Source organism: Haliotis rubra, unplaced genomic scaffold, assembly GCF_003918875.1.
Source record: "Haliotis rubra isolate DU_JTF1 unplaced genomic scaffold, ASM391887v1 Scf178, whole genome shotgun sequence".
NCBI lineage: Eukaryota > Metazoa > Mollusca > Gastropoda > Lepetellida > Haliotidae > Haliotis > Haliotis rubra.
In genome coordinates, this window is record NW_025765758.1 from 1491338 (window position 1) to 1614852 (window position 123515).

The 123515-nt window shown below is 40.5% G+C and overlaps 2 protein-coding genes and 1 long non-coding RNA gene across 4 annotated transcripts; 2 read left to right on the forward strand and 1 right to left on the reverse strand.

Annotated features, from left to right (window-relative positions):
• Positions 1-11887: 11887 nt before the first annotated feature.
• On the forward strand, positions 11888-36505 carry LOC124273224 (armadillo-like helical domain-containing protein 4). Its single transcript, XM_046708440.1, has 4 exons — positions 11888-12765; positions 21299-21348; positions 24613-24753; positions 35775-36505. The coding sequence occupies exons 1-4, from the start codon at positions 12675-12677 to the stop codon at positions 35835-35837; spliced, it is 345 nt and encodes a 114-aa protein (XP_046564396.1). The 5' UTR covers positions 11888-12674; the 3' UTR covers positions 35838-36505.
• A 2376-nt stretch (positions 36506-38881) lies between these two features.
• On the reverse strand, positions 38882-39615 carry LOC124273225. Its single transcript, XR_006897580.1, has 3 exons — positions 39194-39615; positions 39010-39044; positions 38882-38939 (listed from the first exon to the last, which is right to left on the reverse strand). It is a non-coding gene; the product is annotated as an uncharacterized LOC124273225 (long non-coding RNA).
• A 17346-nt stretch (positions 39616-56961) lies between these two features.
• On the forward strand, positions 56962-113591 carry LOC124273226 (glutamate receptor-like). Of its 2 annotated transcripts, XM_046708441.1 has the most exons (14): positions 56962-57257; positions 57373-57588; positions 77782-77931; positions 79722-80084; positions 80900-81102; positions 84150-84323; positions 85352-85462; positions 95755-95949; positions 99219-99316; positions 100385-100472; positions 101789-102101; positions 105327-105556; positions 110761-111026; positions 113284-113591. In XM_046708441.1, the coding sequence occupies exons 2-14, from the start codon at positions 57468-57470 to the stop codon at positions 113573-113575; spliced, it is 2604 nt and encodes an 867-aa protein (XP_046564397.1). In that variant the 5' UTR covers positions 56962-57257; positions 57373-57467; the 3' UTR covers positions 113576-113591. The 2 variants fall into 2 exon arrangements, with proteins under 2 accessions (XP_046564397.1, XP_046564398.1); XM_046708442.1 differs by having other exon boundaries at positions 56962-57588; positions 105327-105547.
• Positions 113592-123515: the final 9924 nt, after the last annotated feature.

Genomic DNA, 123515 nt, shown 5'->3' on the forward strand with positions numbered 1-123515 from the left:
GGACGGATGTTGGTGCTTTGTTGAATATTCTTAAATGGATGGTAGGTACTACATGCTCTTTTATTTCCTGCAGATCGGGGTTTTACTAAATATTCTGAAATAATGATACGATTTTGGCTTAAATACCATGTTCAGTCTGACGATTTCTGTTGCACCACTTTCAGTTTGTCATTGAATGGAAGGGAAGAACTACATGCTCTATTATTTCCTACAGATCACAGTGTTACTAAATGTTATGAAATAATTACATTAGTTTTGGTTTAAATACCATGTTCAGTCTGACGATTTCTGTTGCACCACTTTCAGTTTGCCATGAAGACTTATGCAACTGTTTTAACTTCCCACAAGCGTACGGGAATGTACATACGTCAAGTAAGTACTCACTCTACAGGAATAACAATGATTTAGTTTTCCGGTACCAGGGGAATTCATTGTAGACAGCTTCAATGGATTACAGCTGTCTTTTCTGTCTCAGATATCAAAGAATTGACCGTCTTAGTTGATCTGGGTTGTTTGATCTCTTCCGGAAGAAAGGCAGACTCCAGGTGCATATGCGTATTCTAGCAGTGGTGTAAATATACGGTCTTTGGCTAAAACCTTTAGCTCGATAAAACTCTGTCATAGTTAGCAGTTTTTGTCGGCTACATAGAGGAGCGTTATTTGCCAGAGAGTGTTATCTGACTGTTAGCAATCGACAGAGGAGCTTTGGCGGTTTGGTTTCTCTCATCTCGACAAGATCTTGTTTGCAGTAAAGTGTTCCCTAAGGAACAGTGGGTACTGGTTCGGGCGTCTATCAACAGATTAAACGGCCGTGTTTGACCTCGCGTGTGAGCAGTGCTTGTTGAGACAGACACTTACGCATCTGTAGCAGTCATTTGAGGATGTTGCGAGGATGTGACTTAGTGTTCAGGATTCACAGTGAGTGAGTGAGTTTGGTTCTACGCCGCCGTTAGCAATATTCCAGCAACATCACGGCGGGGGGACACCAGTACACATTGTACCCATGTGGGGAATCGAACCCGGGTCTTCGGCGTGACGAGCGAACGCTTTTAACCACTAGGCTACCCCACCACCCCTAGGATTCACAGTAGCCTAAGCTTGTGGTAAGAGGGGACTGACGGGATCGGGTGGTCAGGCTCGCAGACTTGATGCATGTCAGCGTGTCCCATTGTGAAGATTGGTGCTCATTATATCAATCATGATATAACATGTGTCAAGCGTACAATTCAATTAATGTTGTTTAAGGCAGTCAAGAACACACAGCTTGGTCTGTAAATAATTTCAGCTTTCAATAATTTGTTTGATTCTTGTTTAAGGCCGTACTCAGCAATTTGTGCCAGCTGTCTGTAAATAATCGAGTCTAGACCAGACAATCCAGTGATCAATGAGCATCGATCTATGCAAAAGGGATGTGACATGTGCCAACCAAGTCAGCGAACCTGACCACCCTACCCAGTTAGTCGCCTTTTAAGACAAGCACGAGTTGCCGAAGACCAATTCTAACCCGGATCGAGTAAAGTAGTAGGGAATCTGCATTACTTCAGGCCTTCCTCCCACATCACGCAGACATGTCGTGAAATAAGTGGAATCTTTTTTAAAATTAAATCTAAACTCACTCACTCACTGTAAATAATTCAGTCCAGTCTCCGCAACTCGGCAACTCACAATCAGCTTTGTCATGTGACCTGACATCCAATCACCTTTCTAATAGGCGACCTTCGACCAACATTGACCCCACACAAACACTGGGTCAAATGGCCGATGGGGGAAATGACCTGTTAGTCTGTGTCTTCTTTGATGAAGTCTCCAAGAAGTCTGTGGTTTGATGTCATTAAATGTCACTTAAGGTGCGACTGAAATAAAACAAAATGGGTCACGACTCTTTCCTCCCCAGACCAGACTAAACTACTCCTACCTGAATCCTCAATGTTTATTGATGTTTCGTTGACTGGGTAATCCTAAACACAGACACTTCAAAACAAAACAACATCGTAAGGTCAAGAGAGCTACCGGTGCTTTCAAGTATGACAAACACCTGGTGTCATCACTTATTTTCAAAGAGTGAGTAAGTATGGTTTTCAGCATCTTTTAGCAATATTCCACAATATCACGGCGGGTGACACCAGAAATGGGCTTCACACATTGTACCCATGTGGGGATTCGAACCCGGGTCTTCGGCATGACGATCGAACGCTTTAACCACTAGGCCACCCCACCGCCGCTATTTTGAAAGATCCATCCCTATATTTTTTACGAATATTTTGCCATTCGCTTCGAAAAAATTGTTTGGAAATCGATATTACTAAATACACTCAGGTATTGACGGTTTGTATGTTCATGACTTGATGTGATGTGGTACGCATTAACGATTTGGTTCATACATATACATTTCTCTTAGCTGGTGTTTCCGCAACATCTGCCCCTCGCATCTCTCTACAGATCCCTGGAGTTACCGGGCTTAAAAAGTAAACTTGTGGCATGTGATTTATGCCTCGATAAATTATGTATTTATATACTGGTGAAAAACTGTAACGAAAGCGAACATGTTGTGAATATTTCATGTAATTCTAGTTTTGGCGTTTTCAATGAAATACATCTTCTAATTAGAAAACTCGTTTTGTGTCCAATATGTATTCATGATTTGAAAAAAAAAGCAAACAGAATGTTCTGGACATTCACAGATTCCTATGAATGAGTAATATATTGGTTCCTGTCGACAGCTGCATGTTCTGAAAACAATATGAATGCCAAATGTACATTTTTCAGGTAATACAACAACAATTTCATTTCATTAGGGAGAGGGTGACCATAAATGGTGCACTTGTACCTAATCCCGTTGTCTTTTTGGACAATACAATATGTTTAAAACAACCAATTTCATTCCCCAAGAAATGTTGGTTAAGTAGTTTATATATAAGGTAAAAATCCTCATTCATATATTTTTTATGAAACAACAGCATATATACATTTTACTCCGATAGACACAATCAATGACACCTGGCCAATGCTAGGCAGGGACGATGGGGTAGTCTAGTGGTTAAAGCGTTGGCTCGTCACGCCGAAGACCCGGGTTCGAATCCCCACAAGGGTACAATGAGTGAAGCCCATTTCTGGTGTCCACCGCCGTGATATTGCTGGAATATTGCTAAAAGCGGCGTAAAACCAAACTCAGTCAGTCAGTCAGTCAATGCTAGGCAAAAGTATTTTGTCATCACATACTTGCGAAACTTCAACAACTTCAAGACTTTCGTGTACATTAACTGCATAAGCACCCCGGGATGTCGATTCGGTATGGGGGCAGTGGGATAGCTTAGTGGTTGAAGCGTTCGCTCGTCACGCCGAAGATACGGGCTCGATTCCCCCACATGGGTACAAGTGAGTGTGTTTAGTTTTACGCTGCTTTTAGCAATATTCCAGCAATATCACGGCGGTGAACACCAGAAACGGGTTTCACTCACTGTACCCATGTGGGGAATCGAACCCGGGTCTTCGGCGTGATGAGCGAACGCTTTAACCATTGGGCTACCTACCGCCCCCACATTCGTACAATGTGTGGAGCCCATTTCCGGAAATTCTGGAATATTGCTAAAGGTGGTGTAAAACCTTACTCACTCACTCGACTCGTAATGGAACTAGGTATTTATTTTATACGACATCTCTCATTCGACGTGACAATATATATGATTCAGATATATCGTACGTGACACTGTCAACGTGACATTTGAGGGACCTTTGTGTCAATTTTACATTAAACAACTTCAAAGAACAGAAATAACAGCCTCGACCTGTTCCTTACTCAGGTCAATTGGTAAACACCTTCTTTTTAAAAAATTCTAATTCCACAACAACACATTGCACTTCCTATTGTTTTTTCCACAACCCAGACTTGAGACATCACGTTGGCAGATTGTAGGCTTTCTTATGTGAGAAATAAACATTATAGATTTTTTTCCTTCCTGGCAAAACAAACAGGATTAAGTTAATATTGCGCCTCCAACCTTCCCATTGCCTGTTGCAATACGAATGAGTGGGCATACCACGCTAGTCACAGCCATGATGATCGGCAAATACCGGCAATACATTATAAACATTCTTTTCCCAGTCTGACAGATCCTAGATCACGGAATGGATAATAAACTATCAGTCAGCACGGCGACTTGAACGCTACTGCTACGACGTGGGTGACACGAAAATTCGCCTATAGCACGAGAACATATGATGGTATCATGGCTTGGCGACACAAACACAGCTCTATCTGGCGGTTGGTTGTGGGGGTGGGATGTGGGATGTAGCAGAATGGGCCACATCAACGCAATGTTATGTGTTCTTTGGAGGTAAACTGAATAGACTGCGTCAACACAATGTTTTCTGCTCTTTAGGGGTAACCAGAGTAGGCTTCATCAACACAATACTGTCTGCAATTTAAGGATGACCTCAGTAGGCTACATCAACACAATGCTGTCTGCAATTTAAGGGTAACCCGAGTAGGCTACATCAACACAGCTCTATTCGATCTTTGAGGGTAAACCGAGTAGGCTACATCAACACAATGCTGTCTAGTTTTTAGGGTAACCCGAGTAGGCTGCATCAGCACAATGCTGTCTGGTCTTTAAGGGTAAACCGAGTAGGCTACATCAACACAGTGCTGTCTGGTCTTTAAGGGTAAACCGAGTAGGCTACATCAACAGAGTGCTGTCTGGTCTTTAAGGGTAAACCGAATAGGCTGCATCAACACAATGCTGTCTGCTCTTTAAGGGTTAACCGAGTAGGCTGCATCAACATAATGCTGTGTGGTCTTTTAGGGTAAACCGAATAGGCTGCATCAACACAATGCTGTCTCCTCTTTAAGGGTGACCTCAGTAGGCTACATCAACACAATGCTGTCTGCTCTTTTGGGGTAAACCGAGTAAGCTACATCAACACAGTGCTGTGTGCTCTTTTAGGGTAGCCCCAGTAGGCTACATCAACACAATGCTACGTCTTCTTTAAGGGTAAACCGAGTAGGCTACATCAACACAGTGCTGTCTGCTCTTTTAGGGTAACCCCAGTAGGCTACATCAACATAATGCTGTGTGGTCTTTGAGGGTAAACCGAGTAGGCTATATCAACACAATGCTGTCTCCTCTTTAAGGGTAAACCGAGTTGGCTACATCAACATAATGCTGTGTGGTCTTTTGGGGTAAACCGAATAGGCTGCATCAACACAATGCTGTCTCCTCTTTAAGGGTGACCTCAGTAGGCTACATCAACACAATGCTGTCTGCTCTTTTGGGGTAAACCGAGTAGGCTACATCAACACAGCTCTATTCGATCTTTGAGGGTAAACCGAGTAGGCTACATCAACAAAATGCTGTCTAGTTTTGAGGGTAACCCGAGTAGGCTACATCAGCTCAATGCTGTCTGGTCTTTGAGGGTAAACCGAGTAGGCTGCATCAACACAATGCTGTCTCCTCTTTAAGGGTTAACCGAGTAGGCTGCATCAACATAATGCTGTGTGGTCTTTTGGGGTAAACCGAATAGGCTGCATCAACACAATGCTGTCTCCTCTTTAAGGGTGACCCCAGTAGGCTACATCAACACAATGCTGTCTGCTCTTTAAGGGTGACCCCAGTAGGCTACATCAACACAATGCTGTCTCCTCTTTAAGGGTGACCCCAGTAGGCTACATCAACACAATGCTGTCTCCTCTTTAAGTGTGACCCCAGTAGGCTACATCAACACAATGCTGTCTGCTCTTTTAGGGTTAACCGAGTAAGCTACATCAACACAGTGCTGTGTGCTCTTTTAGGGTAGCCCCAGTAGGCTACATCAACACAATGCTACGTCTTCTTTAAGGGTAAACCGAGTAGGCTACATCAACACAGTGCTGTCTGCTCTTTTAGGGTAACCCCAGTAGGCTACATCAACACAATGCTACGTCTTCTTTAAGGGTAAACCGAGTAGGCTACATCAACACAGTGCTGTCTGTCTCTTTAGGGTAACCCCAGTAGGCTACATCAACACAATGCTACGTCTTCTTTAAGGGTAACTGGTCTTTACGGTAAACCGAGTTGGCTACATCAACACAGTGCTGTCTGCCTCTTTTAGGGTAACCCCAGTAGGCTGCATCGCCACACCGTGCTGTCTGGTCTTTAAGGGTAAACCTGAGTAGGCTAGCATCAACACAGTGTTGTCTGGTCTTTAAGGGTAACCCTAGTAGGCTACATCAACACAGTGTTGTCTGGTCTTTAAGGATAAACCGAGTAGGCTACATCAACACAGTGTTGTTCGGTCTTTTAAGGTAACCCCAGTAGGCTACATCAACACAGTGCTGTCTGGTCTTTAAGGGCTAACCAGTAGGCTACATCAATACAGTGCTAGTTCGTCTTTAAGGGTAAACCGAGTAGGCTACATCAACACAGTGCTGTCCTGGTCTTTGGGGTAACCTAAGTAGGCAAGCATCAACACAATGCTGTCCTGGTCTTTGAGGAGTAAACCGAATAGGCTGCATCAACACAATGCTGTCTCCTCTTTAAGGGTAACCTCAGTAGGCTACATCAACACAATGCTACGTCTTCTTTAAGGGGTAAACCGAGTAGGCTACATCAACACAGTGCTGTGTGCTCTTTTAGGGTAGCCCCAGTAGGCTACATCAACACAATGCTACGTCTTCTTTAAGGGTAAACCGAGTAGGCTACATCAACACAGTGCTGTCTGATCTTTAGGGTAAACAGGCTACATCAACACAATGCTGTCTGGTCTTTAAGGGTAAACCGAGTAGGCTACATCAACATAATGCTGTGTGCTCTTTAGGGTCAGTAGGATACATCAACACAATGCTTCGTCTTCTTTAAGGGTAAACCGAATAGGCTACATCAACACAATGCTGTCTGCTCTTTTAGGGTAAACCGGGTAAGCTACGTCAAACACAGCTGTGTGCTCTTTTAGGGTAGCCCCAGTAGGCTACATCAACACAATGCTGTCTCCTCTTTAAGGGTAAACCGAGTAGGCTACATCAACATAATGCTGTGTGGTCTTTTTGGGTAAAACCGAATAGGCTGCATCAACACAATGCTGTCTCCTCTTTAAGGGTGACCTCAGTAGGCTACATCAACACAATGCTGTCTGCTCCTTTAGGGTAGCCCCAGTAGGCTACATCAACACAGTGCTACGTCTTCTTTAAGGGTAAACCAAGTAGGCTACATCAACACAGTGCTAATGCTGTCTTCTTTAAGGGTAAACCGAGTAGGCTACATCAACACAGTGCTGTGTGCTCGATCTTTTACGGTAACCCCAGTAGGCTACATCAACACAGTGCTGCGTCTTCTTTAAGGGTAAACCGAGTAGGCTACATCAACACAGTGCTGTCTGCTCTTTTAGGGTAACCCCAGTAGGCTACATCAACACAATGCTACGTCTTCTTTAAGGGTAAACCGAGTAGGCTACATCAACACAGTGCTGTCTGCTCTTTTAGGGTAACCCCAGTAGGCTACATCAACACAATGCTACGTCTTCTTTAAGGGTAAACCGAGTAAGCTACATCAACACAGTGCTGTCTGCTCTTTAAGGGTAACCCCAGTAGGCTACATGAACACAGTGTTGTCTGGTCTTTAAGGGTAACCCCAGTAGGCTACATGAACACAGTGTTGTCTGGTCTTTAAGGGTAACCCGAGTAGGCTACATCAACACAGTGTTGTCTGGTCTTTAAGGGTAACCCCAGTAGGCTACATCAACACAGTGCTGTCTGGTCTTTACGGGTTAACCGAGTTGGCTACATCAACACAGTGCTGTCTGCTCTTTTAGGGTAACCCCAGTAGGCTTCATCAACACAGTGTTGTCTGGTCTTTGAGGGTAACCCCAGTAGGCTATATCAACACAGTGTTGTCTGGTCTTTAAGGGTAACCCTAGTAGGCTACATCAACACAGTGTTGTCTGGTCTTTAAGGATAACCCCAGTAGGCTACATCATCACAGTGTTGTCTGGTCTTTAAGGGTAACCCCAGTAGGCTACATCAACACAGTGCTGTCTGGTCTTTACGGGTTAACCGAGTTGGCTACATCAACACAGTGCTGTCTGGTCTTTTAGGGTAACCCCAGTAGGCTACATCAACACAGTGTTGTCTGGTCTTTAAGGGTAACCCCAGTAGGCTACATCAACACAGTGCTGTCTGGTCTTTAAGGGTTAACCGAGTTGGCTACACAACCACAACGATATCTGACTTTCTTTTCAATGACACCACGGGGTAACATCATCAAAATAAACATTGCCCCTACTGATATAACACATTGCCTTGCAGAATTTCTGCTGCTTAAAGGGCATGATTTGAACATGGAAATCAGAATGTGAAGACCTTCAGTAACAGTGGACAATAAGTAGAATTGTAGCGTTGCAATTGCAGTGTGAAAACTTGTTTCTGTTTTCTAAATCAATTGTAATTGTAGCATATTCATATTTGTCAGAAACTGGCATAAGAAATAGGCTTATACAATCAGGCTCATGTATGGACAGTTTCCAGGTTTTTGTCTATAATCAAATACAGTAGTCTTACTTCTCCAATTATTCAGAATGCGATTTTCTTTGGTCTGCTATATGCGCATACTGCATTTTAAACCAGTCAAATGTTCTAGGCTTTTTTTCCGGTGTGGACAACATTTTGAACACGTGATCATATTCAAGACTCTACACCGCATGCATTGTTTTAGTTGTTGGCGTGCTCGGAGGTGACATTTAGTCATTTGAAACTGAAGAAAGTTTTCTTTATTTCATAAATTAACACCTAAATTGTAGCCTTGCAGTGTCATGTCATTGTAAATCTGCCTGAACAACGAACACTTTTACTCTCACGTTTTGTACAACTTCATGAAACTAATGATCTCTTGACTGTGTGATCATTGAAAAGATGTCATATATGATCGTTCTATTTAGATCAAGTTTTGTCACAACTTCATAAGTTCTATAACTCTGGATCTCTTTGACAAGTAAAATGTTCAGTCTAAAGTGGGCGCCTTTCTGCTTATTCCCATCAATGCCTTTGAACTATTTTTCAGTTTTTGTAATTTTGTAATTTTGTAATCCGGAAAGATAGATGAGCAAAGTTCCTTTGTATCGAGTTGTAAACAACAAATAAAGTTGGAATGGAAATGTTGTTACAATCTATGAGATGTGTCGGATCGAGTTGAGGGCATTCAGGCAGTAATCTCTTGTGATTCATGATTATGTTCAGATTAACCAACCAATTAAGAAGTTCTGTACGTTCCATACCACTCGAACTATTTTAGTGCTTTATTAGATTCTTAAATGTAGTATATTGGTCATTTTATTTTTTGGCTGAACTCGTCAGTTGCCGCGATCCGCGTTAGAATTGATCTTCAGTAACCCATGCTTGGCATTAGCGGCGACTAACGGGATCGGTCGGTCAGGCTCGCTGACTTGGTTGACACGTCATCGTGTCCCAATGGCGTAGACCGATGTTCAAGCTGTTGATCACTGGATTGTCTGGACCAGACTCGATTATTCACGGATCGCCGCCATATAGCTGGAATATTGCTGAGCTGGTTGTCAAATTAAACCCACTCACTCACTGTAAATCCTGCTGGGATCCATGCATCAAGCAAAAGGTCCATGGTTGCTGGTATAGTGATCACCTGTAGTTACTGGCGATCTATAAGCTCTTTATATATGGTGTTAATGATTATCACTATATCGTTTTAAATTCTGTTACCTCCTTCCAAATTATAACTGTGATAGTCTAGTTATTATACTGTCCATCGATGACATGTTTTATTTTAACACTATATTTAGAATTTATATTTTACTTCTGGTCACAACAGGGCTGCAATATTGCCAATGTGACGTTACATTTAGTTTATATTTACGCCGTATTCTAGCAATGTCACGGCGGGAGATACCAGAACTGGCCTTCACACATTGTGCCCATGTGGGGAATCGAACCCGGATCTCTGGTGTGATGAGCGAACGCCTTAACCACTAGGCTAACCCCTCACTGTGCCACACAAAAATATCGTCATCTTAACCAGACGTATCTCTTAAATGTGAAAAGTGACACGCGCAAGTTATTAATTTGAACAGTGAATCAGTTCGAACGCTGAGAGATCAAATCAGTTTAAAACATACTCGGCAACTTGATTTAATACCTAAGGGCGCTTTTATCACCCCTAATGTTGTTTATGATGATTTTTATGATGATGCGTACTTTACCATCACAAATACATGTCGATATCGCCTGTGTCATCCATTACTCTGCTTGTGTCTTCACCAGTCATATTTAATACGTCTCTCATTTCGGTATATGGGCTGTTATCGATTCCGCACAAACCCCGTCATGCCACTATCAATAGAAGGCAGGGAATCGTCCCTCATTTCCTTGTGTTGAGGTGAGACGCCCTACACGAATATAGGGATCACTAACAGTCAGTTTGCTGAGGTTTATCTGGCAGATCATTTAGTCATGTTTCCCGGCACCTGCCCGTGTCGTTTGATTTCTTGTGCAGCTAATAGCTGATGCCATGTTCTTGTTTCGTGATCAACTGTTGTAAGACATCCACCACAACGGAACCGGATTGTTTCGCCTTGATACGAAGGACCCCGTACATTGCAGTTAGAGCAGGGTAGTCTAGTGGTGTGGGTTCGCTTGTCAGAAAACCCGGGTTTGATTTGTTGTTGGAAGGTGTGAACCCATTTATCGTATCCCGAATATTGCCAGAGGCTTGAAACCGTACTCACATCCCAGCACTAACAAGCTCTTGGAAACTTAATGGACTGACGTATTATGAAAGAAGCCTAATGTCCGTTTATGAGCGGATTTTCAACTATCAGTGTGTGGTCAGCTTCTCTTATCAACCAAAGAACGGAACCCCCAGGTGAACCATGATATAGAATGGTAAATTGTCCTAATGGCGTGGAGATTTCTTGCTAGCATTATTTATGATCATATGGTAAAGAAGCCTGTTCAAATCCAAACGGGGAGGTTTGCGATATACGCATGAAAGGCGTATTGCTTTCATCCACATGAAAAAAAAAATGAAAATAAGCATCTCACAGCTAATATTTATTCCCATCCATATGAATCTAGTGCATCATAATTATCTATTCGCGGACACCGTCTTGCGGTGCTCCAGTATAAGGATATCAATTACCAGCACCCAGACACACACCAGCTCTGTCCCTGAGGACAAATACCATTTTTTCTCACAGTTTTAATCGTTGGCATTTTAAACAAATATTTTTTCATCCCGGCAAACTATGTGTTTTGTAGGTAATTGAATAATTTGAATCATCTTTTGTCTTCCAGATTGACTTGTGGTGCATGAGGACACTCGTACCGATGTGTGATTCTAGAGCAGCCGGAAAGCGGCTTGTAACAGATATTGTGTTGCAAACAAGCGAAGAAACGCCTCCCAAACGGTGTATTTCAAACAATCACGGCATGCCATGCTTTAGTCGAGGACAAATACAGCTGTGATCTGCTTTGGATAGACATTCTTTGGTCTGTCTGATCTTCAATAGACAGGTGATCTTTTGTTCTGCGGAAGAAAGTGTGATCTGCATTGAATAAGTGATCCTTTGGTTTACGGACAAAAGTGTGATCTGCACTGAATAAGTGATCCTTTGGTTTACGGACAAAAGTGTGATCTGCACTGAATAAGTGATCCTTTGGTTTACGGACAAAAGTGTGATCTGCACTGAATAAGTGATCCTTTTGTTTACGGACAAAAGTGTGATCTGCACTGAATAAGTGATCCTTTGGTTTACGGACAAAAGTGTGATCTGCACTGAATAAGTGATCCTTTTGTTTACGGACAAAAGTGTGATCTGCACTGAATAAGCGATCCTTTTGTTTACGGACAACAGTGTGACCTGCATTCAATAAGTGATCTTTTGGTCTGCGGAAGAAATTCGGATCCACATTAATCAGGTGATCCTTTGGACTACTGAAGAAAGTGGGATCTACGAACAAAATAGTGATCTTCATTGGGAAGGAGACCCTTGAACTACGGTGGCAAGTGCTATCTACCAAGGTGATCCTTTTGTCCATGTAAAGTAGGTCATCTCTCTTCTAATACATACAAGTTCTCTGTTGAACATAATTGTGTGGCCAGAATGAAGAACATTGGAGTACAGTCGCTCAGTGGACGGTGTATTGCGGTGGTGCTGGTGGTGGTCCTCCAGGTGCAGGTGCACTGGGACGTGGCATCCGCTGGGAACATCACAGTGTTGGATAATTCAACGACACCGACATCCTTACAAGACAGTATTGTCACTGGTCCGGAGAGGACGTTTCAGCATCCGGATACAAACATTTCCAGGAATGAATCTGATATTGAAACAGCATGTACTAACTGTTCACTGAATGTAAGTGACGTTGATATTGAAACAAATAACACAAGGACGTACGATAGCAACTACAGCACAACAACAGAAACGGCAACAACAATGACAACAGAAACGACATCAGCAACAACATCAACGATGATAACTGAAACAACATCAAAGGAAGATTCAAAACAGACGTAACAGAGATCAAGAAAGACATTGATAACAGTTCCAGTATAAGTCATAACTTTACTAAGGAGTCTTTTGACCAGACTTACGACAATTCAACGCAAACTACCAACTCAACGTCACAAGCAAAGGAGGACAAGCCAGTTACGAGGACCAAGAAACCACGGCCTCATATGACAAAAGCGCAGTATGAGTATTTGGTACGACACTTCACAGGATTCATGCAGCATCTCAGGGTAGGGCATGCCACGCCCAACAGTTTAGGTGAGATAAAAACCGCGTATTTTCATTTTTCATGCTTGATATGAAAGAGAGTGTCTTGGTCTGCGCTTTGTTTCATATTGCAAGGCGCGGGGGCGGTGGGGTAGCCCAATGGCTAAAGCGTTCGCTCGTCACGCTGAAGGGCCAGGTTCGATACCCCACATGGGTACAATGTGCGAAGCCCATTTTGGTGTCCCCCGCCGTGATATTGCTGGAATATTGCTAAAAGCGGCGTAAAACCATACTCACTCACTGCAAGGTGCGCATTCATATTTTCATGTTTGTTTGCTTACGTTATTTCATTAGGTTGTTGTTTAACGCCACACTCAGCAATACTCCAGCAATATGGCGGCGGTATGTAAATAATCGAGTCTGGGCAAGACTATCCGGTGATCGACACCATGAGCATCGATGGCATGTCTCTACCAAGTCAGCGAGCCTGACCACCCGTTAGCCGCCTCTTACAACAAGTATTGGCTGGTGAAGACCAATTCTAACCCGGATCTTCAGCAACCGTTAGTTGTTAACTTTTTAGGCTGATTGTAATTTAGAACCATATCTGGTGTTAGAGCTATATCTGAAAAAAAGTCTTCTCCAATTAAGAATCTAGCCCCTCCCCTACACCGTTCAATCTCCTTCTGGAATATCATGTGGTCGGTCTCATATACAACAGAATGTCTGCACTTACCACTGACATTATCAATTAACGTATCATGTTTCGTTTCGACAAAGTCAGTAAGAACTCTTTTTTTTATTCCACTGTCACTGTGTAAATCGCGGGAACCATCGGCGTGAGGACATGCTTACCCACTTCGCGAACACCCGGTGTTATTGATTTTCAGTGATCCATTCAAATAACTTACCTTTAACGCCTGATGGAATCTGTCTCGGTGAATAATCGAAACTGGTAATAATCTGGCATTGACTTTTTACAGTTCATATTTGTATGACAATACACGTAATGTCAAATACATTGCATTCATTCGCTTCGATGAAATTCACAGTACTCCGGACATATCCAAACCTTTCTTTTCACTTTGAAAATAATCCAAAATTCTGCGGTTTGGGGATTAAAATAGAATTCGCTGAATTCGATATTTCGACTTCAAACGAAAGCGTACCACTTCGAAACTTCCAATGATTCCTGGAGGAATTGCTTAGAATACCGTCTTGGAATATAAAAGATGGTCTGGAAGAGGTTTCATCTGCTCATCAAAATGTCTGTTGTCTGAATCCCATAAACGAATGCAATTCTACCAACTCACATCTCCATGTTGCCTGACCAGCCGATCCCGTTAGTGGAGTCTTTCGACAAGTACAGGTTGCTGAAGATCAAATCACATCCGGGTTGTCACGGTTACTTATTCATGCGTATCAGAGCATATTTGTATAATGTTAAAGGCCAAAGATTAACTCCATCCTATACGGTAGCGATCTGAGGGTTCTGACTTTAAAGAGTTGAGGTGGTTTCTTGCCTGTCTGACTGACTGACTGACTGAGTTTGGTTTTACGCCGCTTTTAGCAATATTCCAGCAACATCACGGCGGGGGACACCAGAAATGGGCTTCACACAATGTACCCATGTGGGGATTCGAACCCGGGTCTTCGGCGTGACGAGCCAACGCTTTAACCACTAGGCTACCCCACCGCCCCTTTCCTGTCTGAAGATGCATTGATAATAGCGCAGAAGAGAGGGTCAATATGAACAAGTAGCATGTCGTTTGGATGTTGGGATAACCTTAGTTTTGTTACAGAGAGGTGGTACAAACAGGTAGCATACAGTTGGGGCTGTGGGATATCGGAGTTTGAGGATATAGGGTAATATGAATATGTGCATACAGGTAGAATTGTTGGATACTCGTAGTCTGGGGACAGAGGGTGAATATGAACCTGTGACATGTCGATTGAGGTGTCCCCGGATCCCCCAAAATACTTCCACCGCGACATCGAGATCTGCCACAAACGGCCTCATATAGGAATACTCGACTATTCGACAATAAACATCCCCATCACCCTCAAACCTGCTCGGACTGTGGGATAACGTATTCGAGTGGTAGAAGTGTTAACATGAACATGTAACATATGTTATATTTGGGATTACATTTTCTTAGTAAAGTACAGATTCTAGTACTTTTTGGGTTGAGTCCCATCCGGGATTCGAACCCACACCCTCAAAAGTCAGGCACCTAATCGCCAGCACACAAAGTCAGACGCCTAGACCGCTCAGCCACCGAGGCTTCCACAAAAATGGAAGTCGGACAACTGGTAGTCTAGACTGTGGACTTTGTGTACCCCTCTGATAAGTGTTAATTGGCACGGCTCCCACTGCCGAAAGCTATGAAATACACAATGCCATTTTAGAAAGTGGTCAAATGTAACATATGTTATATTTAATATAACATATGTTACATTTGACCACTTTCTAAAATGGCATTGTGTATTTCATGAACATGCTGCTTATAGCTCGAACTGAGGTTTCCTCAGAGAAGAACAGAAGATAAATTAAGAAAGGGGGCATGGATGAAGCTTCCTTTGACCTAGTGAGTGAGTTGGGTTTTACGCCGCTTTTACCAATATTACTGCAATATCACCATATGTTCACGTTAATGTATTTTTAATTTTGTCATATGAACAAAGGACTGGCCGTTCATTGTGTTCGTAACGATAGACACCCGTCGGTCAGGGGGTGCCAACATTTAAGAACACCTGGTGTCATCACTGATTAGAAATTATTCCTAAACAGATAAGAGTGAGTGAGTTGGGTTTTACGCCGCTTTTAGCAATATTCCAGCAATATCACAGCAGGGGACACCAGAAATAGGCTTCACACATTGTGCCCATGTGGGGAATCGAGCCCTGGGCTTCGGCAGGCCGCGCGAAGGCTTTTAGCCACTAGGCTACCCCACCGCCCCTCTTTGAGATGAACAGTAGATAAGTTAAGAAGGGGAGACACGCGTGAAGCTTCATTTGAACTAAGAACGTGGTCCTCTTTGTTGAGGTATAGTGAATTAACAGACCTTTATGAACCAACACTGCTGGTTCGCTTGTTTCGTTAGTGGTATTGACCCCATTCTTCTGGAAATGAAACCGATGGGACATCTCATCAAACTGATACGAGAAAAATATGCCAGTAACTTAAATGCCCAAATTAAGTGGAAATTGCTCCTCCGCTGAGAAAGCCTTCAATTAGGACCCCGCTCTTGTGCGGAGGGCTGATGCTTTCGTGGGCTGCTGCATGCTTTGTCTACCAATACCGTGTTCATTCCGTATTCAGGCAGTCCACATCGGACCGTTCGTTAATCAGACAGTTCTCCCCACGCCGGCTCCGTAACATCCTGCCACGCGTGTTCCGTGACCTTATAGGTGTTGATATGCTTGTTCCGTAACCCGTCAGTTCTTGCCACGCATTTTCCGTGACTCGACAGATATAGTTAGGTGTTTACTCTTGACACTTAGCCGTTTCCGTAGCCTGAAGGTTCTTGCTGTCTTGGCATTTGTCAACCCTAACAACTTATATGGTGAGCTGAAACACAACAACCTGTGTTGATGAACTAGAGCATGACATTCCGTGATGTTGAAGTACAGCATGACAGCCAATGGTGTTGAACTACGGAATGATAACCTATGTTGTTAAACTACAAAAGACAAAAAATGTTGTTAAACAATTTATGTTGTTGAACAACAGAATGACGACTTGTGTTGTTGAATAACAGAATGGCAACCTGTGTTGTTGAACTACAGAAAGACAACCTATGCTGTTGAACTACAGAATGACAACCTGTGTTGTTGAACAACAGAATTACAACCAAAGCTGATGAACAACAGAATGACAACCTATGTTGTTGAACTACAGAATGACAACCTATATTGTTGAACAACAGAATGACAACCTATGTTGATGAACTACAGAATGACAACCTATGACAACCTATTGTTGAACAACAGAATGACAACCTATGTTGTTGAACCTATGTTGTTGAACTACAGAATGACAACCTATGTTGTTGAACTACAGAATGACAACCTATGTTGTTGAACAACAGAATGACAACCTATGTTGTTGAACTACAGAATGACAACCTATGTTGTTGAACTACAGAATGACAACCTATGTTGTTGAACTACAGAATGACAACCTATGTTGTTGAACTACAGAATGACAACCTATGTTGTTGAACAACAGAATGACAACCTATGCTGTTGAACAACAGAATGACAACCTATGTTGTTGTTGATGCTGTTACAGAATGACAACCTATGCTGTTGAACAGAATAACAATCCGTGTTGATGAACAACAGAATGACCACCTATGCTGTTGAACAACAGAATGACAACCTATGATGTTGAACAACAGAATGACAACCTATGTTGTTGAACTACAGAATGACCACCTATGTTGTTGAGCTGCATCATGGCAAGTCAAGTCGTGACACCTAATGAAGGCAACCTATATCGTGTACCATTCGCTGTCGTAGGCCAACGACTAACCGCAGTCGACCAAGTCACAAAACCTGACATTGGAAGCCTTGGGAATGATCATCTCAAATCGACTTATGTCGAAAATCGAGGTGTGTGGTCTTGCGGCTGCCTGGTTAAGACATCTGATCCAAAGGTCGAGGACAGGCGTCTCATAGTAACGAGAACAAAGTTAGACGCGAGATTTCAGATACAGAACAATCTAACAGATAGAAAGTAGATGCCTTGTTGCAGCTAAATGACAATTCCCTAGGCCAGAGTAAGACGTGAGTGGCATGCTAACAATTCCCCATCTCCAACTCTGACGCGACTTCACCACAACTGAATTAGGTAAATATAAAATGAATGATAGAAGACTCTAGGTATATATCATGTGGTAGCTGAATATCAGACACGGTTTCAAAGTCATGTTTGGCAGCGAATGCAGGAAATGACGGTTAAACCATGAACATTATACCATGGATTACGGGTAAATGACGTGCGCCAGCTACGTGCGTTATAGAAGTCAGTATTAAGCCCTTGGTCTCCAACTGCCAGACGAAACCGGCGAGATGGGTAGAGGGTCAATGTCTTCGCTGGAAGCCAATTCAATCATTGAGGTTACCAGCCCTAAACCGACAAGGGAGATGTCCAAACACAGTTCACATCTTTTAATTACAGAAATCTTGTCTTTACTACTTCAAAGATGTTTGTGTGATGAGAGTGCCTGGACTTGATCCGATCCTATCAGCTTGGCTCTTCAATCATCACATAAAGGGACTCGCTTCCACAGCCCGGTAGTCGAGTAAATCAGCCCCGATGACCACACCAACACTGTATAACATTCTCATTCCGAGATCGATCAGCTAATATCGCTTTGGATATTTCATGATTTTGACAGAGGTAACCACATTTGCTGTGCAAATCTACCAGAAAATTGAATTATGTAGGAATACTAATATTCGCGACTGTGTCAGCGAGATAACAATCAACTCTACATTGATCGCCACCAAGCAGCACCATCTTGGAAACCGGTCCTGTCCACTGAGATCCTGGAGCTTAAGCTACTGGAAGAGGGAGCGAGGCTGCAAGATGTTGATCCCATGAGTGGATAAAGGAGACTTTACGTCACATCCAGCGACATTACAACTATATCTGGGTGGCCTAGAATAAGAAATATTGCATCCGCTGAGATCCTTACTCAGCAATATAAAAGCTATATGCTGACAATAAAACAATAAAAAACGTTTGACACTTTATTCGTCATAAAAATCGCAATCTTAGAATATTTTCAATCCGCGATATTCCCTTTTTAAAACATGGTCAGCACATGTGCGTTTCTTTTCGTTTTCGAAAGAGTAGATTCTAGTCACGTTATCGTGAAGAATATTTGTTATAAAGGCTATCACTGCTTTCGAGGCCAACAGAGTACGATATATCAAGTGTTTATTATTTTAAACAAAAGAGAACTGAAAAGTGTATAGGTTTAGTAATCATATTAGGTATGTTATTATTCTTTTTTTAAATTTACTTTAAATATAACCTCTAAAAATCAGGGTTAGATTTTTCAATGACATTGTATTGTAGTTCATCTGAATAATGTCGCATACGAGGACATGATTAGAACTGATCTTCAGCTACCAATGCTTGTCAAAAGGGGAAACTAATGGGTTCGGGTAGTCTTCCTCAATGACTAGGTTGCTACGTGTCATCCTATCCAGCCGCCATATACCTGGAATATTGCTGAGTGCGGCGTAAAACTAAACTCACTCACTCACTCATCCTATCCAAATTGCATATATCGATACAGACTTCCGTGCCCCAGTTCGACAAGTCATTTAAGTATTGTTATGAAATATTCTATTTCTAATATTTAAAGTTTGATTAAACTTTAATTAAATGCTGATACTTGTCTAAAATGACCGAGAAAGTCTTCGTGAAGACTTCTCTGACTCATATTTTGACTGTCCTGAGCTGTAAATCGTGACTGGGTTAATGCTTTAGTCATATATTTACATACTGAGACATAACTCACGCCCACAGACCTTTTCCTTCCTAAATATTGTTATAAACTTAATAGGTCTCAATCTCTAGTTCCGCCTTATTGCCAGACCGACTCCTCTGCATAGCGGTTGGGGATCTGTCCGGAGAGAAAAAAATCTGTGGTTTCACCGCGTAATACCCATTTAACATGGTACTTGTTGTTTCCCTGCCTGCTGGCTTTCGCCATTATGTAGATCTTACAAGGAATGGTGAGCTTGGAGTCAGTGTTATGTACCTCATGCGGTATTCATGTTAAAATATGGCTAAAACAGACTAGCACAGACAACCACCCGTGAAGATCCGGGTTAGAATTGATCTTCAGCAACCTATGCTTGTCGTAAGAGGTGACTAACAGGACCGGGTGGTCAGGCTAACTGACGTGACTGGCACATGGCATTGTATCCCAACTGCGTAGAACGATGCTCACGATGCTGATCACTGGATTGTCTGGTCTGGAATATGGCTGGGTGCGGCGCTAAACAATAAACAAACAAACAAACAACGACAAACAGCCACTCACGCACATATACCTACGTCGCTGTATAAACACGACGTTAAAGCAACGTGACGTTAAACCCCCCTCACCTCACACCATTGCAGCATCGTAGAAAAAGCTCTGCCGTCCAGCTGAAATAAGCCTATTGCAAAAAGTCTATTTCAAAACATTTCCCTTTTCAATAATATTGAAAGTTGTAATTCATCTGAATAATGGATACCATATGCAAGGACGTGATGTATATAAATGTGGTGGTTCCATGATTCTTGCCGCAAGACCAGGAAACTCCATATTCATAAATGCATAAATAAACGAATGCGATTTTTACGAGACATTATTTTGCACGAACCTGTATTCTGTGAGGTAACCACAAGCGGACAACCACGTTTCCATGGAAACCCCTGGACATTCTCTCGTATGAATAAATAGAAAGTCGTTCATTCCGATCGTTTAAACACTTTAATCTTGAACTGTTTTGCATACATTTGAAAAGGTCAGAATGCATGTCGCCTGATTAAATATTCTAGTTACGATCCATTCCAGTATAGAAAATGCACAATAAATAGACTGGGACAACATTTTGCGAATAATCGATAAATTTACCTCAGAGCCTTCTGGGTACATTAACAATCACGTTTATTTGATTGGCCAAATTATCTATGATGACAAACATTACTCATCACATAATCATTGACTTTAATATATTGCCAGTCACGTTGATAAAGTCGGCCATTTTGCCGCCATTAGGAACGTGTTTTACGACATACCGTAAATGTGGCTGGGATAGTTCTTAACAGACAACTAACGATGTTAATATTAAAATATATCTGTTGTTACTGTAGCTCATGATTGGAATCCATACATCTCCATCACTGTTGGGAGACCTGTGAAGACTGGAGTTAGAATTGGTCCTCGGCAACCCATGCTTGTTGTAAGAGGCGATCTGGTGGTCAGGCTCGCTGATTTGTTTGACACATGTCATCGTATCCCAATTGCGTAGATCGATGCTCATGCTGCATTGTCTGGTCCAGACTCAATTGTTTACAGACCGCCGCAATGTAGCTGGAATATTGCTGAGTGCGGCGTAAACAACCAACCAACCATTTCTGGAAACTATGTTTCCCGACGATACAACTGATTGTTGCGTATTGTCTATGTAAACATTTGCACACGTGGCAAATGAAATTAAATACACATCTTTCGATTGTTGCAAAATATTGATACGAAAATAACAATGGATTTGATTTTGTGTAAGCGAATGGCCGCGCCTCAGAGAACTGAGCCAAACTATGGAGGTATGTACATACGTTGGCTCTCTTCAAGAAAAAAACGACTCATAAAAACAATTACAGAGTGGTTGCTCAAAGCCATACATTTGAAAGCAGAAAGGCCATTCATCTTCGTTACACGGTTGAAATATATTGCCTTTACGACGTTAATTTAAACCCTCATTTAATCTCCTATCGACCTATTTCAAAATCGTCAGCCTTAATGTTTCCATGTTGTTTGAAGGAAATATATGGCTTTCTATCTTGTTTCAGCCGATCCACTGGACTTTGACGATGGCCCATTCGGGAGTGTTCTTTGGCGGGTAAGAAGCAAATTTATTCGTTAGAAGATGACAACACGTTAATCTTACTCCTGAATCTGCGCTCTCATTAATACATCAATATGTAGAAGATGAAGCGTACGAAAAGTCAGGGCCTTCATCATAAATCGTTTCGTGATCGTCTCCCAGACCGCCATGACATCCCGGGGGCAGACTGACCGCACGTATCAACTGTCTCCTGCATTTAGAAATCCCGTCTCCAACACCTCCGTGATGTCGCTCACTCTGCTCATGCCTCAGATAAAGTCGTTATCATCTTGTCCCTCCTGATCCTACTTCCCCCCCCCCCCTTCCCCACTGCATGGCTACCCCCACACAAGGACGTCCGGTTGTCTAATTACAACGAAATCAACCTCTGTCACATTCACAATTAGGTTTGTTTCGTCAACTCTGATTCACAGTTCATCTTTAATTCTCTTGTAATTAATAACGCTGGGAGACAGGTTTCCAGAGCTCCATACCGTGTCACCAATTAGTTACGTAAAACGTCGTATTTCGTTTCTGCTATTAGATCGGGGATTCTGCGTACAGCCGGAAGATTTATGTTCCCACCGGCGTCGACTTACAAGCTCCGCACAGCGCAGTCCACGGTCACCGCTGCCGGACGCAATTAATATATCTGTTCTAACATACCTTTCCGCTGTCTTGAAAGTAATTGTCGCGAGAAGGTACATCTTCTGCGATAGCAGCACAACTACCACGTTCTTGGTTATCAGCTTATTGTTAGTCAGAGCCAACGTTAACGTATCGGGTAATGTATCTGAATAAGCGGCCATATTCTGACGTTAACGGCAGACTGGTTGTCACAATAATGGCGGCTGCGTGGTCTAGGAAAGGTGAATCTTGTTGCTGGATCAGACACGAGTGATTATATAACCCAGAATGTTGTCTGAACGTGGACGACCGAGGCTTGGTTCCTGGGGTGATCAAAGCAATACATCTTATAACACGGAAGTCTTCCATACAGGCGTATTGGAGCACAATGCATAACAAGACTTGTATCGTTACTGCTGTGAGAAATACGAACCTGGACATTCCGTTCATCAGCTTACTGCAACACACGTGTTTGGTTGAATAGGTGAATATTGTACAACTCTCTAACTATTGTATTGATGAGTAAATAATCAACCTTAAGTAATTCTTAGATGCAGAGATCAATTTACAGACCATTTACATAAAAGTGAGTGATCAGTGAGTATGAATTTACCCCGATTTTAGCAATAGCCTATTCCAGCAATATCAGGGTGGGGGACATCAGAAATGGGCACACAGTGTACCCATGCTTGTGGGAATCGAACCCGGGTCTTCGGCGTGACGAGCGAACGCTTTAACCACTAGACTAACATACAGATCATATATCTAACATACAGATTATATATCTAACATACAGATAATATATCTAACATACAGATTATATATCTAACATACAGATCATATATCTAACATACAGATTATATATCTAACATACAGATCGTATATCTAACATACAGATCATATATCTAACATACAGATTATATATCTAACATACAGATCATATATCTAACATACAGATCATACAGATCATATATCTAACATACAGATTATATATCTAACATACAGATCATATATCTAACATATAGATTATATATCTAACATACAGATCATATATCTAACATACAGATTATATATCTAACATACAGATCATATATCTAACATACAGATCATATATCTAACATACAGATTATATATCTAACATACAGATCATATATCTAACATACAGATCATATATCTAACATACAGATCATATATCTAACATACAGATTATATATCTAACATACACACATATCAATTTACAGATCGTATATCAAGCATACAGAAGTCATTTTACAGATCATATATCTAACATACAGATTATACATCTAACATACAGATTATATATCTAACATACACACATATCAATTTACAGATCGTATATCAAGCATACAGAAATCATTTTACAGATCATATATCTAACATACAGATTATATATCTAACATACAGACTATATATCTAACATACATATTATATCTAACATACACACATATCAGTTTACAGATCGTATATCAAGCATACAGAAGTCATTTTACAGATCATATATCTAACGGATCATATATCTAACATACAGATTATATATCTAACATACACACATATCAATTTACAGATCGTAAATCAAGCATACAGAAGTCATTTTACAGATCATATATCTAACGGATCATATATCTAACATACAGGTTATATATCTAATATACACACATATCAATTTACAGATCGTATATCAAGCATACAGAAGTCATTTTACAGATCATATATCTAACGGATCATATATCTAACAGACAGATTATATATCTAACATACACACATATCAATTAACAGATCGTATATCAAGCATACAGAAGACATTTTACAGATCATATATTTAACATACAGATTATATATCTAACATACAGATTATATATCTAACATCTCTGTCATGCTACCCGTGAGGATCCGGATTAGAATTGATCTTAAGTAACCCATGCTTGTCGGGTGGTCAGGCTCGCTGACTTGGTTGACACATGTCATTGTATCCCAATTGCGTAAATCGATGCTCATGCTGTTGATCACTGGATTGTCTGGTCCAGACTCGATTATTTACAGACCGCCGCCATATTGCCTGAATATTGCCGAGTGCGCGTTAAACAACCAACCAATCCTTTCATACAAACCACGAATCCCGCTTTGATCACAGACACTTTCAAAGGGTAGATTTAATTACCCGCAACCCACTATGCAAATCTTAGTTCCAATATTCCGGCCACAGATCAAACATTTAGATATCGACCCGTTATATTCACAAAGATCCAAGATTTAGACATGATAGAATCAACATATTGAGATAAAGCTCATGCAGCTCACAGATTCAATTTAACACGGTTCTATACACGTGAATCAGATCATGCTGTTGAAAGTAGATCTGGCATGAAGACTGATGTTCTTACTGCAGCATCACCTGCTACTACGTCTACCATGACACTGTTATCCATGGCGACGTTACCCGCAGATGTAGGCCGCTGCCATCTACGACATAATCAGTTTTAGAAGGGAAACAGTGAGGCCCCCAACTGTTGCTACTGCATCATTACGACGTTGTCGTATTAGATTTCTGTAGCACATCTATAAGTGCTCTTCTCCCGAGTAGGTCCTCTTTACCCTGATGTTGTCGTTCATTAGTGATTTCATTTCCTTTAGGACAAGAAATACTTGGTGAGCGTTCTCATCCCGATCGGAGTGGGGATAACTGGAGCCATGCTCATTATAGTCACAGCTTACGCTACACGGGTGTGTCGCAGGAGGAAGGTGGCGGAGAGGAACCCGAGGACGTTGTTACAGGTAAATGCAGGTGTCAGACACAAGAGGATATTGTTACAGGTAAATACAAGTGTCTGACAGAAAAGGACGTTGTTTCAGGTAAATAAGGTGACTGACACAAGGGGATATTGTTACAAATAAATACAGGTGGCTGACACAAAAGGACTTTGTTACAGGTAAATACAGCTGACCGACACAAGGGGGCATTGTTACAGGTAAATACAGGTGTCTGACACAAGAGGACTTTGTTTCGGGTAAATACAAGTGATTTGCCAAAGGGAACATTGTTACAGGTAAATACAGGTGACATCAACAAGAGGATACTGTCACAGGTAACTAATGGTTTCTGGCTCAAGAGGGAGTTGTTTCAGACTTACCAAAGGGAACATTGTTACAGGTAAATACAGGTGTCTGACACAAGAAGACGTTGTTTCAGGTAAATAAGGTGACTGACTCAAGAGGACATTGTTACAGGTAAATACAGGTGACTGATACAAGAGGATGTTGTTACAGGTAAATGCAGGTGACTTACAAAAAGGGACATTGTTTTTGGTAAAAGCTGGTACCAACCACAGGGGGACATTGTCTCCGGTAAATTCAAGTGACACATGGGAACAGTGATACGGGTAAATACAAATGTCTGACTCTAGGAGGAACTGTTTCAGGCAAATACAAAAACACTTACCAAATAGGACATCGTTACATTGAAATGCAGGTAACAAGTTCGGGGGGACACTGTGGCAGGTAAATGCAGGTGACTATCAAATGGAACAGTACGTATGATAAATACAGGTATCTGACACAAGAGGACATTGTTTCGGGTAAATAAGGTGACTTACACAAGGGGGTATTGTTACAGATAAATACAGGTGTCTGACACAAGAGGATACTGTTACAGGTAAATACAGGTGTCTGACACAAGAGGATACTGTTACAGGTAAATACAGGTGTCTGACACAAGAGGATACTGTTACAGGTAAATACAGGTGTCCGACACAAGAGGACATTTTTACAGGTAAATACAGGTGACTTATAAAGGGACATTGTTATTGGTAAATGCTGGTACCAACCACAAAGGGACATTGTCTCAGGTAAATACAGGTGACACAGTGTTACGGGTAAATACAAATGTCTGACCACACAGGACATCGTAACAGTTCAATGCAGGTAACAGGTTCGAGGGGACATTATTGTAGGTAAATACAGGTGTCTGACACAAAAGAAATAAATTACAGGTAAATACTGGTGACTGTTACGATGGGCTGTACATGTGTGGACGACACATAGTCTGCTTCATAGCCCCTGGCATTGAAAGTTTCACCTTGAATAGCATTTAGCTCCTATGCTGAGTCAACGATGAAAGATATGTTTGGGCCTCCCAGTTTTCTTGTTGCAAAACTAGCATGTCTGAAACTCGAACACTGCTGACGTGTTTCAAAACTAAGATATCGTTTCAAACAAAATCTGGAGGCGACATTGTGTGATTGGATTTGTATCACATAGGTGGAGCACTACTGTCTGATGTAAGGCAATGGACACATGCTGAATGGCGAGTGTAACAGGTAGGGGTGGGAATGGTTAACCTTTTCGCGAACACCGGGTGTCATTTTCAGTGATCCCATCATACAATGTTTACCGCTATTTTGCTGTTACCCCCAATTAAAAATCTGCTTGGTGGGATAATCGAGATTTTATATTTTTATAATGAGATGGTTAATTTGAAAAATATTTTTAATTGGCAATTAAAATGACTGGTTTGAAGTGACGCGCCGTGAAGAAACATTTTGTTTTCTATTCTAGCCTTACATTGTTTTAACGCATGCATGAATGCAGAACCAACAATGGCGTAAAAAGTACATAAACTTGATTTGTATTGCCTGTGACATGAAAGCATATAAATGTCACAATTATCATCTTATATTGCCCAATACATATTGACCAAACCTAGAGAGGCGTCACGCAGTCCCATCTGAGTAGCTTAAGGCGATATATTTAATAAAAGAAAAAAAGTCGTATAGAGCTAGAGGGTTATTAATAAGATAGTGTGTGTCATTTCATTAGGGAGACCAGCTGTATGAATACCCCGACGGGATGGGAAGCGGTAAAAGTGGCACCACCTGAACTTGGATGAAAAGTAAAACACAGGCGTATAGTTCTCGAGGAGGGGCGAAGGGGAGATAGTTCGCTAACACCTGGTGTCATCACCATCACCCATTCATATAACCAACCTTTCTGTCTGTCTGTCTGTCTCTCTCTCTCTATCACTCTCTCTCTCTGTGTCTGTCTGTCTGTCTCTCTCTCTCTCTCTTTCTCTGTCTGTCTGTCTGTCTCTCTCTCTGTCTGTCTGTCTGTCTCTCTCTCTCTCTCTCTCTCTCTCTCTCTCTCTCTCTCTCTGTCTTTCTGTCTGTCTCTCTCTCTCTGTGTCTGTCTGTCTCTCTCTCTCTCTCTCTCTCTCCCTCCCTCCCGAGCGAGAGTTTGTGTATACATGTGTAGGAGGGGGGAGGGAGGGATAGATAGATAGATAGGTAGGTAGATAGACAAAGAGAGAGATGAGAGAGAATCAGATAGATAGATAGACAGAGAGTTTGTGTAAGAGAGAGAGGGAGAGAGCAAGCATGTGTGTGTGAGAGAGTATGTGCGTGCGAGAGAGACAGACAGACAGAAAGAGAAAGAGAGAATGAGCGAGACTTTACGAGTGTTTAACATTTGCTACAATAAACAGTCATCAAAATATTACCCTTGAACAACTTTCCTTGACATTTAAATGTCAAATACCAAAGTCGCGGTAAGGATTATTGTGCAACAGAATGCTTACAAATTGTTCTCCTTCTTAGACAAGTTGAAATGTTTTTAAAAAAATACTTCAACTCGTCTTTTTATTTGCGATTGTTTGAGGTTGAAGTGTCTGTCGAGTAAAGTAACAGCCAACAACAGCACTCTTCCTCAAGTGCGTGGACATGTTGAAGCATTATTGACTAGTTTGAGACTTCCTTCGACGTGTGTTTTGACGCAAAACATTAGTCGAGAATAAAAGACGTTAAACCGTCCACATAGATCGTCCGCACAGTTATTTCATGACAAAGTAGCGCCTAAAGGATGTTTGATTTCCGTAAGACTCGACTAATATGAAGATCAGATGTGCCCAAACAGATTGTATGTCAGCCTACAAAGATAGCGTGTATCGTTGCAATGCTAATCCTGGCTATGCTCATCTCATTTCAATATCAATTAGGTACATTTCTGCTGACTATGACATAAAAAGAAATATTGATGTAATTGGAAAGAGAAACTACAAATGTTTTTGTCGTAAGCTAAAAGCAGAGCTGAAGTAATTAAATCATTTTTACAGAGAGTTACCAAGTGGGATATATATTGTCATATTCCGAGAGGCGGTGGGGTAGCCTAGTGGTTAAAGCGTTGGCTCGTCACGTCGAAGACCCGGGTTCGATTCCCCACATGGGCACAATGTGTGAAGCCCATTTCTTGTGTCCCCCGCCGTGATATTGCTGGAATATTGCTAAAAGCGGCGTAAAACTAAACTCAGTCAGTCAGTCATATTCCGATCTGTACGTTTACATTTACAATCTTATTCCGAATTTGATCTTCTGCATACTCTGAAAAAAACTATTTCAGATGGATGCGATGTCAACTGTCTTTTCTCATTGACGTCACGTCCAGTTTATTTTATAAAATACAACAAGATATCGCAAATGTTTCAACTCAAAGCAGATGGAATTCCCCGAACGCTTACTCTTGACTTTTCATGTTTGAAAGTTGACAAATAGAATATAAATTTTCAGTAATTATCAAACATGGAATGCGTTATCCAGCCTTCTGGTGTCTTTTACGTTTGACGCTAAAGGACAAGAAAACTGTCGAAATATAAACTTAACGGGATTTCGATCTATTCATACGCCATAATTCACAATTACATCTTTGGTTCCAAAGTAAAGAACACGAAGGAGAGGTTTAGATAATCAATATGGAATTCGGAGACCGCTGAAGGCAACCACAGAAACTGTTTATCGCATGTCAAAGGCAAATGTATTAGTGAAACTGTCACTTTGCTGTTGTGTTTTTGGCCCTAATCTCCCTAATCGACGTCAAGCGGTATTGCTATGTGTATGTGAATTCCTAGTGGTGTATTGATTAATCACTGTTTAAGTATCGGCATCAAGTGAGTGATCGAATGTTGTTTAATGCAGCAATCAGCAATATGTCAGTTGTCCCTGCGGCAAGTGGTTGAATCAAATTAGCGGAGTTAGTTCGGAGTAACTTTTCTTGTCGTCGTATGACGACGCGTTATCTCCGAATTTTGGCTCCCAAACACTGTAGTCGAGGTACGATGCCGCACAATCCCCGAGTTTGGCCTCTGAAACACTGTAGTCGAGCTACGATGACGCATAATCCCTGGGTCTGGCCTCCCAAACACTGTAGTCGAGGTACGATAACGCAAAATCCCCGAGTCTGGCCTCCCAGACACTGTAGTCACGATGACGCGCAATCCCGAGTATGGCCTCCAAAAACTGTAGTCGAGGTACGATGACGCGCAATCCCCGAGTATGGCCTCCAAACACTGTAGTCGAGGTACGATGACGCACAACCCCGAGTCTGGCCTCCCAAACACTGTAGTCGAGGTACGATAACGCGCAATCCCGGGTCTGGCCTATAAACACTGTAGTCGAGGTACGATGAAGCGCAATCCCCGAGTATGGCCTCCAAACACTGTAGTCGAGGTACGATGACGCACAACCCCGAGTCTGGCCTCCCAAACACTGTAGTCGAGGTACGATAACGCGCAATCCCGGGTCTGGCCTATAAACACTGTAGTCGATGTACGATAACGTGCAATCCCGGGTATGGCCTCCAAACACTGTAGTCGAGGTACGATGACGCGCAATCCCGGGTATGGCCTCCAAACACTGTAGTCGAGGTACGATGACGCACAACCCCGAGTCTGGCCTCCCAGACACTGTAGTCGAAGTACGATGACGCGCAATCCCGGGGATGACCTCCTAAACACAGCAGTCGAGGTACGATGACCACGCCTGAACAGAAGCACTGTTGCCTGTTTGGAAGGCAAAGAGAACTTGGAACCTGTTCTGCTCCGGGGTCTCTGCAGGTTAAGGATCTTAAGGAACAATATGGTGTATGGGAAATGTGGAACATACCCACTTTATATAAACCCTCGCTTTCAATGCTTGAAACATTGGTTCAAAATACTAAGAATTCGGGAACAGCGTCTACTAAAACAATCCTACAACATGTTGTTAATCTAGATAATTTTGGTTTTATAACATGGGTATCAAAAAGATATCTGCTATTTTCGTATGGATTTGGTTATCCATATATATTATATATTTGGCTTTCCCAAGGTGTTGGCAACGTGTGTCTTTTTATGTATGAATTTCGTCTAAGAGCCCTTGATGTGTTTCGTCAGTATTGGAGGAATGCCATTAGTTTAAGTTCTTCATTTGATGTGTATAGTTCTTTAAAACGATTATTAAACCTGAGAGATATTTGTCAAACATTATAAGCAAGAAACTTGCAGTTATAAGACTTGGTTTGACAAGTATAAAAAAATTTAGGCGATCACTAGCAAGATTCCGATGTTCATCTCACGATTTGTTGATTGCAAGCGGCAGATATAAAAATGTTAAAAGAGAAGAGAGAATATGTACACTTTGTCGCTTAAATGAAATTGAAGATGAATATCACTTTCTCCTCATCTGTCCATCATATAATTCAATACGTTGTAAATACATTAAAAGATATAACTATATCCATCCAAGCATCATAAAATTCTCTACCCTTATAAGCAGTAAAAATCAAAATATATTACAAAATCTTGCCGTGTTCATCCACATTGCAATGTTGTATAGAACAAAAGTGTTATTACTGTAATGTAAATATATTTATTTATGTAATTCCCCATTATATATGTATATGTACTATAGGCCTGTGGCCTCTTCAGTACGAAATAAAAAGATTGATAATCATCAAAACTGGCCGTAAACAGTCACTGGCCAAACATTTAAAATTTTGCCGTATATGTATGGCGGATATCGAAGACGTGTATTATCTGTTATGTATGGATGATGCACATGGCGATTTAAGAAAAGGGTATATTCCACAGAACAAAGTTTGTCACCCTACTTATCACTTATCAGATTTTTATCATCATAAGACGAATCTGTTCATGTAAAATTAGCCCTGTTTTTAACACATTCATTGACATTCAGAAAGAGTCTGCTTTCTCTTGGAACTAATTTCACAATTTAATGATGCTCTTCACTATTTTGCACTATCCATACTTTGCCTGTCATTACGATACTATGTATAGGGGCCGAAGGCCTTATCTACAATAACTTTGATCTTGAACAGTTTAGGCTACAAGTCTCGTTATACATGAAAAGTACACGTTATTTGGTGTGTTTTTATCAAATCAACGAATCAGTATTGTGGGCTCATTGTCACTATACGCCGTATGACGTATATGTAGCAGACAGACAGGTGGTTAAAGACGTGCTGGGCTTCGCAATCCCAAGTTTTGATATGATACTCACAGTGTGTGTATGATAAGCTCGGCTAGACTCAGTAATCCCCTGATTTCCATGTCAGTAGTATGTTGGGGTATTTGGAGAACAGCGGATGCATTCTAGCCCTTGGTCCCGACCCACAAAGCGTTCGTAACGTTCCGAACTGTCGTAACTCTATAGTTTGTCATAGGCATACGAATGCCATAGCGCTACGAAAGCTTTGTGGGTCCGGACCCTGAATCGTAACAGAAGTACGAGTGTCAACTAGTTGAAACTGAACACAAATCCGTGTGATGCCCTGCATGGACAAGAAATGTGTTCTCAAGACAGGTTACCAGACAGTAACTTTACATATTCAGTGATGACACCTGATGAGACACAATTCACCGTAACCGAAACAAAGCACACTGGAAATGGTTCCCTGCTTGTTGGGAATGTGACAGTTTGACGTGACTTTGAAGCGCACCAGAAAAAGCTGTCCGATTATATTCAATGTGACGACAATTTAACGTGACCTTCAAGCGCACCGGAAATGGTTGCCCGGTCACATTGACTGTGACAACAATTTGACCTGACTTAGAAGAACACCAGAAATAGTTGTCCGGTCACATTGAATGTGGCGACAATTTGACATGACCTTGAAGCGTACCAGAAGGGCTGCCTGGTCACATTGAATGTGACGACAATTTGACCTGACTTTAACCCGCACCAAACATTTTTGCCGGTCGTTATGAATGTGACAAATGTTTTACATAACTTGGATACTATCTATCACTTTGACACCAACAACGTCAACACCTACACTCACCCCAAACAGATACAACTGAAAACCTTCCCGCACACATTCTGTGCAACATTCCTTCTACGGTTCTATTCGCTACACTATCACTGCACTCACTATGCTTCTTTCGTCTCACTGTCAGATGCGTGATTTGCTTCTCTAATAATTCTAAAAATTATTGATTTTCAAAATGGCTATGAGCGGTTTTCACCATTAAATTTGAAAATAGATCTCCCAACTTATGGTCCATATTAATTAAACCCGTGATCGTTATATCAACATAGACCTGTTGAAACACAAGCATTTGTAAGCAACATACAGTTATATATAATATAAGATATTGATAAGTTTTTTTACATACTTATGACATTGACGGGTTTTTGTGAGTTGGAAGGACGGGTTTCTACTTCTTTTGTTTTTTTTCTGTGCAACGACTGTTTGTTATATTATCTATGACATAATGTAAACTTACATGCAATAACATATGATAATGAAACCTTTGCTGTAAGTGACATTTCATTGATGATTATGACCTGATTGTTATATGAGAATGTGTAATATCATCATCTTCATCATCACATGTATAAACACTATTAAGTTATGTACGTAAATTATTATCATTATTCCCACTGTGCACTGGACAGTTTCAGCATGGATAAATCACTAAAGTCAAAGGTTTCAGCTTCCAGATTCGCAGCTTCGAGAGAGATATCCTAGCAAAACCACGTCATGGTTTCTTTATAATTAGACCTATATTGTCTCAGTTTTAACATAACATGGGTTAAAGTTGAAGCAACCACTTTAATCTGTTCGTTCGTGAAGAAAAGGTTCATTGCCTCTAGTTACTGAATTCTTGAATTAACAGATATAAGAAATCGTTGCAATACGGAGGCTCTGCCTCCAGCGTTCCTTGGCAACATGAAGCTCGCACAGAATTAGAGAATACATTTTCTGGGACTGTGGAGATTATTTTACGACGCTTCCTTTGCTATTTCTCCTCCTGTACCTGGCTCCAGTCGTCCAAGGCGCCTCAACTCAGTCCATCGCCCAGATCCATACATGGCTCGTCACCCTCCCTTCAATGTCCTTCTCCTCACCTCTGTCAATTACCGACCCCTGACTCGACTACCATAGCGTCCCTGTACCTCTTCTCTAACTGTTCCTAATCCCGATCCAGATCCGTGAAAATTCGGGTTAGAATTGGTCTTCAGTAACCCATGCTTGTCGTAAGAGACCACTAACGGGGTTGGGTGGTCAGGCTCCCTAACTTGGTTGACACATGTCATCGTATCCCAACTGCGTAGATCGATGCTCATGCTGTTGATCATTGGACTGTCTTGTCAAGACTCGATTATTTACAGACCACCGCCTATAGCTGGAATGTGGAGTGCCGCGTTAAACAGCAAATCAGTCAAACCAACCATCCTAATCCCAACCTAACCCATCGCTCGCCATCCCTACAATCCTTGTCCGTCTCCTATCCTCCTGTACAACCCACCACATCTCCTCCACTCTTGTCATTCTCTTTCTCTCTGTCCAACAACCCACCCTGGCTCACCCAAACTCATGTTCCTATCCTACCCCAACCCACCTATCCCCCACCCCCAGTCCGTCTCTCCCTTGCCCCTATTCTCCCCTGTCCAATTCTCAACCCCACCCCTAGCAAGTTCACTCCGGACCAGAACCCTCTACTTCCCCCAGTCCTCACCCTAGCGCACCTTTCTCCCACCCACTCCCCCCAGCCCACTCCCCCCATCCCCACTGTCTCACGCCAAACACCACCCCTTCGCTCTCCTCCTCCATGCTGCATCCCTCTCCTCTCTCACAGTCCAACACTCATGGCTCATCTCACTTCCACCCACATCCTTCTCCACCCCCAGCTCGCCTGTCTCCCACCCATGTCCATCTCCTCCTGTATCCAACATCCAACGCCAACCCCAACACGCCTGTCTCCCACCCGTGTCCATCTCCTTCTGCATCCAACACACAACGCCACCCCCAGCTCGCCTGTCTCCCACCCATGTCCATCTCCTCCTGCATCCAACACCCAACGCCACCCCCAGCTCGCCTGTCTCCCACCCATGTCCATCACCTCCTGCATCCAACACCCAACGCCGCCCCAAGCTCGCCATTCTCCCACCCATGTCCATCACCTCCTGCACCAAACACACAACGCCAACCCCCAGCTCACCTTTCTCCCACCCATGTCCATCTCCTCCTGCATCCAATACACAACGCCACACCAGCTCGCCATTCTCCCACCCGTGTCCATCTCCTCCTGCATCCAACACCCAACGCCATCCCAAACACGCCTGTCTCCCACCCGTGTCCATCTCCTCCTGCATCCAACACCCAACGCCACCCCCAGCTCTGATTGTCTCTTGTCTCCCCCACCCATGTCCATGTCCATCACCTCCTGCATCCAACACCCAACGCCGCCCCAAGCTCGCCATTCTCCCACCCATGTCCATCACCTCCTGCATCCAACACACAACGCCACACCAGCTCGCCTGTCTCCCACCCATGTCCATCTCCTCCTGCATCCAACACCCAACGCCACCCCCAGCTCGCCTGTCTCCCACCCATGTCCATCTCCTCCTGCATCCAACACCCAACGCCACCCCCAGCTCGCCTGTCTCCCACCCATGTCCATCACCTCCTGCATCCAACACCCAACGCCGCCCCAAGCTCGCATTCTCCCACCCATGTCCATCACCTCCTGCACCCAACACACAACGCCATCCCAAGCTCGCCTGTCTCCCACCCATGTCCATCTCTTCCTGCATCCAACACTCAACGCCATCCCCAGCTCGCCTGTCTCCCACCCATGTCCATCTCTTCCTGCATCCAACACCTAACGCCATCCCAAGCTCGCCTGTCTCCCACCCATGTCCATCTCTTCCTGCATCCAACACCTAACGCCATCCCCAGCTCGCCTGTCTCCCACCCATGTCCATCTCTTCCTGCATCCAACACCTAACGCCATCCCAAGCTCGCCTGTCTCCCACCCATGTCCATCTCCTCCTGTATCCTACATACAACACTACCGTTATCTCGCCTCTTCTCCATCCATATCCCTCTACTGTTCCCTGTCCGCCTCCCCAACCGTAGCCCTACCCCACCCAATCCCAGTCCGATGTCTCTTCCACCCCTTTCATCCCCCTGTCTGTCCTATATCCAGCTCCCTCCTACCCGTACCCCGCCCCAAGGGGTGCCCATCCCTTGTCCTAGTATCGACTATCACCACAAACATTCAATAATCAGTCAAGCATGGCGATGACTATTAAGGCAGCCCGAGAGCTATTATATCGTTATCGATTTCCTTGTATTGATCTGTTGCTAGACTAGATCTAGTTTCATCGTATATGTGACACTTTGTATTAATCTCTGTTCGTGCCATAAATGTTTGAGGTAATGAAACAATTGTAGGGAGATGCCATTGTACATACGAGAAAATAAGTCCAAATATTTAACAATACCTTCTGATATAACGAGCACGCTTGACAGCAGTTGTCTCCCTTCCTGCAATCAGAATACTGTACAAAGAAAGTATCTCCGGTCTATAATTACTTCCATTGATATGTGTATTAGCGGTTCCACCGGAGATATTGGCATGACTACTGCAAACACAGTCCTGTGTACAATCGATGGCTTCAGTATTTATGTATTTGAATTGTTTACTAATCACAATTACACAATGCATTTATATTTTCTGTCCACAGCCCAGCGTTTCCCGACCAGATGATATCATGCTCCTCGACCAGTCGTCGGATGACGAGTTTTGAAAGCCTTATTTTGCGTCACACATACCACTTTTCAGAGGAACTGAGTCACGGCCTCTTTGATGTAATGCAAGTTGACCACGGCCCACATGCACAAAGTGATCTTAGCGATATGACTACCGTAAGCCGATGTTTTAGTATTTGACTTACGATGATCTTAGTGCTAAGATGGATTTGTGCAACGGGACATGATGGCGTTGTACATATTGATTTTGACGCTAAAATAATCGTAAGGTAATAGAGACTTACGACAGTCTTGGGTTGTTTTGTACACCAGGACCTTGTTGCACAGTACGATATTTGCGCTACGATAACCGTAAATCCCATACTTTGTTACTGGCTTCGACCGTCGTAGAGCAAAGATCGTCTCGTGGAATGGGGCCATTTTACCGTTATACAAAGCAACATCATCGCTAGGACAGTCGTAAGTCTATGTTAAGGTATCGGAGTTACGATCACCTTGAACGACATCTAAGCCCTCTTGCACAAAGCGATCTGATCTTATTACCCATACTTCGACGTAACTTATGGCGCTTAGGTTGCTTTGTGAGGGCCTAGATTGTATTACGCCACATGCATCCTGAAACAAGGCTGTGATATTAAGATATATATGACGTCAGCGATGTCGATTACGTAATGACAGTGATGACGTATTTCGTAAATGACGACACATCTTGCGTCGGGGGGAAGGGGGCGGTGGGGTAGCCTAATGGTTAAAGCGTTTGCTCGTCACGCCGAAGACCCGGGTTCGAATCCCCACATGGGCACAATGTGTGAAGCCCATTTCTGGTGTCCCCCGCCGTGATGTTGCTGGAATATTGCTAAAAGCGGCGTAAAACCAAACTTAGTCAGTCAGTCAGTCTTGCGTCGGGAACACTTCCAAATGAGCCAAAGCCTGTCTAATGACTTCTGTGCCATTCCCGCGGATGACCATTCACACGTTTGAAAGCCGTCAACACTTGGATGCCTTTGTACGATCGTGACACTAAGGTGGTCGTATCTCCTATACCTTCGCATAGACTTACGACAGTCGTAGCGCTATGGCTACTTTGTACTACGTCAACGTGGTGCATATGAGAACTCAGCGTGTTTGGACCTTCGAACAATGTAGGCGAAACTATTCGTCAAAGAGCTCGGGACCTATGACGTCACAGATTGTGGTTCACCATTCCAAGGGACTTATTTCGATGTGCCAGTCAAGGTATACAATGTATTCATTTCAACGTCTTCAAAATAATAACAACTTTGATTTCTGTACAAAACTAAGGATCATATTTAAGATTTTGGTTTCGGCACAGCAAATGAAGCATTCAACAGCGGGGTGGCTGAACAGATATATAGCACGTTTCTGGTATTTATATACGAATAACAGATTTTGTGAAAAAGCTACGTTTCAACAGAACCAAAGAGTCAGACTAAAGACATTAATCCAATCGCTGCATGTCCTTTTGCAGATCTTCCAGAAAGATTATCACCTTTGATATTGTATGTGTCGCCTATGATATTGTTTGTTACTTAAGATATTGTTTGTAATTAAATGTGTCAATTTCTCGGTGGATGTCCAACCTTTCTACAAGAACACCGTGCATCATGCTTATTGCTCCAATTTGTCAATATGGCAGCATGATTCCTCCAACGGAATACACTACATATTTCATGAAATCATGATACGTAGTGCCACCATGCATGTCTGCGTGAAAATATGATAGTTAATATCTACCGAGTAGTCTCTGACTAGTTCAGGAGGTTGTTGTTGTGGTATATTTCTGGTTCCAAGTTTGGCAGCAAATGATTTTTATCAACGAGGAAATGAAATAGCATATTCCACACAAAGTGCATTTCAAAGCTGCCTACGCACATCTACAGATAAAACCCATTACCTGACACACTTTACTGTGAGCAGTGGCAACGGTAAACACTAGAAACTGTCTTGTAACGCTGTTGACACATTACCGCACATGCTACAGTGTAGCCAGAGAAACAGTTGACACATCTACCCGACACACTGACCTCTGACACAGGTAACATATGTACCCGACACACCGTACAGTAACCTCTGACACATCTACCCGATATACAGTACAGTAACCTGTGACACATGTACCCGACATACAGTACAGTAACCTGTGACACATCTACCCGACACACTTGACATTGACCTGTGACACATCTACCCGGCACACCGTACAATAACCTGTGACACATCTACCCGACATACTGTACAGTAACCTGTGACACATCTACCCGACACACTTGACATTGACCTGTGACACAGGTAACATATGTACCCGACACACCGTACAGTAACCTGTGACATATCTACCCGACATACAGTACAGTAACCTGTGACACATCTACCCGGCACACCGTACAATAATTTGTGACACATCTACCCGACATACTGTACAGTAACCAGTGACACATCTACCCGACACACTTCACATTGACCTGTGACACAGGTAACATAGTTACCCGACACACAGTACAGTAACCTGTGACACATCTACCCGACACACAGTACAGTAACCTGTGACACATCTACCCTGCACACCGTACAATAATTTGTGACACATCTACCCGACGTACTGTACAGTAACCTGTGACACATCTACCCGACACAGTTCACATTGACCTGTGACACAGGTAACATAGTTACCCGACACACCGTACAGTAACCTGTGACACATCTACCCGACATACAGTATAGTAACCTGTGACACATCTACCCGACACACAGTACAGTAACCTGTGACACATCTACCCGACATACAGTACAGTAACCTGTGACACATCTACCCGACATACAGTACAGTAACCTGTGACACATCTACCCGACATACTGTACAGTAACCTGTGACACATCTACTCCTCACACCGTACAATAATTTGTGACACATCTACCCGACATACTGTACAGTAACCTGTGACACATCCACCCGACATACAGTATAGTAACCAGTGACACATCTACCCGACACACTTCAAATTAACCTGTGACACAGGTAACATAGTTACCCGACACATAGTACAGTAACCTGTGACACATTTATCCGACATACAGTACAGTAACCTGTGACACATCTACCCGACATACAGTACAGTAACCTGTGACACATCTACCCCTCACACCGTACAATAATTTGTGACACATCTACCCGACATACAGTACAGTAACCTGTGACACATCTACCCGACACACTTCACATTAACCTGTGACACAGGTAACATAGTTACCCGACACACAGTACAGTAACCTGTGACACATTTATCCGACATACAGTACAGTAACCTGTGACACATCTACCCGACATACAGTACAGTAACCTGTGACACATCTACCCGACATACTGTACAGTAACCTGTGACACATCTACCCGACATACAGTACAGTAACCTGTGACACATCTGCCTGGCCCTCTATACACTGACCAGTGACACAGATCTGCATTACACGTTACAGTCCACAGAGACACAGTTAACACATCTGCATGACTCACATTACAGTCCACAGTGACACAGTTGACAGATGTTGCTGACAATGTGTTCTATCAACTTACGCCATGGAGTTGCGGCATGTCGTGCCAGGATTGACAGTTCGGCAAATACCAGCTTCCGTCGATCTTCAATCATTTCATGCATACAGCGTTTTGCGAAATAAAGAAACCTGAAGTCGTGTGTCGGTGTTTTCCCTCTATCTCACGTATCAAGAATACGCGTTTTTATCTATTGTTTACAAGAATACACGGCTTTTCCATTGGACCAGAGGCGGGTCACATGACCGCGAATGTGACGTTCATAAGTATGAACGACACATTTTGAAGTTTTTCACTAGACAGTTATATTGAAATGAAACACAGACGGACTTCGTCCACATTATAGGGGAACCCCTGGGAATTCCCAAGCTTGAATAAATATAGAAGACAATGTTGTCTGATCCGTTAATCTTGAAATTGACTCTTTTGCATAAACGGGGATAAATCAGATAATTGTCATTTCAAGAACATCCTTGCTTTGACTGATCGTAATGAAGAAATGCACATACAAACTATGAACTCGGTCATTAGCTGCCATGTGACACCCGTGAAGATCCGGGTTAGAATTGATCTTCTACAAACCATGCTTGTCGTAAGAGGCGACTAACGGGATCGGGTAGTCAGGCTCGCTTACTTGGTTCACACATGTCATCGTATCCCAGTTGCGTAGATCGATGTTCATGCTGTTGATCTCTTGATTGTCTGGTCCAGACTCGATTATGTACTGCCCGCCGCCATATAGCTGGAATATTGCTGAGTGCGGCGTAAAACTAAACTCAGTCAGTCACTCACTCACATATGACAGTCCACAGATCTGTAGATCTACCTCAGTATCTATTTGACATATATTAATAATCACCTATTCAATGATGAGACAAAAGATTCATGGTGAATGAGGCCACATGTTAATGAATTGCTTTGGAAACCTCTCACGTCTGTCATATCGGCCATTATGACGTCCTGTATTTGACGTAAACGTATTACGACGCGCCGTCGCTATGACTGATCTAATGAGGTATGTCGTATGACACATTTTTCATCTATCGAAGGTACATGTATTATTTGAATCTTTATGTTGTAACCCAGCAACAGAAAATGTTTCTGTAGACCAAGTTCAACATGCACAAACTGATGTAACTCCCTTTTGAAGAACGTATATTCTATTCGGCGTCACAAAAAATGTTCCTACAGAGCAACAAAGATGTTCCTACAGAGCAACAGAAGATGTTCCTACAGAGCAACAGAAAATGTTCCTGTAGAGCAATAGAAGATGTTCCTACAGAGCAACAGATGATGTTCCTATAGAGCAACAGAAGATGTTCTTACAGAGCAACAGAAGACGTTCCTACAGAGCAACAGAAGATGTTCCTATAGAGCAACAGAAGATGTTCTTACAGAGCAACAGAAGACGTTCCTACAGAGCAACAGAAGATGTTCCTATAGAGCAACAAAAGATGTTCTTACAGAGCAACAGAAGATGTTCCTATAGAGCAACAGAAGATGTTCTTACAGAGCAACAGAAGATGTTCCTACAGAGCAACAGAAGATATTCCTACAGAGAAACAGAAGATGTTCCTACAGAGAAACAGAAGATGTTCCTACAGAGAAACAGAAGATGTTCCTGTAGAGCACGTGGAGCATACATGCACTCATGCATCCTCTTCTTTTGATTGACTGACTGACTGAGTTTGGCTTTACGCCGCTTTTAGCAATATTCCGCAACATCACGGCAGGGGACACCAGAAATTGGCTTCACATATTGTACCCATGTGGGGATTCGAACCCGGGTCTTCAGCGTGACGAGCCAACGCTTTAACCATTAGGCTACCCCACAGCCCCTTTTCCTTTGAAGATTGAACTATATATTGTATTTGGCGTTGCAGTTGGATGTTGTGCTGTCTGTGGCAACACTTCAGTCACACAACTGAAATTGTGTAAATCTACTGCATTCCTCAAATATAACACATGGCTATAAAATCATAAAAAAATTACTTTCACTTTGAGTAAGTTCGTTGGAATATGAACCTTCATGGACTGAGAAGTTGGTAAATCAATAAAGAATTTTATGGATAACAACTTCTCGTTTATTGCATAGAGCATTGCATTATCTGTTAATATGCTGCTTGTCATAGCATACGATGCATATGTACTTCTAATCACTTTGTTCCAATCACTGTTATCTTGATAACAGTGTTAGAATCTACACCGAAACGTCGCACTTTGCAACGAACTATAAGTTGTTTTGCGTAAAGTTATATATGCTTATTGACTCACCAACTTCAAGAATGCCAAACAATTTTGCCCTCACTATGTGAAGTTTCATACTCCAATGAACGTACACAAAGTCCACGCCAATTCTTAATTTAATCAGGGACACTAGTTAAAGTCCATATGAAACATAAATAATCGATGCATTGGTTAGATGACATGCAGTTTTCAAACGTAAAAAGGTGACACCTAAATATGACTACATGCGGTCGGATAAAAGACTGTGCGATGCCAAAAGTATATAAACGCGTGTACATGTTATCCAAAGGTACTAGGCTGAAAACAGTGGCACACACACCACAAATTTAAGCTCTACAACACAACTATGGCAACCGTGAATACAGAGCGAAAGCTGCGATGGCTGAGTGGGTTAGATCGCTGACTTTGTGTGCTGGCGATTAGATGTCTGACTCTGAGAGCGTGGGTTTGAATCCCGGTTGGAACTCAACCTAGGAAAAGTACTAGAATCTGTACTTTACTGAGAAAGTGTAGACGTGCTTCACGTGATACCAGTATCAAATGCATCGCCTTCGAATAACCATTTCATATTTGTTTCAACCACCAAACCTAACTAAATGAGGCTAATTAAATGAGCCTCTCTGTAAATTGATAGTTTCCAAAGATCACAAATAAACTGTTTCCAGGATAAAAACATCTTCTGATTACGCCACTTATCGAAACCACAAAAACGAATACACACTAACGAGGGCCTGATATTAACGGAATTATATATTAAATATGTTTGCAGGAACAGTATCGACCCCAGAGTACACAGCTAATGGGATGTGATTTGACAGGTGAAGACAGTGCGGATTGCATTTAGTAATTACCATGAGGTACATGTTATTGCACCTGCTGACTTGAGTACATTAGTTTCACATAGGTGGACATCAGAAGGTCATATCCTCTCATTAACACGACTCGGTGGAAACTGTCAATATTGCCATGTACAACGCAATTCTCCATGTGTTGGCAGAACATCGGAAGTCCACCATGAACAGACATAGACCAATTTTGATTAAAACAATCTAGATTTATTTATACCATTGTAGTTGTACAGTTATTACGGATGTCTGTAGACAGTAATATACCACGGTGGTGCTGTGATCTGTATTTAGTAATATACTCATGCCAATAATGGTTGTCACCCCTTCAGAAAATGTTATTGGAGGGGGTGGGGAGGGGTTGGGGTGGTTTAGAGGGGTGACAACCATAATTGGCATGACTATATTACAGCAATAGCTTGACGTCTATAGTCGCTGAATGATATTACAGTTGTGCCATGACGGTCTGTTTTTGTCTGTTATAGTACAGATAAGTCGCGCCGGTCAGTAGTAGCTAATAGCACAGCTATACCACGGTGGTCTGTTGTCAGCAATGCTTGAAACACGAGAATTTATCATCCAAAACTGTGTTCCACTGGAGATATTGCTTGTGTGAGATCAAACGATATCTCCTAGCAGAATTTGTACAATGCCCTGACATCATCAATTACATGACTCATAATGCTATGTCGTCAAAACGTGATGACGTCATAATGCTATGACAAACTTATTGCAACATCTACAAATCATTTCCTCGACAGTAAGCAGGCATTTTCTCCAAAACCATCGGCAATCATACTCACTTGTCGGCCATAGATGGCCTTGACATTTAAGTGACCTGAGCAGTAAATTTGTAATTTCCTGAAAATGAATCAATATCGAATGCATTTTTACAACCTCTAAAACTATTCTAAACAATTTACTGTTCCGTACATCATCCAAAATATAGGATAATTGCAAAGTTCATATTTCGCGCCCATTAGCAAACAGTCAAAATCTTACAGCATATTATATTTTCCACCAATCGGATGGCCCAATTTCGTTTCTGCGAATCTGCTCAGATCACTTGAATGTCAAGGCCATCTATGACCGACAAGTGAGTATGATTGCCGATGGTTTTGGAGAAAATGCCTGCTTACTGTCGAGGAAATGATTTGTAGATGTTGCAATAAGTTTTTTAGACCCGTGGAATGGCGCTGCCGATCGAATCTAGCCCTACATAGGTGCTGTCAACGTGGCTGGAATTAATAAACGAATTTAAAAGGTGAGTTTTCGCTGTCTTGGGTGATCCATGATTTTGGCTTGGAATTGCGGAGGTAGCTGTTTTCGGTGAGTCGTGGCGTATAACTTTTGAAATAATGATCCGATTGTGACCATTTATAGCTCATGTTGTAGGAAAATCATCTTGCTTTCGATCCGTAGTCCTCGACGGGGCCTTAAAAATAGTTTACGTGGTGAAATCTAACTTAGATTGAGGAGGGGGTGGTTCCGTCGTTACATCCTTTTTCTTTTATATAGTACTAGGATAGGGTCTATATACCTATATGTCTTTCTAAAGCTGTTTCTATGCGTGACACGCCCCCTGTGTATAGAATCTCACCCTTTGTGTCTTCTGATATCAAATATATCAACACTCGTTCATAAAAGTAAAATTTGTAACTTGATCACCTCGTGTTGATAGTACTGATATCAGAAAACACTTGAGTGAGATTCTCTATATAGACACAATCAGTCAAAAGTTGGTTTAGCTGACATATTTCCGTGATCAGAGTCAACCACACTGAGTCCGACAACAGGATTGTTGTGTTTAGTCAAAATAGGTTAACCCGTCTTTATTGTCAGACGATGAGCTCCAAAATGTATTCAAAGGCACTTCTGCAATAAAACTGAGATGTTAAATATTACGTCTAACGGCGTTCCTAAACCTCATTGGTTTTCAATGGGTGATTCGTAGCTGCAAGCGATCTAAGCACTTTGAAACGAAACAAAAGTTGTGTGTGGTCTTGTACAATATCGCCGAACCCTCATTAAACTTATTTTACTACGGAGTCTTTAAACTTAACTGGTAGTGCGACAGTGTATACAAATATGGACTTCCTAATGTTACGAATATAGTCCAGTCGCCATGATTATTCCGCCATGATTAACAACATCACGGGAGATAACTCTGGGTTGTATACTTAATTGCATTTATCAATGTTTCCATTAGTGGCCTGAAGTTTTACAGGTTCAGTACAATTGTTCACTTATTCCAAGTTATTTTATATTTATAGTTACCTGTTACATAACAATTAGGACAGGTATTATTCCAAACTGCCCGCTTGCATCATGGGGTTTCTGACCGGGGAATACGGATCGTGCAAGGCATCGCAATTCACTTTGCAGAGTAGGGTTCCTTAGGCATGCCAGGTAAATGATGATCTGGGTTTCGAATTATGCTGTCTAGGTTTGTCTGCATCATACCAGTGCTCGTGGCTTTCGTCAAAGTAGAAAACGTCTCTCATATGAAACACATCAAGAAGCTGACGACTTGATGTAAGTGGACTATTGTTTAAGCGTCATCAGCACAAGTCGGTCACTCTGATGTATGATCAAAGTGAGGTGAGGTGAAATTGGGTTTTACGTCGTGCATGCGTGTGTATGTGTATGTGCGGCTGCTTGTACTAGCCCAGACTTAAGCTGGTTTTATAGTGCTAGCCCACTGAGATACCATGCCGCAGTGAAGCATGAATACCCCACTCAGACACATTATACTGACTCCAAACCGACCAGTCCTTGTTGTACCCATTAATGCCGAGCGCCAGGCAGGGACCAACAAGTACCATATTTTAACGTCTTTTGGTTTGACGCGGTCGGGGATCGAACCCGCGACCTTCCGCTCTCCGGGCGGACGCTCTAACCACTACACCACGGAGGCGGTCTATGATCAAAGTGGCTACTACAAACAGCAAAGTGGGAACACCTGGTAGGATGCCTCTATCCTACCTCAACGCCGAGGTTCAAAACACAACCGCAGAGCTTCAAACCCCGAGAGAGAGAGAAAAGATTGAGATGCCGGGATCCAAGGTCACAGGCTCAGGCCGGTTCGAGGTTGGAGTGAGTGAATGTATGGTTTTACGGCGCTTTTAGAAATATTCAAGCAATATCACGACAGGGGACGCCAGAAATGGGCTTAACACATTGTACCCATGTGGGGAATAGAACCAGGGTCTTCAGCGTGACGAGCGGACGCTTTAACCATTGGGCTGCTTCACCGCCCGTGTTGAGGGCGGAACCTGGTGTGAAACCATTATCGCAAGTTCCCTTCTCATAAATGTCACTGAAAACGATGTATTTGGACCAATTTGTTTGATTTGAAGTGATCATAATGGACATATTTGATATGAACCCAGTTTGCCGTGAGCTTTATCTGATTTGTCGTAGGAGCGTGAAGTGAGTAATATAAGAGTGAGTCTCGAGCCAACGGCGTGACAGTTGACGGGGTTGTAACTGTACCAACACGACACGCAACATAGTTAGCTGTACAGCGTGGTTGTAGATCCAGCTAAATCAATGCCCATGTTTACCGTCAATCCTAAATATTCTTGAATACACTACCGGCCAAAGGAAAGTACACACTTAAAGATTGTACATGACCAAAAAAACTCAAACGTAATCATAACGTTACAAGGCTGAAAACAATCGCAGAAACATTGCGATCTCATTGCCCCAAATACAACTACATGTACCCGTTTCAAATACATTTACATCACCAGCGAATAAACATTACCTGAGTTTTTCCACTTTTCACTTTTTGGTCCGCCATCAAACATTGTATTCAACTTATTTTGCGCGACAGTTTAGTATAAAGTCACCACACTGAGTTAACTGTAGTTGGCTGGAGGGTTCTTTCTAACGTTAATGGCATATGTATGTATGCATATCCCGTGGGAGGACAACGCATGTTAGCAACCTCCCGCTTGACTGCGTCTGTAACAGCAGCCACTGCAGCATGTCTACAGCAGTGATACCTCCTGGGGACCGTTCATAATATGTGGCTTGGGGGTGGGGGGTGTTGGATGATTATTTAAGGGGGTCGCCCTTTTTGTTGTTCTGGGGATGTAGGAGGGGAGGGGTCATCAATTTTGAACATAAAAATGCTTATAAGATTATGGAAGGGGTACATGACATGCGGAGGGGGGGGGGGGGGCGTCACTTACGTTGCACATAAATTTTAGGGATTTGTCATTCACATTGTACATGATTCTCCATATAAATCACCATCACCCCCGAGCCATAAATTATGAACGGTCCCCAAGGTTGATGTGTTGGAAGTAGTCTACATTTATTCACATACTCTATGCGCTGTGTAATCGATGAGACAACAAACACTATCATCTTTTAATAAGTGCATGAATAACATTTAAATAGATTATGATCTACATGCCACTCACTCACTCAAGTATATAATAACGAGCACACATATCAGCCTCGAAACTCAAAGCCAATAACAAGCCACTGATCTAACAAAGCCCATCTTCAACAACCTACAATCATAGTCGCTAATGATCCTCATTACGATGTTAAGATGAAAGCATTGTGTTTCTAAAAGGCATAATAAGTAGGCTTAGCTTATATAATCGTTCTCTGGCGTAAATCAATAGAGCGATGTATAAACAAAATGAGCACATAAATTATAAAAGGATTCACTTGATTAGGGTGCAATTATCAGGGACTGCAAACACAGATGTAGGTTGAGAAAAAAGACTATTAACGACAGCGTCATCACAACAACATCTTCATCATTGTGATTTACAGAGTTATGACATGATTCTCGTGATGTTGGAATGCTTTTGTCACTTTTATGTAAGAATATTTTAGTAGATGCATGGAACTTCTCTGCAGTGATCAATGCAACAAGATCATAAAGCGATGCCCGAAAAAGATATCTCTAATCAAACAAAATAATTAAAACTACCATAAAATCAATATTCCGTGTTTCCATGATTGTTTTACACATATACCAACACACACACACACACACACACACGCACTCACCAACACACGCACACGCACACGCACTCACCCACATACATACACACACACACACGCGCGCACTCACCCACATACATGCCTGCATACATACATACATACATACATACATACATACATACATACATACATAAGTACATACACACACGCGCGCGCACTTACCCACATACATGCCTGCATACATACATACATACATGCTTACACGCATACATACACACGCGCACTCACCCACATACAATTTGCATGCATGCATGCATGCATACATACATACATACATACATACATACATACATACATGCATGCATGCATGCATGCATGCATACATACATACATACATACATACATACATACATACATACATACATACATACATACATACATACATACATACATACATACATACATACATACATACATACATACATACATAATGACCTAATGACCTATTGTAATATCAATCTATGTTCGATTCACGTTTACTCTCTCACCAGAAATTTACCATAATGACCATGGATAGATACATTATTGTATAGTTATATATTCATTATTCACTAATAGGTTATTGTCCGAATCCAATAAGTTCAAGTAGGAATCTCCCGCTTTCATCAAGGACCATAGATCTGCGCTAGTTCGACCAACATTTAGTAAATATACACCCCATTCACTACACCTGCCACACCATAAAAAACTATTTATTTTTTGGTCGATGATGTCTTAACACACAGCTAAGTAAATAGACAGTCACTGATGTATGTAGTAGTAGGTGCTGTTATCGGTGAATCAATTACAGATGAATACATTTGTCTTTTAGTACTTGTATGTGGTACTAGGGGTGGGTATTGCAGAGAATTTTCATATTGCGATATATTGCGATGCGAAAGCATATATTGCGATATGTATTGCAATATATTGCAAGAAGGTTTTTTTTAACAAAAAACTACTCATAATCGAGGTAATACTTCATTTATCAAGCAAAAAAAAGAACAAATCATTATGCTTGATTAAGCTTAATTAAAAACTTTAATCGTCCCGCTTGAGCATTTCACTTTACCATTGCATATTTTACATACCGCGTTAGTCTTATCAATAGTTCCAGTTACCGTGAAGTTTTTCAACCCCAAATGCTGCCATACTGAAGCTTTTGTCCTTGTATTTTGGCACCACAATAAATTGTTCGTTGTTAGGGGTCGCCAAAACTTCCGGTCTGAAAAACGGAAATATCCGAAGATTTCCGTACGAAGTTTTCCGAATGCATGTCAAAATACCGGTTTTCGATCAGTGTATCGCAATACGTATCGTTTTCATGTCTGAACCGGTAAATACCGGTAAACCGGTTATATTGCGCAGCCCTATGTGGTACAATGAAGATGCCGCTCGTCAGTCAAATATCATCTTATCGAGGCATTATTCGATAAGAGATCTGAAGGTTTACGTTTTCAAGTAACCTTAATCACTGATTCAGTGTAAAGGTGAACTAAGAATGTGTGCCGCTGTTGGTGGTCTCATCAAGGTGCCAGCGGGCAATGATCTTATCAATATGTGACCAAGCAGGTGGTCTTATCAAGGTGTCTGTAAACGGGTAATGTTGTCAATGTCTGCGCCTGCAGGTTGCGTCATCAAAGTGTCTGTGTACAGGTGATCTTCTGAAGGTTTCTGTATTCAGGTTATCTTATCAGGATGTCTGTATACAGGTGATCTTATCAAGGTGTCTGTATACAGGTCATCTTATCAGGATGTCTGTATACAGGTGATTTAATCATGGTGTTTGTATACAGGTGATCTAATCAAGGTGTCTGTATACAGGTGATCTTATCAAGGTGTCTGTATACAGGTGATGTTATCAAGGTGTCTGCATACAGGTGATCTTATCAAGGTCTCTGTATACAGGTGATATTATCAGGGTGTCTGTATACAGGTGATGTTATCAAGGTGTCTGTATACAGGTGATATTATCAGGGTGTCTGTATACAGGTGATGTTATCAAGGTGTCTGTATACAGGTGATCTAATCGAGGTGTCTGTTTGCAGGTGATCTTATCAATGTGTCTGTATACAGGTGGTCGTATCAATGTGTCTGTATAAAAGTGATGCTATCAAATTGACTGCATACAGGTGATCTTCTCAAGGTGTATGTAAACAGGTAATCTTATCTGGGTGTCTGTACACAGGTGATCTTATCTGGGTGTCTGTATACATGTGATCTTATCAAGGTGTCTGTATACAGGTGGTCTTATCTGGCTGTCTGTGTACAGGTGATCTTATCAAGGTGTCTGTATACAGGTGCTCTTATCAAGGTGTCTGTATACAGGTGGTCTTATCTGTCTGTCTGTGTACAGGTGATCTTATCAAGGTGACTGTATACAGGAGATCTTATCAGGATGTCTGTATACAGGTGATCTTATCTGTGTGTCTGTATACAGGTGCTCTTATATGGGTGTATGTACACAGGAGATCTTATCAGGATGTCTGTATACAGGTGATCTTATCAAGGTGTCTGTACACAGGTGATCTTGTCAAGGTGTCTGTATACAGGTGATGTTATCTGGGTGTCTGTATACAGATGATCTTATCTGGGTGTCTGTATACAGGAGATCTTATCAGGATGTCTGTATACAGATGATCTTATCTGGGTGTCTGTATACAGGTGATCTTATCTGGGTGTCTGTATACAGGTGATCTTATCAGGGTGTCTGTATACAGGTGATCTTATCTGGGTGTCTGTATACAGGTGATCTTATCAGGGTGTCTGTATACAGGTGATGTTATCAAGGTGTCTGTATACTGGTGATCTTATCAGGGTATCTGTATACAGGTGATCTTATCAACGTGTCTGTATACAGGTGGTCTTATCAAGTTGTATGTATACAGGTTATCTTATGAATGTGTCTGTATACAGGTGATTTTATCAAGCTGTCGATATACAGGTGATCTTATCAAGGTGTCTGTATAGAGGTGATCTATAAAGGTGTCTGTAAACAGGTGATCTTGTCACGGTGTCTGTATACAGGTGATCTTATCTGGGTGTCTGTATACAGGTGATGGTATCAGGATGTCTGTATACAAGTGATCCTATCAAGATGTCTGTATGCAGGTGGTCTTATCTGGTTCTCTGTATACAGGTGATCTTATCAAGGTGTTTATATACAGGTGATCTCATCAAGGTGATTCTATACAGGTGATCTTATCAAGGTGTCTGTATACAGGTGATTTTATCAACGCGTCTGCATACAGGTGATCTTATCAAGGTGTGTGTATACAGGTAATCGTATCAAGGTATTTGTGTACAGGTAATTTTATCAAGTTGTCTGTTTTCAGGTAAGGTATCAAAGTGTTTGTGTACATGTGGTCCTATCAATGTCTAAGCCTGCGTGGAGATCCGGGTCTGCATTGATCTTCAGTAACCCGTGCTTGTCGTAATAGGCGACTAACGCGATCGGATGGTCAGACTCGCTCACTTGGTTGGCTCCCAGTTACGTAGATCGATGCCCATGCTGTTGATCACTGGATTGTCTGGTCCAGACTCGATTATTTACAGACCGCCGCCATATAGCTGGAATATTGCTAATTGCGGCGTAAAACTAAACTCACTCACTCTCTGTAAGCCTTCAGGTGGTTTCATCTAGCTGTCTGTATACAGTTGACCTGACCTAAGCGTGTGCCTGCAGGTGGTGATCTCTGTTCAGATGATCGTACATATGTGTTAAACTGCTAGTGATCTTATCAAGTTATCTCTATACTTTTAACAGCATTAAAACAATCTAAAAGCAATAAGAGTCCAAGATCAGATGGTTTTACTAATGAGTTCTTTAAATTCTTTTGGCTTGACCTTGGTGACTTTCTGTGGAGATCTCTAAACTACAGTCTTAAAGTTGGTCATCTGGCTATAACTCAGAAACAAGGAATAATAACATGCATCCCAAAAGGAGATAAACCAAAGCAATTTCTCAAAACCTGGCGTCCAATTACCCTACTGACTTCTACTTATAAACTTCTATCGTCCGTCATTGAAGACAGATTTTAAAAAGTCCTCCCCAGCATCATTAATGAAGATCAAACAGGATTTATGTCTGAGAGATATATTGGAGATAATATTCGTATGATTTATGACCTTCTTCATCATACAGAATCGAAGCAATTACCAGGAATGTTGCTACTCGTAGTCTTTGAAAAGGCATTCCATTCAGTATCTTGGTCCTTTATTTTTAAAACATTGAATTTTTGGGGTTTTGGTGATGGTATTATTAAATGGGTTTCTATACTCTATGAAGATACTAAATCAAGTTTAGTCATAAATGGTAAAATGTCTCCTGGATACCTGTTCTACGTGGCTGTAGACAAGGCGACCCCTTGTCACCATATATCTTCCTACTGTGTGCTGAAATACTATCAGCTCTTATTAGAAAAAAATGAAAATATCAAGGGTGTAGTGGTAAATAACATAGAATACTTGATCGCTCAATATACAGATGGCACAGCATTTATCCTGGATGGCTCAAGGAAATCTTTCGAAGGAGTCATTGACACACTAGATCTGTATGCACAAATCTCTGGACTTAATATTAACTATGATAAATCAGAAGTGATTTGGATAGGAAGTTGTAGAAATAGTAATGCTAAATTAAGAGCAGATCTAAACTTACGTTGGAACCCAGGAAGCTTTAAGATCTTGGGGATAATTTTCTCGACTGATATTAACAAGATGATTAAGCTAAATTATGAAAGTAAGCTATATGAAATTGAAGAAATTATTAAACGATGGATGAAGAGAACTACAACCCCTCTAGGTAAAATTGCTATTATCAAGTCACTGCTCATTTCCAAATTAAATACCTTTTCCTTACTCTGCCCAATCCACCTGGTGTGTTTTTTAAAGTTAAATAGTATGTTATTTGGTTTTCTCTGGGATAATAAACCTGACAAAATTAAACGAACAATAGTTTGTAGACCAATTGTTGAGGGTGGGCTTGACATGATCGACATATATGCCTATGTCAATGCCCTGAAAGTAACATGGATTAGAAAACTACAACAACAAAACCATGATAGAAAGTGGAAACACCTGCTGATAGAAACACTTCCACAATATTTAAACCTTACACAGTTTGGTAGCGACTGTCCACACACTTTCAAAATCTATACAGACTACTTTCTGGAAAGATACTCTGAATGCTGTTGCCAATTATAGCTATAAGATTTTCTTAGGGATCCCCTTTGTATAACAGAAACATAATTATAGATGGCAAATCTTTCTACAGAAAAACATTTCAAGAACATGACATTGTTAATATTCATTATTTACTGAATGATGATGGTCACTTTATGACGCTTGTACAGTTTTGTCATAAATTTTACAATATATATTTTACTGAATTTCATGGAATTGTAAAAGCAGTAAGAAAGTACCTCAAAGCTACAGGGATTAAGAAAAACCTCAAATGTGATGTTAGATAACCTTATAAACATAAATATGAATAATCTTTTTTCATGCAAAAAAGGATCAAAGAGCTATTATTTTAAAATCACTGAAGATGAAGAAAAATTGAAGATCATCGAAAAATGGGAAGATGAAACCTTGATTAATATTAATTGGAGCCATATCTTTATACAACCCTTTAAGACAAGTCCTGATCCCAAGTTAAGATGGATGCAATGTAGGTTGCTTCATACAATATTTCCAGTAAATACATACTTGATTAAAATGAATATTGTTGATAATAATCTTTGCACATTCTGTGGGAGTGAGCCTGAATCTATACTTCACCTTTTCTGGAACTGTAGATTAAGTAAACATTTTTGGCAAAAAGCTTTCTCAGTGGATTGAACAAAACTGCTCACACACAGGTATTATTATTTTCCAGGTTGATCTGATCCTTTTTGGTTGTTCATCCACTTTCCAAACTGATGATATTTTTCATCTTATTTTGCTACTTACCAAGTATCATATATATAAATGCAAGCTGCAAAAGAAATCACAAACCCTCTACCATTTCAAGAAAGAATTAAGATACTATTATTTGATAGAAAAAGCTAGACATTGTTAAAAAGCTATTCTTAATGACTTTGAAAGGGAATGGGCCATGTATCGAAACTTAACTAATGAAGAAATATGATCTATTCAGTAATTGGGTATGTATGCTTTGGTGTGAATCCGTTCCATGGAGAAGGCGTCATTGTATGGGGCGTCATTTGTGGCCAGAGAGTGAAAAGACTGGTTATCGATATGATCCGAAGAAATCTGAATGCCCAACGATACAGGGATGATATGTGAGACCTTTTGTGGTGCCCTTTATTCGACAACAGCCAAGAGGTGTCTTTTTGCAGTACGACAACGCAAGACCTCACTCTGCCAGAGTTGTTCGAGAACAACGTTAACGTCAACGTATTGCCTGGGCAGCACGTTCTACCCATTAAACATCTCTGGGATCATCGTGATCGTCACCTGAGACAGCATATATCACATCCCAGCGAAACGAGATGAACTTGAGCATACTCCCTTGGACTTGTGGAACAGGATTTCTGCTGAAGCGACCATTGACGACGTCAATGAGGAGACGGGTGTTGTATTGTATGGATGCCCAGGGTGGTCACACTCGCTATTTAGATGACGTGTCCCCTGACTCCTGTCTCATTATGTGACTCTTTATTCACTTTTCGAATGAATTCAGATTTGTGTAACTATTAATCGTGATCCCTTGGCTCTTAATGAGTTGCGGTAAATGCAAGACCAGCATTACAATGAATTTTCAGTCTAATTATTTGAAAATCATTTCTGTTTGTAAAATAATTATCGTAAATCTCACATACGTCTTTCTTTCTGGTCTTTTGCCAGGTAGTTTATTATTATTACTTAGTGTTAATTAGTCTTTAGGCCTTATGACTCCTGTCTACAGGAACAAGGTGGCAGTCATATTGGTCATGCTATTAATCTGTCAGTCTATAGACGATCCAGTCCAGACATTTCGCTATTGCTCACCCCATGAAGGCATCACTCCACAGTGCCCTAATTTCAAGGCATCGCTCTGTGATCTTATCAGAGAATCAATATATAGAAAGTGTTCAAGTGTACCGCATATGATATATTTTCGCATGACACTTTCACATTCTATTACCTCTTTTGGGTTGAGACTCCAAAAGTACTAAAGTTTCTGAAAAGGTGTAATCACATATGATTTTTTACCACTTTCTAAATGACATGTGTGTATTTAAAATTTTCGGAAGTTGAAGCTGTGCCAACTTGCATTTATTAGAGGGGTACACAAAGTACGTGATCTAGACTACCAGTTGTCAGACTTCCATTTTTGTGGAAGCCGAAGTGGTTGAGTGGGCTGAGTGGCTGGAGATGCAAATGCCTAACACTGACCGTTTGGGTTCGAATCCTGGTTGGGGCTCAACCACACAAAGGTACCAGAATCTGTACTTTACTCAGAAAGAGTAACCCCAAATAAAAAATGTGTTACAATATATACTTGCAATTGATTAATGTGATTCTATCCTTTTTTGACGCATTCACGTATCCGCTATAAGGAAATCTCCCATCCATTGCAAAACCAGAGATATAGATTATGATTGAGGACGACACATCCTGAACCAATTTCGTACTTTACCTGCTTGGCAAAAAATATGTTTTTAGAGCTGAAAGTTCAGATGAGCCGCACCTCCTGGGTATTCTATTCAAGTAATGAGCATGGTGTTTGTGCATCCGGTTCATCAACTATTATTCAACATTAATCTAGTGCTCAAACCCGTGAAGATCCGGGTTAGAATTGATCTTCAGTAACCCATGCTTGTCGTAAGAGGCGACTAACGGGATCGGGTGGTCAGGCTCGCTGATTTGGTTGACACATGTCATCGAATCCCACTTGCGTAGATTGCTGTTCATGCTGTTCATCACTGGATTGTCTGGTCCAGGCTCGATATAGCTGGAATATTGCTGAGTGCGGCGTAAACTTTAACTCATTCACTCACTAATCTAGTGCTCAAAATTAGCGAATGCCTTAGGTCCATGGCAGTTATATCTCATGTCGGGCCAGTCGTTTCAACGTAGTATGGATCCTTATGTCCTGCGGTTTAACTAGTCTAGGTCTGCAGCTTCTAAAGTCTGTGTGTCCTGATACTATATATATATTCATTCATTTTACTAGTTTACTCTAATTCAATTGTTTTAACAATCCAAATAAGATGGTAGTTGGTTCCTAGAACGTTCACGTATTTATGTTACCTTATTCCTGTTGTGGTTGTTGTTTTAATATAAAATTGTTAGTTGTTAGATGGGGAAAATGATTCATAACGAAATGTAGATTATTGATTTAGAAAATGGTGTTGTACGGGAACAACATTATTGTCAGTGTATCGTGATCACGTTCGGTTTTAATTTTCTTTGAACTGTGTTTCGACCTTGAAGTGGTGAATTTCCTCGAGTTGATCCTAATGGGAAACACAGCTCTAACAGCCTTAAGCTCACATTTTGATTACATGAACATGATAAATGTGTTATAATGTCTTTCTACAATAAGGAAATACATTAATTAGAATGAAAGTTTTTTAATGTTTTTATAAAGAACTAAGAATTTTTTATTAAAAACACTTCAGATGCTCGCAGGATCCATACAGGGTTGTAAATTATACCTAGCATTGACTTGATGTGAAGATTATGGTGAGATTTGTAATTTAAATATCAAGCAAGGATGTCACTCAAGGAGAGCGATTTGTGAGGCATTTTAAGTTACCTATCCATTAGCAATAACAGCGGCAGAAGTCATTCCATTATCATAATATATTCCTCCTAAAAGCATACTAACGATAACAATTATCATGAAGATATACCTATGGATCACTTTTCTAATAGTGATGACAGATACCCTGATACCACAAGTCTCACCCGTCCAAAACACATGCAAAGACAAGAGCCATATTACGCTATTTGAAATCTTCGTCGAGAGCCCAAAACGATGCAAGTGGTGTCCTCATGGGCATATATGAGATGCAATGTGTATAAATATCTGTCAATCACAACAATCACGTGACGAAAGCATGATAATATACTGCACATACGCTGTAAATTCACTGGACCAAGAGTTTCTTGCAAATTGTCCACCGAGACAAGGAATCCTTGGCCCAGCGCTTCATTGGTAAAATTCAGTTACTATTATACACATGTTTGCCTTGTTCTGATCACATTGGTTTATTCCAAATGACCTCTGTTTTGTAATAGCTACTCTAACATATAGGTAAACACAATCTTTTTCTGTCATTGGTAATGATGTTAATATTAGGTGACGACAGGGCGTGATGGCAACAACAACCACGATGACGAGGTGAGCAATTATCGAAGGATAAAGACAATATATAAGCCTTGGTGCCGTATCTCCGTCCTCTCTCAACCGCTCCTCACACACACAACCAGTTCTCAGGTAGAGGCTCCACAAGCAAAAGGCTGTGCTTGCCGCCTGATCGATGTCACATACCCAGGAATCAATCTCAACCAGTCATCAGCGCTCCCTGAATCACAAGTCGGAGACGTGTCCGTTTAACCGCTGGATATTGATTTAGTGGTAGTTATCAATTTTTAACTGCGTTGTTAACTCCAGGCAGGTAGCCTGTGCAAGACAGCGCCCCTAACGGCGAGTTTCCACTAGTCGTCTGCTCCACCACCTGTCACCTGCGAGCGGGAACGAGAGAAGCGAGGACGGGACAGCTGGATTCTACAGGAAGTGGTACTCGTCGGCTGAACACTCGCAATGTGAACGTGACGAATGGAGGGAGCATATGGTATTCGGTGTCTTTCAAGGGAAATGGATATATATTACGGAGAATATATGAATCCAAATGGTCGCGTTTTTAAGAAGTTAACTTAATGGTATAGCCATACATCATTATTTACTAGGCGGTGTGTGATGCTCGTGAGTGATCGTCTGAAGAAGCTCCACAGACAATCCGGAAACTCCGACGGGACAGAAGGACCTACCCGGACCACACGCAATGGCTGCAGCCACCCCTGAATCATCCACCCTCATCAACACCCTCGTCGTAACGGGACTGCTAGTTCTTTTGGCTGGCACTAATGTCGTAACATCGCAGACATATACAGTCCTGACCATAGGTAAGTTCCACCTTGTATGTCCCCGTGGGTACACTGGACACATTAGCTCAGCAGCTGTGTTTAATCACAAGCAGTTATTTTGATTGTATAAGTATCGGTGTCTGTAACTGGTTCAATCAATTAGAGCGTTGTATTTTCAGAAACATATATCACATATTTATTGTTTCGATACCTTTGCAATCTAACCGCAAAGAACATTGCTTAAGGTTTTATAGATAATTATGAAAAAGGGACGATGGTTCCACATTACCAACACCTGAAGTTGTTTTTACACGACTTCCGATTACAGAAAAATTATACTTATTCATGTCGATTATAACCTCAAAAGTGTATCCAATGTCAATCGAATGTGAACATTATAGTCTTGTGTCTGTCATTATTTTTCCAAAGTCGATACCCGTACGATTGGAATTCGATAAACGTGCTCATTTTGCGGAAACCACATCCTAAGTCTTAAATAAGTAGGGAATGATATGAGCAAAACATGGTTCCAATTAATCCTGGCAGACAAAGCTTTGAGGATCTGATTGGTCCAATGTGCTCCCCCAACACCAGAGACAGAAGCAATTGATAACGATTGGTCCTCATTGCCTTAATTTGATGAACTTACATGTCCTTTGTCCATACATACATAGAATTGGGCGCCACAAATAACACACACAACCAAAATGTAGTTATTTAATTGACCACAAATTGACATCATTTTTCTGGTAAATAGTATAGTCTTATCAATATGATCTTTGAACATGACAACAGATTGAGATGCAGATACACGGATGCACCTTACCATCACACCGTAAAAGAAATGAAATAGATAAATATTTCCTTATGAAAGTCATTTGATATGACTAAACGTGCTAAAAACAATTTCTATGCGTACATAGATATAAAAAATCAATGGTCGTCAATTTGGCCCAACCAAAATATAGGACATCCGGTGCTTCAGTTGGGAATGGTCATTTTCTTTTTTTTAGAAAAACGTTGTTATTATATATACATATTTCGAGCTATGAAAACGATAAGAGTGGTATTTCTGTAGACAGAGTGGTGTTTCTATACACAGAGTGGTGTTTCTATACACAGAGTGGTGTTTCTATACACAGAGCGGTGTTTCTATACACAGAGTGGTGTTTCTATACACAGAGTGGTATTTCTGTAGACAGAGTGGTATTTCTATACACAGAGTGGTATTTCTATACACAGAGTGGTATTTCTATATACAGCGTGGTATTTCTATACACAGAGTGGTATTTCTATACACAGCGTGGTATTTCTATACACAGAGTGGTGTTTCTATATACAGCGTGGTATTTCTATACACAGAGTGGTATTTCTATATACAGCGTGGTATTTCTATACACAGAGTGGTATTTCTATAAACAGCGTGGTATTTCTATACACAGAGTGGTATTTCTATACACAGAGTGGTATTTCTATACACAGAGTGGTATTTCTATACACAGAGTGGTGTTTCTATACACAGCGTAGTATTTCTATAGACAGCGAGGTGGTTTACACCATTTCGGAATTTCTACAGAATCTTAACACAAACAGATCACATTGCCATATGACATCAATGAAGGGTTACTACTGTATGGAATCATCATTCTGGGTCGTTGCAATCTGCTGTTTCCGCAAGAAGGCAATTAGTAAAAGTCATCTTGGTGCTTCATCTACAACTAAACCATGGAGTTTAAGAGCACTTGATGATGTTGTTGATGTATTGTAGCCTATAAATAGCACCAGCGCCATCCCGATATCATTAACGTGGTGATGTGGAGCAGGACTAAATACCTTTGTGGGCTGCGTCATGACTGATTGCATATAGCCGACAGGTGTGCATGCGTAACCACCACGGGCAAACTGACTTGGATAGTAACCTAGAAGTACACTGCAGATGCGTTTGTGTCGTGGTGGTGTTGGGGGGATGTCCCTGGAGACGTAGTGAAATTAAGATCACGAACATGAACACGATACGACTGCGTGATAATTATTTACTCGGGAACATGGACCAAATGAAAAGACATGTAAGTCCCGTAACCATTACAACTACCGGTAGTACCTGATATGAGGCGGTTTTAAAATGAACCAGCTTTAGTAGGATCAGTTGGTCAGGAACATAGGCCAGGGAGATGAGTGGGTCTAAAACATGGATATATTTGACCAAGAACATAAACCATCATTATTGAAGGTATCAGGCAAAAAGAAACCTTTCACTTTGTGCGAGTTCATTAAAAAAACACACGTGAAGGTCCGGGTTAGAATTGGTCTTCAGCAACCCATGCTTGTCATAATAGGCGACTAACAGGAGCGGGTGACACATGTCTTCGTATCTCAATTGCGTAGATCGATGCTTATGTTGTTGGTCACTGGATTGTCTGGTCCAGGCTCGAATATTTACAGACCACCGTCATATAGTTGGAATATTGCTGAGTGCGGCATTAAACAACAAACAAGCAAGCAAAATCATTAAAGAACAACCTTCAAAGGGTGGCGCTCATGTGTACCTTGTTATCTTCATGATTGTTCTGACAAAAATGCTGCAACCAGTTTCATCGCGGAATAAAATAGTTCCTCATAAGGCGAGTAATACAAGCCCATGTATGCTGAAGTTGCTTTAAAGTAGCATCTTATTGATGTAGAAAACAACAAAGAGATTCACATACTATTATCGTTACGTGAGGGAAGTCTTAAATTAACTACTTCAGTAAGTCAGGCACGGCGACAGCGTGTAGTAATACATTTACATTAAGTACAGGACGCCAAAATGGCCGACGCCATACACGCGACGGGAGGGACTTCGGAAGTTGTAAACAAACCTGTAGCGGTTACAAGTGTTTTTCTTCAATGATCAATTATTGACCGATCGTTGATCGATGGTTGAAAAGATGTATCAAGTAGATATTGAAGTACATTGTATAGATTTCTGTAGACTGTCATTGCCTGTCTGAGCACGGATCGACTCAAACGATTTTGTAAGGATTCCTTCGTTTTGATCACTTGGAATGGTCACAGCGAGGACATTCATGTACCTGCTACAACCAAACCCTCTGCACATACCCAATGTAGGCTAAATGTTAAGTTGCAGGGTCGGGAATGGGTTGGAGTTGCAGGGTGACATCCGTGGAGGTGGCGGCTAGGTTTCGTCAGGGTACGTTCTGGGTTGGTGTGGCCATAGAAGGTGTCGTGTTGGTGTGGCCGTAGAAGGTGTCGTGTTGGTGTCGTCAGAATAGGCGTAGGGTAGGGGTCTCTAGAAGTCTACCCGTTGGGTAGAAGTCACAGGTGTGCCTTCGGGCAGGAGTCAGCCAGGTTCTTACCTGCAATTATTGTACCGAATTCAGTAAAACGCGCATCTGATCAGAGCGTTGATTAGCGCTTCTGATCAGAGCGTTGATTATCGATTGGCAATGATTGTTCAGGAGATTGTATAAAAAACTAAAGTATCAAATATAACAAAAGAAATCATCTACACTAGAAGATCAGGTTCGCGTTCAATAATTCATCTTCGAACGCAGTCAGGAAAAGATATCATTTAAAAAAAAATTCTCAACAAAAGGTTCAGGCATAAAACACATCATGACTAAACCAATAAATCTTACTTCTTCATCCCAACATCATTTCTAAAATCATCAGAGCACAGGTTAATTCTTTTGTCCAGTGGGTGGTCACATCTGAGGCATAATGAGTCCATTTATTGTATGCACGGAAGCGAGAAATTCTCGTGCTTCCCGAAAAGTGTACTTTTATGCATGACAGACCTTAAACAACGATCACTGGACAGCACGAACAGGAAGGTTAATAAGGAATTAAGGAACTCGTTCCGAATGTAAATAATAGACTTTTGTGCGATCTGCTAAGTATATTTTGTCTGTGTTTTAAGTCTGTTTTTGAAACAGGAAAATAAGAATACATTCTTGGTAAACCGTATAACTTAGTGTTTGTTTAATGTTACCAAACCATAAGCTTTTTTTCTGAATTGTACTCATGATGAAATGTTCTTCATGGAATAAAACATTTTCTTAATGAAAAATATTGAACATTTGTCGGCTTGACCAGTGCCATCAACATTTCACACCCATGTAACAATGATAGTAACAACAATCATGATAATAATAATAATGCAGAAGGCTGCAGTGTTCGGGAGTCTTCATATTCTCCGGTGGGTTCTTGGTGGGTTCGACTAGGCAGCTCTTCCTGGGAGAAATCGAATTCGTTGTCTGGGATGCGTGTAGAGGGGGCAAGGGCCCTGAGCTGATGATGAGCCTTACCAGCCTGACTGTGCCAGGATCACCCGAACCCTCTCTGCTGCATTTTCATCTTAATCTATGAAATAACAATAACTTTATTCAGACTAGTTTGTTTCTTTACTTTCTCAATGAAATTTCGCGAGGATATTTTTGTATACACTGAATAAAAGTATACATATGCCGGTCGAAGTTAGGAAAATAATTTCATCTGTCTTTATGCAACGAGGGTTGTTATTTTTTGAGGATGAGGATTGCATATGAAAAATCTGGGGACGTTGTGATGGATACATAGCCATGATTCTACCGTCGTTTTCTTAATAGAATGGACGCTGACAGCGACAGTATTCAATGGAAAGCCTTTGGTTTTATCCTATATTGTTTATTCGCTTGCAAATATTTGAGTTGGGACGTTGCCATGACCACAATTTAACACGGCTTATAAGCATTATGATATATTCTATATTATACTCATCGTCTGATGTATGTTATTTCAGAAGCCCCATTGATGTAACCAATAATTTTGTTTTTACAGAATATGAAACCTCCTGAAAAATAACCTACAATGGCTGTTTTGTTTCATTGAAGAACATATTTAACAGTTCCTGTCGGAACTCTTGTACTGAAACCGAAATAATCTCAATATGTCTGATGTTAATAGAAACTGTGAATTATGTACAGCAAATATGTGTTAAAATGGATGTTTACACATGTAATCCGGACGTGAGCACTGAAGACAGACGCAGACAGAAAACAACAACTGTGAGATTACTATCAGACACGTTCACATATTGACTAACCATTCACTGCTTGTTTTAGTTTTAACCAGAGGGCAGTTTGTAGGGCATTCTGCTATGTAACATGTGTTGGGCGGAATCAGAGCATTACACCGACATACTGCAGCTTTCTGATAACCAGGACTAATGGAAGCATATGCAAATATTAATGTATGTGGTATTACCTTTAAATATCATAATGGTAATATGTGTTTAAACATTCCAGGTGTAATCGGGTGTTTGCAATATTTCCACATCAATAGTAGTTAGAGCATTGAAATGTTGAATGTAAGTCACTCATCCTTATTAACCGTACATCACAGCAATAGTAGTTAGAACGTACAAGTGTTGAATGTAAGTCACTCATCACTATTTACCGTACGCCACATCAATAGTAGTTAGAACATAGAAGTGATGAATGTAAGTCACCCATCAGTATTTACCGTACGCCACATCAATAGTAGTTAGAACATAGGAGTGATGAATGTACGTCACTCATCACTATTTACCGTACGTCACATTAATAGTAGTTAGAACGTACAAGTGTTGAATGTAAGTCACTCATCAATATTTATCGTACGTCACATCAATAGTAGTTAGAACATAGAAGTGATGAGTGTACGTCACTCATCACTATTTACCGTACGTCACATCAATAGTAGTTAGAACATAGAAGTGATGAATGTAAGTCAGTCGTCACTATTTACCGTACGTCACATTAATAGTAGTTAGAACGTACAAGTGTTGAATGTAAGTCACTCATCAATATTTACCGTACGTCACATCAATAGTAGTTAGAACATAGAAGACATGAATGTAAGGCACTCATCACTATTTACCGTATGTCACATCAATAGTAGTTAGAACATAGAAGTGATGAATGTAAGGCACTCATTACTATTTACCGTACGTCACATCAATAGTAGTTAGAACATAGAAGTGATGAATGTAAGTCAGTCATCACTATTTACCGTACGTCACATCAATAGTAATTAGAACATAGAGAAGATGAATATAAGTCACTCATCACTATTTACCGTACGTCACATCAATAGTAGTTAGAACATAGAGAAGATTAATATAAGTCATCCCTATTTACCAGTGCCAACAAACAGTAGTTCCTGCATATCTTATAAAAACCTACGAGGAATAGATCGGTTTATTACAGATCGTAGTTCAAATGAATGGTTATTTTTTTCGTTGACTCTGAGGCAAAAGTGATGTTTATAAATAATCAAATGCATAGTTCCTAAGTTAATACTCTGTTGTTTGATTTGACACATTGGTGACAAAAATTGACAGTGACAGCAAAAAGAGTGCCGGTTTTACAACAGTTACAATATGATTAAAACGTGGACGCATATCTATTTCCGTTGAAACGATGATCAACAGCACCAAAGCTTTCACAAAACGTTTTTGCCATGCAAGCCATACTATTATGAGTATAGTGTTTATCACTTGTCAGAGGGCTGGGTCTGAAAATTTCCATATCAACCATGTATCCAAGGGATTGATGATGACAACAAAAGGGACTCTGAGGGATTATCCTGCCGCACTTTTTTATGATGATACTCGAATGTTGAATCACAAACAATCTCATTCAATATTTATTCGTCTTTAGACAATGTACAACTGCTGCGAGACTTTTTATGAACGTACCATCTGGAAGTGTTGACAGCGAACGCGATTTATGTGATGTGGAATTCATCAACACCGTGAAACTCTAGCCTGCTTTCGATTACACGTCAATATCTTCTGATTATTCACATTTTCTCATTAAGCATCGATGGAATATAACTGGTTTAATTTTTGTTAATTACACAAAAGAGAAAACCTGAGACAGCATTCATTTTTAATGAACATATTATGAAATATCACCACTAGCAGTTCAATGGAATATCCTCCATACGGTGCATACCATATGTGGAAATTCTCAGCAAAAGTGACGAAAGTACCGAGTTTTAAAAAATATCATTTAATTTTTGTTAATTACACAAAAGAGAAAACCTGAGACAACTTTTATTTTTAATGAACATATAATGAAACATCACCACTATCAGTTAAATAATGTCTCCTCCGTACGGTGCATACCATATGTGGAAATTCTCAGCAAAATTGACGAAAGTACCGAGTTTTAAAAAATATCATTGCGAACATATATAATATAAAATTTGCTCACAAACTGCTACACCCTTCGCTATTCCATGAACATATTTAATTACAATTGAACCACAGACTGTCGAAAATCTAGAATTATGATAACGGTGGATTTCGTCTTCCATATGCCAACGAAATGAACAAGTCATTTAATTGATCAGGCTAGCTATTCTCGAAACGTTCGTAGCCCTACGAACTTCTTAAGCCAATTCTTAACACATTGGATACGATCAAAGTTAAGAATTCTTAGGGCTACGAACGTTTGAGAACAAGGGCCCTGCTTTGTACTTTCAAATATTTCCTCCGAAAGCTTGCAGGGAACAAAACATAGTAAACGGTATAACCTTAGCTTGCTCATAAAAAAATAAACATGTTCGATTTTGTTATGTAAATGCCATGGTACCAGGAATTTAGTTGGGAATCCCGTTGAATGGCATCGATTTTTTAAAGTGATTTCCATCTTTTACCAATAAGTATTACATTTCATTTCGGTTTATTTAGTGAGTAGATGTGAAGTTTTCATTACGCGTTAGGCTTCAGTGGGTTTTATTTGAACATCTATAGAAATGACGTGACTCGATCGAAGACACAGGTTTTCACTCAAAGTTCCAAGAAATGCAACATGATTGCTTGCTTGATTAACAGACGTACGCTGCAATTAATTGATCAAATTGTAAAAGCATTGTTACGTGATAACAAAGTATAGTATTATACATTCACCACATCATGCCTTGCAGCAACAACCGGATGAATACACTGAGAACAAGTTCATATGTCCTGAGCAAGGAAATATACTGAGGGAAAAAAATAAATAAATAAAAATGCAAGCGCAAGTGTTCCTTTATTTTTTCCATGTTTCTTTACAAGCTTTGTATCGCACTGTGGGTGAGAATCTGAGAATAAATAGATTAACACTGCGATGAAGGAGAGTTCCCTTTTTTTGGTTCCCTCAGTATATATTTCTCCTGTCATTTCAATATTGTTATTATTAAATGTCGATTTCAAGACTGACAATGTCATTAAGCTAAGCAGGAAGTGTACAAGTAGAAAGATTTCAGTATGAAACCAAAACAACAGATGTAATTCAATTTACAACTGTATTTTCAAATGAACTGGGTTTTCAGATCAATACAAATAAATGCAAAGAAATTTCAATGGGCTGTACAACATTCAATGGCAGCACAAGTTCAGTGCCAGTGTGCAATAGAGCGGCTGTACAAAATTCAATGGCAGCACAAGTTCAGTGGCAGTGTGCAATAGAGTGGCTGTACAAAATTCAATGGCAGCACAAGTTCAGTGTCAGTGTGCAATAGAGTGGCTGTACAAAATTCAATGGCAGCACAAGTTCAGTGTCAGTGTGCAATAGAGTGGTGCAATGGCAGCACAATTTCAGTGTCAGTGTGCAATAGAGAGGCTGTACAAAATGCAATGGCAGCACAATTTCAGTGTCAGTGTGCAATAGAGTGGCTGTACAAAATTCAATGGCAGCACAAGTTCAGTGTCAGTGTGCAATAGAGTGGCTGTACAAAATTCAATGGCAGCACAATTTCAGTGTCAGTGTGCAATAGAGCGGCTGTACAAAATTCAATGGCAGCACAATTTCAGTGTCAGTGTGCAATAGAGAGGCTGTACAAAATTCAATGGCAGCACAATTTCAGTGTCAGTGTGCAATAGAGTACAAAATGCAAGAGAGTGTCAGTGTGCTGTACAAAATTCAATGGCAGCACAATTTCAGTGTCAGTGTACAATAGAGAGGCTGTACAAAATTCAATGGCAGCACAAGTTCAGTGTCAGTGTGCAATAGAGTGGCTGTACAAAATTCAATGGCAGCACAAGTTCAGTGTCAGTGTGCAATAGAGCGGCTGTGTAAAATGCAATGGCAGCACAAGTTCAATGGCAGTGTGCAATAGAGTGGCTGTGTAAACTGCAATGGCAGCACAATTTCAGTGTCAGTATATTATAATACAGCAGTGATAAAAGCAATAAAGTCAGTGATGATGCTATTCATTTGGCAGCAACAGTGGTAAGCTTCAAAAGTAAACAGGCTAGATATCCAAATGAAAATTATGATCTTCTCGCTTGGTTTTCATATAATTTGAGATGATAGAGGCATGAGCTTATCACCTTATCTAGTGTAAATAACCTCACAAAATCTTCCATACTATGTTTAATTATTCCGTGGCGTTCTAAAAGATCCCATGATTACACTTTACTTCGACAGCATGTAATTATATTAAGTTCCACACCACTGCTTGCATCAGATAGTAATACATTCTTGTTAACTAATTATTGTTAAAACACATCTTTCGGAATTTCTACAGAATCTTAACACAAACAGATCACATTACCATATGACGATAACGCTTTAACCACTACATCAATGAATGGGTTACTACTGTATGGAATCATCATGAAAAGATTCAAAATGTAACCTGACACAAAATATTCCCCAAGCCTCCATCGATAAACTAAATAAAATAGACAATGACCTACTAACTTCCAAAGGTCCATTCGTAAAGCATGGAGGGCAGTGGGGTAGCCTATTGTTTAAAGGGGCGGTGGGGTAGCCTAGTGATTAAAGCGTTGGCTCGTCACGCCGAAGACCCGGGTTCGATTCCCCACATGGGCACAATGTGTGAAGCCCATTTCTGGTTTCCCCCGCTCTGATATTACTGGAATATTGCTAAAAGCGGCGTAAATCTAAACTCAGTCAGTCAGTCAGTATTGTTTAAAGCATTTGCTTGCCACACCAAAGTCTCGGGTTTGATTCCCCACATGGGTACAATGTGTGAAGCCCATTTCTGGTGTCCCCCGCTCTGATATTACTGGAATATTGCTAAAAGCGACGTAAAACCACACTCATTCGTCACTCGTGAAACATAGAGCGATGCCACAGAGCCCTGTTAACACCTTGAATACACACGGTCTGACGTGTTTGTTTATGTATGGTATGTGGAACCGCTGATGGCGTTTTATTTAAATCCCATATCAATGTCAATAATATTGTGTTGCATAACAGCATGGATATTAACAAGTTTACATCTGATACCTCCATGAACATAAATACATCTTTATAACGAAGCATAATGTCTTATGTAGCATACCTTTCGTGGAACTATATCCGTGTTCAGAATCTGGACTGTTTTTTTTTCAAATTTATTGAGGAAAACATCTTGCGATGATGTGAAAGCGAGTACAGGAAATTCTCTGATTTCCCTACTGTGACCATGATTAAACTTCAATGTACCACATACCGATCATGCTTATTTCAATTTTTATTGAAGTATGTTTAAAAAACAATGTGTCCTGATTTCCTTATTTATGGGCCATCACAGCATACATGACTACGCAACCATGACTACATGAAAATACTCCATTGAATCCGAAATTTAATGAAATAAATATATTGTAAGCACATCGATCGGCTATCCAAGTCTGTTATATCTACACACATCTATGTTTCCATAACCGTGGAACACATTGGAACTTCTGTGGTTTGTCTTGTAATATTGTGTTAATGTATTCCTGGTGTCAATGACTGAAGAGTGAGTGAGTTCGATTTTACGCCGCTTTTAGCACTATTCCAGCAATATCATGGCAGGGGACACCGGAAATCGGCTTCAAGCATTGTACCCATGTTGAGAATCGAAACCGGGTCTTCAGCGTGACGAGCGATCGCTTTAACCACTGGGCTACCCCACCGTCCCTAATGAATGAATAAGCATTCGGACGTTGTCTCAAACGTTGTCATCTTTAAAATCCTTACTAAAAACTTTCCTCTTCCGCCAAGCTTTCCCTGACTGTATTTCAAACCATGTTGTGCGCTTTGAGCATCCTTATGTTTGGAAATAGCGCTATATAAATGCACTATTATTTATTTTATTATTATTAAATTATTATTTATTTATAAGAATTGACCTGGGTATTATTTTATACGTTTTTACGTTTTTAACTCCATATAGACATTAATAATTGAAGTCAGTTATTGAAGTTAGTATTAGCCTTTGATGGAAACATTGACATGACTGTGAAAACAATATTGTAAGTGAAGTACTTCCACTTTTGCTTTTAGACAATTTGAAAATATGCTTTGTATAACTGTAGGTTACAAAATGTGGAGTTTCGTTTCATGGTATATTCAAATTATGTGTGGCAGGACAGTGACATGAAAGGGACTATTACATAGTGCACGTAACAATTCACACTGTGACATTTACCCTGATTGAGAGTCTAATCTAGATATTTATTTTAGCTGCATCATATATTTTGTAATAGAAACTGAGAGCCTAAACCGTTTAATTATTGAAAACATTTTTAACAATGTAAACTGACGTTCAAACGAAGAACACAGTTTGTTTTGACAGACGATTTGTTTTCAGCAGTCTAAAGCATAATTATAATTCGATGAATCCAGGTGTCGATAGAGGACAGTCTCGTTTATACGATACCCTTGGGAGATCCGGTAGATTTCAGTTACTCATAAATATTTATCAGTTTCATGGCTCCTCTGTCCATAATTCAGTTCAGCTGAAGTGAGTTGATGCAAGTCTTAACGTGAACAACACTGGGAAAAGCATTTGCGAACTGTTAAATCCTATCCTTCGCCCAATACCACTCTAGCAGTGTGCGAAATGGTTTCCAAATTTTGTTAGCCAGTCGGGCTAACCTTAAAGTTACTAGCCCACAAAATCATTCAGTAGTCCGAAATTTGAATGTAGAAACTAAGCAAAAGATTACAAAAATAGATGAGAATAAGATATTGTCGGCATGGCACGGGTTTCATCATTGAGTTGCTAATATGATGAACATTTTTGTCAGGCCATAATCTTGCATGATTTAAAAGTGTATTATAACTTATTAAGTCGGAGAGAGTGACATTTACAAAATGACCCCATGAAAATTCACTAGCCAGTCGGGCAAGTGACTGTAGAGATACTGTCCCAACTGGATCTTTACTAGCCAAGGGCTAGCGGGCTATTTCGCACACTGCGCTCTAGTTGTCGTTACATACACGCACGCGAGCACACACGCGCGCACGCACGCACGCACATACATACATACATACATCAACTTCTAATATGCTATTCACATAAATGTACGTTGCATAAATATATGTAATCACCCACACTGATGAATGCGGTAGTGATCCTATATTCTATCCCTCGTTTAATAGTTGTTTAAGAAAGTTACACATCTAGGGACTGAAAAGGAAAAGTTGTTCATTGGGCTTTGAAGCCTAAGCATATTTCAATAGTATACTTTTCCAAACGTCCCTACGTAGCACAATATAAATTTTGAACTCGCGCCATAGTGTATTCACGCCCACCACCTTTGTCACTAACGATGATGTCAAACAATTTTATAACATCGGAAACAAAACGTGTTCTGTCAGCTATGACGACGTTTTACGCCTACGTCTATTGTTACTGTTACGTTTACGTCGCCGACACCATTACTGCCGCTACGCGTCGCTCTGACTACGCAAATGTTTCCATTAAATTTGAAGAGCCGTCGAGTCTTGAAAGATCGCCTTTGTGTGAAGGATTTCAGACTAACATAACTATACGGACTCTGTTTTGTTTATTTATTTAACGCAGCTAAAGAAATTCCCTGTTTTACACTGTCACACAGACACGCACACATATATTTTCACGTTGACGTTACACGTGCAATGAGTCTGCTATTAGCAGAATGCTTGTTTCTGATTGGTTAAAAGATGGTAGCCTTTTCTCTACTTAAACCTATCTTAAATTCAGCCTTTCCACATAAACCGCTGGTATGAATACGTTGATAGCTTACATATCGATCCACAAATAATAGCTGCAAGCAGAGACCCTATAACAGATCTATTATATGGTCTCTGCTGCAAGTAACCAATCAGGCCTGTATACCATATTTACTTCGTTAGAAGCATGCTCTCAAAACACACCGGGCTCCAATAAATGCTGAGTCATCAACTCACTCTAAAGACGCCCCAGAGACAATATCAAGAAAAACCAGAGCTTTTACCAAGACTGGTTTGATAGTGAAATGACAACACTGAACGAAGGTATATAATTTGCTAACATACTCTTTGCATAGAAATTCTTGGGGACAAGTTAGTTATTTTTCTATTGAATCAAACAAAAATATAAGTAAAATAAAACATTGCAAGTGTATTGATAACAAACCTAGATTGATAATACGATGTGCCGTTGAGATTGACATCCAATGATCGAGGGAAAAATACCAACGCCTTGAGCATGCACCAGTTGCGTGGATATGTGCGCTATATAAATATACTATAATAATAATAATAATAATAATAATAATAATAATAATAATAATTTTACCAAGATTACCAAGATTACAAAGAGCGTCACACGACATTTGCTCAGAAGTTGTTCGATCAAGGTTACAACATTCAAGTCCTCAGTCGAGCATTTAAAACGTTTTATAGTAGACATGTGGAGGACATTTCAAAACGTGAGGCATCAGAGACAAGAATGATGTCTGATGCTATTCCCTATTTTGACTTACACCATTTCGTTCCTATTTATTTTCAGGTGAACAGTGAAAAAGCCTTTGCATAAAAATTATGTTTATGACGTGTGACACCGCTGGGGCAGAATACTCTCACCTTTTCGCGAACACCTGGTATCATCACTATTTGATATTGATTCATAAACGCATGCTCTATCATCATATCTCATAGTGTCAAACCACCTCCGTGGTGTAGTGGTTAGAGCGTCCGCCAGGAGAGCGGAAGGTCGCGGGTTCGATCCCCGACCGCGTCATATCAAAAGACGTTAAAATGATGTACTTGTTGGTCCCTGTCTGGTGCTCGGCATTAATGGGTACAACAAGGACTGGTCGGCTCGGAGTCAGTATAATGTGTCTGAGTGGGGTATTCATGCTTCACTGCGGCATGGTATCTCAGTGGGCTAGCACTATAAAACCAGCTTCAGTCTGGGCTAGTACAAGCAGCCGCACATACACATACACACGCATGCACGTCGTCATATGAGCGAAATATTCTCAAGTACGACGTTAAACCCAATTTCACCTCACCTCATAGTGTCAATCACTGGATTATCTGGTCCAGACGTTAAATACTTCTGAATGCGGGGTCAAACAAACAAATATTCATGATATAGTCTGAATTATACAGCCCCACGGAAGTGGAAAGGGGGTTGTCGTTTCTATCTAATCATGGGTTCAAACTCACTGTTAGTCAACTGTTTTGAAAAGAAGTGAGTTTTGAATACTTCTTTGGAACATGTCAATAATGGAAGTTTTAATCTTGAAATAAAATGACATTTGTTACATTTAAAGGAGCTTTGATTCCTTTTCTGAATATTCCAAGATATCGGACCAATGTACCAATATATAATTACGCGTTCCAGTAAAGCACGGTTCTTAAAGCCCTCTTGACGTCATGGTAATGGTAAAATGGTTCTAAATTAAAACAAAAAGTATCTACCCTGCAGAAGGACTAGATCATAATTAAAACAGTAGATTTATCTCCTAAATAACAGCACTGACTGACTGAGTTTGGTTTTACGCCGCTTTTAGCAATATTCCAGCAACATCACGGCGGGGCACCAGAAATGGGCTTCACACATTGTGCCCATGTGGGGATTCGAACCCGGGTCTTCGGCGTGACGAGCCAACGCTTTAACCATTAACCAACGCCCCCTAAATAACAGCAAATAAACTAGCATACATATATGTTATATATGTATATATATATATATTGATTAAACTATTTTCTTCACCCATATATATATATATTGATTTCTTCACCCAGCTTCACTTACGATAATATATATTCACACTGATGTTAGATCTGAAAATGAATAAGTTATGATCTAGCGTTAAGCAGTTAGAAGTCAACAATTGTTGGACTTAAAACTCCGTGCGCTGTTCATGCGTGAAAACATCTCTCTCCATCCGCCGCCACTGATGTCAAAGTAATGATTGTATACATTATGTATGATAGTATTGTGGCATCTTGTTAAGCATCAGTGATGTAGGACGTGGCTGCTCGATCGGCTGAACAATACTAGCGATCGTACAGCTATCCTTAATATAAATGTGATTAAAATGTCAGGCAATCATTGGCAACAGCAATGTCATCAGAAACGATGTCAACTGGTGTTGAAAGGATAAACCATTCGTATTATCTGACTGTGTGTTGATTAAAAGTACGCGAGGTCGATGGTGTATTATTCATTTCATTATTCAGAATAGATGTGTGTAAGAATAAATATTCCTTAACCCATTAACAACGATACTGAACGGGTTTCGCGGGTAAACAGAGCGACAAAACCATTTTAATAATCACGAGAGTCATTTGTCTTTGTCTGCCAGAAACAGAAACATCACTATACAAAAGAGAGGATTCCTGGTGTTCTCGATAAGGTGAGCCTCGAGTGTCACTGTTCCATCAGTGGCAACCTTCATAAACACACGCAAGGGCAAGTCAATTGTTCACCTGACAAAAGAGGGGAATATGGGCCACAAGACGTGTGTAGGCATCACTATCAATTAGTGATGGAAGAAGGTGTTACCTGACAAAAGAGGGGAATATGGGCCACAAGACATGTGTAGGCATCACTATCAATTAGTGATGGTAGAAGGTGTTACCTGACAAAAGAGGGGAATATGGGCCACAAGACGTGTTAAGGCATCACTATCAATTAGTGATGGTAGAAGGTGTTACCTGACAAAAGAGGGGAATATGGGCCACCAGACGTGTTAAGGCATCACTATCAATTAGTGATGGTAGAAGGTGTTACCTGACAAAAGAGGGGAATATGGGCCACCAGACGTGTTTAAGGCATCACTATCAATTAGTGATGGTAGAAGGTGTTACCTGACAAAAGAGGGAATATGGGCCACAAGACGTGTTAAGGCATCACTATCAATTAGTGATGGTAGAAGGTGATACCCGGACAAAAGAGAGGGGAATATTACACAAGACGTGTTAGGCATCACTATCAATTAGTGATGGTAGAAGGTGTTACCTGACAAAAGAGGGGAATATGGGCCACAAGACGTGTTAAGGCATCACTATCAATTAGTGATGGTAGAAGGTGTATACCTGACTATCAAAGTGATGGTAGAAGGAATTACCTGGGCCACAAGACGTGTTAAGGCATCACTATCAATTAGTGATGGTAGAAGGTGTTACCTGACAAAAGAGGGAATATGGGCCACAAGTGACGTGTAAGGCATCACTATCAATTAGTGATGGTAGAAGGTGTTACCTGACAAAGGGGAATATGGGCCACAAGACGTGTTAAGGCATCACTATCAATTAGTGATGGTAGAAGGCATCACTGATCAATTAGTGATGGTAGAAGCATCACTATCAATTAGTGAAGGTGTTACCTGGGAATATGGGCCACAAAACGTGTTAAGGCATCACTATCAAAGATGGTAGAAGGTGGGAATATGGGCCACAAGACGTGTAGGCATCACTATCAATTAGTGATGGTAGAAGGTGTTACCTGACAAAAGAGGGGAATATGGACCACAAGACGTGTTAAGGCATCACTATCAATTAGTGATGGTAGAAGGTGTTACCTGACAAAAGAGGGGAATATGGGCCACAAGACGTGTTAAGGCATCACTATCAATTAGTGATGGTAGAAGGTGTTACCTGACAAGAGGGGAATATGGGCCACAAGACGTGTTAAGGCATCATTATCAATTAGTGATGGTAGAAGGTGTTCGGGAAGAGAACTTGTCCACTCTCAACGCTCCTACTTAGCTGAATCTTCCTGCTCAAACTCTCTATCTGATCTCTGATATTTACAGAACACTGGCGTCAATCGGTTAACTGAAGTGAAGACAAAATATTCTTTTTTCAATGTCACAGTGTCGCTAGGAGTTGATACACATGCACGTATATATTGATGATCACGCACAGCGCTGTTTGTCGTTGCACAAGGAGCCTGCAAATCAATGATCAGTATAAGAGTAAATCTATGGATGTCTCCCTGGCCTGATCAGCGTTACGTCGTATCAGTGTGACTACCGTCAGTGCGAACGGGACTTAACGTAAGAGCACGTTAAATAACGTCTTGGTTCTCATCAACGACCGTCGTAAGAGGCGACTAACTCGATCGGGTGGTCAGACTCGCTGACTTGGTTGACAGATGTCATCGGTTCCCAAGTGCGTATATCGATGCTCATGATGTTGATCACTGGATTGTGTGGTCATGACAGACCGCCGTCATATAGCTGGAATATTGCTGAGTGCGGCGTTAAACAACAACCAACCAACCAACATAGCAGGAAACCGATAATTTTTCTGGTTATCTGAGGTGAAGGCCAACGTGGTTTCCATGACAATACGATTACATTAACTACAATACACAATTACTTGTAATCATGTAGCACATGTGCTTCAAGATCGGCCATTATGACAATAGCCATATTTGAAGCTTGAATAATGTGGCATTCAGTTTCTATACACCAGTTTAACCCTATACGCTCTCTGAATACTGAGAACTCATTGTCCCGGTAAAAGTTGGAACTGTAAAGTTACAGCGCCTGTTCATTATCAAGCTACCATCAATAATACAAACCATACACAAAGATGACAAATCAGGTTATTTTTATGAAAGCAAACAATTTGTGGAAAAGACTTTAAAAATCGATTATCGTCTTCCAATTAGTGGTAATGTGGATACGCCTGTTTGTTTGAATTCGTTTCATCTTTTGTGACTGTTTGTGGTAGTCTACAGAATGGACTATCATGACACACTGTTAGAACATTGTAATGTTTAAGTGATTAGTAAAGTGCATTCTAATTTGTATTCTGATCTCCGTCAATCTTGATCTCAAGGAAATTAGATCCATATGAGAGCACAAAATCTTAATACCTCATAAAAGAGGTGTCTCAAAAAATTGCCCGCAAATGAATATATTAGATATGATAATGTACTTTAAACTGTTGGAGGCAAAAGTGGGATAATGATGTTTCTGGGGCAACTGTTTTCTTTGTTTGTTGTTTAACTCCGCACTCATCATCATCATCATCATCATCATCATCATCATCATCATCATCATCATCATCATCATCGAACTACACAGTTGGGATACGGTAACTTGCATCAACAATGTCTGATCCCGTTAGTCTTCTCTTTCGAGAAATATTAGTTGTTGAAGGCCAATTCTAACCCGGATCGTCACGGGTATGGGCGAAATGTACCTTCTATGATTCCATGTGTAAACTGGACTTAATCATTGGGTGTAATGATATAAAAGAAGGTATGGCATAACTCTCACCATCTCGTTTTCATAATGGGCATAATGCTGACAACATTTCCATTAGTAAAGTAAATAAATGATGAGACACATTTACAGTTGTTACGGGGATAAGTCTAATACTCGTTACCATTGAAAATAATTGCAATGCAATGTTAGAGACATTACAACATTCCGTTGCTGCCAAACGAACATTTTCCTTAAACCTTTGTTCTTTGCTTCAAAGCAGTGCTCCATTTGAGTTGAAAGGCATTGGAGGATTATGATTGTTGGGTGTGGCTAAACATACATATTGTTTACTTGGGTAGCCCAGTGGTTAAAGCGTTGGCTTGTGGGGTTCATTATATTGGTGGAATATTGCTAAAAGCAGCGTAAGACCACACTCACTCACTCATTTAAGAGTATATTCTTTACTAACCAGCAGCAGAATGCCAACACATTAATACAACAGTAATTCAAGTTTTACAAATCGTTTTCAGTTTCAGTAAGATCAGTAAGTGTGCTATCGTCATTGAATTTCATATGTATCACTAGATTGTTTTGTCTTTGTTTCAATAATCAGATGCACAGTCGTGTAGCGTCAAACACAAGTGTTTAATGCAAAGTGTGAATGGTTGGTGTTAGCGATGTGGCGGGGCATGTCGACGTAGTTCAGCAAAACACATGACGTCATGACTAATTTTCAGTCATCCATTCTTATCATTTAAAAGGCAATTTTGACATTTTTGCTGTGGAATTTCCGCATGAAAATTGAAATCCACTATTTTCGGGTGTTAACGTGCAATATTTAGATTTAGACACATTTGGCCCAAATTCAATGTATGAGTAAAACTAAAGAGACTTCAGTTTTGTGTCCAAATATGGAAAAGAATTGTTTTGTTTGCTTCTATTTATTTTAACGGTTTTTAATCATCCGTACGAGGATCTTCTACGAAAAACCAAAACACTTAACTCTGCCCCATAAGTTCTTAACAAAATCGACCGCCTCCGTGGTGTAGTGGTTAGAGCGTCCGCCAGGAGAGCGGAAGGTCGCGGGTTCGATCCCCGACCGCGTCATACCAAAAGACGTTAAAATGATGTACTTGTTGGTCCCTGCCTGGCGCTCGGCATTAATGGGTACAACAAGGACTGGTCGGCTCGGAGTCCGCATAATGTGTCTGAGTGGGGTATTCATGCTTCACTGCGGCATGGTATCTCAGTGGGCTAGCACTATAAAACCAGCTTAAGTCTGGGCTAGTACAAGCAGCCGCACATACACATCCACACGCATGCACGTCGTCATATGAGCGAAATATTCTCAAGCACGACGTTAAACCCAATTTCACCTCACCTCAATACTCAGGTGCACAGTCGTGTAGCGTCAAACACATGACGCCATGACTAATTTTCAGTCACCCATTCTTATCATTTAAAACGCAATTTTGCCATGTTTGCTGTGGAATTTCCGCATGAAAATTGAAATCCACTATTTTCGGGTGTTAACGTGCAATATTAAGATTTAGACACATTTTGTTTTCCATCAGTATTTGGCCCAAATTCAATGTATGAGTGAAACTAAAGAGACTTCAGTTTTGTGTCCAAATATGGAAAAGAATTGTTTTGTTTGCTTCTATTGATTTTAACGGTTTTTAATCATCCGTACGAGGATCTTTTACTAAAAACCAAAACACTTAATTCTGCCCCATCCGTTCTTAACAAAATCAAGACCGACAATGTATTTATATGTTGTACAGTGAGAAAAACTTGTGTTTTTGCAGGTGCTATAGACGCTCACAATGAGTCTCAACCACTGAGTTACCGAGGTGTGCAAACTATCGGTTACAACGCTACCTGGGGAAGCGAACTGGAGGTCAAGGTCATGTGGTCAATTGCAAGGCTCAGCGAAAGGTTTTCACTATTCAAACAAGGTCAGTGTATATATGTTACAGGGAATGTGTGAAACCAGGGATTTCACGTAATCTCTGAAAGAGTCAGTGATTTCATGAAAGCCCCGTGACCCCCAGGGATTTCACGTATTCCCTAACATTTCAAGGGATTTCATGAAATTACTGATTTTCTTAGTGTTCCATTACACACATGCCCTGTTAGGATATCAGTGAATGTGTGAAATTAATCTTTGTAGCTTAAATGGACACTGATCCAGAGCCATTCCCCGGAAGTGGTTGTTGCTGTTGTTATTGTTTTTTCCCTGCAACTACCCAGATGATATCCGAGAATTCTTGATTGGGTGGAATCTCTGTTGCACAACGCAAGCGCAATTGATAGTATAAGTATAATATGTATATCCTTACATTGATCAACAAAGATGAAATCTGTTTTACTCATTAATATTTTCATCTTCATTATTATGGCAACAAATGAACACAATTCGACGTTTATATGCCAGTGATACAAAATGTAAGGGCTGAAAAAACCCGAAGTCAATGAATGTCTTTATAGTTTTGTCTTATAATCCTAATGTATTTATCATTATATGTTTATGCATTTTTGAAACTTCATAAACAGTAAACAATCTGTTCTAGTGAATATGAAAGGACTGTAATATCTAGACATTTTATACGTTGCCAACGTGGATCATATTTCACACACACGCACTAAGTGCGACCTAGTGTATGTTGTCTGTCTCATCGAAACAAAACAGCTAAAAAATGAAGTGGAGTAATGATTTTGCTTAATGCTACAAAAAATTAATAATAACAAAATACATATATTTGAAGGAAGGACGTTGTTTTTACACAGGCACCTTACGACAGAATACATTAATCATTCAGTGTGTTATCGGTTAATCCTTTGATCGATTTGTTTTAAACCCATCTGATGATTCCTCTTCCTGCACTTCCAAGCGCATATTACATAACATGTAATAGATTTACCACATCAGACCTTAATTTCTGATGTTGGGTACTTACTCCAGACACGAGAAATGACAAACATGGACAGAGGAAGGGGTGACCCTAGGAGCATTCCTTGTATATATAATAGTTATGAACCACGATCAAGCTAATGACAATTATAGAAAGGCGTGAAATCCGGTATCCTCAAAGGTTTGTTCACTCTCCACGAATGATGTGACAATGGACAAAGAAGTATCTCTCCGAACTGCTGTGAATTCCGAGTCGAATTGTGGTGGTCAGGGTTTCCAGAAGTGTAACTTACTAACTGTTGTCCTAACCAGTGTAAATCAAGACGTTGTAAATGTTTTAAAGTGGGACTGAAGTGTAATAGCCGATGTCATAACAGTCTTTCTTGTCCAAATAAATCAAGTTTATCAGCATATACTCTGTAATCGCATCATAAATTTGGTCGTCTCTATTTCAATAAAGGCTGCCAGGGGTTTCATGAAATCCCTGAGCCAATATTTCAGTAATTTAATGAAATCCCTTGAAATTTTAGGAATACATGAAATATCTGGGGTTACAGGGATTTCACGAAATCACTGACTCTGATTAGGGTTTACGGAAAATCCCTGTACAGGAGGATCCCTTTGTTTCACACATTTCCTGAATTGTTGATTGTTTTTTCTGTTCACGCAAGAAATCTGTGTAATCACAGAAATCCCATTTCTCATTTTCTGTTCCTAGTTATTTAGTTTTGTGGTTGAAATGGTCGCGTACAACATCAACCTCCTAGTGTTATTTCTTAATATGGCGTGATAATGGCTAGAAACAAGCACATTCAGACCTGTGTTTCATTACAGTCCACGACTTCATTAACACCTCCGTAGACTTCCTGGTGCTCAACGACGTCTTCTACGGCAGTCTGGAGGAGAAACACCACTTCATGCTTGAGGACACACAGGTCGTTCACTACCAAGGCCAACTGAGCCCCTTCGTCTCCCCCCAATCTACCGATGTGAATTTGGAACCAGATCCGTGGCGTATATGTGGTGCCTACTCGTTTCTCAAAGACGGTATATCGCCAGAGAGTAGTCAGTGCAATGAGAATAACGATGTCCATCACGATGACCAGCCCATAGTGCCGGACGTGGTGGGCGTGATGTTCGCAGTGCTGGACTACCTTCACTGGAAATCTCTCGTCATATTGTACGAAGATGAAACAGGTGAGTGAGTGGTTGGGTTTATCGCTTCTCTGAACAGTATCTCAGGTATGTCATAGCGGGTCTGCTTAATGTGCGAAGAAGGTCCGAAGCCACTTCTTTGATGAAATCAACAGGAATGAATAGGTTTTGCATTAGCGAAAAATACGATGACTGAAGCACCTATACCCAATTAAATTTTACTAGCATGCGTACTAATACCCATAAAAACTTAGTAAATTTTGACAATGCGTGATCACCGTAGTTCTACGATCGCTTAGTTAAACGACATCATGCTCATATCATTCAAGACCTCAGGAAAGCTTTAAAAATGTTTTATAGTAGACATGCTGACATTTCAAATTTGACATATCAACAACGAACAATGGTGTCCGATGCAATTCCCAATTTAGAATGGGATCAGGCTAAAACGGCCCCATGACAAAACGGCCCCAATTTTGCTTGGCTAAAACGGCCCCGGTGTAAAACGGCCCCGATGTTGCTATCAACTATGTTGCTTGAAATGACCCCGTACAATTGCAAAAAAACGGTGGACGGTGCAATCGATGGAACATGACACTCCATCCTCTTCGCGAACACCTGGTTCACGGTTTGCTACTGATTCATATAAACATGTTGATATAGTTGGTTGATAAGAGAGTGCTGGTGCTTTGCGCAGAAATTTTATGAACAAGGAAATGTTTTTGATGGCAATCTGGATCCTATGTTTACAAAACGTAATAACACAAAAAGGGTACAAAAGGGTAAGATAAATGTCGAGAAAACTAGAATACGCTTGCTGACATGAGTTTGTGATGTATCATTCATTAACGTTGCAGCTCATGATGCGATGGAGGTGTCGGGGATGCTGTCGTCGGACAACGTCACCTACCAGGAGTATAGCGTCCAGCATTATGAGTCTACCGTGGGCCTGCATGAAATGCTCAACGTCATCTACAACAAAACCATGACCAGCAGCAACAACGTTATCAACATCGTCCTGCTGTGTTCAGAGGTCTGCGTCAATAAAGTCATCAATAAGGTAGGTGAAGTCATGTGAGCAGCTGACTGAACAGGTGCAACTTTGATTATACAACTTTGAGTGCGCAGGGTTTGAGCAGCTTCTACTACTACCAGTATACTACTACTACTACTACTACTACTACTACTACTACTACTACTACTACTACTACTACTACTACTACTACTGCTGCTGCTGCTGCTGCTGCTGCTACTACTAGGTCAGAGATTTATGTGTAATATTGCAAGTTTGTTGAATGCTGAGATATACTGCAATATTGCAAATTTGTTGAATGCTGAAATATACTGCAATATTGCACGTTTGTTGGATGTTGAGATATACTGCAATATTGCACGTTTGTTGAATGTTGAGATATACTGCAATATTGCACGTTTGTTGAATGCTGAGATATACTACAATATTGCAAGTTTGTTGAATGCTGAAATATACTGCAATATTGCACGTTTGTTGAATGTTGAGACATACTGAAATGTTGCACGTTTGTTGAATGCTGAGATATACTGCAATATTGCAAGTTTGTTGAGATATAGCTGTAATATTGCAATTCACTGAGATGAAGCTGTAATACTGCAAGTTTGCTAGGATATAGCTGTAGTATTGCAAATTCACTAAGATAAAGCAGCGGTGTTGCAATTGCACTTAGATATAGTTGTAATATTGCAAGTATGCTGGGATTTTGTTGTAGTATTGCATGTTCGCTGAGATATAGCTGAAGTTTTGATATTCCCTCAGCCAGTAGTAGGTTGAGGAGGTGAGGGTGTTGATGTCTGCTTTATGACTTTGGGAATAGAACCCAAGACGTCTACGTCATGTGCCAACACTGAAACTAAGTGTCACAGTGTTTAATGCCCCCGTCAAGAGGCGCTGAATCATAACTGTCAACATCACAAGAACAGTCGTTAATTGACACCTGTGATTTCAAAATTCAAATTTTATAGACGGACTGTTTGCATTTAAGTTCATTGATAAATAATAATCCTACGAAAGTGATTTATTAATACAGGGCACCAATAACAAAGCTAAGTGATTAAAGATTTCAGTAATCAATTAACAGTTGGACAGTGTGAATGGCGTAGCTACCATTATTAAAAAAACGGGCCTACTCATGATTGTTGCTGAAAAAGTTGGACAAGCACTCAATACTATCTAAATATAAAGCTTCGCAACCTATCGGGCTTACACGAAAAAAATGGCTTGCTACGCGCCTGAATACGCCAAGCCAGTGAAATTACGAATGTCAACATGGCTGATAGAAACTTGTCTAATACACAGCTTGCCGATCTAAACACACAGAGGATATCATATTTCTTCTGAGGTCAATATTGGCAGGATATTGGCTGTCTATATGTACAGCTGGACAACAGTTCCGGCCGTTGATCTTCCGTCATAGCACTAGTGCACCGTTGTATAGAACGGGTTCATGAACCTGATTGGCTATAAAACGCGGACGTCGGAGAAGACAGTCTCCGCTGGGGTACATAATGAATGCGCGAACAGATTCCGTTCGGTGGATTATTGTCATAGAACTGCTATATTGAAGGTTTATCGTGGTATAACTGCTATTATGATAAATGATCGTAATAGACTTCTATATTGATGGTTTATCGTGGTATAACTGCTATTATGATAAATGATCGTAATAGACTTCTATATTGATGGTTTATCGTGGTATAAATGCTATTATGATAAAGGATCGTAATAGACTTCTATATTATATTGGATGCTATTATATCGATGGTATAACTATGCTGATTATGATAAATGATCGTAATAGACTTCTATATTGATGGTTTATCGTGGCATAAATGCTATTATGATAAATGATCGTAATAGACTTCTATATTGAAGGTTTATCGTGGTATAAATGCTATTATGATGAATTATCGTAATAGACTTATATTGAAGGTTTATCGTGGTATAACTGCCATAATGATGAATTATCGTAATAGACTTATATTGAAGGTTTATCGTGGTATGACTGCTGTTATAATGAATTATTGTAATAGATTGGTATAGTGAAGGTTTATCGTGGTATAACTGTTATTATGATGAATTATCGTAAAAGACTGATATATTGAAGGTTTATCGTGCTATAAATGCTATTATGATGCATTATCATAATAGACTTATATTGAAGGTTTATCGTGGTATAACTGCCATTATAATGAATTATCGTAATAGACTGCTATATTGAAGGTTTATCGCGGTATAACTGCTATTATGATACATTATCGTAATAGACTGCTATATTGAAGGTTTATCGTGGTATAACTGCTATTATGATGAATTATCGTAATAGACTGCTATATTGAAGGTTTTATCGTGGTATAACTGCTATTATGATGAATTATCGTAATAGACTGCTATATTGAAGGTTTTATCGTGGTATAACTGCTATTATGATGAATTATCGTAATAGACTGCTATATTGAAGGTTTTATCGTGGTATAACTGCTATTATGATGAATTATCGTAATAGACTTATATTGAAGGTTTATCGTGGTATAACTGCCATAATGATGAATTATCGTAATAGACTTATATTGAAGGTTTATCGTGGTATGACTGCTGTTATAATGAATTATTGTAATAGATTGCTATATTGAAGGTTTATCGTGGTATAACTGCTATTATGATGAATTATCGTAATAGACTGCTATATTGAAGGTTTTATCGCGGTATAACTGCTATTATGATACATTATCGTAATAGACTGCTATATTGAAGGTTTTATCGTGGTATAACTGCTATTATGATGAATTATCGTAATAGACTTCTATATTGAAGGTTTTATCGTGGTATAACTGCTATTATGATGAATTATCGTAATAGACTGCTATATTGAAGGTTTATCGTGATATAACTGCTATTATGATGAATTATCGTAATATATTGCTATATTGAAGGTTTATCGTGATGCAGCTGCTGTAGTGATGCTTTACCGTCATGCTTTAATATTAAACGTTTACTGTAATGTATCTGTTACCATGTTGTGTCTACTATATGGATCCTTGTATCCGTTGAGTTACTACTGAAAGTATGTTTAGGCGAACGCCTTTGACGAGGTCAACGGAAAGAAGACGGCCATGAAACTGGTGTCCAAGTGGCTAGTGGTCCTCCCCAGTCCCAACAACGCCTACGTCGACAAGTGCGGCATGGACATGGACAACATCGCCGTCATCACATACCCGCCCAGCACCACCGTCACAAACATGAAAGATGTAAGACAATAATATCGCGTCCTAATAGTTTACAACCTGCACATCAGACTCGACACAATGTCATGGGGCACATCATAGTAGTTTACAACCTGCACATCAGACTCGACACAATGTCATGGGGTACATCATAGTAGTTTACAACATGCACATCAGACTCGACACAATGTCATGGGACACATTATAGTAGTTTACAACATGCACATCAGACTCGACACAATGTAATGGGGCACATCACAGTAGTTTACAACATGCACATCAGACTCGACACAATGTCATGGGACACATTATAGTAGTTTACAACCTGCACATCAGACTCGACACAATGTCATGGGGCACATCATAGTAGTTTACAACATGCACATCAGACTCGAAACAATGTCATGGAGCACATCGTAGTAGTTTATAACCTGCACATCAGACTCGACACAATGTCATGGGGCACATCATAGTAGTTTACAACCTGCACATCGGACTCGACACAATGTCATGAGGCACATCATAGTAGTTTACAACATGCACATCAGACTCGACACAATGTCATGGGGCACATCATAGTAGTTTACAACCTGCACATCAGACTCGACACAATGTCATGGGGCACATCATAGTAGTTTACAACATGCACATCAGACTCGACACAATGTAATGTCGCACATCATAGTAGTTTACAACCTGCACATCAGACTCGACACAATGTCATGGGGCACATCATAGTAGGGCACATCATAGTAGTTTACAACATGCACATCAGACTCGACACAATGTCATGGGGCACATCATAGTAGTTTACAATCTGCACATCGGACTCGACACAATGTCATGGGGCACATTCTAGTAGGACATCGGAGAAGTGACCAATATGTTCATTAAACCCCCAATCTAAGCCCACATTTGTGTAACGTCACCCGCGGTGCTTTGAAAAAGATTTAACAAGTAAAGAAAAAATAGTAACAAAAGTTATGCTCGTATGTGAAACCCAGACTGCAATATTGTGCCCGTCAGGCTAACTTTTCTCTCTATGTATGCAGGGGCTGCCACAGACGTTGGAGAAGGTTCTCCGTTTAGTCGGCTCCAACAACGACACAAATAACATCACGGCGTTCGACGTCAGACAGAATGCAAGCGTCATGCTGATGGAGGTATGTAGACATGGCGTCATATTCCTGTTATATTTATTCATATAAACAGTCCAACAAATCGATATATAGACGTACATATTCATATATTCATAAGGTCAAGTGAAAACATACGAATGACCAGTTACATTCAGGATGTAACCGAACTAGACAACCAGTTATCCAACGTCCATTTTTGTGGATGTCTCGATGGCTGAGTGGGTTAGATGGCTGACTTTGCGTGCTGGCGATTAGGTGACTCTGAGAGTGCGAGTTCGAATTGCGGATGAGACTCAACCAAAAAGTTCTAGATTCTGTACTTTACTGAGAAAGTGTAATCCAAAATATAGAATAGATTATACTTTAACATGTTAAATTACATCCATAAGTTGACAGTCATTGTCAATATACACACTCCGTTATAGTCCATGATCCAGACCCCTAAATGTTATGCTTGACTACCAAGTTGAGGGGCAAATTTAAATGTTGATGTTCAAATAGCCTGATGTCTGTACTACATGAAATCATGTGATGGATATCTCACATGTCCAGCTAAAAGATGTTTCAAGATGGCCGCCATGTTTTCATTGCTTTCACAAACCTCAGAAATACACATAAAAAAGATAGTTTACAATTTCTAACCAATTTTTGCTTGTTGAAATATGGTAGGCACTAAATTCATAATGTTTTGATAGACATTTTGTATGGTTTTGTGCTTTAAACATTTCACTATTATCAAAATACTTTGAAAATAATCGTTTCTTAAGAATTTTTCATTTTGCATCAATAAAATTGATGTAATCCTATGTGTGATGAAATGACTGCATTTAAGTTAAATACAAAACAAATCACGCAGAAATAATTCTTGCTAAAGAAAAAATATAAAACAGGTATAAAAATATATAATAAATATTTTATTATAGCTAGTTACAAATGAGTGACATCGATTTCGTGATGTTTGACTAGGCCAAAGACCATCTTGATCACGGCATCTCCTGTTGTGTGTCGTGTGTACAGACAATTGATTGTCGTGTGCAGGTCATGCTGAATGTCAAACAATGTGCCCTATCTGTTTGTCATGGTTGGGCCTGTCGTATCTCAGTATGGCCAACACTAGTAGGTATTGCATCGAGCGGACATTTTATCGATTTTGCCCTCTCTGTGTACACACTGGATGTTTTGTGAGATACAAATATGTGATACAAAATGTCAGCCAAGCATTAATGCAACCGAACTTTGTATTACAACGATGGCATATATTAATAACTCAAATTATTCTGCGCAGTCAGTGAAATGTGTATAACTATAAATATGTGTGGCTTAATATATGATGATGTATGTTTTATATAATTTTGGATTGAGACGCATACTATCTAAGAGTACGCAGTACTGCGTCCGCCTATTAACCTATAAAATCATATATTATTACTATTATGAATAAGTACATGTATATCTTAATTAATAAAATATCCATGCTTGTATCAGGGATAGCAAATCGATTCCTAATTATTATTTTATAGGTATGGTTGACAAATGCTGACAAAACAGTCCAGCATAGCGTTTAGCAATTATACATACTAAATATGTTTCTTATAAGAAACAGGGTGCATTGGTGTCTCACGTCGGCATCATTCCTCTAGCAAACTGCAATATTGCACTATTTCACGCCAAACTACTCTAACAATACATTATGCATTTCTCTCAATAACATTAACAATAAGCCCTCAAGGAATCTCTCCGTGGTGTAGTGGTTAGAGCGTCCGCCCGGAGAGCGGAAGGTCGCGGGTTCGATCCCCGACCGCGTCATACCAAAAGACGTTACAATATAGTACTTGTTGGTCCCTGGCTGGCGCTCGGCTTTAATGGGTACAACAAGGACTGGTCGGCTCGGAGTCAGTATAATGTGTCTGAGTGGGGTATTCATGCTTCACTGCGGCATGGTATCTCAGTGAGCTAGCACAATAAAACCAGCTTAAGCCTGGGCTAGTACAAGCAGCCGCACATATACATACACACGCATGCACGTCGTCATATGAGCGAAATATTCTCAAGCACGACGTTAAACCCAATTTCACCTCACCTCCCCTCACCTCAAGGAATCTACCATATAATTTATTTTTAAAATATAAACGTATTTAGATTACAATATTAAATTAATAACTTCGAATGAATTAATGCAACGTTGCATTAAATCGGCTGTCGCGCCCTCTCGGCCGAACATTATTTCAAGCGAACCCCACAGAGTGATGTCACTTGGAGCGCTCTTTACGAATATCCTACGCACAGCTTGTGATTTGAACCAGTTCGATAAACACCGACAACACCGCATGTGACAGTTTTCGATGTTCGGAGTAATTGTTTACTTCCATACATGGCAAGTGTTCTCTGTTTTGAAGCTGTTCGCCTCGAAGTGTTAATTATCGATTTCAGACAAGTCGTAAGGGATAATAAGTCTTTTATTGCATCAATAGGGAGCTAAAGTGAGTGCATATGCCCCTATATATATACTATAGGCCAAAATATTCTCGAAATGTGTGAAACTGTGCCTTTAAGGTCAAAAACAAAACCTCCTGACATACTTTATCATCGAATAACCCGTTCCTTTTTTATTCATTTCAGTAAGCATGTAATGTTTGATGCATAATTCCTTTAGCCTGGCGGTTTATAATCAAACATACAAAATGCATAAAAAATATCTTAAAATACAAACTGTATCTGTATTCCGCTTTGTTTATCGTTGCCATTAAATCCTGGATGTGTACATCCCAGGGTAAGATAGTTTGCAAATAATAAAAAAGAGCATTAGTAAAGAGCTGTACGATCAGCTCCGTTGTTAATCAATAGATGTTGATTTCGTAAACACGATACATATTTACCTGCATGAGACTCGGAGATGAAGGTAAATATGTGATAAAGGTTTCTCATAAGGCGACGTGCTTTATACGTAAGTAATTAGCGGAAACTATAGATGTAACGGCGCCTTAAGAGGGAGGCTAACACAACGTGTTGACCCACTCCACTATCGCACTGCCCCGTTATTAAGAGGAAGCCTGGATAACAAGAGTACTGGGTGGATGTTGGACATGTGTTGACAATAGATTACCGTTACCTGTTTCTGTTGACTCTTGTATTTCTATTGGCACAAGTCGATTGATGTACATAGACCGCGATATTGACATCCTTTAGGCGACAAAAAGTCCATATTTGTACGTGGTAGTGATCGTGGTTTAATGTGAGTGAGTTTAGTTTTACGCCGCACTCAGCAGTATTCCAGCTATATGGCGGCGGAATGTAAATAATCGAATCTGGAACAGACAATCCAACGATCAACAGCATGAGCATCGATCTACGCAATTGGGATACGATGACATGTGTTAACCAGGTCAGCGAGCCTGATCACCAGATCCCGTTAGTCGGCTCTTACGACACGCACGGGTTGCTGAAGATCGATTCTAACCCGGACCTTGGTTTAATGAGTTGGTTGAATGAATAAGTTGAGTTTTACGGCACCTTTAGCAAGATGTCAGCAATATCACCAAACAATAGAAATGGGCTTCAAACATTGCACCAATGGGCCTTCAATCACAAGGCTACCCTACTACCACTGTGACTGTAGTGTGGTGTTGAAGTCAATTCCGTTGTACATGTTAGGATCAGGTGACACTGATGGCCCTGTCGTCTAATTAAAAGTACCGAAATTCTGAGTTCGAATTTCGGTTGACTTCGATCCGGTTTTAGGATTGTCAGCAGCATACCCGTCAACGTGGGTTTATATAACGTTGATAACGTCAGCATCCCAGGAGGTTTACTCCCACCTTAAACAGACACAAAGTGATATAACATGGCTACCGCGGAAAACGGCGTTAAACCGACTCACTCACTCATCACGACAAGCATTATTCACCCGGTACACTGAAGTGCGTTAACGTTGCGACATTCAAATAACGGTGGGGTCAAGGCAGTGTTTTTTCTTTTGAAAAGTATTTCAGTTCATTGCGTGGCAGTTCGAGGTAAATTTAAAAGAGTTTAAGGATACAGGTCGTAAATGTGTGCGACGTTGGTTAAAAACCACGAAGTTGGTGTCGACAGACTGTAGATGGAATTCATAACGATATAGCAATGAACGAATATATAAGCGAGTTGCGGGCCCTTATGACCATGACCGCCCGTTCCCTTTCAGGAAATGTTATTTTCTGCTAAAAATCTTTGCACCAAGCATTCTGTGAGATGCCACGTGGAATAATAACTTTGACCACCAGGGGGCCATCACAAAACTTTCCAGACACATTTTCGCTAAATGTAGCCTCTCGCATTAATTCCATTCCGCAAAACTGTCACGACTGGTAGTGTTATAAGGGATTGTGTTTCTGTATATATGAACTAAACGCTTTTTGAAATCAACAATTCTCGGTTAAACCTTCATGTCATGTAACGAACATATTCATCACAATATCCAACTGGCAGTGACACGCTCCACTGTAATACGACCTTCATCGAATATACTTCATGAGCGTTGCCATGGTATTTAATGAGTCTATCTCCAGCTGGGACATCGCCTGTTGTATAGTTTAGTACAACAGACTTCTGCTCTTGTCTGTACGTACTGGAGCAGTTGTACGAGACCACAATGTGTACAGTCAACAAATCACGTGTATCTTTGAACACGTGTGGTGAACTTCATGAGCGTTGCCATGGTATTAAATGAGTCTATCTCCGACTGGGACATCACCTGTTGTATAGTTTAGTACAACAGACTTTTGCTCTTGTCTGTACGTACTGGAGCAGTTGTACGAGACCACATGGTGTACGGTCAACAAATCACGTGTATCCTTTAACACGTGTGTTGAACGTTCATGCATATCATCTGTAGCACATGCCACAACGACACGTGCAATGTGTTCTCATTATGAGAATCAAAGCCACTATTCATGTGGCACTATCACTATCAAAGCCACTATTCATGTAAGTAAACAGCGAGAGAGCAAAACCACCGGTTTCAGGTCTTCCGTACTAATAACATCATTAACTGTTTCTTTCATAAAAATATCGTCTCGAACAGCGGAACAATTAGTGCTACGGCGTGAAACATTATCCACTCTAAACGTGATGTTCAATAACCATTTTTTGGAATAATCATATTTGAAACTTGTATACATGGATATGGTTTTATTTACAATACACGCGATCAGGTGAAATATCAATATAATTTATGCCACAAAGTAATGGTACTATCTCGATACTATTCGTACTTATTTACATTACATTTGAGAGGCGGTGGGGTAGCCCAGTGGTTAAAGCGTTCGCTCGTCACGCCGAAGACCCGGGTTCGATTCCCCATATGGGTACAATGTGTGAAGCCTATTTCTGGTGTCCTCTGCCGTGATATTGCTGGAATATTGCTAAAAGCGAGCGGCGTAAAACCCAACTCACTCACTCACTAAAACATTTGTATATTAAGCATAAACAAATCACATTTCAGAACTGATCTTCTGGACCGTTTCGATACATATTAGTTTTCTCTGCTTAACACAAAGTTCATGCAGTGCAAATGGTTTTAATTATTATTCAATAAAACACTCAAATATTGTATCTCAGTATATTTTCTTATTGTATCTCGGAATGGTGTTAATTATTATTAAATAAAACACTCAAATATTCTATCTCGGAATGGTGTTTATTATTATTTAATAAAAAACTCAAATATTGTATCTCAGTATATTTTCTTATTATTCAATAAAACACTCAAATATTGTATCTCAGTTTATTTTTTTAATTATTCAATAAAACACTCAATTATTGTATCTCAGTTTATTTTCTTATTATTCAATAAAACACTCAAATATTGTATCTCGGTATGGTTTTTATTATTATTCATTAAAACACTCAAATATTGTATCTCAGTTTATTTTCTTATTATTCAATAAAACACTCAATTATTGTATCTCAGTTTATTTTCTTATTATTCAATAAAACACTCAAATATTGTATCTCGGTATGGTTTTTATTATTATTCATTAAAACACTCAAATATTGTATCTCAGTTTATTTTCTTATTATTCAATAAAACACTCAATTATTGTATCTCGGTATGGTTTTTATTATTATTCAATAAAACACTCAAATATTGTATCTCAGTTTATTTTCTTATTATTCAATAAAACACTCAATTATTGTATCTCGGTATGGTTTTTATTATTATTCAATAAAACACTCAAATATTGTATCTCAGTATGTTTTTTTAATTATTATTATTCAATAAAACGCTCAAATATTGTAACCCCGGTATGTTGTTTCTTAATATCCAATAGTATGGTGCCTATCGCGTTACGACAAAACTATTTCAACCAGGACGTAAAGGTTACATGCAACGTAAAACACAACTTTCCAGATTCTGATACCTTTCGGTATGGACTTACCGAAACAAATCATCAAAAATGCTTATAAAGTTGAAAAATAACGCAATGAAAAAAACCGCGCGAAATCGTAGTTCAAACGATTCACTAATTTCCCCCCAGCGTTTGGGGAGAATTCCAGTGGTTTCAACAGCTGGGCTGCGCTCATAGCACGTGCGCAGTGAAATAGGTTCGCGCAACTTGGAAGCGGGTTGTCCGGTGAATACTCGGTGAAGGCTTTGGTGTGAGCTATTTTTCTAATGTTTTGTTGATATCTCACAGGCGCGAGCTTTTTATATGTTAGGACAGTAAATTAACTGTTTATATAATTACATTTGTCTATTTCACCACACGTTCTCCTTACCGAGTCACTTTCTCAGTTCGATACTTAAAAGCAATGTCATTATTTAGCGTTGACAGAATTTCTAACTGTGATATAAATTTGTCGTTGTCAAAGACAAAACTCAATGTCTTGTTTTATTGACACCTGTGTGTCTACCTGCCTGTCTGCTAATGACAATATTCAATACACAACTGCGATCACTGACCACATGCAATTTGAACTTAACACCAATCAGGCTATACACCATAAACAAAATGCATTGATTTATGGCCCGAGTTCGGCATATATTTACAAAACCCAACATATCTATATATACACACACAATGAGCCGTGAGGGGCATCTGCAAATGAACCAGCCGTCACACTTAAGTGCACACCCACCCGCTCTGACTGGGTTCGGTATCCCGGCTGCTTCGTTTCTTGGGAAGTAAACCCAAGTGCACAATATTGCACTTTTGATTTGCGATTGTACGCTTATCATTTTGTTTATATGTTTTTTCATAACCAGCAATGTATATTATATGTCATGAATAAGTGATAATTGTGTTTTAATTATGTTTGATTTTTTGGTTGCATGTGACCTTTAATGAATATTATTTTACACCGCATAATCAATTTTCAAGATATTCGCGTCTATTTTAACCAGGAGCCGTTTAATTTCTAGTCACGTGTACTAAACGCATGACCGTAAAGAATTATATAAATGTGTCTGAAAGGAAAGAAAACGAGTACATAAATATTCGGCATCGATGAAAATGCAGAAATTGATCGAGTCACCTTCTTATATATTTACAGTACTCCTTGAAATACTGTTACCCCGTAAGGGACCCATTAACGGATGACCCACACCAGTGGAAACCGCTCCACTGAAGCAGTGGCCGATCAGTTAACGGGTGTCTTCTAACATCAGAGTATATACCATTTGTATACTATCGATCGAATGCTGGGCGCCTGTCTTATTCATACAGACTTTGAATTTCCATAAATAGTGATATTCCTGAGACAGATGATTATGAATCAATATTTCCTCTCAGTGTATTGTTAGAATGTACACAAACTTTCGTTTTGTATAATAAATGTATACAGGCCTTTGATTGCATTTTTTCTATGTAAACTATATTTTGTAATTTACATTAAAAAAACATAATTTACATAGTAAAAATAAAATCGTTAAATTTCATGGTCTTAAGCTTAAGATCTATAAATTATAAATATTACAAAAGCTAAAGGCACGAGACGGATTATGCACATTTAGACATGTCTCATATAGTTTTTCAACATAGAAACATTAAACTGTTCAAAAGCAAATTAGACGAATCATTTCCATATATGTCCACCCACGTAAGATTGCATCCTTGAATTGAGGTCAGGTTTCATCCATGGAGGCTAGGTTCCTTAGTGAGTGAAACAATTGCGTGCAGAGACATTTAACGTCTCAGGAGACTGTCCCCAGTTCATCATTGAACTGGTATGAATTGTTAAGAGGCGAAAACCCTACGTTTATTGGACCGTGACGTGTCTGAGATAAATTATTGGTGAGGTCATGTGGCAATGACACAGGTGTGTTCAGCAACGTCACGAATCCTATATGTAGTACAACAGTCTCCATACATAGCACAGATGAATAGTGCATGTGGCGTTCCAACCAAACGTTCTTTGCCTGCTGTCATTGACGCGAGGTTGTATAACATATCGATATTTTCATTATCGCTTACAAAGCCAGTTTGTATTGATTAGAATGCAAAGGTGGATATTAATCTTAACGTTAATATATGTCTTTAAGTATCACATTTTCCTTTTGTGTGTTATCAAAACCGATCCATGAAGATGTGTGATCCGTTTGTTAACTAGTAGTTAATCGCAGACAAGTTTTTTCTCAGGTACGGTCATCCTTTTTGATAATTAAATGTTCGTTTTACATTTTTGTAGAATATTGTGTATTGCATATTTCTATATATTTTTTTCAAATTATTTTACTGCTTCGCAAACTTACGACGCAATATATTGCTGCGTAAAAGAAAGTATACACTATGCTGGTTGTGAGTAAACAAGAACCAAACAACAAATGTTTACGCGAAGGTGATACTTTGTATATGGCAACCATACTTATGCTTGGGACCCGAAGTCAGAAGGGTCTTTGTTGGACGTTTTGAAGCCGAGTAACATTTTATAGGGTTGCAATAGTTTGGTCTATTCCAACTGTCAAGTGGATATTGTCTTCTGCATTTCAATTTTAGGTTGGTCAGTTGATTACAAAAGCTTAGAAATATATGCAGGTACATGTACCCTAGAACCTCTTCGCTTGTAACTAATGACGCTGCCCGTGATGGTCCGGAATTCGTCTTCAGCAACCCTTGCGTGTCGTGAGAGGCGACTAACGGGGTCGGGTGGTCATGATCGCTTATTCGGTTGACACATGTCACCATCCAACTGCGTAGATCGATGGTCATGTGGTTGACCACTGGATTGGTTGGTCCTGACTGGATTATTTACTGACCGCCGCCATATAGCTGGAATACTGCTGAGTGCGGCGTAAAACTAAACTCACTCACATTAAACCACGATCATCACCACGTACAAATAATAACTTTTTGTCGCCTAAAGGATGTCAATATCGCGGTCTATGTACATCAATCGACTTGTGCCAATAGAAATACAAGAGTCAACAGAAACAGGTAACGGTAATCTATTGTCAACACATGTCCAACATCCACCCAGTACTCTTGTTATCCAGGCTTCCTCTTAATAACGGGGCAGTGCGATAGTGGAGTGGGTCAACACGTTGTGTTAGCCTCCCTCTTAAGGCGCCGTTACATCTATAGTTTCCGCTAATTACTTACGTATAAAGCACGTCGCCTTATGAGAAACTTTTATCACATATTTACCTTCATCTCCGAGTCTCATGCAGGTAAATATGTACCGTGTTTACGAAATCAACATCTATTGATTAACAACGGAGCTGATCTACAGCTGATCGTACAGCTCTTTACTATTGCTCAAACTATCTTACCCTGGGATGTACACATCCAGGATTAATGGCAACGACAAACAAAGCGGAATACAGATACAGTTTGTATTTTAAGATATTTTTATGCATTTTGTATGTTTAATTATAAACCGCCAGGCTGTTTGCATCAAACATTACTGAAATGAAAAAGGCAAGATATTTTGATAAAGTATGTCAGGAGGTTTTGTTTTGACCTTAAAGGCACAGTTTCACACATTTCGAGAATATTTTGGCCTATAGTATATATATAGGGGCATATGCAGTTTGTATTTTAAGATATTTTGTATGCATTTTGTATGTTTGATTATAAACCGCCAGGCTAAAGGAATTATGCATTAAACATTTCAGTGCGGCGTTAAACAGCAACCAACCAACCAACATAGCAGGAAACTGATAATTCTGGTTATCTGAGGTGAAGGCCAACGTTGTTTCCATGACAATACGATTACATTAACTACAATACACAATTACTTGTGCGGCGTTCAACAATAAACAAACAAACAAATGACGTTCAATTATTCCAGAGTATATTATGAACGCAACAATGACCAGTGAATGGTGCTGTCTGTTGCAGTTGCTGGAATCCCAAGCTCATTGCTGGCGTAGTGATATCTCCACGTTACTATGGAAGCCCGGCGGGGTCAGACGTCTCAGTTCCGTAGGCTATGTGAACAGGACGGGACACCTGAACATGTTCAGCGCCGTGGAGATCTTTCCAAACACCAACTTTGGCTTCAACAATAGGTTATTCAACGTTTCAACGAACGTGGTGAGTGCTCACTGTCGTAAGTAAAATGTGATGTGAGTCCTCGACACCGTTTTAGATGGTTTCCTTGGCACTGTGGTAGGAGTCCTTGATTGCGGGGCAGGTGCCTTGGATACTGTGTTAGGTGTAATAGAAGCAGGAGTAGGTGTCATCAACACTGTGGTAGGTTTAGTAGATACAGTACAGGTGTCCTCAATACGCTGGTAGGTGTAAAAGAAGCAGGGGTAGGTGTCCTCGATACTGTGATAGGTGTCCTAGGTACTGGAGCAGGGTCCCGATCAACAAAGCGTTCTTAACGTTACGACCTGTCGTAACTCTATAGTTTATCATAGGCTTACGAATGTCGTAGCGCTACGAACGCTCTGTGGAGCAGGACCCAGGTGTCCTAGATGCACAGGTAAGTCACCTAGAAACAGGGTAGGTGTACTACATACTGTGGTAGGTGTTCTAGATAATGCGGTAGGTGTCCTCGGTACTATGGTAGATATTCAAATTATTGTATTAGATCTCAGGTGGTCTCGACACTGTGCCAGTTGTCAGTTCTCATGGATACGGTCTTAGATGTCAAAAATATAGGGGTCAGTGTCCTCGATATTGTGGTAAGGGTCTTTGATACAGGAGTCGGTGTCCTTGATATTGCAGTAGGTGTCCGTTATACAGGAGTAGCTGAATTCGATACTGGGGCGTGGTGGGCGAGCTGTCGAAGGCGCCAGGCTAGTGGTCCAGCGAGCTTGAGGTGCCGGGATCGTGCCCACCTGTGACCGGGTGTAAAAGCCTTGGAGTCAACTTTGTATGCAGACTCTTTCAGTGTTGTCACAACCCCTAGTGTACAGTACACAACCCTGTGCACATAAAAGAACCCACGAATCCGTTGGTATATGACAAGATGGTGGCCACATGAATACATGCAAACACCTAGTTGCGGGAACAGCAACGTGTAGTAAACTTGGACAAAGTACTGTGACTATGTGTCCCAGTCCACCCAGCTGTGAATGGGTACCTTGCAAGGACGGGAAACCCACATTAACTAGTGGCTGCAAGAGTTGTCTGCTCCCAAGGTAGTTGAGATTTATAATACGAAGTGCCGTTGAGACTGACATTCTATGATCGAGGGAAAAACAAAGCTCCTGTGAGCAGCCAAGCTAGAACTCGGCGCTATATATATTACGATAATAATAATGTTGTGGCTGGTGTCCTTGATATTATGGTATCCGTCCTAGATACTTGGGTAGGTGCCCTTAATACTGAGATTGTTGTCCACATCAGTCGTTGACCTTCCAGTATACTTTGGCTGATAGTCCGAATAACTTAAAAGGAGGCCCACTAAGAAATATTTACCATCATGCAGTCAGTAGTGCTGATTTGTTACATTCATTTCAAATATGCTCACTAAAAGCGTATTCTGTATTGTTTGGTGGGTACCCACTGTAACGTGATTTGTTACATTCATTTCAAATATGCTCACTAAAAGCGTATTCTGTATTGTTTGGTGGGTACCCACTGTAACGTGATTTGTCAGCTGTGATTGAAATTGTAATCAGTGTCCGTTATAATTAGGTTCATGTTTTTGGATTATTGTTTTTGTAACGTGGATGTCCACTATTACGAGGTTGGGGTTCATTATATTGTGTCGAGTGGCGGGCGTCCACCTTAGCGTATTTGATATAATATAGTGTTGATCTGGATGAAGTTGGTGTCCAAACATTGGATAGTGTCGCCCCAAACATAAGATAGAACGTGTCCAAACATTGGATAGTGTCGCCCCAAACATAAGATAGGTGTCCAAACATTGGATAGTGTCGCCCCAAACATAAGATAGGTGTCCAAACATTGGATAGTGTCGCCCCAAACATAAGATAGAAGGTGTCCAAACATTGGATAGTGTCGCCCCAAACATAAGATAGGTGTCCAAACATTGGATAGTGTCGCCCCAAACATAAGATAGAAGGTGTCCAAACATTGGATAGTGTCGCCCCAAACATAAGATAGAAGGTGTCCAAACATTGGATAGTGTCGCCCCAAACATAAGATAGAAGGTGTCCAAACATTGGATAGTGTCGCCCCAAACATAAGATAGAAGGTGTCCAAACATTGGATAGCGTCGCCCCAAACATAAGATAGAAGGTGTCCAAACATTGGATAGTGTCGCCCCAAACATAAGATAGAAGGTGTCGCCCCAAACATAAGATAGTGTCGTCCCCAAACATAAGATAGAAGGTGTCCAAACATTGGAGAGTGTCGCCCCAAACATAAGATAGGTGTCAAAACATTGGATAGTGTCGCCCCAAACATAAGATGGGTGTCCAAACATTGGATAGTGTCGCCCCAAACATAAGATAGAAGGTGTCCAAACATTGGATAGTGTCGCCCCAAACATAAGATAGGTGTCCAAACATTGGATAGTGTCGCCCCAAACATAAGATAGAAGGTGTCCAAACATTGGATAGTGTCGCCCCAAACATAAGATAGAAGGTGTCCAAACATTGGATAGTGTCGCCCCAAACATAAGATAGGTGTCCAAACATTGGATAGTGTCGCCCCAAACATAAGATAGAAGGTGTCCAAACATTGGATAGTGTCGCCCCAAACATAAGATAGAAGGTGTCCAAACATTAAGATAGGTGTGTCGCCCCAAACATAAGATAGGTGTCCAAACATTGGATAGTGTCGCCCCAAACATAAGATAGAAGGTGTCCAAACATTGGATAGTGTCGCCCCAAACATAAGATAGGTGTCCAAACATTGGATAGTGTCGCCCCAAACATAAGATAGAAGGTGTCCAAACATTGGATAGTGTCACTCCAAACATACGATAGAAGGTGTCCAAACATTGGAGAGTTTCGCGTCATATATAATGTAATTGCAATCATTACAAGACATAAAATGAGAGGCGGTGGGGTAGCCTAGTGGTTAAAGCGTTCGCTCGTTACGCCGAAGACCCGGGTTCGATTCCCCACATGGGCACAATGTGTTAAGCCCATTTCTTGTGTCCCCCGCCATGATATTGCTGGAATATTGCTAAAAGCGGCGTAAAACTAAACTCAGTCAGTCAGTCGCTCCCGATGAAAGGTAGTAAGTCTCCACAGATCTCAGAGCTCGTGTCCAGACACAAGGTTGTTGGTGCCAATATACTATATACGGTGCGAGGAATGTTCACTTTGATACTCTAAGTGTTAACCATGAAGGAATGAGTGTTAACTGTGATATAATGGATGTATCTTACCATGAGGTGGAAATTATACACCCGTGAAAATGTTCCTTCTATGTTCTAGTGGGAACCGTTTGTGATCAAGACCGTCAACAAAACGGAGCCGTTTGAGGGCTTCTGTATGGACCTGTTGAAAGAGTTGGCTTCGTCTCTCAACTTCAGGTAAGATGGGGTGGTGGGCTACTGGTTACAGCGTTCGTTCGTAACGCCGAGTATTAGGTTCGACTCCCTCATGGATGCAATAAGTGAGACCCATTTCTGGTGTCCCAAACCGCTGGAATATTGCGGAAAGCGGCATAAACCCCAATTCACTCACACACGTGAGATGAAAATACGCACGATGCGATCTTTATGGTTGATTATTTCACACCACTGGCACAGTAGAATAAGTAGTTATCAATGGCCCCACAACGCTGATCAATGCTTCTGTGTTCGGATGAGTAATAGTGAGTCCCACATGCACGTGAGCTGAGGTGAAATTGGGTTTAACGTCGTGCTTGAGAATATTTCGCTCATATGACGACGTGCATGCGTGTGTATGTGTATGTGCGGCTGCTTGTACTAGCCCAGACTGAAGCTGGTTTTATAGTGCTAGCCCACTGAGATACCATGCCGCAGTGAAGCATGAATACCCCACTCAGACACATTATACTGACTCCGAGCCGACCAGTCCTTGTTGTACCCATTAATGCCGAGCGCCAGGCAGGGACCAACAAGTACAATATGTTAACGTCTTTTGGTATGACGCGGTCGGGGATCGAACCCGCGACCTTCCGCTCTCCGGGCGGACGCTCTAACCACTTCACCACGGAGGCGGTCAAACCCCCACATGCATGTGAGCTGAAAATGTATGTTAGAGACGACAAAAGCTGAAACAATTGGTATTTGGAATTTGTTGCCAGACTCGGGGGATGATCTTATGTACTTTCATAGACGTATGGTTCCCTCGCGGGAATTCTGATAACCCATCAGCAGATGTAATTTCAGCTTATGTGATGTAATTGATGACAACTCTTTTTTCTCTTCTGTCGATCCCAAGAAGCCATTTTTCAGTGTTCAAGATATCTATCAATTAAAAGAAAACTAAGCATTATTTGTAGCATTCATCTTGGTTTTCAGAAACGGTGCACAGATACCTTTATGACAAAATAGCTTTTAATTCGTGTGTACACGTCAGTGATTTGGTTCTCGTCTATGGTTGTAGCTTACTTGATCTGTGTATGTTGACAGTTACAACCTCACAATGCCGGAGGACAAGGGTTGGGGAGCCCTCGTGAATGGCAGCTTCAACGGACTCATCGGACAACTGGAGCGAGAGGTGGGTTGGGGGATTAGAGACATGAAGGATGGGGAGAGGGTAGGGAGACTATGAGGAATAGTAGGAACCCAGCATACACACAACGTTTTCTCAACGTTGTGGGAAGGTTGTAGATTGGTAACGTCATGACACAACGTTGTCACAACGTTAGTATTACGTCATTTTATAACGCTATGTCACAACGTAGTAACGTTAGTATTACGTCATTTTATAACGCTATGTCACAACGTTGTCACAACGTTAGTATTACGTCATTTTATAACGCTATGTCACAACGTAGTAACAACGTTAGTATTACGTCATTTTATAACGCTATGTCACAACGTAGTAACAACGTTGCGAAGAAACGTTTAGCGTTTGGCTTCTCACAACGTCATGACAATGTTCATATAACTTAGTGTCACGATAGAGATTTCTGAAAAACGTTTCACTTTGAGATTCTTTCTTCACTATTCAGCTACAGAATACACAGGACCCAAACTACATGCAAATTGACGAATAAACATTAAGTGAATTTCTGCTTTGCTTCACATGTACTGTTGACTACTGGGGGGACTATTCAACCATTAATATTAACGTTAAATAGAAAGTTGAGACAACGTAAAATACATTAACATCAAACAACTTTAACTTTGTGGCGAAGTCAAAATGACGTATCACAACGTCAGGCCACAACGTTGTGACAAAGTAAATGGGAGTCCATAGAATAACGTAACAACGAAAGCATAACTTTGCGACAACGTGAAATTGTTAGCTGGCAAGATGGGAAAGAGGGAATTTGGAAGGGAACCTGTTAGAAAAGAGGGAGGCGGGAGGGGGAAACTGTAGGAATATGGGCAGGAAGGGTATGGATGCTAAGAGGGAATAGTAGCAAGAGGGGGAAGAGGTAATTTGGAAGAAACTTGTGTGAAGAAGGGGAAGAGCACTGGAAGGAAGGACAGGACCTGAGGGACTTGGAGGCAAGACTGACTGACTGAGTTTGGTCTTACGCCGCTTTTAGCAATATTCCAGCAATATCACGGCGGGGGACACCAGAAATGGGCTTCACTCATTGTACCCATGTGGGGATTCGAACCCGGGTCTTCGGCGTGACTAGCCAACGCTTTAACTACTAGACTACCCCACCGCCCCTTGGAGGCAAGAAATGTAGACAATAATGGATGGTAGGAAAAACAGGGATGGTATTATATATAAAATCAATTCTTTTGCACAGTTCTACATATAGATTAGCTTTGAAATGAGATGATCTGTACAGTAGGTTCACCACAAGTACTGTCAAACATCTGACCTGTGTATATCATTGTACTCTATTGCAGGAAGTAGACATGGTGGTGGCACCAATATCCATCGAGCCAGACAGGGAAAAAGTTGTGGATTTTATTTTCCCCTATTATTACGAGTACACAACGATCCTCATCAAGAAGCCAGACCCCAACAGGACTAAATGGCGGACGTTAATCGACCCCTTCAAGTGGCAAGTTCTAATGTGCATCTTCATATCACTGTTGGGCGTCACGACATTCTACTTCCTAGTAGAACGCTGGAATCCGTACTATGAGGGCAAGAGAAAAGAGAAGTCAATGTTTGGGGATGCGTTCTGGTACATGTACGGAGCGCTGCTTACCCAGGGTAAGTAATCTGCAGGTTATGCCTTCATCCAATTACCAATTAAGCTACCTGACTACACCGGGTTAGAATTTAAATAGAAAAATAGTTCCGTGACTTCCAAAGGTACAATAAATCATTATGTAGTCAAGTTTCATGTAGGTATGAGGAATTGGCAATCAAATGTTACGTAATAGAAATAGTGAAAGAAATCAACAACGCAATCACATCTTTGATTTTGTAGAGATTGTCAATAATACAGACAAACTTTCTGGGTAACAACTTCTTTTATGTTACGTTGTCTGTTTGTTGTCAAGCAGGAATGACATTGTTTACGCTTGCCTATAGCTATATTGTACTTCTCAACTTCTAAACCCGTGAAGATCCGGGTTAGAATTGGTCTTCAGTAACCCATGCTTCTCGTAAGAGGCGACTAACGGGATCGGGTGGTCAAGCTCGCTGTGTTGGTTGACACATGTAATCGTATCCCAATTGTGTAGATCGATGCTCGTGATGATGATCACTGGATTGTCTGGTCCAGACTCGATTATTTACAGACCGCCGTCATATAGCTGCAATATTGCTAAGTGCGGCTTTAAACAACAAACAAACAAACAAACAACACCTGTTTGCAGCTTTAGGTATTCTGTTGCATGAGGTCACAATTTTAGTTGAACAGATAACTGATTCAACAGATAAACTGCCACAGAATTTGCGGGCAAAAGAAATCATACGACTGTGTCTGATAGTACCTAGAAAGGAAACAAAAAACAGATGGTTATTCAATAGTGGTGCTCATATGGATGTCATGCTCGCTTCAGTCGACTGTTTGGTTACGTTTGTAATTGATTGATCAAATCCAATTTTCAGGTGGATACTTTCTTATGTATGACAGTATACATGCTCCATTCCACATGTCACTAAAGTATGGCGCATTTGTTCGCTGTCTTTTAAAGACCGTTTTATGTGAAATTGAAAAGCTTCTGGCCACTTTGGTGTGCCGGTGTTTTTAATAAATTATATCAGAGCTACAGATAACTTTTTGGGTCATTGAGTTATGTACTCGCTTGTGTTCATCTCAATTAGGTATCCAAATTTTCCTTTGAGTAACCAAATAGATTGTACCCACCTCACTCAATCTCAGTTGGGTATTTTGCCATTTTTGCCATAAATTAATTGTAAAAATATAATAAAGTTTAAATGTTATATTTATATTGGATCTGTAATATGAGAAACGATAAGAAAGACTGCAAGTTGCCAAGTTCATGTGTTGAAATAGAACCTCTGAATATACCTCAGTTATTTTATCTATGCACCAGTACGCAAGCTATGATTCGACACTTTTGTGTGTACGCATGTAAGATCAAACTTATTGAGTATTTACAAAAAGTCAAGCGTACTTGTACGCATTAGACTTAATAAGAATGAGTTTTCACGTAAATATTTGCGTAATTTACGCAGATACGAAGCTTATCTGTACCTCTGTAATATATCAACCGTAGAGCAGGCCATGAGTATCATTTTAACATGGCGTCATGACCGTCTTCCAGTGATCCATCATATAATTTCCTTCTTACGCCAGCATAATGAGTTTCAGCACATAACAAAGACGTTATCGTTTGATGTATTCAAGTCCAACAGGCCAACAACCTCTTGTTATCTTCGTGTTACAGCTAAAGTCATATTTATCTTATGAAGTGTACCGTTTGAAAAGAAGCTATGGATTTGTTGCCTTAGATTATTGATTATACTTTACCGATTATAGTGGCCACGGGCGTCTAAGGGTTGGCAATTCGCTCAACAGAGTTGCGTCCCTTGGGCGCACCAGAAACCTATGATCGCGGGTTTGAATGCCGATCAACCAAAATTAGCTTTTGGGATTGATCAGCACTATAACTGGTTACTTTGGTTTCACAAAAGAGACGTGTATAAATATCAGACATACATCACTTCTTGTTTCACTTCCACATTAAGCTGACATACTCTGATACAGGGATACTGTTCAATGCGGCGTAAAACAAACCTACTAACGCATGGCAGTCCATGTTAATTTAAAAAGTCGGTGGAAAAGAATACCAAGCCTTGACTCTTCTCAGAAACAGATTCCATTGGGTGTGAAGGTAAAAACGCTGTGTAAATTATACGAATGGACCGCTGAACATCAATGACGACATCAAGTGTTCGCGAAAAGGATAAGCATGTCCTGCCGTGTCGGTACCACCCGCCATTCACTCAATTCTCCTTAAAATGAGATATTTACAGTACTACCATATGCGATTGCGTTCTGTCAACTATTATGTAAACCTTGGTGTTTTCAAATTAATCAAATTAAAACAAGACTGTCGCAGAAATGGTATAATTTGTTCGATTGGCAAAGGATGTATACTACATTATGATTGAAAGAAGAATATATCATGATCAAGATATTGCAATATTTGTAATTATGTATGCATATAGTTAAGTTTAAGTGGGTTGGGTAGGGATTGGTGGGGAGCAAATCTCCGGCCTGGCTCATCTGAATTGTTGAGCCGCTCATTGTACGATTGGATGTATTCTGTATCATCTGTATCCGACCCGAGGTCTATAAATAGGCTTGACTTGGCTTAAAAACAAACCAGACAATCAAGTGATCGACTGGCCAGAAAAGTTTGCAGTTTAGTTTGAATTACTTCTTCACAGAAGTGCTGAGATTCCTCGGCTTACAAGTACAGAATGTCGTTTTTTAAATAGACTTGTTTTACAGAGCAGTAGGGTATCGGACTAAATATTTGTTTTTTATTTATTTCTAGATAAATACCACCTTTGAAGATCCGGGTTAGAATTGGTCTTCAGTAACCCATGCTTGTCGTAACGGTATAGGGTGCAGTGGCGGTTCCAGAGGGGGTTCAGGGTGTTCGGACCCTTTTGAAAATGACTTAAGATCACATTGAAGATATTTTGTTGCGTTGGCAGTGAGCGAATGGGGGTTCAGGGGTTCGAACCCCTGAACCCCCTCCTCAAAAATTCCTGGATCCGCCCATGGGGTGATCAGGCTCGCTGTCTTGGTTGACACATGGCATCTTATCTCAATTGCGTAGATCGATGCTCATGCTGTTGATCACTGGATTGTCGGGTCCAGACTCGATTATTTACAGACCGCCGTCATTTAGCTGGAACATTGTTGTGTGCGGCTTAAAACAGCAAACCAACCAACCTACTAGATAGATAAATGCGGCTGAACTTACGATGAATCCATTTTTCCTTTTCCAGGAGGCGAGCACCTGCCGGACTCGCAGGCCGGACGAACAGTGGTCAGTTGCTGGTGGCTGTTCTCCATCGTCATGGCCGCAACCTACAGTGGCAACCTCATCGCCTTCCTCACCGTCAACAAAGACAAACTGCCGTTCGAAACCGTCAGCGAACTCGTCCAGCAGACCGACTACATCTGGGGTACAGCGGGCGGCGGTACCTACTGGGAGACGATGTTTGAGGTAGCACAGGTTGGTCAGAGAGCGAATCTCTACCAACTCTTTGCTCAGTATCTCTGTGTAGCTAGCCAGTGGTAGTCGTATAGTGTACTACAGCTCCGTCCTCTCTTGTATACTTCGATGTTCGTCCATCTCTATTCACGTGTTCTCCTTTAAATTAATCACCATCTCTCTGATCACAAACTGTCTCTTAAGAGATAAAACGTTCGTGATAGCCCTGTGGTACAGCATCAGACAAAGCCATTTATTCTCTTCTCATAAAGTACAGAGCCTGTAATCTTACAGAGCCTGTAATCTTCAACTTTACTTGATTCAACTACAAATCATAACGTTTAACCTGTGAAATCATTTATTAACAATATACGATTACCGTATTTTCTTGAGTATAGGTCACACCCATAATGCGCGCCTCCACTAGAGGAATGAGTAAAAAAAATAATATTTCGAGATTTTAGTAAAAAGGTGATACATCATGCGCCTACATACGCCAACTCTTTTCCAATTCTTTTAAACCTCTACACATGAATATAAGTCACTATCACATGTACGTTAATTTTAGATATTATAGATTTTTAAATAGCCTGCATTCTCTTAGCTCTCTCCAACTTCAGCCTTTCTAGCTTGCTATACGAGTTCAACAGAGTTCGATTCCCCTGATGTTAAAAGTCCATTCAATATGTCCCCAGACAGTCATAATACGGAATTGTTTTTAAAAAGGCGTAAAACTCGACTCTCTAGATTAAAAATACAACTGAAGAACATTCCAATCACGATTAACCTCAACACCTCAGTGCGTCATAGTCGTAAACATTTAAGTAGTTCTGCTCGTTCGAGTCAATCATGAATATTTCAACTAACTGTCTCTTCCATCACGATTTAGTAGATGTCAACAGCAACCAAACTGGAAGCAAAACCGAGAAACCAATAATGACGTGTCTCTTCTTAATGTTTTGTTTTGTTGTTTAGTAATTTACACTTGTGTTGTTTTGCTTGAAATTTGTAGAATTTGCTTGTTTCGTTTCGTTGTTTATTGTTTGTTTGTTCTCGAGCACCTGTTCAAAATATTTTCCAGAACACCCATACCCTGACGATCTAGATTGATGCTTACATTATCGATTATTTTATGGTCAGCAGTCTCGGTTATTTATAGGTCCACATATATATAGAATATTGCTGAGGGTGCCGTTAGCAATACAAAAATGTGAAGAAATCTCCTTCAGGGCTTTGAAGATTCGAGATTTAAATCCTTTTTGAAGTTATAATATCTATAAGGTCCTAGTTTTTATTGCATTTCATTTTGTTATACGTTTTGTGTTTTATTCTTTAAATCAAGTTCAGTGTTCGTATCAAGAAATCAACAACAATGTCAAGATACATTTACTTCTTCACACAACAGATGTTACCTATACACACTCGATGTTAAATGTGTTTTCAACCTCAGCATCTCTAACTTGTCAGCTGCAGTGACCAAATGTTTAATGTTTTCGACGTGTCATTTTTTCACTTAATTATAGGATTTAACTGCGTGTTGACATATTATTATGAATCAATATTTAATAAAAACAACAATATTCGGTATTCCATTTTCAGCTAGTTGTGATATTTTAGAATATGCCTTAACTCTCCATTAATTCCAGACATTCTTGTCATTTTAGGTGAAAAATTGATTTGCCTTAGCATGTGTTTATGATGAGTGCCTATTGGTGATACCTAGTATGATTACTATTTAAAAATGATTAAAAACACATGCCTTCAATAGTTGGAATCGTACAATGGAGTCTGCATTTGGCAGAGATATTCTGATTATGGAAAGAGTTTAGTCACCTTTATTCCAAATAATTTGGTACCCAACAGAACTACTCTGAAACAAAATCCAGTTTGCAAATATACAAATTCGCATCCATGCAAATACCTTCAAAATACAACAAATCACCAAATAAACATTTTGCTGCGCGATCTCTTCACATTGTCGCGTTAAGCCAGATAGTGTTAAGGGTTGGAGACGTGCACTGACCACTAGTGCACGATGTGTACCAAAGCTACAGAGACCTGAGCAGGCAGTGGTAGTGAATTGTGTCTAAACATTGTGTCTGTGTTTGTGTTCACTATATGCTTTGTCTTCATTGTGTTACATGCTATAGTCAAATAGACCTTGTGTTACAGCCTTACCATACCACTTCCGGGTGAAACCAAGACACTTGAAAATTTTATCTGTCTAAAATGTATTAAAAAATGAGAAACTTTATCAAAACGGTAGATTTTGAACCCAGACCTCGACACCTTTTTGGTACAACACACAACCATACGTAAAGAACAAATATCAATTTCTAGTTGGTTTCAATTCTAAGTACCATCAGCCATGATGTGTAGTTGTTTTTGCCCGGAGGTGTATTCTGTCTGAAACGTGTTTATATGTGTTACAGACTTCTTACCGTGGTAAACATGCTTAAACTTTTGCTAGCACCTAGTGTTATCGCTGATTCATTCATATAGTTTTCACAGCTATTGTCAGTTTACACCAAACGGAATTTGTTTACGAGGATAATTAATACTGGGTATTATTTTGCACTGACGTTCTATATGCACCAGTGCTAAATGTTTTCTGACGACTGTAAAAATATCCGTACGTGATGATATGTATGCTGCTTGTCGTAAGAGGCGACTAACGGGATCGGGTGGTCAGGCTAGCTGATTTGGTTGGCACCTGTCATCGGTTCCCAATTGCGTAGGTCGATGCTCATGCTGTTGATCACTGGATTGTCTGGTCCAGACTCGATTATTTACAGACCGCCGACATATAGCTGGAATATAGCTGATTGCGGCGTAAAACTAAACTAACTCACTCACTGATATGTATACAAGCTTATGTTACACAGTAACATGAGACACAATAAGCTATTTTAATATGCTTAATATTCAGTAGCTATTTAGTGAACATGCTTAATAATCTTTTCTTAATGTGTGTTGCAACATGTGTGTCTGTATGTGTTAAATGCACCCACAGTGTTGATATGTGTTTACCCGTGAAGGTCCGGGTTAGAATATTGATCTTCAGTAACTCATGCTTGTCGTAAGAGGCGACTAACGGCATCGGGTGGTCAGGCTTGATTTGCTTGACACATGTCATCGGTTCCCAATTGTGCAGATCGATGCTCATGCTGTTGATCACTGGATTGTCGGTCCAGAATCGATTATTTACAGACCGCCGCTATATAGCTGGAATATTGCCGAGTGCGGCGTAAAACTAAACTTACTCACTCACTGATATGTGTTACCACCGTATTGCCAATGTACGTGGCATAAACATTATCAGCAAATGGCAACACGTGTGTCGTACTGTTGCAATATGTCGTTTATAACAGCGCAATACGTAATAATGTCACAGTGCATGTGTCAATACTACGTTATACGTTCCAGTAGGTATATTTCACTGACAGATATCCCCACCCACTATCGACATATAAAAAGAACATTATTAACAGATATACACAACGTTTAAATAACGCTCAATACTGTAAATACAGGCACCCTCGCTAATAGAATGACAGTCAATAATATATAATAATAATTCATTTATATAGCGCCTAGTATATCCATCTGACTAGTTTACTCACTGGAGGGGGGTGGGGTAGCCTAGTGGATAAAGCGTTGGCTCGTCACGCCGAAGACCCGGGTTCGAATCCCCACATGGGTACAATGTGTGAAGCCCATTTCTGGTATTGCTCACTGGACGCTGTAATCAGAATCTGATTATTATTACCCCGGATAACCCAAGCTGCCTGTTAGGCGTTAGAAGGTTATAGTCACCTGACTTTATCCAACCTGGTACCCATTTTCAGCTGGATGAACAGAGGTAATTTTGAACAAACTCACTTGCCTAAGGTGAAACCACATGTATTACATGTGCTTCATTGTGGGGCAGGACCGACGTCCAAGAAACTCTCAGGAGTCAAGCTGCCACACACGGTCACCCATCCAATGACTTTCCGAGCTCGCCGTTGCTTAGCTTCAATTGAATCGTGGTCTGAGCTGATGACACCCAGTGTAAATATAGAACGTCAAGGCAAAACAAGAACAACCAGTTTCGATCATGCGACAGATTTGCGTTAAAGAAACTAGCTGTGGAAATTATGGGAAAGGGTCACTGCAAAGCAGTGGTGACACCAGGTGTTATTTACAGACACCCTTACCAACAGAGAACACGCCGTGTACACTACACTCGTTTGGTGACAGCTGTATTCACGTATATATTTACGAAGTGTAAGATAGCACAACATATTTACTTGTTTTGCTCAGTGGGGTAGGTGCAGTGGGGTAGTCTTGTGGTAACAGCGTTTGCTCGTCACGGCGAAGACCCGGGTTCGATTCCCCACATGTGTACAATGTGTGGAGCCCATTTCTGGAGTCCCTTCGTCATATTGCTGGAGTATTGCTAAATGTGACGTAAAGCTAAATTCACTTACTCACTCATTACATTATAGTGGAACGAGTCACCCAATCGTCTAAGGTTCCGCAATTCGCTGTGCAGAGATGCGTCCCTTGGATATGTCACGTCCCAACAAGGACACGTTGAACTTGGACCAGTATTGCGTCCTCGGCTGTTATTTACATGGCCCCGGTGATGTTGAACTTAGCACTTTATAAATGGTCCCAGCAACACAGCCGTTGTGAGTGAGTGAGTTCTACGCGGCTTTTGGCAATAATCCAGCAATATCACGGCGGTTGACAGCAGAAATGTCACATTCACATTGTACCCATGTGGGCAATCAAACCCTCGTCTTCAGCGTGACAAGCGAACTCTTTAACCCCGTTGTAGTAGTAGTAGTAGTAATAGTAGTCCACTACTACTAAAGTAGTTGTAGTAGTAGTAGTGAGTGAGTTTAGTTTTACGCCGCACTCAGCAATATTCCAGCTATATGGCGGCGGTCTGTAAATAATCTGGACCTGACAATCCAGTGATCAAAGCATGAGCATCGATCTGCGCAATTGGGAACCGATGACATGTGTCAACCAAGCCAGCGAGCCTGACCACCCGATCCCGTTAGTCGGCTCTTACGATAAGCATGGGTTACTGAATATCAATTCTAACCCGGATCTTCATAGTAGTAGTAGTAAACATAATACACACCAGACACACCTATGTGCAGCCGCATTTTTGTTTGATTTTGTCGTGATTATTGTTGATATAACTCGACAGTTTTCCCTGGTTGTTCCAGAAAACCAACACATCTGAATACATCCAAGCCTGGGAGGGGATCAAACGTTTCAACGCTACTGACCCCTCTGTCCTGAGCGCCGACCCCAATGACCATTACAACAAGGTGAAGGGAGGGTCCTATGGCTACATCGCGGACAGATCAATGATGGAGAGGTGGATGGCAGCATCCTGCGACCTCCAGATGATCAAGGAGAACTTCTTCCCTCTTCAGTACGCCATAGCATTGCCAAACAATTCCGCTTATGTCAGCATCTTCTCGGAGGAGTAAGTACTGTTATCATTATTTCTTACACATTTTAAAGTTAGTCGTGCTTAATTCGTTTGCTATTAAACAATGTGGTTTGCATATGTTATATTTAGGATTACTCTTTCTCTGTAAAGTACAAATTGAAGAATTGTTATTAGGTTGGTTGATTCGAACCCAGACTCTGAGACTGGACTTCCATTTTTGTGGAAGCCACGGTGGCTGACTGGGTAAGATCGCTCATTTTGTTTGCTGGCGATAGGGTGTGGGTTCGAATCCCGAGTGTTACTGGAACTAATGAATAAAGTGTAAGCCAAATATAACATATGTTACATCTGAACACTGTCTATAAATGGCATTGTGTATTCAATATTCATTGATTGGCGTTTTAGAAGTTCGTCATTTATAACAGATCCAATCAGGGTTGGAAATAACTTTAAAATTGCTAATATACTCCGGTACAGTGGCACACTTGCCCTGATAATTTTTCCACTATACCGACCGTTTTCTTGTTGGATATTTTAAATAAACAACATAATTAACCGTGGAAAGTCAACTGGACGCCGGTACAGTGTGATATACGAATTTGCTTGCCCGACATAAAAATCACTGGACTCGGACGTCGGGCAATGGGTTATTTCCATCCCTGCCAATGTGTTTAATGGTTAACAAGTTCTTTATTCCATTAAGCTGCGACGTTTCGGTATAGATCCTTATATCGTCAGGCAAGAGTGAAATGAGAGAGCCCAGGCTTGTATTCATCCAATAGGGATCAACAAACCTACTATTGGGGTGTTTATCATAGGGATTAACGCCAACAAGGGATTATAGTGCATTGATACAGTAAAAACAGAAAGTGATGAGATCCAAATACACAATGCTGATGGGGTTAATTTGGGATGATGGATGGAGTGTTTTGTTATTTGTTTTATCAATTTATAGTGGGCAGATTGAATGGAGTATCCTTGATCAATGTTGAATGACGTTTTTAAATGCGTTTGTGGGTTTTTGTTTTGTGAAGTGATGGAGATTGATAGAAGGATTCGTACATTGTTCCACATGATGTCGTGATTAGGTCAGTTGATGTGGTCGGAGATGGCTAATTTCCGGTTAGACACTGGGTGGATTTGTGTTCTTTTGTTCCGACGTATATGGGACTTGAAAATCACCTACCTGGACATTGTTTTCTTTGAGTTGCATTTTAGAAGTCGGGTTTGGTTTGGTTGTTTTTAACGCCGCACTCAGCAATATTCCAGTTATATGGCGGCGGTCTGTAAATAATCGAATCTGGACCAGACAATCCAGTGATCAACATTATGAGCATCGACCTACGCAATTAGGATACGATGACCTGTGTTAACCAAGTCAGCGAGTCTGACCACCCGATCCCATTAGTCGCCTCTTACGACAAGCATGGGTTGCTGAAGACCAGTTCTAACGTGTATCTTCACGTGTTTAGAAATTGGGAAGTACAATTTTGACAGACTTAAAACATTACATTCCTGCTTGACAACAATAAGACCAGACGAAATATAAGAAGTTATCCATGAAGTGTGTCTATATTATTGCATTATCTGAACCATTATTTCTACTACGTTACAGACGGACCTTCTTGAATATATCCTAGATTTGTTGAATTGGAAGTCACGGAACTAGTTTTGTTATATGAACAAACGATTTTAACATTTTATCGCCACCTCGAACCCACAATGCATTATTTGATGCCGCATAATGTCGACCTCAGTTGGTTTGACACTTGACGGTGGTATTATATTGGTGTATGAATACTATTATATGATATGTTAAGTATTATGTAAATATATTATTTCATGTATCATGATAATGATCAGTAAACGGGAAAACAGGATAAATATATACTTTCCTAGATATATGCAACACAACCTTTGATAACCATATTTTCATGTTTCTATGACATACAAAAAATGATTCCTATAATAGACGAAAAGGGAACTATCTGAATCTTGTTAAAAAATTAACTCTTAGTCAGCACTTGAACAATACTTACATGGTTTTATTTTTAAATAAATCTTAATCGATTTTTTGTCAATTAAAAATAGATTTGTACATAATTTGACAACAGTTCTTTCAATTTTCGGTTACAAGAAATACAACCTCGGTATAAAGGATTTTTGCACGGCAGGTTATGGCAATTGTATATTTGAATAGAATGGAAGCTCTGATTATCCCTTTAAACGTTGAGTTGTTTATTTCATTTGAATTTGGTTAATGTCGAATATTCATACTGTACCTCTACAGGATGATGCGCATCTACGAGAGTGGACTGCTCCAGATCTGGAAGAAGAGATGGTGGTCCAAGAACAGCTTCTGCAAAGGTTCTCTCACAACGGAAGCCAAACCTATAATCTTGATTGACGTCCAAAGTGCGTTCTATCTGATCGGTATTGGCGTGGTGATAGCGGCCATAGCGCTGGCTTGTGAATGGTTGTCCAAGTACGTCAAATGCCGGAAATCCAAACCCGCACACATGGCCAACTGTAACGGACACCACAAAGGCCACCTACCTAAGTTCGTCAATGGAATAAAGTGAGAAGAATCTAGCACACCATTGTGAGTTTGTTGAAGGGAAAACAGTGTCTATGTGAGAAATCCTGTTCGTGTTCTTTATGGCCTTTGTCTACCATGGAGAAGTTTGGTTCCAGACAGAACAGATGCTGGAACATGGAACCTGGTGCCACTGATGATGATGATGATGCTGTTTGTTCTTTAACGGATTCAACCATTAGGCTACTGTGATAGCTTTCTGAAAGCCTGGTCATGCAGGTCAAGGTCGTGATCATTGCAGGTCAAGGTCATGCAGGTCAAGGTCGTGATCATAGCCAAGGCAACAGCAAGTGTTCTCAAATGCGATTTTCATATATCACCGATGCCAAAAATACCAAAAGCTGTATATAGCTTTTTCATGAATCCACTGGCCTTGTTTATTGGTTTAAAGATATTATCGAATCCAAACTGAAAGTTCAAACGGTTTCGAGAGGAAACTCGTAGCTTTTAGAGACACACACACGCTGTCTTCCATAGCTTTTCGCTTTTCTTTTCCACACGGCAAAATACTTAACCACCAATATGAAAAGGTGACACATGATGTGATTGGTAAACATATTATCCGATATTAATCCTTAAACCATATAAACATATTGCCACTGCAGGTCAGAACGATGTCCATATAGGCTACACTGACGGGCAAAAGGCAGTATCGCCCTTGCTTAATGTCAGGTAAAGATCAAACAAAGAAGTTGTTATTCGATGGTGATGCAAGCTTCATAATTGTATTTTTGTCGCAACGTTAGTCTGTCTCACAGTCCCTGGACCATAGTATTTCCCCAACATTCTGTCCCTCCCCGCAATGCTAAAGCACTAACTGAAGCAAGTCTAGATCTCCCTAGGTTCGGGTTCTGAATCTCTGGTCTCCCAGGATTTTCTTTTCAATTTATATGGGTTTATCTGTTACAATCACATTTATACATATTCAGAGAATAAGCGTTAGTCTAACCTAACGTTTGCATTATTTGGGGACTGTTGTCAGCCTTGATACGTTTCAATAGCAGGGGCGTAGCTACCATTATTAAAAAAAGCCCGGGCTTACACATGATTGTTGCAAAAAAGGTTGAACAAGCTCTCAATACTATCTATAGTCTGTTTGCAGTGAAAACGTACCGACGAATTTCACTTTAATAAAAAAAGTAAACCAAATGAAGTGAAATTCATCGGTACGTTTTCACTGCAAACAGATTATAAATATAAAGCTTTGCAACCTATCGAGCTTACACGAACAAATTGACTTCCTACGCGCCTGAATTATTAATGTAAGAGCGTATATTTTCTTTTGCCTGACAGTTAAATACATAGAAATGACTTTACACTTGGTCTGATGCTAAATAACAATTGATACGTCAGGATAGACACCAGAACTGTATGTTAATGATCATGACTGATAAAGGTTGGCACTGTGTTATGTTGCGAAGGTAAAATCTCGTTGTCATCGAAACCATATATTCGTTACCATGGAAACCATGTTGATGTCCTAATGTTTAAGGAACATTGTTTTGCCTATCAGAACCAGAAAGTCCTTGAAATGGCGACATGCAGCGGTAGGTAACTCCTAAGTTTTGACAAATGGCAACCCGCTATGAACGCACACAGAATGTGAAGATATGAACGTTGTATAGCGGGGCTGCCACGAGATTTGCAGCTTGATAGTCGGTGTGCTACCCCGCCATAACAACAAAGCCATCTTCTGTTGGACTGACCAAACCATCGAATTTTTAGTTCTTGTAGCAATAATACTTTGGAATAGATGTACGTTGTTTGTTGTTGTAGGTGAACTGAGTACCCATATATTTTTATGTATCAGATTGTACGTACCATCAAACATCTACCATCCCACATGGACTATATTCATAACGACGTGGATTTTCGCTAGCTCATTTACTATATCTAAAATGTATAGAATTATCATAAACGGTCCCCGTGCCATCAGGTAGAGCGAAGTCGACACTATTTTGATAATACACGCATTGTGCCTAACAACAGGCCGTTATCAATCAGTTTGTCATTGTTTATTTGCAATCTAACATTGACAAATGTCGGTACGGCTCTTACGGTGATTGAGCGAGTGCCCCATAAGCCAGCTGATGACGGATATGTCCAGGTTGATTGGGTTCCCGGAAGTACACATCACTTTGCTGATGGAAGGTGAATCAGGGGTCCAGTTAACCAGCAAAGTGAAACGGTCCTTACCCTTCACGTCAAACCTCCTTTCAATGCCAGTATCAGTCACTGCTGCGTCGTTTGAATGTCAAGGTCCAGGACACTCTGACAGTTAACTTTGGGACAGGTCTTAAAATGGCTCCCGTTGATCGAAGGCCAAGGTCGAATGACGTCACGCGACTTAACCGGACCTAATCCAGTGCTGAGGCCATGTTTCTGCGCAGATGTCACATTGAACCAATAGCCGTTGCTTACCATGCATTTTTTCTGAGCTTTGGGGTTTTTATTTCTGTGATATGAACCATTTAGGGTCAGTTCTAGCCGTGTTAAGTATGACAACGGTAAGATTATGTTCCTGTCATTTCCGGTCTGATCAAATGAATTCCTTCGTCCGTCGGCTAATGCCAGAACTTTAGTTCTTTAGTTAATAATCCCTTTAAAGCAAGTGTTATTTGATATTACAAAGGATAATCAATTAAGACAGGCAGAGCTTGTCATACTAAACCTATATCATCCCAGCTGTCTGTGAAGGGGCAGTAGCCTTAAAGACCCTGAGGGCCAGCAGTTATGCTGCAGAAAGATTAGGAACGATGTGTCTAGAACCATTCCTGATCATCTGGTTCCTCATACGCCATATTTCAAGACACCACATCCTTATTGTACCAATAAATTGACAGATCAATTTAATTGTAAATAGAATTTAAAAGCGGGAAATAAAATTAAGAAAGAAATTACATACGATACGAAAGATATACTGAGAAAAACAAATAAAGGAACACAGGAAAATTCAAGCGTTCCTTTAATATTTTCCAGTTTTCATCACCAGCTTTGAATAGTGCTGTGGGAGGAAATATGAGAATAAATAAAGGAACACTGCCATGAAGTGGTGTTCCCTTATTTGTATATTTGCAAAAATAGACAACTATGCCATCCAAACTGATGGAAACGCCCTGATTACCATAATACTCATGTTCTTGGCTTTCCCGAGGCTGAGAATGTCCTGCAGCCTTGGACGTTCAACCGTCAACGAGTTTACACGTTGTGATCTAACTGGTGTATTGCCCAGGTGTTTGATGAACTCAACATCGATCAATATCGATGTGCAACCATCTTCTTATGGGAAATGGAAATTGAAAAATGGTATTAGTTCCCTTGTGGGTCAGTAACGTTGTTATCTGTATTATGTATATCACGTGAGTTGAATAATGGAACCATTTCATTGTAACAGGATCACCTCAATGTGCCTGTGGTGTAAATGCAGATGAGATCTCGGATTAGTCATGCGGGAAACTCATGGCGTTTGTTTCGTGGTATGACTGGGTGTCAATAGATCAGCTTTGTTATATATCTAGCATATAGATACGGGATAAGATGCCAATACACATTCAGGCATTTTTGTGTTCACCTTTGTTACAAGTCCGTGTGGTTTTTATTGTTTTACGTGTATCGAAACTGTCGTTTGTTATTAGGGATCGATATACCATCGTTATTTGAGTTCGTTATTGACGTATTGCCTTCGGCCAGTAGACAATCACACTACATTGTTAGTTTGATCAGCCGGTACCTCTCACTGGATATCAGGATCCATAGTATCTGTCACAAAGGGAGCATGGGTGATCTCATTGATGAAGTCGCCGCAATTTTATGTGCAGAGTATCAGCCATGACATTGAGGTTGACCCATTTTATGAAGTCACTGCAATTCAGTATGTAATACGTAAGCCTGTCTACTGGGTACACACTACATAGTGGATCCCTCCGATGAAGTCGCCACTTCAACTCACTGTGGAAAGCATCAGGCAGCACACAGAGGGCACGGCTGTTCCCGTTGATGAAGTTGCGGTGTAATGGATCAGCTATCACAATGAGGGCACGTCTGATCGCAGTTATGAACTTGCCACACCTCGCTGTGTAATGGATCAGATATCACAATGAGGGGACGGCTGATCCCGTTGATGAGGTCGTCACAACTCGCCGTGGGCTTTTTAATGGATCAGCTATCACAATGAGGGGGCGGCTGATCCTGTTGATGAAGTTGCCAGAATCCGCTGTGTAAAGGATCAACCAGCACAATGACGACACAGCTGATCCCGTTGATGAAGTCGACAAAGCTCACTGTGTGATGGATCAGCCATCGCACTGAGGTCGCCACGACTTGCTGTGTAATGGATCAGCCATCGCACTGAGGTCATCCACGACTTGCTGTGTAATGAATCAGTCATCGCACTGAGGTCGCCACGACTTGCTGTGTAATGAATCAGTCATCGCACTGAGGTCGCCACGACTTGCTGTGTAATGAATCAGTCATCGCACTGAGGTCGCCACGACTTGCTGTGTAATGGATCAGCCATCGCACTGAGGTCACATCGACTTGCTGTGTAAAGGATCAGTCACCACACACAAAGGGAACGGAATGGATGAACAGGGTGGCCACATGCCCGTCAACAGTAAGCCCGATTGCCCAAATAAAAATCACACTCCTGAAGATACCATATCGACGGTTTCCCCAAAGAGTGAAACGGTTGCCTGCGTCAGTTAACGCTTTCTGTACGGCGTGACACAAACGCTCGTCTAAATGGAGCATGGTATACCAGCCACCCATACATATCGCCCACACACATCCTTCTCTCACCTTCAGCTGGCAGTTGCTGAGGCTGATAACGGTCTACTAATGGGATGTTATTGTTAGCTATTGACTTGCGTATACAGTACCATACAGAGTGTAATGATTGACATACTCGCTCATCGCGCCGAAAACCATTTGTTTACACTCCACCATAATATAAAGCCTCCCTGATTGCCGAACTCCACCATTCTCTCAGGGGAGACCCCTGACGATGGCTAGCTGGTATAAAGCAAAAACACACGTTTATGTACATAGGTTTTTCTGGGGAAAGCCATACAGAGACCAATCTTCAATATTGGACTACAGTACGTCATTGTATGCCCCCAGTTATCGCAAAGGTAGTGTTAATGAGGAATGCCATATCTATATACACATCGACATGCATCGCTGAGCGAATGTGATTAATTGTACATCCGCCCATATCTCCAACGTTGCATTTATAATCTGAAATCTGCATTTATACTGTACATTGAAAGTGGAGCGTCGGCGTAATGGTGTATGTCGGTATAGCAACGGAGATTCCGAGAGTAGTGTGTGGCTGCCATTACTGACTAGTTACTCACACAATGCTCAAACGTATTATCGCTCACTGTAAATATTCATGACCATTCATTGTTGAACTGGTGTTGCATCCATTATTGATTTGTACCGTGTCCTCGACAGCACACTACCTTGCCAGTCATGGTTGGAATCGATCTGTGATTTCATGTCTTTCACTTATATCTATTGTTTTGTTAATTACAAGTGTGTATGTTCCTTAGAATGAATAAATATATCTCTGATGTCTCTCTTGTCTCCTTGTCTGTGTATGGCGCTGGCTTGTCGCTAGGCATCCTTGGCTGATATCTACGTGTAACTGGCTGATATCTATTCCGACACTGGTCTCTGAGGAGATGCATTTTTTATGTTTCTCATTTCAAACCTCAACCAGCAATAGAGCGGGCGGGCGAATAAATGAATATAAATAACACACTTTTTTCACAAGTTGTGATACTTATAGTTTTTAACTCTTCAAATTTAGACTACTTGGAAATTGTCTTTTTTTTAGATAATGAAGAAGATGATATCTTTATCGTCGGAAACAAGTTCTTGATAAAATGAGACTGACTGAGTGAGTTTAGTTTTATGCCGCTTTGAGCAATATTCCAGCAATATCACGACAGGAAATAGTGCACGATAGTTGCACATGCTTTTAGCAATTTAATGCATGATCCTCGTGTAATCCATCTGCATAAAGTTTGCAGTTGCTTCCCCAAAGTTAGTGGAGAAATTCATCTTCGATGTAACCACACATATATGCATAACATATAGTGAGTGCTTTAAGTGAGTCTAAACTTTTGATGGGTAGTATATATAATATTATACAGAAACTACATATCATGCATAAAGGTTACATATGGGCGTCGATTGTACAGAAACTACTTACCTGGAGTTATATAGTAACAAGGTATTAATTATTATAACCATGTTTCAGATGAACACCAGAGAGTTTGAATTATCACAAACATGCTTCAGGTGAACATCAAAAGGTATGAATTATTATAACCATGTTTCAGATGAACACCAGAGAGTTTGAATTATCACAAACATGCTTCAGGTGAACACCAAAAGGTATGAATTATTATAAACATGTTTCAGATGAACACCAGAGAGTTTGAATTATCACAAACGTGCTTCAGGTGAACACCAAAAGGTATGACTTATTATAAACATGTTTCAGATGAACACCAGAGAGTTTGAATTATCACAAACATGCTTCAGGTGAACACCAAAAGGTATGAATTATTATAACCATGTTTCAGATGAACACCAGAGAGTTTGAATTATCACAAACATGCTTCAGGTGAACACCAAAAGGTATGAATTATTATAAACATGTTTCAGATGAACACCAGAGAGTTTGAATTATCACAAACATGCTTCAGGTGAACACCAAAAGGTATGAATTATTATAAACATGTTTCAGATGAACACCAGAGAGTATGAATTATTATAGCCACGTGCTGCAGGTAGATGGGGCCGGTGGGTTGCCTTGCGGTTACAAAGCACACATCTCACTCCGAGATCTCATGGGGATACATTTGTGTAAAGTTAACTTCTGGTGCAGCCTGCAGTGATATTGCTGCACTACCGGACACACTCAACACGACAGATGGTTGTACACCATACAAGGCATGCTTTCTAGGACTGAACCCTTATGTCTCGAACTCGGTTGAGACGAATTCTTGGTTGTGTCGAACTCATCTCTCGGTCCCTGCCGATTTCCTTATATTTATCACTATTTTTATTCTGATGGCTGTGTCGAACACTCGGATAAGTCGAATTGTTCCCTTGGTCCAGACAAGTTCGACACAAAGGGTTTGACTGTATGTTATACAGAAACTAAAACACGCACACACACACGTGTTATATAGAGAAAAGCGTTCTAGCAAACTAAAACTAGCCTACAGCCCACATTTAAACAGACAGACTTTGAACACACTTTATACTTATACACAGACATTCAAAGGAGTACACCTCACCCGGTACTTCCCGCTGGCCAGTTTTCCACTCACACTTACTCTTTCAATCACGCTTTCACCCACACTCACACTTCCGTTCGTGCCCACGCTCACCATAATAAATTGCCTTCGTTTGGCTAATGGTTATTGATGTCAAGTGTTTGAGACACGTACCGATGCTCATCGATGCAAATGAGCCCCGTGGTTCATATATCAAACGAAGAGATGATGGCAATATGCAAGGAAGGCAACAGGTCAAAGCAGTGTCTTCCGAGTGCAGTGGGCTTGTACTCACAGTTTGCTCTTTGTGGACTTGTGACTGATATCGAACAGTATGTGAAAAACGATACCATTGACACGATACACACTAGATACACACAAAGCCCAACCCGAATACCCATTAGCTTACTTGTAACACAAAATTAATACTGATAATTCGCTAGATACATACAGGTGACACTAGATACATACTGGTAACACTAAATTAATACTGATAATTCGCTAGATACATACAGGTGACACTAGATACATACTGGTAACACTAAACACATGCTGAAAATTCACTAGATACATACTGGTAACACTAGATACATACCGGTAACACTAAATACATGCTGATAATTCGATAGATACATACCGCTAACACTAAATGCATGCTGATAATTAACTAGATACATACTGGTAACACTAAATATATACTGGTAACACTAGATACATCCTGGTAACACTAAACACATGCTGATAATTCGCTAGATACATACAGGTGACACTAGATACAAACTGGTAACACTAGATACATGCTTAAAATTCACTAGATACATACATGTAACACTAGATACATACAGGTAACACTCGATACAAACTGGTAACACTAAATACATACTGGTAACACTTTAGAAACACACTGGCAACTTACTGTTTGCCCTGACACAAGCAAAATAAGTAACTAAACTTCACCTATCATCTATTCCTGACCTTTGACTACATGACAGGCACACCAAAATGTTCATGTTCCTGACAATGACGAGAGATGAAGAGAGAGGTGTAAAGAAAGAATTGCTTGAGTGCTTGTGGGAGAAACTGCTGTGAGCAAGAAAGTTTATTCGGTCAGAGCTTTAGCTGAATGGGTCCAGAGCATGCACTGACATCCGAGCTGCAGGAAGTGTGAGGGTACCCGAGTTACCACCATTTGAGGATGATGAAGATGAGTTGGATCCTTAATTACCTTAATTAAAAGCAGTTTAATTAGACATGCCGAAGGACCGAGGGAGTCTTAGGTTATCTGAGTTATCCGCTTAAAGGTAAGACTCTGGAAGTTGACAGATGATTATCAGCTGAAGAGTTTCAGATGTATACAACTTTATGTTTAGTTCTTTTACATCGACATCAAGGATTTCAATAGTTGAAATAGGACAGACATCGTCACTCATTGTTAACACTTGCTGTAATGGTTGCCGTTGGCTAATAAGAATTTTAACCATCCTAATGGTATTATGTTACACCTTCAATTCTTGTCATGCTGTAATAAAGAGTGAGCAGCGAAGATCCGGGTTAGAAATGATCTTCAGTAATCCATCCTTGTCGTAAGAGGCGACTAACGGGATCTTGTGGTCAGGCTCACTGACTTGGTTGACACATGTCATAGTATCCTAATTTCGTAGATAGATGCTCGTGCTGTTGATCACTGGATTGTCTGGTCCAGACTCGATTATTTACAGACCGCCGTCCCGCGTGACCGGGCATCTGAGTGCCTGAGGGAAGTTGACCTGTATCATAAATTGTAACTTTGTAAAGTTAGAGAATAACAAATTGCTTGCTTTTGTATTTGGTGCTATGACATTTTCTGTTTTGAAATAGAAATGTAATGAATATATATGTTTTTAAAATATAACTCTTTTGGACCTTGGACTTAAAATGGTAATGAATGGAAACTTGATCTCGTCACTATGTGGCTGGAATAATGCCGATGTGACGTAAAGCCCAACTCAACTCAACCACAGACCGCCGCCATATAGCTGGAATATTGCTGGGTACGGAAGAGGCCGGTATGTCTTGAACTGACGTATGTTCATGTGTGTATTTTGACATGCAGGGTATATCTGGCCAGTTCTGTGTTTGCACGACAAGAATGTTTGTGGTAATTCATAGACCCGAGCTTGAGTTTTCTGTAGATAGTTTGTATTACATTCTGTTGACTTTCGTGAATGACACTTAAATGGTCTACATAGCATTCATTGGTCAGTAATCTGTATCAAAGAACACGTGAACCTTTAGATTTGTGTGTACTGCTGAACGAGCGTGTAGTGACGTCTGCGTATTGGGTTATATATAGTGTGATCTTCAGAACACATCTGGCATAGTTAATAATCCATACTTAGGGACTATTCATAACCTATGGCTGGTGGGGTGATGGTGATTTTTTTTTTTTTTTTTTTTTTTTTGGGGGGGGTCATCCATGTTGTTCTTGGGAGGTAGGGGTTCATTCACATTATACATGCTTCTCCATAAAATATCATCATCACTAGCCATAAATTATGAACGGTCCCTTACATTACCTCTCACTTGCAGATGCATCAATGACAATTACACCCGGCCAGCAAGCCAGTGTCTGTTTTATATTTTCAGGCATCCAGT

What these genes read in the sequence shown, in the direction of transcription:
- LOC124273224 (XM_046708440.1), top strand. Translation starts at nt 12,675, where the DNA reads ATGACAAAAGCGCAGTATGAGTATTTGGTACGACACTTCACAGGATTC. An exon ending in TGCCACGCCCAACAGTTTAG is followed by an intron (nt 12,766 to 21,298) that starts GTGAGATAAAAA and finishes ATCTTGTTTCAG; the next exon opens with CCGATCCACTGGACTTTGAC. An exon ending in ACCCGAGGACGTTGTTACAG is followed by an intron (nt 24,754 to 35,774) that starts GTAAATGCAGGT and finishes TTCTGTCCACAG; the next exon opens with CCCAGCGTTTCCCGACCAGA.
- LOC124273226 (XM_046708441.1), top strand. Translation starts at nt 57,468, where the DNA reads ATGGCTGCAGCCACCCCTGAATCATCCACCCTCATCAACACCCTCGTC. An exon ending in TCAATAAAGTCATCAATAAG is followed by an intron (nt 81,103 to 84,149) that starts GTAGGTGAAGTC and finishes AAGTATGTTTAG; the next exon opens with GCGAACGCCTTTGACGAGGT. An exon ending in CGATGTTTGAGGTAGCACAG is followed by an intron (nt 105,557 to 110,760) that starts GTTGGTCAGAGA and finishes TGGTTGTTCCAG; the next exon opens with AAAACCAACACATCTGAATA.